Genomic DNA, 144,179 nt, shown 5'->3' on the forward strand with positions numbered 1-144,179 from the left:
CATTCGCTACTGTTATATTACATCTCTGCTTTTAGCCTTCGTATTATAAACAAAGGGCTTTCAGTTTACATTGATTTTGAGTATTAAAAATATCTGATATTAAATATGAAACTCAATTTGTAATTAAAAATAAAGCCTGTCTTGCTGAGTATCAGAGTTTTAGCACTCAGCCTGAATCCAAGAGGACAGAAAATCAATAAAAACATGTTTACCTTACGCTAACTGTTTATTTTTACTCATAATAACCAACAGAATGAATCACCATCAGAATTATTGTACTTTCAGCTCACAGACACTCCAGACTAACAACTTCTGAGAAGATAACTACGACTGCACTTGTTTTCAAGATCTCTATAATTAAAAAAAAAAAAATCTAGCAGGCGCTGGGTAAATTTTTGATCAGACATGACCCAAATTCATGAAGATATAACATTTCTGTTAGCATTTAGATGTCAAACAATGGCATATCTGAGTAGCCCAGGGTCTCCTGAGAATAACAACATACAGCATGTGTGACGCTCATATGTGAATACTTCACAATTGTAATTGACCCAAAAAATACCAAAAAAATCCCTGAAATTTTAGGTTTCTAAGGGTTAGTGATGTAATGAGAATGAAAAACATCCAACCTTTTAATTCTAACGAATAAATAGAGGTTGGAAAATTGGCATGTAAAATGAATTATGACTTTATCACACAAAGTTATGAAAGGAAAAAAAAATACAAGACAAATGTACGATATGGGCCCTTTAACTTGCCCCCATACAACATAGATAAGCCAATAAATGCTGATTGGCTGAAATCTGATCAGCTTATTTGTGCTAAATCCAGGTCTTTGGATTGCAATATATGAAAATAAAACATCAGAAGGGACAAATATTACAAAATGTACATAATAAAACAACAAAATGAGTAAAAATTGAGATGTTTAAGGGTTAAAAAAGTGAAACCAGGGGCTTCAATAATGAGCTTATTTCCTCTGTTTAAGTTTGGCCTTTGACCTCATTACTCACACACTTCCAGAAGCCGCCACAAGAGGGCGACAATTCAAATGGCTCCCAACCGACCATTAAGAGCTTTTAGAAATGGTCATTACCAGCCAGCTGTCACGGTGTGAGTGAGTGTAAATGTAAATATGCAGCCACCACTGCTAATAATTACAATCTCCTTATTTTCATCTCCTTTTCTTTCCTGTTCCAAACAAACTGTCAGCTCAGTATAGTATCACTGGAGTGGACTGTGGCAGGACGTCAGGCTCCCATTGTCACGGACACAGAAGGTTAATCCATTGTTTAGTACGTGTGGGTTCGGACCCCACGTTTGAGGCCAAAGTCCTCTTTTGAAATCAGAGTCATTCTATGGAAATGTCCATTTTTGTGTCCCCAGCGTTTACAGATATATTATACTAGAAAAACATGTCAGGATTACAATTTATTCAGATTTTAAAACAAAACAATAAGCTATTTTAACAATTACACCTTCTTGAGCCTCAATTCAGCAATACTGGTTTATAAATCAATCATATTGAATTCCAGGCACCACAGAAGAGCTCGTCCTCACAGTCATGTGTGAAGGCTGAGGCCATATTTTGAGGTGAAAAACATGTTTTTCTGCAATTTTAACTGCAATCATCTCTACATGACTATGGAATATATGATTTAAATGACATAAAGAAAACAAATGGCAAATAAATATTATAAAATATATAATGAAAGCTGTGGTCCCAAGGAGTCATGTCTCTGGTGTGACTGTGTAACAAAAAATCTCTTATTTTGAAATAAAAGTCACACTGATGACATCACTTGACTTCCTTTTACCTGTTTTCTGAGGATCTATAAAGAAAAGCTCATGGTGAGTCCACTGTGTCTTTCAGTTATCAGAGATTTTCTCATTTAGCTCATGATTTCGTATGAAGCTTTTAGCTGAAGTCACTGGTGTGACCGACTTTATTCTGAGGTAACTGTGAAAAAATAGAACACAAATGGATTAAATTCCATATTTTAGTGGATTTTCCATGATTGACAACATGTGGTTTGATGCTCTGTAGCAGCCGTTCTGTAAAATGCATTGTTCATTAAAAATGTCTCTGGTGTTCCCTTTATTATGTGTAACACCAATGAGGATCAGTAACACCAGTGACTCATATGGGTAGATAGAACAGTGGACGTTTCTGTAGAATGACCCAGCTATGGAATGGTATGGACCAGTGATCTGTAGTTGAGGGCAGTCACGCAACACTCGTCCTGAGATGCTGTTTTGTGGAATGTACACTCTTAAAAAAAGATGGTTCTTTAAGGGTTCTTTAGTAAAGAAAATGGTTCTAGATAGAATCATGAACACTCAAAGAATCCTTTGCATCATGAAAGGGTCCTTCAGACTGATGTAATGGAATGTGCTGTCACTACAGAGCCCTGCTGGTGACATCTCATCTAAACAAACATAATAATAATAATGCCGACTTAGTAAGGCATGGGAATGAGATGATTAAGTCGTGGCCACGACTTAGTAAGGAGTGGGAATGAGATCATGCCTTACAAAGCCATGGCCATGCATTAAGATCTCGTGGCCACAACTTAATTATCTTGTTCCCACGCCTTAATAAGTCATGGCCACGAATTATTTTTATTTATACAGGATGTCACCAGTTTTATGACAATTATATTTATTATTTATTTATTTTTTATGAATTAATTTCTCATTTTAAGACAAGAAGTCATCTTCTTCTTATTGCAGATTAGAGTATCAGTGCTAAATATTTTGTCCAGGGCAGAGGTCAGTTTTAGATAGGAACCATTAAAGTGTCCTTTAGGTTTCACGGCAACCAGCAACTGTAATAAACTGTCCCAGCGAGTCAGTGTAGCAGGTCAGTCTAAAGGCTGTGTGAGGTTTCGTTTTATATCAGAAATGCGACTCTAATGCACCAAAACGTCTTATATTTGGGAGAAAGAAGAAAAAGAAAAGATGGATGAATGAATGAAATGAATGACTATGTTGTAATTTAGACCCCATCAATTCAAATGTTTACTATTTAATTACCTTTAAGACTTAATATTTTAGATAATAGCACTTTTCACAGAACTGCAAGAAGACATGCAGAGTTTCAGCAACATGTTTTCATGTTTAATAAAGTTTTATAAGCTTTTCCTGCAGTCACTGAGCAGAGCAGCAACATGGCAAAGAAGCAGAACCTAATTGGTCCTCTCGTGTGTATTCAAAGTGCTGATTGGCTCACAGATAGAGCCTCATAGAACTATGGTAGAGTTTGATTTTGGAGACAGAACCTTTTTGTTTTCTAGACAACTTAAAAAACACCCCACATAATGTTAAGAAGTTAAGAAGAAGAACATGTGAAAAACGCAGACAGAACCATATAATTCCAAAGGGACGATGCTGTATGTGTTTTGCACCATTTAGCTTTTTCTTGTATCATAATTATGTTATGGAACTGGAGGTTGTGAACTTCCCAGAAGGAAAAATCCATTTGAACAGACATCCAGCTCATAATTCCCAATGGGAGGGTCAGATTTCTAAAGAGCTCCGACTTCTCCAAATTGTGGTTCCGTGACGTATGTTTTTTGTGTATATTGTTTGTATGTGACGTCGCTAAATACTTGACTGTGAACTTAAGATTTTTTAGCAAAATGTACACTTCGCATCAATATAGCCCAGGGGTCAGCAACATGCGGCTCTTTTACTGCCCTGTTGTGGCTCCACAGCTGAATTAGATTTGTAGGTAAAAATAAAATAATCCTCCTTTACAGTAAAATAAAGTTCTGCTGATCGTTCAACACAGTTTAACAGTAAATGGTCTTAAAGTCTGGAGTTAATGTAGAACTGCTAATTGACCCTTTAACCCTGAAGGTTGGCACACAGACTTCTGGTCACCCTAGCAATGCTTAGCTAGTAGCTAACAAAAAGGCAAAGAGAGAGATTTAAGACGAACATCGATAATTTGGAGACGAATGGACTTATTTGCATTTATAATCACTCCAGCTGGTTTCCTGATACGTTTAATCTGCAACGAGAAACACTAAAGAGTCACGAAGCTGAATTTGCTTCTCATTCACCAGCTTCTTGATTGAATTTTCCCGTTCCACCTTAAATGGTGCAGCAGTTACATTCTGGTGCTTCAGGCACCACTTAAGGTGGAGCGGAAAAATTGAACAAGAAGCTGGTGAATGAGAAGCAACTTTAGCCTCGTAAACAGTTGGAGGTTAAGAAACATTTTAGAAGAAACTGTTCAACTTTTGTAGAAAAGTTTCCTGCTGGAGATGTGAGAAAAGCAGCTATAGCTGAGCTAAAGCCTAAAGCAGAGCAAAGTAAGTCTGCGTTTTCATCTATATTATGTTTACATTTATATACATGTTTACAGGTGAGATGCAAAAGTGGAGATAAAATCTCTCCCAAGTTGGTTTAATTCTTGTTGAAAGGACAAAATGGCTCTTCATAAGATTTGACCCCTGATATAGGTGCTATATTAATGGTGGATTGCCCTAAAATGCGTCCACATTTAAAATAAATGAGGCGTATAACCAAACACCTCTTTAACTTTGGTGGGAAAGCTTTTTAAGGTTACTGTGATTGTAAATTTTCCAGTGGAACACTATGAGGTGGGAAGTTGGAAGCTCTGAGTTTGAAAAGTCCCCAGCCAGCTGTGATGAACGCTGCATAAGAGGATTGTGGTAATTTTGCATTCATAGCAGTTTCCCTTCTTGGAATTACAGGTTATGCGTACAGACTATTTATTTTCCCCCGTGAAGTTGCAGTCTGTTATTTACTCTTCGCATAGCTCTCATGAGGTTGAGCTCATTTTGAGTCAACCCGGACTCTTATGACTTAATGGAAACTATTACTGTGTGAATGATAGACAATGTCTATCTTAACGTCTGACACATTGATACTAGAATGAGCAAAACCTTAATCCGTGTGATTGCCAGGTCAGACAAAAGCTCAGTCCCAAATGGTGCACTCGTCTACTACTGCACATGCACATGAGGACCGTGAAGCTGTAGGGCAGTGGTCAACAGCCCTGGTAATGGAGATCTACCTTCCTGTGGAGTCTGATTTCAACCACAATCTGCCCCAGCTGGTTAACATCTTCAATTCAAATCTGTCATTAATGTGACAAACCGGCCTCCTGAAATGACCCTCATGAACTCATCCTACTCAGTAACGTCACGTGAGTGAATCACGTGCATCATCAGCACAAACTAACGAGCAGAACGAGCTTCGCTGAGAAGATAATTAACTCTGATCAGCTCTCAGCTTCATTATTAGAGCGAGACGAAGGAGAAAAAGATGAGATGAGCTGCTTTTCCACCGTTTACAGGCTTTAACTTCTGTTCGGCGCTGCTGCCATGGTAACGCTGAGTGATGGCGCACGCACAGTGGGGAAAAAGCACATGAATTCCGATCTGAGCGTCACATCAAGGTCACATGGCCACAAATCGGACCCGTATCTGATCTAGGACCACATATGAAAGTGGCTCAGGTTGAATTTGAAAAGATCAGATCCACACAGCTCTGAAAACATCAGATCTGAGTCACATTAGAGCAAAAAATCGGATTTGTGCCACTTCAGCCTGGTAATGTGAACGAAGCCTATGTGGCCTTCAGCAAGAACAGCGATGATGCAGTCAGAGCAGCTGCCTATTGGCCAAAAGTCCATGAGATACAGGGGAGGGCCAATCAGAGCAGACCATTTAAAATTTGGCTTTCTGACTAACAGGGTGGAGCAGATATTTAGAAGTTAGTAAAATGCATTTGTTTATTTACTAAATTCGTCATTAAGCTACATTATGCTTGTAATCTTGTTCAGATACTGTAGATAAGCAAATTAGCTCATTAAAGAGTATGACCATTATGCTGCATGTGGCACAAGTCTGTCCCAAAAGCACACATGTAAACTAAGCACCCTTGAGGTTTCGGGCACAATGGGTCTACTCATTGTTGACTTTAAGGGAGACCGCAGGGCTTAGGGTGTCATTTGGGACTGGGCTATAGTCTGTTTCTTTTTTGTTTACAATGCAATTCAATTCAGTTCACTTCAATCTTACTTCCATACTGCTTTTCACAACAGACGTTGTCCCGAAGTCTGTATCCACACTCCTACTGAACATCAACAAGGACAGCGGTGGCAGGAAAAACCTCTAAGAGCATGAGGAAGAACCACTGAGAAGAACCAAGACTCAGAAGCAGAACCTCTCTAAGAGCATGAGGAAGAACCACTGAGAAGAACCAAGACTCAGAAGGAGAACCTCCCAACGAGCATGAGGAAGAACCATTGAGAAGAACCAAGACTCAGAAGGAGAACCTCCCTACGAGCATGAGGAAGAACCATTGAGAAGAACCAAGACTCAGAAGAAGAACCTCCCTACGAGCATGAGGAAGAACCATTGAGAAGAACCACGACTCAGAAGGAGAAACTCCCTACGAGCATGAGGAAGAACCACTGAGAAGAACCAAGACTCAGAAGGAGAACCTCCCTGTGATAAAGTGCGTCCCTCGGCCCGGCAGTTCGCTGTGGCAGGGGACACACCTTATGGGTAGCGTCGGGCAAGTGGTCCAAGTCACTGGAATAAATACAGCTAATTCAAGAGTCTTTCTCCCCGTCACCTTTATTTACACTCCAACACTCAGGATTATTTACATATTTACATGCGCACACAATAAACAAAAACAAACGAAAATAGGCTCTACCACTATTGTATTGACCAATGACTGCAAAGTCATATGGGTCTGTATTTGTACCACCTTCACTCTTCCACCACGCTGAAAGAAGGGATCTCTCCCGTACCCCCCAGTAATGGCGCTTATATTCGGGGTGCTCCTCCCCTAGAATATACCATTACTGGCCAGGGTTAAAAACAAGTGCTCCACGTAAGTAAATGTATTTACATCCAACAGTAAATCATTCGTGATCTTCCTTACTACTTAACTTTCCATTGATGATGTCATTAACACATGTTCACAGTACAGTGTACACTTATTAAACAGTTTCACTCTTCTCCAGGTTTGGTCCTTCCCTACTCTTCTACAGAGGATGGGCTCACCCAGGTAAGTAAATCACAGGTGAACCCATTCAGTTCTCTTTGCTCCTCACAGCAAGGATAACCAGTCCTCAGGTAAGTATAGGTAAGTGTTTACACTCAGTCATTATATTGTGATGTGTAGAGGAGCACTTTACATCATCACACTCCCTACGAGCATGAGGAAGAACCACTGAGAAGAACCAAGACTCAGAAGGAGAACCTCCCTACGAGCATGAGGAAGAACCACTGAGAAGAACCAAGACTCAGAAGGAGAACCTCCCTACGAGTATGAGGAAGAACCACTGAGAGGAACTGGAATAAAACATCCACCAGATGAAACAGATTTGGTAGATGACTAATTTTGTTAGAGGATGTTAGATATGAGAAGGTAGGATTTCAGTGTGACTGTAATGAAACTTTGGATTTCTCATCTCATTTACAATGAACACATTACAGTGCTTTCGCAGTGTAATCAGGAACAGCACCAAGTTCCATACTGTCATAGATATGAAATCCTACTCTTCCATCACAGCCCTGGAGCTCCGCTAGTGTTTATTTCCACAAAACCACCTTTCAACATCTCACAGTTTACAGCCATATGAAGTTTAACTGCTGCTGTCGTCTGGATCATGTTTCTAATTAACCAGCAACAATCCAGAAAAGCAAGCTGACAACAGAAAACCTAAAACTGACTTGTTTTGTGGGCCTGGTAAAAAACGACGGGTGCAGTATTTGTTACCTGCTCACTCGCTTGGCACTTTCTGTCGGTTATGAAACTGAATGGGAAAACCATGAGATACAATATGAGACAGTCTGATAGAGCAAAAGTTTTGGGAAAAATACTGTAATGCTGCCTCAGAAGACGACGCGGAACACATAGTGCATATCCTAGGATTTCAGTCACATGATTTTTCTCTTGCCCCCATATTTGGGACTGAATTTCCAGCTTCGCTGCTCCACATGAACTGGAGGTGAAAGATGGCTAAAATTACTCTCCTTACTTTGGAAGAGAAAAAACGTGACCTTGACAAAGTCTATAAAATAGTCTGAGATCCTTATACAGTTTCCCCTGAACTCCTGATTCCACTTAAACTGGAGGAAAAATGCCAAATTAGTGTTTTCCTGACATTTATATTGATCTCATACTCAGCCCCTCTCCCTATTCTGGAGAGTCTCTCAGTGCATTGAAAAGCACAGAAGCCCACCGGCTCTTCACGTCAGGGTGGGTAAAGGATCCCATGGTGTTCATAAAGAGGAGAAACACTCTGTCATTATAGGAGGGTAACGACATCAGCTAATTAACACAGATGTGATCAATGCAGGCCTTTAGATAACTTTAGCTGATGTTAACAGCCGAGAGATGAACAGTCGCCCCCTAACGGAGCTGCAGACAGCCGGGATAACTTTACTCTCTGTTTCTGATTTAAATGAGGTTTGAATGGAGAAACATAAGCGTTAAATATCAGACTGAATGTCGTGGGTCTGAAAACGACGTTGTGTTTCGACAGACGTGATTCTGTAAGTTTGCTGGTTCAGTTAGTTCAGAGTTCAGCTCCAGTCCTGAAACCCCTGCACTGCATAACTGTGGTTTCCCTGGTTAAAATCCCTGATATTATTAGCTAATTAATCCTTTATTGAGCTGAACGAGGTGTGAACAGCAGAGGAACACTAAACTATACAGTGCAGCGGCTCCAAGCCTGGAGTGAAAACACTGAATTAAAGGTCTTGTCATTCTTGGCTTCTGTCGCATCTCGCAGGTGAATCATTCACAAAGCACATCGCACTAGCATAGTCACTCCCTGATTCGGTCCACAAAATGGCGGGGCCTACACAGTGTGACGTCACGTGAAAAGTGAGAATAGTCGAATTCTCTTTTATTTTCAAACAGGCACTTCAACAGGCAGCAAGAATTGCCCAGCCCAGCTCTACCCCATGGCCAAATGCAGGGAGGGAATAACGTGGGTGGACACAAGGAGGATAGACAAAAGGAGGATAGACAATTCCAACACACTGTAGCCCATCTTCCTCGGTCACAATTAGTCTAACTACAAGCTAAACCTAGTGAAAAACAGCAGTTAGAAGAAACTGACCTTTTTAACTGGGAGTATAACATGCTTGGAAAGCCACTTTGCATTACCACACCCCCTAATCTCCTCACAGCTGAGTAGAGTCTGTGCCAGACACATTTCGTCACTCCCATTCTGTGTCACCATGGTGAAAAGTCTCCCGGTCTGTGGCCCAGGCAAGCATCACCACTGCAGTGAAAATCCCTGGCTTGTGGCCCAGTCAAACTCTGTCTTGGGAGTGAAAAGTCTCCTGCCTTGTGGCTCAGTCAAAGTCTGCCACTACGGTGAAAAGGCCCCGGCTCACGGGCCAGTCAGAGTCCGTCACTGTGGTAAAAAGTCCTCAGCTTGTGGCCCGGTCAAACTCTGCTACCATGGCGAAGAGTCTGCCAGCTTCTGGCCCAATCAAACCCTGCCACCATGGTGAAGAGTCTCCCAGCTTGTGGCCTATTGAGACTGCCACAGTTGTAATAAGTCTCTGGCTCACGGCCCAGTCAAACTCTGCCACTGCGGTAAAAAAGTCCCTGGCTTGTGGCACAGTCATTACTCAGCAACCATGGTGAAAAGTCCCTGGATTGTGGCACAGTCAAAACTCATCACACATGGTGAGACTTCCCTGGCTCGTGGCCTTGTCAAAACTCTGCCACCAAGATGAAAAGTCCCTAGCTCATGGTCCAGCCAAAACTCTGCGACTGTGGAGAAAAGTCCCGGCTCGTGGCCCAGTCAAAACTCTGCAACTGTGGTGAAAAGTCCTGGCTCGTGGTCCAGATAAAACTCTGCGACTGTGGTGAAAAGTCCCGGCTCATGGTCCAGATAAAACTCTGTGACTGTGGTGAAAAGTCCCGGCTCGTGGCCCAGTCAAAACTCTGCCACCGCAGTGAAAAGTCCCTGGCTCGCAAACCAAACTCTGCCAAAATGGTGAAAAGCCTCAGGCTCGTGGCCCAGTCAAATTCTGCCTCTCGGCTGGTGGAAAAACTCCCTAACCAGTGGGGAAAACAAATCCTAAACGTAACCACAAAGAGTACATAACAAACATACAACAAACCAAAGCATTTTACATTGGATGCACACGGCCACACATTTAGGCAATTTATCAAATTGCCTTACCAAATTTTAAAAAATAAACATTTCAACAGAACATATTGTTTAGCCAACATGTTAAGGAGGCGTAGTGTAGCGGTTGTAGGTAAACCCTGCTGTTCCCACCTAATGCTGTCACTAATAGTACTCAAGGCTGGAAAACACTTGAGTAAATACTTGACTTCATTACTGTACATAAGTATTATTTTGTAAAATTTGTACTTTACTTGAGTATTTTTAAACTGAATATTTCTACTTTGACATTAAATTTGCTGGAGGAAAAATCTACTCCTTACATTTTCATTTAGAGTTTCAAAGTACTTGTCACAAATCACAAAGGCCTGGAGCTTTTTCTCTTGCCAATCAGTTCAGCTCTTGCGCATTCGAATTTATTGCTTTATTAAATCGTTCAATTAAATTCATGTACTTGCAAAATGACGCTGCTCACAACTCTGCTAATAAGTGCTACTGTCGATTACTCACTACACCATACACCACAGAACAGATTAAACTGTTCATTTATTTATTAATAAAGTGTATAGTTTTTTTTACATGTTACGTCACAGGTTTCCGAGAAGGGCTGAGTGAACTGATGTCCCAGTGAATTTTAAACTTCATGGACCAATCAGGTAACTTGGTGATTAGTAGCGTTGTAGTACCTGAGTCTGGTCTCGGCTTCGAGTTGGACTCTGGTCGAGTGCGATCTCTCCAACTGAGGTACATAGAAAATAAACTTATTGAATATCATCAAAAGCTTTAAACACATTAAAACAGTGCTTTCCCTACATGTTAAAATCTAACCTGTCCTGCCAGTTGAGGATCTAATTCATAATCAGATCCTTTCCTTGATGATGTAACTGAGTATGATTTGTTTGCTGATGTTCATTGGTTCCAAAACTGAAATGCCTCCTGAGGGCAGATGGTAATGTTACTATTACTGTGTTTTCATTTAAGTATAGTATGGATGCATGATGTGCTTGATTTAGATTCAGTTAAATTTAGCTGATGTTTTGATTAAGTTCCGTCTTCCTTCCTCCTTCGATGTGAAAAATTCAAATTGCTGCAAGAAAATTTCGTAACAAAATTGAAAAACATTCTCCCAAATACATCTCAGTACCTTCAGTCAGGGAACATAACTGAACCATAATTTGTCGAGATTATATGTTCTAAGCTGTACTGACTCCACACACCCCGTCTCGTCTCCAGGCTTTTATTTTACTGTTCTGTTTTAAAACATTCGGTTATGAAAAGGTACAAATACGAACTTTTCACCTGGAAAAACTTATTTAAGGATCACAATCAGACCTTAAAACCACTGTTGAACCTTTGAGGGAACATCTACATTGTTTGTACCTTGATGAATAAAAAATGTACCTTCGCAGAACCTTCATTTCTAACAGTGTATATATACATATAGGGAGATTCACTCGAAAGAGGCCCCGAATATTCTGTAATAACTCTCTCTAGGACGAAGCAATCTGAACGAAACAACATGCAATGTGCTCCTCAGTATGTGGAGCTTCAAACAAGCTGGGATGCCCCTGCGTCGGAGTGATGAGGTAGGCGCCAGACAGCCGTCGCAATGTTTAACCTCTGTTAGCAACTTCTGGGTGCAGACCCCCGTATCCCTTCATGTGTCTGGCAGAAAAGAGAAATCACTTCCAGCATCGCATGTAATGCAATATGTCAAGGTATGTACGTTTTTTTTTTGGTTCAGATTGCTTCATCCTAACGGGAGTTACAACAGAATATTTAGGGCCTCTTTTGAGTGAATATATATATATATATATATATATGGAGATTCACTCGATATCGAGATTCAGTCCTCAGTGAATGGGAGTACATGGAGCTCAAGGGCTAAAAATGAAAACTTAAAATAGTTTCATTTTCATTTTAGAAAGTAGGAGGATGTATTTCACGGAAAACATCACCTGTTTGTTTCCTTTTTTCTACAGCAAACAGGTTTTAGGCAGCAGGATGCTGGCATTACTGCTGCTGAGTGCTGATTGGTTGGTGAGCAGAGCAGCTCATTGGCTGTTCGCGCTCACAGACGTCATGAACGTACATGAGGCGCTCAGTGTTCAGGAAATGATTGTATTCTTTTACATTGTAGAGAGGAGAATCACCACTCTGCACTGTCTTCTGGGTTTCTCAAACACTAGAGGGCGCTCCCGAGCGAGTCCAAAATGAATGGGTTGATATGGAGCATTTGAGCAAAATCATAGCTCTCAGTTGATTCACTGAGTAGCATAAAACATTTTAACACTGCTCTTATACTTTTAAGAGCTTTTAAACTCAAGTTATAGGCGCCTCATGTACGTCCATGACGTCAGTCAGCACGAACAGCCAATGAGCTGCTCCGCTCGCCAACCAATCAGCGCTCAGTAGCAGTAATGTTAGCGTCCTGCTGCCCAAAACCTGTTTGCTGTAGAATAAAGGAAACATACAGGTGAGTTTTCTTCGCTGTTTTAGTGAAATCCATCCTTCTACTGTCTAAAACTAAAGGAAAGTTCTGGTTCAGTGATTAGAAACTATTGTAACTTTTCGTTTGTAGCTGTTGAGCTCCATTCACCCCCATTCACCCATTCAATGAGGACTCGCTCACGGGCGCCCTCTGCTGTTTAGCAGTCCTGTTTTTGATATAATGTGGTTGGGGGTGGAGGGGGGATAGAATAGGAGGTGGCCAGGCTCCTCATAAACCGGCTCGGGTGATTTATCCTCTTTACAAGTCCTCTGCTATTATTTCACACTCCAATAAGAAAACAGAGGCACCACATTGTGTTTACACATTCACACCTCCCATTTGATTTAAACATTCTATTTTCTAAAATTCACTTCTAAAAATCAGTGGCGGACAGTAACTAAGCAAACGCAATTCGTTACTGTACCAGAGTAGTTTTTGTGTATCTGTACTTTTTCCATTTTGGGTGACTTTTTACTTTCACTCCGCTACATTATGAGAAATCTGTCGTTCCTTTTGGTTTATGTGTGTATAAAAATACAACATGTCAAAAAGAAAGAAGTGCAAAGTAAGAACACCAATCAGGGCTCACTTTGTTTTGAGCTTGTTTTGACCTGTTGGTCATACCGACCCAGTGCAGCACACGGTTCAACGTCAGTGCAGCAGCGTAAAATTTTGGGAGAGTCTATTCAACATAAATGATGAACTAACCTAACTTTGTGTAAATAGACCACAATATAGAAATATGTACTCATATGCAGTTGTGACTGACGTGTCTTTGTTCTGAATTTATACAAACATTTCATTTTATAGTAAATTAGTTTTGGCTAGTTTGTGTTTATGAACAGAGACCTACAGCTGCAGTTTAGTAAAGGAAACTGAGTTTAAAGTTTTTATTAAACTTAAACTTGTAACTAAGTTGCAAACAAATCTTATCCTGAAACTTTGCTTGTTCACAAAAAGTGATTTCAGAGCCACTCAGTTCTACCTGATGGAAACTGTTTGCCTTCAGTGTTTTGTGCTTATGATAATTTTAATAGACATCAGCGTCACTAATTAATGACATTCTATTAAAAGACTGGTTTACTAAGAGAGACACTGGAGTATTTTCACCTAAAATGAGTTAATGAAGAGTCTTGCTACAAAAATGATAATAGGACATTCATAATTAATCTATTAGTACTTTCACTTTTGATACTTAAGTACATTTGAAGGCGAAAACTCAAGTGGAGGTCTAAAGGGAGGAACTTCTACTTTTACTGCAGTAATATTTTATCCGCTTTAGCTCGAGGTGACATGGTTTGTGTTCTTCGTCCACCGAGCTGCGACGCTGCCGATGTAGATCTCCAGCCGTCATAACAGGAAAAGAGTCACCGCAGTTTCGTTTCTTTCCCAAACATTGCGTCACGCGGGCAACGTAAGCAAAGAGTAGCGAGAAGTGACGGTGGGGGCGGGGCGTTGACGCGGTGGGAGGGGCGTCAGGCCGAGTGGGCGGGGTTGTCGGGCGGTTGCCGTGGCCGGGCCGTTGCCAGGCGCTGGGGGTCGGTGAGTGAGTGGGGAGAGTCGCTGCGAGTCCACAGCGGCGCCACACACACAGGCAGCGGGGGCCGCGGAGACTCTCACGGCTATGTAGCCGCCCGATCTCAGGACTTTTCACATGACACTCAACCAGAGCTGAAGAGCAGAACAGAAGTCCGGGTCAAGAGCCAGACGGGTCGGTTGTTGGGGCTCTTTAAGCGACTTTAGCTGGAAGGTTGTCGTCCACCAACGTTACTGCAGCGGCTAACGGAGCTAGGCTAGCGATAATCTGACGGAGGACCGTTGGCCATCAGCGGGGCACTTTCGCCTCACGTCCGCCGGGGGGAAAGAAGGACAACACCCCCCCCCGCCTCCTTTCTGAAGACCCAACCGTCAACTAAATGATTATGGAGAGGAAGAGGGTGGACTGTCCGGCTCTGCCGCCGGGCTGGAAGAAAGAAGAGGTGATCCGGAAGTCGGGACTCAGTGCTGGCAAAAGTGATGTTTATTACTACAGGTAGGCTAACCGCGCTAACAGCAGCCGCACTGGGGCTCTTACTGTCCCGTGCCTGAAGTCATGGACCTATTTAGTCCTTTATAAGGCTCGTTTAACGAGGACAGGTTTACTTAAGTGTTGTAAACAAGCTTAACTCCACTTCTCCCTTGTCGGCGCCCACACTGTAGTTTGTATTTCTGTCTTTGTGGGGGCGCTGAGATGTGTCTTTATATGACTGTACGTAGAAGCTCCACTTAACCTCTTGTACTCGTGGGTCTATTTTGGTTTGTCCATCTGAATTCACGTGACCGAATCGTAAGGCAAATTGTCCAGTAACTGCATGAAATAAATGTAAATTTTTATTTTATTTATTTGTTTATTTTTTGTGAAAGCTCCCCTCAGATTAACAGAACATGTGTTTTATGATCACACATATTCCTATATGCTTACAATTGACTGCTAAAGCTAAAAATCTTAGACGCTTTTTGCATTATTTTTTAATAAAAGTAATTTTTACAGAGCAGATCACTGAAGAGACGCCGTCTGTTTATAGTTTATAGCCCAGATTTGTGGAAAAATGGGTTTCAGTAGGGAAAAAAATTTCAGTTTCTTTTATTATAAGGGTTTAAAAATTACATCACCCATCTATTTGACTATTTGACAGTTTCAGCTCTCATACGACACCCACCTTCTGAATGTAGCTTATGAAATATGAAAGTTATGAAGAGTATGACTAAGTGCGTTTTGAACCCGCCGGTGGGTTAAAAAGGAGTTTAAAGGGTTAAAGGGGAATTCTACCAATTTTTTCAAAAATTCGGAATAATTCAGTCCTCGAGATGTAAACAGAGTCATTCAGAGTGGTTTGATGTTAATGGTTCATTGTAGAGGAACTTACAGACTTACATTTCTTTACAGTGGTGGTGATAGGAACCAGGCGTCATGAGGTCTACAAGACAAATATAGCCGTTTTATGTGCTGTCCAGAACCACCAGTGAACCTACATGTCTCATTTGAGTTTTTATATGTGATGCTGATACCGGTAAAATAGGTAAAAAAGGCATAAATCTGGATAAATAAGGTTTATTTGGGGACTGCTTTGCTTTACAACATCCAGCATGTACCTCTCAGTTATGTAGGGATTAAAAATAAATGGATTAAAGCCAAAATTATCCTAAAACAAAGTGCCAAACATCAGACAGTGTATTCATACCCGTTTCATATAATAACCTTCTGTTAGGGAACTTACAGAGGCCTTAGACTCTTTAGACGTCTGGTTCCTATCACCTCCACTAACGTTTCATTATGCCGATTTTTTTGAAAAATTGGTGGAGCTCCCCTTTAACCCAGCCCTAACCTTAACTTAAACCTGACTACTCTGGATTTTATGTACTTTTTACAGTAAAAGCGGCACTTTATGCAGAACAGAAATGCATTTTCCTCACTGGGAGCAGCCAAATGTTCCCACAACGTCAAAACCGTAAACGTTATCCATCACATTTGGGGACGTGCAGCCCTGCAAAGTGCTGAACACATAGTCACTCACACGCGTACATTTCCTTCATGACTTTATGCTTGTGAACTTGGCCAGGAGCAAAGTGTGAATCCTTCTGTCACTGGTCATTTGCTGAGGACTCTGTTGGCTGCCCGTCAACCTCTCTAGCAATAAACGCGATAAAACAGATTCACAGTGTTGAAGTCCAGCAAGGGTCCAGAAAGCTTTGCTGTCAGCTGTGCACGCCTTTTTCTATGGCAAGTGTTTGGATAACATGGGTTAATATTGTCCCTATGTTGTCCTTTTTTGTATAATATTGCATACTTCTCTATAACTCAATATTTCAGATGTAAACAGAGTCTCTTAAAGTAGTTTGATATGAAATGATTTGTCAGACTTACTGACTCTGATTTCTTTACAGCTGGTGATGGAGAGGTTAAATCTATAAAAACAAGCTTTTTTTTAAGGGACTATTTTGCCGTACACCCTGTATATTTGTGTATCTCTCCACCATGCATTTCAAATATATATATATATATATATATATGTATGTGTGTGTGTGTATGTGTATATATATATATATATATATATATATATATACACACACACACACATATATTTATATTTATATATATATATATATATATATATATATATATATATATATATATATATATCTCGCTGTTGTCAGAAGAAAACCTCTCCATTTTTGTTTTTTTGTCCATTTTTCGTTTTTCAGTTTTTGACATAATTTGAAAATGCCAGTTGTCCTTTACATTGTGTGTAAATTTCGTGATGAATGGACCAAAAGAAACAACCCAAAGTCACTTGGAAAAAAGTCTGGTTCCATTGACTCACATTAAAGGTAAAGTAGGTTTTCCTTCTCCTGTAAAATTACCATTTTGGAGATACGAGGATACGAGGTTTTCTTCCGACAACAGTGAGATATATATACAACTCTTCAGATGTCTGGTTCCTGTCGCCACCACTGTGAACAATTTGTGGCTCACTAAGTTTCCTTAGAACAGAGCATTTCACCCCAAATCACTCTTGGCAACTGTTTACATCTTTAGATTCAATTATGCAGAAAAAATACTGAAACTTTTGTGTAAATTTTCATCTTAAACAACTTTGGCCTTATGATACATTTATAGTGCTATAGAAGTAACTTCTGTGGTTGATGGAGTCGAGACATACAGACGAGAAGCCGGGACCTGATAGCTTTTAAGTTACTTAAACAGTGTTGGATCTGTGGTACAGTTTAAAGGGGCAATTAGCAGCAATTTGCCTTTAAGTTCCTTGTTCCTGGCTCACTGCTGGCAGGCTTTATGGCTTGGCATGTCAGAATTGAAGGCCTGATTTATGGGCGCTGTTGGCAGTGTTGTGTGAATGGTATCGATTTTGAGGGGTGCTGTGATCTCGAGCGCTGAGAAGGCGGAAGGTGTGCTGGAATGACGCATGCCATTCGATTTCAGAGGCTGTGTTGACTTGGCACTGGCTATAAATGCAGCGAAGCTTGCAGGAAGTGCTTTCGACTGTCGAGGCAGCCCAGGTGATCGCTGACACACCAGCCATGACTTAAACTCCGAGTAAACTGCATGTTCGAACCAGCCATTATGTGGAACAGAAACTGATCTCTGCAGCTCACAGACCGCTGTGTTCCTTCACTTCTCATCTCAGTTTAAGCGCAGGAATTGCTCCTATAGAAACGTGTCAGCACTGTCGTATCTCCATCGCTTTCAGTAGATTTTGGACAATATGGAAATATTTTACTGTCAAAGTAATAAATGATGGCAAAATATGCTTTTCTGAGTATATCGTGGACTTTGTGAGCACTTAAAGAACAATGACCAACATGTTTCATTACAAAGTGAGCATAATTGGGCCTTTAATTGGATTTAGTGAAGTGCAGTTTGTAAAACATTGCGTAAATATCGTTATCGTTGTATGTTTGTTGTTCTTACTCTTATTATTAGTATTATTATTATTTTCTTTTTTATTTGTGGCACTACGGTTTTATTTTTTCTGTTTCAACTCATGGAATCTGCAGAAAACTAAGTCTATATGGAAATGTGTTGGTTTTTGTGACATCACAGAAATGGTGAAATCAGAAACAAGCTGTAGTTTCCGTATAATAATAACAATACTAAGAACAATAATAATTATAATATTTATTTATATAGCACTTTTCATGCTGGTGGCAGCTCAAAGTGCTTTACAGACCGGTGAAAAAACATGGTTATACAAGAAATTATAAGTATTAATTCAGAATCATAAGAAAACGACACAGATCAGATTAAAAGATAAATACTATGAGTTTTAATGAAGCCCTGAGTTAAAGAGCTGCGTCTTCAGATGTTTATTAAAAGTGAGCTCTGAGCTTGACTGTCTAATAAAAGGTGAACTGAGCTCCACAGTTTAGAAGCAGAATAACTGAAAGAGTCTCTCCATGTTTTCTGTATTTTACAGAGGGTGTTTGTAGAAGGTCAGTATCTGCAGATCTTAGATTACACTCTGGAACATAAACAGACAGACACTCTGTGATGTAAGTGGTGCTTTAAGGTCATTTAGAGCCAGAAAAACTAGTAGCAGAACTTTAAAATCTATCCTGAATGATACAGGCAGCCAGTGCAGCTCTTTTAAAGCAGGACTGATCTGATCTCTCTGTCCTGTTTTTGTTAGGATGCTGCTGCGTTTTGTCCGAGTTGTAAAGAACGTATAGTTTTCTTAGGAAGTCCAGTAAGAAGACCATTACAGTGATCAACTCTGCTGAACAAACGCATGAACGAGTTTCTCTGCGTCACTCTGAGAGAGAAAAGGCCGAACTTTAGCCACATTTCTCAAATGATGAAAAGCTATTTTAGTGACTGTGTTTACATGCAGATAAAACAGAGCTCAGAGTCTGAGATCACACCCTTCTGCAGGTTTGGTATGTGAAGCTAAAGAACCAAGTTTCTCATAAAGCAGTTTCTGTACCAACGATCACTATTTCAGCTTTTTCATGATTTAATTGTAGAAAATTTTGCGACATCCACTGAGAAATATCTGACACAGCTGGTTAGTATATGGACTGAGGAGGGAAGGGTATGTTTTGAAATACTATATTACTATATAAAATCTTTTATTTAAAAAAAAATAATGCAAAATTGGGTTTTATTTTACATGATACAGGCGCTTTAAAATGGCAGGCCAGCAGACGTGCTTGAAGGGACGGTCTCCAGCTTGGACTGAGTCAGCCAACAAAATTCTGGGGAAAGCTGCCTCCCACTCTTAGTCAGGAGGGAGCCGCTGAAGGCGGCGGGCGAGAGCAGAGCTGTCTGTGCGCCGATCTTCCTGATAGTGAGGCCTCCTCGCTGACGCGTGGCCTTTGAGTATTTTTGGTGTTCCGTCACATCCTGTGCTGCCGTCCTGCCGTAGCAGCGACTGAACCCCAGCCTGCCTCCGCTGGCCGCGACCGGCCTCGGCCCACGGCAGCAGTCCCAAAGCAGGCCGCGCTTTGCCGCGTGACCGCTTTCAGCACACGCTGACTGCTAGTTCTGCATTATTCCCTCAACAGAAAGTGCTTCCTACTTTTCCGTGATGCACCATGACAGCACTTTTGAGTTCCTGCACTGATGGATTGATGACGGTGGGGTTTTCTGTTTTTATAGCCGTGCAATAAGCAGAACAAAAGCCATGAAGTGGCTTCTCCCCCAGTGCCCTCACAAGGCAAGGCAGCAGTGCGCCGTGGGGGAGGGGTGTTTGCCGCGGCTTGTTTTGAGGTGCCGTGATGGCGAGGGCAGGCGTGTAAACTGATCTGTCGACACCGCCAACGTGGTTTGTTGGCTTTTACACCGATCTGCCTTCAACGGCGTCAGGCTCGCTTGGCGTGGCTGCTTTGCGGGAGCCTGCTGCTTTTCTCACCGTAGGCCAACTGGACACAGCGGAGTCGCTCAGCTGCGCTCTCTCGAGTAGGGATGTGCCCTGCTGGTCTGAAAGATCAGGGGTCGAAGGATATTTTCACACGTATCAATATTGACTTAATTGCCCCAATTCTGGTCCTTTCTTAAGGCTATTTTGCCTCTTTTCTCTGTTGTAGAAGCAGCACAAATTGACAGTTTCCACAAGCTGCAAATTCACAATTACAGTCTAAATGTCTGCAGTGTGAAAACCTGGAGCATGAAAATAGCCCATCAGCCTAGCTTCGACTGCAGCTAAGCTAGACGCCTTTAACATATGAGTAAAACACGACAGTATATTGTTGCTGTACATCTCCATTTTTGTCGTTTTTCAGTTTTTGACATATTTTGAAAATACCTGTTGCCCTTTACAGTGTCTGTAAATTTCATAAAGAATGGACCAAAGGAAACGGCCCAAAATGACTTGGAAAGACGTCCGGTTCCATTGACTTACATTAAAAGTAAAGTATGTTTTTTCCTTCTCCTGAGAAGCTGCCATTTTGGAGATACGAAGTTTTCTTCTGGAAACAGCGATATGTCATAATATTATGGCACAATAGAACTACACATTTTCAAAAATGGTATAAAATATGATTAATTTACAGTGAAAGTTAATGCGCAAAGACTTTTTGTCCAGGTGATTTTGGAGCATTTCTGTTGGTCCTTTCGTCATGAAGTTTTGACACAATGTGAATGGTGGCTGGTGTTTTCCAATTATGTATATTTAAACTAAAATCTACAAAAATCCTGACAGCAATGATGTATATCACTGTTGTCGGAACAAAACCTCATATCTCCAAAATGGTAACTTTACAGGAGAAGGAAAAAAACTACTTTACTTTTAATGTAAGTCAATGGAACCAGACTTTTTTCCAAATCATTTTGGGTCGTTTCTTTTGGTCCATTCATCATGAAATTTACATACAATATGAAGGACAACAGGCATTTTCAAATGATGTTAAAAACTGAAAAACGACAAAAATGGAGATACAAGGTTTCCTTCTGACAGCTGGGATACACTGTATATATATACTAAAACCAGTATAAATTGAGCTTTTCATCAGGTTTTTCTTTGAATTTTCCTTTCTGTTCCACCGCTGTTCCTCAATTTAAGGTGAAACGGAAAAATGAGGCTGGCTTCATCGAATTTCAGCTGAAATGAAACGTCTGCTGCATTTTCATTTTCATTTTAAACGTAACTGGAACATCCCTGACTCAGCCGTTCATCTAAATGGGGTAACGTTCACACGATTTGCAATGTTTGTACGTCAGATTATCTGTGGTTATTTCTGTCATACCACTGTAACGATAACGATAAACCTCATTCCTGAGGAAGAATTTCTACCGGTATACCAGACGAACCGGTGTACCCCCCACACTATGGCCTAGCATAACTTAAATAAACTGGATCCTAAATGTAATGGAGTGTGTGTGGTGCTGCTGTGTTACCCACAAAAATACCAGGACCCGATCTTCACTGGAACGTCCCTGGTTCTTCGTGCGATGCCATAGGAGAAATGCTTTTGCTTCCCTAGAACCAAAACTTTGAACGAGTGGTTCTTAAGAGAACCATTTTTGTCAACAAGATGCATAGTGCAAAGAGCTTTTTTGAAGTTTACAGAACCAAATACTAGGTTCTAGGTTCTAGGACCCTTAATTGTTACCGAATCTCTACATGAAAGGGCCAAAATCATGGAAAACTGACTCTGCTTACTTGTTTTTTTAAAGAAAAGTTTGATGTAACGTGTTAAACACTGTTAAAGTCCATAGACGAAAACTAAGCTGCAAAAAAAGGCCTCTGTCTTGGAAACCATCACATTTACATACATGTTCAGCCTATAGCAGTTTAGCCCCGCCCATTTACACTGTTATAAGGAGCGTTTGAGCCCAGGCTGCTTTCGGACAGAGGCACAAAACAGGTCCAATCTGTTCAGGCGAAGAGATGGTTAAAGGAACTCCATGCAGCGAAATCAGGGTGTGGAGCTCTTGTGAAGGGTTCCCACCCTGCTCTCTCCACCGAGTTGCACAAGATGTTCTGTACTTTTCTCACCACTTGCTTCAGAGCTAGTTGTGTTGCCGAACTTTGTTGTGTGTAATTTTAGGGTATTAAGTACGTACGTAGTGATATACGAGTGGGAGCACCATCGCAGTACAACACAGTATAGTATTATATCAGTTATGCCAGAGTTTCCTTATTAAGATTATTCAGCAGTTTTTGAGACAACTATTTAGATTCCACAACAGAAAAATAGTTATCTTACTAAAGTAAAAAACAGATTGGTTGATAGTTTCTGGTAAAAGGGTGAAATGATATGGATATTAAACCAATCGCTGCTGTCGGAACAAAACCTCATATCTCCATTTTTGTCATTTTTCAGTTTTTGACATATTTTAAAGTACCTATTCTTCTTTACATTGTGTGTAAATTTCATGAAGAAGGGACCAAAGGAAACGGCCTAAAATGACTTGGAAAAACTTCTGGTTCCATTGACTTACATTAAAAGTGAAGTAGGTTTTTTCCTTCTCCTGTAAAGTTACCATTTTGGAGATTCAAGGTTTTCTTCCGACAACAGCGGAATGCAGTTGGGAGACACTCTTGAACAGCAAATCACGTTGCGATGTCAGAACTGTTTGAGGACATTCTGCAACAAAAAGCTACGTTAAATAGTCTTTATACTGTCTATATGCATTCAGTGCCAATCACATGCATTGCAAGGTCACAGCATTACTGCTAATTGTGGTATGAAATCAGCTGGGCATGAATTGGGCCATGCGCCGTGGGTAACATGCTTAATACCTTCTAAAACAGTACGTTCCTCACTTTCTGAAAGGGGAAACGTCTGCTTCTCATAGTTCAGCTCTTCATTAGCGAACACTGTCCACTCAGTAGCGCACAGCCCTTAATTATCTAACACTGTCCTCTAAAACTGACTCCTTTTAATATGAGTATTTAAAGGAAATCAGCATGAATATCCGTCCAAAAATCATTAATGGAACTTCCAGTACAGTCTAAGGTCACGTTCCTGTGTTTGGATCACATCGTACAGCATTTCCTGTCTGTGTAGTGTCTGAATCTCTTCCTCTGTGTTGCTTGTCCTGACAAAACCTTTGCCATCATCTGTTAATGAGGACGTTAGTAGTCGGCCTTATAAAGCACTGCAACATGTGAAATACCTTAAAAGTATGTTCTCACTGCTGTCTGAGTGAAAATCTTCTTTAGGCACACAATTTAATGCATTAGAACTGTTTATTTGTGCTGAGATGCTTTACTGATTGGCTGAGCTGCGTTCAAAGCCATTGTACCACTCCTATGACGCCTCACAGTGGCTGGACTCTGTATCACTGTGCCACGACATGAGAAACCCTTCTGCTGTTGATGGATGAATCTTCGACTCTAACGCTGATCACACGGAGCACCGAGTGAACTGATGAAGTAAGAACCTGTTTTTGTTTAAACTGAGAGGCTGAAAACTTATTCTTTACTAGAACTAGAACTAAATAAGAGCAAACATGCCAAACCACTCCATCATTAATATCACAGGCCTGAATTTAAGTACTCAGGATATGATTCACTGAAAAACGGCAAAATAAAAGTCTAAAGAACGTCACCTGAATGTCTCACACGCTTCAAATGTCCGAGTTTCAGTCAGAATTAGCGTCAAACCCAGACTGAGTCCCAAACGGCTCCGTACTCCCCAGCTAAATAGTGAGCTGTGTAACATTAAGTTTAGAAATTCTAGCTTCTGCTGTCCAGTAGTGCCCTGCCTGTCGAGTATGAATGTGGATGAGTCCCAAATGACCATTTTTAGCGATATTTTGCTCTGTTGGGCTGCAGGAGTCGGTATTTAAACTCCTTTGTAGACCTAAGGGAGCAGAGAAAAGTGGCGTCGTCAGACTGGCAGACGACTCGCGGTGCAGATTTGGTGACCAAAAAGTACTTATAAACTGAAAGTGTTTGCATTAAACAGTGCTGTGTTATCATATGTTCACTGTTACACAGAAAAAAGTTTTTAAAAATCATGACATTTTCTTGGCTCATGGAATTACTTTTTAGATTTTAGCAAAGATTCTCACATACAGCACCTCTGTAGCTCTCAGATCGCACCCCTTATTATACAGAACTTGTGCTTCATACAAAGCGGTCCATCCTGAATCTGTGTCGGCTTTCCTGAATGTCGAATATCACTGGACTGTCCATGTGATCTGGTGGTGTGCATGTGGCTAACTGGTTGTGTTCCACTTTGCACACGTTCCTGATGAGCTCACGCTGCCTGTCTGAGCCTGTGTCACAGCTATGGCTGTGTGCATGTGTGCCCATGCGCACGTACACTGTTCTCCCCAGTAGGTGGGTTTCAATTAAATTGAGCCCTCCGGCGCTGTTCTCTGCTCCCCTCTTTGTCAGGAGGGTGAATGAGTGTGGCCCCTACTGGGGTTTTCTCCACTTACACCACTGTTTTTACTGGCAGGACTCCACCAGTAGACTGGACCGCAGGTCCGTCAGCGTCACCTTTCCAGTTAGAGAGCTAGGGCCGTATTACAGAAAATTCCTATCTTTTTGATCAAGATAAGATAAGACCCCCATGGACCCTCACAGAGCAGATACTATTTGGGTGGTGGATCATTCTCAGACACAGCAGTGCTGCTGCAGTTTTTACACACTGTGTCCACTCACTGTCCACTCTATTAGACACTCTTACCTTGTCGGTCCACCTTGTAGATGTAAAGTCAGAGACGATAGCTCATCTCCTGCTGCACAGTTTGTGTTGGTCATCCTCTAGTCCTTCACCAGTGGTCACGGGACACTGCCCACAGGACGCTGTTGGCTGGATATTTCTGGTTGGTGGACTATTCTCAGTCCAGCAGTGACACTGAGGTGTTTAAAAACTCCAGCAGCACTGCTGTGTCTGATCCACTCAGACCAGCACAACACACACTAACACACCACCACCATGTCAGTGTTACTGCAGTGCTGAGAATGATCAACCACCCAAATAATACCTGCTCTGTGAGGGTCCATGGGGGTCCTGACCACTGAAGAACAGGGTAAAAGGGGGCTAACAAAGCATGCAGAGAAACAGATGGACTACAGTCTGTAACTGTAGAACTACAAAGTGCACCTATATAGTAAGTGGAGCTGATAAAATGGACAATGAGCGTAGAAACAAGGAGGTGGTCATTATGTTATGCCTGATTTGTGTATTTCCATTTACAGCACTTTAGCTCCACCCATTCATCTTTAAGTCATAAGGAATGTTTGAGCTCTGAGTGCTTTCTAAATGAGGCACAGCCAATCAGAGCAGAGCTCATTAAAGTCTTAAAGGCACAGTAACAAAAACAGCCTGTTTAATTCTAAGGGATAAAGAGAGGTTGGGAAATGGTAGTGTAAAAAAAGATTTACGACATTTTGTGCTACATAAAACCACACAAATGCTGTAAGTGGACCTCAAGGGGGAAAATAATGGTTAAAAAGCTGTTTGGTTTCCAGTCAGCACAGACTCAGCCAGTGGCAACAGATCAGGCAGAAAAAAATTGGCTGCTTGGAACTGTTAGACAAGCAATTTATGATCGATTATGGTTCAGTATTAAAAGAGGATACAACGACCAAGAGCTTCTCCGCCACAGGTTTCATACCGAACATCAGGTCTAAACCTGGAATACAGAAAGTCTCTGTTAGCACAACGATCTGTAGCCACACGTCTTGAAATGATGAATGATGAAAAGATTGAGAAACAACAGCTAAAATGCAAAATAGAACAAAAAAATAATGGAATGCATTGCCTTGGACCATTTTATGTACAGTTTTTATAGCTGTTTTTTACTTGCTTTCAGCCCAGTTTTGTCAATTCAAAGCATATTTTGTATATAATAAAAGTGTATTTTCCTTATTGCCTGATATTTTTTATGTTTAGCGCGTTTCTTCAAAAGTATAAATAGAATTGTATGGCTTTCGGTCGGGCGTGTCTTCAATTTCGGTTTCATTTTTGGCTGGAAATTTTCTTTTTGCTGCATCACTACAATAAAGTCATTCCACTCATTATGCTAGGCAAATGTAGCATTAGGGATCTTACCCTGTGGCTCTTATTGACTCTTTGGTGATGTACGAACTGCAGGCAAATCGGATTTGTTCCTCAAATCAGGTCTTTTGAGTTGACTGTTCACACTGTTTGCAAGTGATCAGATCGGCCCAGACACCACCAGTCTATCTGCATGGGTAACTGTGGTATTGATGTAGGCGTCAGTAACTATGTAGCTACGCTGGTGACGCGGATTTCAAAAGTTCACACGTGTCAGTGTGTGCACAACCACAAATGGGGAGCGAAGTTGTTCTGATTGGTTGTAATTATTGACAGTAATTCCATGTGCCATGCACCCCTCCCCCAGGCTCCAATGACAGGGCCCGAATCCCGAATACCGCCAAAGGACGCGAATGACGGCGGACGTCAGCTGCCAGAGAGACAGAGAGGGGATGGAGACGGCGATGACGGCCACAAGAGGCACGAAGGCGGGATATGAGCCCCAAACTTGGCTGCCCAGTCACCGCCTCCTGTTCCACAGCGACACCAATTGGATTGAGCATGAGGTGCAGTGAAGAGGCCTCGCTGTGGAAAAGGAGGCGGGGCCTGGGCGGCGGTGTTCAGGATTCGGGCCCCACCTTCCTGGCGGCTCTCGCGGCTGTCGTCAGGGCCTGGGGGGAGGGTTGCATGTCACATTATTTTCCCATTGATATCAGCGTGCTTATATGTTGTGTGCCCCTAGTACCCCCCATGTATCCATACAGGTTTGGTCACTATGAAGTAATGGCTAAACAATTTCAGTTTTGCTGTTGTTGGAACAAAACCTCGTAATTTTACAGGAGAAGGAAAAAACCTACTTTACTTTTAATGTAAGTCAATGGAACCAGACTTTTTCCCAAGTCATTTCAGGCCATTTCTTTTGGTCCATTCTTCATGAAATTCACACACAATGTAAAGGACAACAGGAATTTTCAAATTATGTCCGAAACTGAAAAACGAGGTTTTCTTCCGACATGGGGTCATCCAGTCAGTAAAGTGTGAAGAGTAGAGTGGGTGGGGAAGGGATGGGGTCCTTTGAGTCCACACTCAAAGGACTGGGGTTTGTGATCTTCGGTTTCACAATGAAACACGATGCAAAACTTGTTCCAGGACGCTTCATGAGTACAGCTCAGGCCCGGCCTAGCCTCAGTCCTGGGCCTCAAATGGCTGTTTTCATTGAGTCATAGTTTGAGTCATCCTCCGAATTCCTCTCCCACTGCTCTCCAGGGCTCAGAACTGCGTGTTTGGTTTCTGCTCTGAAGGAATGCGGGTACCCGGTGACTGTTTTCCTGCTTTCCGTGCCGCCTTTCAGGCGCTTTTAGGGACAAATGAGAGGTTTTACAATGGTACGCTATTCTTGTTTGAGTGTTATTAGACACAGTTTTTCAAAGGGTGGGCATCAAGTGTGAGTGCAATTTTCAAATCGCAATGCAATTTTTTCTATAGCCTACGTTTTTAAAAAGATGGTTCCTCAAGGTTCTTAAAAGGTTGGTTCTTTAGTAAAGACAATCATTCTATATATAGAACCATGAACAGTCTTAAGATCCATTTGCATGTATAAAGGCTTCTTTGCATGGTGAAATGGTTTTTCAGATTGAAAGAAAATGTGTTGTATATGGTTCTATATAGCACCAAAATGGGTTCTGCTATTTCTATGGTGTCAAACAACAGAAGAACCTTTTTGGTGCTATACAGAACCATAAACAACACATTCTCCATTAATCTGAAGAACGATTTCACCATGCAAAGAACACTTTAAGCATGCAAATGGATCTTAGAGTGTTCATGTTCTATATAGAACTAGTCTTTACTGAAGAACCCTCGAAGAACCATCTTTTTAAGTGTGTACAGTGTCAAAAATGTTGTCTTAAGTTTTCAGAGTGAAAACTGAGAGCTTGTAAAATGCCTGTGGATAAGTTAGACCAATCAGAGGCAATCAAACCTCCATGCACTGTGACATCACAACCACGACTTACTGGCAGTTTGGTCATTTAGCGGTCAAGCCGAAAAAAGGTGGATATTCTGGTCTCCTTGGCCAAAAAAATCAGGCCTGAATCTCAGTTTATGTTTACGTTGGAAAAAATCGCAATTAGATATTTTCCCCAAATCGTTCAGCTCTCTGTACAAATAGTGTCTTTTTAAAAAAAGTGTGCTTGACAACTTGCTAGTTCATGAAAATTGTGGTGCAGAGAGCTGATTTTAACATTTTTTGTAGTTATTTTATTGTAGTTTTTGGATTTTGGAGGCTTTTGGAGAAGCTGATAAGTTTGATAACAAGTGTAAGACATGTAGTGCAGGTATCAGAGACGGCCCAATACAGCGTTTTCTTTTCCGATATGATACCGTTATTAAAACCTTGCGTATCGGTCGATGGTGATCTGCTATTTTTTCTTTAAAGATTATTGAACTTTAAAATGATCTATTTTTAATTTTAGCACTTCTGTTAACATGAGTATCTAAAAGTAAGTAGACATACATACATACATACATACATACATACATCATCTAAACCGCTTATCCTTCTGGGTCGCGGTGGGGTGCTGGAGCCTATCCCAGCTGTCATTGGGCGGAAGGCAGGATACACCCCGGACAAGTCGCCAGTCCATCGCAGGGCAGTAAGTAGACATGTGCCAGTATTCATTAATCTTGTATACCGTGATATTAAACACGCCTGGTAATGTTGTTGTGGACCATGAATGCCGTAACTGCAATTTAGTCAAATTAGGAGACGTAGCGCAGCTCTGTTTTCAGAAAATCCTCCTGCCACCACTGTCACACTCTCACACAGTCCCTTGTCTCAGGGGAGCTTGTGAAAATCACGACAGCCGCAGCGCGGCAGAAGGAGGAGCAAAACGACTCAAAAAGGTGAAAACTAGGTTATAGAAAGAAAAAAACGCTCAACCTCACCCATACATGTGTGTTTGTACTCACAAACTTCATGTACATAAAGTAAATGGAACTAAAGAATGCTGAACTTCACCTGGTTTTGTTTGACGAGCAGCTCGGCAGACCGCTAACGGGCTAACGGGCGAAACCAGAGCATTCGCTGTAAAGCTGCAACATACAAAGTGAAAGATAACTGAATATCTGTAACGAGCTTTGCTCACCACCTTTAGTTTGATGCTAACAATGAGAGAAAATCTCATATACATGCTAGCAGAAATTAGCATTCTCTGAAAAAAATTCTAAATGATTTTTTAAAAGTTTTGGGTATTTTTAGGCTTTGGAGAAGCCGAGAAGTTCAATAACAATACATGTAGTGCAGTTATTTTAATAAGAGATGGCACAATACCACTTTTCCGATACGGTATTTTATTAAAACCTTAAGTATCGGCCGATACCAATCTTTTTTTTAATTAATAAGATGTAAAATCTAAGATTTAAGATCTATTTGCAATAAGCATATAGATATATAGTGATATGTGTGATGTAATCATGATGTTTGTATTATAAAGAATAGGACACGGCATTTTTATGGTGGTACATTACAGATAGGAGGGATACGTGTCTGTGTTTTATGATGGAACAGATAAAGAATATTGACCCAATATTGAAAAGGTATCAGATCAATGCCGTCTCGAATATGAATGTACTTAAGTGCATTTTAAACATTTTCAGTGCATTTTAACAAACTGTGATAATATTGTGTTGATTTTGGTTACTAATATCATGATGTGTTTCATAGCACCTTCTTATTTGTGCTACATACACATCAATACCATGTACCCTAAGCTAATGCTAACTGACTTTAGCATTCTACCATATTATTTATGGGCTGTGTTTATTACTATGGCTCCACTGGCTTTCTCCATGTAGAGCGCATTTCCTCCCCCCCTCTCTCTCTCTCTCTCTCTCTCTCTCTCTCTGTGTCTCTCTCTCTCGCTGTGTGTCGTTGCTCGGCTGTGCGGACGTGGCGTTCAGACCCGCGTCCTGAGTGTGATGTAACCAGTGTCCTTGGCCTCTCCGCATCGATGTGGTAGATGTGTCACTTCAAGTGGAACACTCTCTTCCAGTGAGCACGGAGCTCATTTAAAGGCCTCTCACTGCGCCTCTGTGCCGCTTCTCAGCCCGAGTCCGAGGCGGTCCTTCAGAATAAGGCCTTAGTGAAGTCTTCTACCTTTGGACCAGCGTCTGGACTAACAGCATTAGCTAATCCTCTCGAGGCCTCATGGGAAGCGGGCCAAGAACGCACTTCCTGTTTGTGTTGATTGCCGTTGAATCATGAATCCTTCTCGTTCGGAGTGATTTGCCTCCTGTGCTTCGGCTGAGTCATTTGCAGTAAACGTCAGGCCACCTGCGCCCTGCTCTCGAGACTCGAATTCTCAGACTGTGAATCCTCTGCGTGGCTCTAATTGGGGAGTAAACACAGGCTGTAGTCCACTACAGTGAGCAGCAGTGCTGATGAAGATGGCAAACACTTGAAAGCCTGTTAATAACCACAGCCCTGACTGCAATATTGTGGCTACTTTGTGAAAAAAAAATGACCAAAAAAAGGAGAATGCAGCAGTCGCTCATGAAGACACAGCTCTGCCACAGCCCTGATAAAGTCCTGTCTGTTTCAGGCTCCGTATCATAGGTATACTGTACGCAGATAATGGGTGGGTCTTGGGTGGGCTCTCAAAAACCAGAAATTTGTAATAGAAATTGAAATCCCAACTGGGGTTAGATCAGCATGTTGGTTGGACTATATTTTCGGCAGATATCCATAACCTCTAACGCTCTGGGTTCGCTACACGCCTTTAAAAGTCTGAACAGATTATAAAAGACTGGCCTCACACTGTCTCACACTGTCCGACTGGTTCTTGTAGATTTTTTAAGGCGACTGAAATGTTGGGGATCCACGCTAATCGATTAGGGATCACACACTACTCAACTTTCAATCTGCTGCTGAACTGAACGGAGCTCACTGAACTTGCGTGAACTCTCATGTTCTCTCGTTACTAGGAGACGCAAATAAACAAACATGGAGCGCTCGCTGTTGCTGTTTTCTCTGCCGTTTGCGCTGAAACAGTAAAGAAGCAGCAGGTAAACATGTTTGAGTGGATCATGGATTTAAAAATGTGATCAGTTGGTATTTTTAGACTTTTAAATGTACATAAACTCGATTGTGCCTTAAACTCAGCTCATTAAAAAGCTTCGGTCCACACGTGAGAGACTTTTCACCATTTTTCTTTGTTTATTTGCTGTATTTTCTTCTTCTCTCTCTCTCTGTTTTCATTGGCTGTTCCGGGAATCCGTTCAGATTGACTCGTTGACCAGTTTACACTAGATTACGATCAGAACGACGCTGCTCAGTGCTCAATTCCTGCTCGCCACGTCGCTTCACGACTTATTTGCATGAAGTTAAACTTCGCACGCGCGACGTGAAGGAGAAAAAACAGCAGAATGAAAATAGCGGAAAACAAAGCCGCTGGAGCAGAGCTTGTTTTAAAATGTAAATTGTTCATGTCCTTGAATTCGTCTTCGTTACCTTAAAGAGTGTAAAATCACTGATTAATCAAAGAATTTGTCCATATATCGTAGTTTATTTAGAAGTATATGTATATATGTAGTTTATCGTACTACAGAAGATCATCTCCTCCACTTCCATAAAGTAAATCAATGCAGCGGCTCTATTTTCTCTCACCAGTTCCCTCACGAGTTTGGCGCCGCTCTGGTGACGTCACCACGCAGCCTCGTTAGGACTGCTCCATTTGTGTGGCCGATAGGCTACTAAGGAGGAGTCTTCATAGGACAGTCCTACTGAGGACCCGCCCTACCTCGGCTGCAGCCTAGGCTTTGGAACGCAGCTAGTGTCGTGTCACCAGCGTTTGCGCCGCCTCCTGTTGCCGGAAATCACCAGCTCTCATTGAAAATGAATGACCTTTGGCTGCTTTGTCGCATCGCGCCGCTGCCAGTGTGAATGCAGGTATATTAGGTAAAATGGTATATTAGGCCAAAAGCCTCTCTGCATAACCATTACAGTAATAACTTTCTGCGAGGGAGTCTTTAGAGGCTTAGCCGTCTGGTTCCCACTGAGAATAAAATGTTCCCTATACTGGAGAATTTCACATAAACCACTCTGAATGACTTCATCTTACCAGCTTTATTATGCTGAGAATTTGCAAAATAGGTGGGATTGCCCTTTAAGCGGTGGTTAAAACTGTTGCAGTCTATTTCATTTTTCATTTTCATTTCATTTTATTTTCAATAAATTATAGAAGCTTGTATTGGAATTGGCCAAATTTCTGGGAACACGTTTTTCCAGGCCTTAGTCCTAACCTCATATGTTATAATGGAAGGAGGTTGATGAGAGGATGACCTCTACCACCCAGTGTGAGTGAACTGTGTCTGTGCAGCTGAGTTTGGAGCAGAGCCTGGAGGAGCTGGTCTGTCTGTGAGAATCTCTTTTTCACGCTCCAACCCTCTTGTGTCTGTGTTTGAGGCGTGTTCGTGTGAGAGGACGATGGATAATTGAGCGTTACTGCAGGAGCTAACTGGGCTTTCCTGCTGCTAGTCTGTGTTTATGAGAACACTCCTTGTTTCCGTCAGCGCTCTTCGCTGGTTTGGCTGCGTGATCTGGCCTGTAACAGTGTAAGTTACGATAATCCATTTGACTTGATTTGATTTTCGCACAGTTTTACAAAACTGAATAGTGAGCGTGTTCAATATAGACTCTCTTGACCATATCGCTGCTGTCGGGACAAAACCTTGTATCTGCATTTTTGTCGTGTTTCAGTTTTTGACATAATTTGAAAATGCCTGTTGCTTTTTATATTGTGTGTACATTTCATCATGAATGGACCAAAAGAAACGGCCAAAAGCGACTTTTAAAAACTTCAGGTTCCACTGACTTCCATTAAAAGTAAAGATGACATTAACATTATGACCACCTCCTTGTTTTCACACTCACTGTCCATTTTATCAGCTCCACTTACTATATAGGTGCACTTTGTAGTTCTACAGTTACAGACTGTAGTCCATCTGTTTCTCTGCATACTTTGTTAGCCCCCTTTTACCCTGTTCTTCAGTGGTCAGGACCCTCATGGACCCTCACAGAGCAGGTACTATTTGGGTGGTGGATCATTGTCAGCACTGCAGTAACACTGACGTGGTGGTGGTGTGTTAGTGTGTGTTGCGCTGGTCTGAGTGGATCAGACACAGCAGTGCTGCTGGAGTTTTTAAACACCTCAGTGTCACTGCTGGACTGAGAATAGTCCACCAACCAAAAATATCCAGCCAACAGCGTCCTGTGGGCAGCGTCCTGTGACCAGTGATGAAGGACTAGAGGATGACCAACACAAACTGTGCAGCAGCAGATGAGCTGTCGTCTCTGACTTTACATCTACAAGGTGGACAGACAAGGTAGGAGTGTCTAACAGAGTGGACAGTGAGTGGACAGTGTTTAAAAACTCTCTCTCTCTGTCTCTCTGTCTCTCTCTCTCTCTCTCTCTCTCTGTCTCTGTCTCTCTCTTTTGCCTTTCTCAACAGCTGGAAAGAAGGCTTTGTACCAGAGCTGTGTTAAATATTTGCATTTTCATGAGCTGAAGGAGAGATGTGACTCCAAATGGAGAGCCCATCTCTGTGTCCCTGAGGGTCTGCGGCCTTCATGGAGGCTCCTATACAAAAGTCCCTTGCCCAAATGTTTAGGAGACCTCCAGTGGAGGATCCTTCACTGTGCTGTACCCACAAATGGGTTTGTGTCAAAATTAAACCCTGATATTCAACCACACTGCATTTTCTGTAATAATCCTGATACTGTTTTTCATGCTTTTTCCGACTGTCAAAGACTGGTTCCTCTGTTCGAGCTCCTGGACAGGGCGTTCAGAGGGCTGGTTCCTCTGTTTGAGCTCCTAGACAGGGCGCTCAGAGGGCTGGTTCCTCTGTTCGAGCTCCTGGACAGGGGGCTCAGAGGGCTGGTTCCTCTGTTTGAGCTCCTAGACAGGGTGCTTAGAGGCCTGGCTCCTCTGTTTGAGCTCCTGGACAGGGCGCTCAGAGGGCTGGTTCCTCTGTTCGAGCTCCTGGACAGGGCGCACAGAGGGCTGGTTCCTCTGTTCGAGCTCCTGGACAGGGCGCACAGAGGGCTGGTTCCTCTGTTCGAGCTCCTGGACTGGGCGCTCAGAGGGCTGGTTCCTCTGTTCGAGCTCCTGGACAGGGCGCTCAGAGGGCTGGTTCCTCTGTTCGAGCTCCTGGACTGGGCGCTCAGAGGGCTGGTTCCTCTGTTCGAGCTCCTGGACAGGGCGCACAGAGGGCTGATTCTCTAAAGGTCAGCGTTATAAATATATAATGTATATAATATTATATACCTTGGTTAATTTTTTAGTGGGACAAGCGAAGTTATCAGTGTGGAAGTCCTTCAGGTCGGTGTCTGAAGGGCAGGAGGTGGATGTTTTGAAATGGTTCCGAGCTTTAGCGGAATTGCGCATTAGAGCTGAATTTGTCTTTTACCAAAACACTCATAACATTTCCTGTTTTGAGAAAAAGTGGTGAGCTGGTGAAAGTATTGTATCTGTCAGTGATCTGGGTGTGATATCATTTCATTGGTGAATCTTGGTGAATGGGTGATTTTTCTTTGGGGATCCTCATTATTATTAATATAACTATTAGCTCTTTACTGTAGGATGGAAAATCCTTTAATTAATAATGCTTCAATAAAAGGGGATTAAAAGTCAAAGTCTCAGTCTCTCTCTCTCTGTCTGTCTCTCTCTCTCTCTCTCTCTCTGTCTCTGCCTGTCTCTCTCTCTCTTTTTCTCTCTGTTTCTCTCTCTCTCTCTCTGTCACTGTCTGTCTCTCTCTGTCTCTCTCTCTCTCTCTGTTTCTCTTTCACTCTCTCTCTCTCTGTCTCTCTCTCTCTCTCTCTCTCTCTCTCTCTCTCTGTTTCTCTTTCACTCTCTCTCTCTCTGTCTCGCTCTCTCTCTCTCTCTCTGTCTCTCTACCCCTCTCCCTCTCTCCCTCTCTCGCTGTACATGTGTGTGTGTATCTGTGTGAAAGTGTGTGTGTGTAGTGTGGCGCGCTGCGGGGGTTAGCACTATGCGGAAGGCAGCGCAAGGGCAGTCGAGAGTGAGGAGCGAGCGACACGCTTCCATGCGCTCTCTCCCCTCCCCCCCTTTCACGCAGTTGCAACCACACTGCTCTCGCGGCCAGCCTACGCCCTTTCAACGGCACCGCCGGCTCCCCCGCGCTTTCCGGGAAACGCCGCCGCGCCCCCAGGGCTTCTAGGCCCCTCTGAACCTTGAAGGGATGTTCGGCGAAAAAGCAAATTTACACACTTTGCTTGTACCCCAGTGTTTTCAGTCAGCCAAGATGTGTTTGGCGCCCGACCGCAATGTTTGTGTCTTTAAGCCTTTGATACAATACACGACTAACAGGGCTGGGTACCTCCAAAGAACTGATAGGAAAGCCACCTTGGCAGTTATTTCCAGTCATACAGGACCAGACTCTTTGTGAGTGGATAGAGACCTGTAAACCTGAAACTATTCCGCATTAGTGCTTCAGCAATGCCTGGCCCACATTACAGGATTTTAAAATCCCAACTGTGGTTGAAAACATGAGACCCCACACATAATATTTTTCACAGCTTTTTTGTCCTTAACCTGTTCTGGACTGTGATTACTTTAAAAAAGTGGTTTGTTCTTTCTGCACAGAAAATGTGAAGTGAAAGAATAAAGGCTACGTTCGCGTTACCAGGCTGAAGTGGCACAAATCCAATTTATCACACTAATGTGACTCAGATCTGATGTTTTCAGAGCTGTGTGACACAAATCTGATCTTTTCAAATCCGACCTGAGCCACTTTCATATGTGGTCTTAGATCTAGATCAGATACGTAACCGATTTGTGGTCATGTGACCTTAATGTGACGCTCAGATCAGAATTCATGTGCTTTTTTTCCACTGCGCTGCGCCATCACTCAGCGTTACCATGGCAGCAGCGCCAAACAGAAGATAAAGCCTGTAAACAGTGGAAAAGCAGCTCATCTCACCTTTTTCTCCTTCATCTCGCTCTAATAATGAAGCTGAGAGCTGATCAGAGTTAATTATCTTCTCAGCGAAGCTCGTTCTGCTCGTTAGTTTGTGCTGATGATGAACGTGATTCACTCACGTGACGTTACTGAGTAGGATGAGGTCATGAGGGTCATTTCAGGACGCCGGTTTGTCACATTAATGACAGATTTGAGTCACTTACCTAAACGAGTGTGAACCATCGTGTCAGAGAGATCGGATTTGAGCAAAAAATCGGATTTGTAATGTGAAGGTAGCTAAAGTGTGGATAAAGCCATAGCTGAAAGAAAGGGTCATCAGGGCTCATTCAAACTGCAACACATATATATGTACATATATACACACATTGCGGTGACTCGATTTAGCTGCCATGTTTACAACTTCTTCCGTACACACTGACGAGTTCAGTTCAGCTCGGCTCTCGTTGGTTGACTTCAGGCATGACGTTAACGCAGCATTTCACATCACAGAATCGGCGTCCATCACAGTACAGGATACCGGGTCGTAAACGCAGAACATGTTTACGAATCCCAAACGGGGCCGTCGCCACTGCACTGGGAGTAGGAGTGGAGATTGGATTATGGACACCTCACACAAATCATCGTTTAAGATCACCCTGATATTGGGAGACCTTTTGTGTTTGTCGAGAGGAGCAAATCAGCCTCAAAATGGGCCCGATTATCCCGTAGTGTGGGCCAGGCTGGTAAAATCTTACAAAAAATTATTATTATTTATTTATTTATTTATTTTTTAAATTTCTCTATAGTGTAAGGATTTTTTTGCTTTTTTGATTTATAATGTTTAGAACGTTAACTCCTCACCATCTCATGTGTAATATAAACCAGTACCTCATGTGCAAAACTCCATGTGAATTTTGGGCAAAATATCTTTAAAGTGTAAATATCTTAGCTTTTTATTTATTTGTAATTCTTTATATTGTTATTATATATATATATATATATATATATATATATATATATATATATATATATATATATATATATATAATCAAGTATAATAATAATATAGTATTATATGTATTGTATATATATTAACAAGTAACAAACTGTGAAAACCTTGTTAAGTAATTAATAAGGTTAATTACTTGCTTGTTAATTCTCTTCTTGTTACTTCTTTTCATTTTTTTGAGTGTCTTGCTCTCCCTTTGTTGCTGTAACACTGAGAATTTCCCTGTTGTGGGACTAATAAATGATTATCTTATCTTATCTTATCTTATCTTATCTTCAGTAAATAGTTTGATGCACTTGGTTCAAATAACACAAAAATGTGTTTTTTAGGTCCTGGCTACTGTGCACCTACATATCTCCACAATGAAGGAGGGCTTGTGGCCGATTGGCTAGTTTTATTAAAGGGTGTGACTTTACCCATAAACAAACACCTTGTTTTGAGCTTTCCTGTTCATTTTTCAACCAGTAAACTGTCTCCTCCTCCTTTATAATAGATCACCACGCCAGAGTCACGTCATTATTCGGTAGTCGGCATCATGACCATTTCAGAAATGAATGAGATTTTTAAATATTGCTGTTTTCGCACCATGTGGTAAACAACATTTTTTCAAATCTGATATGTTTTATCTCACATACATTTTTCCTCCAAATCTCACTGGATCCTCTAAGTCCCATCTGTCAAACACAAGGCCTGCGGGCCGACTCGCAAAATTATTTTAATTTTCTATTATTATTAGCCCATTTCAGCCTGAGCTGCACTACAGTTCCCAGCATGCAATGCAACGTAGTGTGCGTTCCGACCCCCTTCCCACAACAACAATCTATGGACCACTGGTTACCCAAAAAGAAAAGATGCCTGGTGTCTAGTTCAAGCAAATTTAAAAAAAAAAAAAAGTCCTAAAATTTTGAAAAATCTACCTAAAACAATTTAAACAATTAAAACAATTACATTTATTTAGTGTTCATTTTTAATAAGTATTGAATGGCCACTTTGCTGTTGCAGTTTTGGCATATTTTTAATAAACCAAGGCCAAAATGTTCAGTAAAAGTGAAATAAAATTGAAAGTGAAAAAAAGATTTTTGACTTTGGCCGTTTTATTGGTTTAGTTTGACACCACTACTCTAACTAATGAGGTCATCAAGGAGTCGAAATATGAATTTTGGCATATGTGGGCTGACACTGCTGTGCACTGAACTGACATCATAAGACTGGCAACCTCCGCAAAAGTACCCCACAAAAACTAGCAAGCTTTGTCAAACGTGGTAGTTAAGTCGTTTAAGCAGTAGTTTGTTCAGCCTCCCCGAAATCTGCAGACCAGACTCAACCAGGGCAGACTGAGCACCTTGGTTACATGGGTAGTTTTGCACTGGAGCTATGAGGCTAGTGTTGCTAACGAGTATCAAGTATTAGGATTAGGCTAACTGAGTACCTAAATCATCATAGACTCACCTAAAACTGTGTTGCTAAGTAATCTTAAATGGTCGCTGTGCAAAGAAAAACATACGTCCATTTTTTGTTGATGCTTATTTTTCTGCATCATTTGAACAGCTGCTCTTTTCTCTGTTCATGTTAGTATTTCATGATGAATGGGCCAACAGAAGTGCTTCAAACCAGCCTGGAATTAAATCTCTTTATATTCACTTACATTAAAGATAAAGAACATTTCTGCTTTGAGTAAAGTGGAAATACTTGTTTTTCTTTGGTCAGTGAATAAATAGGTTTGCGTGTGTGGTTTCTGACACTGTATGACTTTTCTGTAAAAATAGTCAACAGCATGGACATTTTGCAGGTTTTGAAACGCCCGCTACTGCTGTTTGCAGCTTTGTGCTGTACGTTTGGCCATTTTCGGAGATAACAGGATGTCGCAGTGTCAGAAACCACATGAGTCTATTTGAGATTACTAAGCAACTCGACATGCTTTGAGGCGAGTGGTGATTAAGCATGAGTCTGCAGGATGCCAACTGGCTATGAACTTCTATTACTATTGTTAGATAGATTGGCATCATAGCTGCGGCGCAAAACTGTAGAAGAAGACATATCGCTGTTGTCAGAACAAAACCTCGTATCTCCAAAATGGTAACTTTACAGGAGAAGGAAAAAACCTGCCTTACTTTTAATGGAAGTCAATGGAACCAGACTTTTTTCCAAGTCATTTTGGGCCGTTTATTTTGGTCCGTTCATCATGAAATTTACACACAGTGTAAAGAGCAACAGGCATTTTCAAATTATGTCAAAAAGCAAAAAACGACAGAAATGGAGATACGAGGTTTTCTCCCGACAGCAGCGATATGTAAACTAGGTGCTAGAAATTTGTGTGCATTTGATTTCGTAGTGGTTGGTGTAGTGTAGTGGGTAACTCCACTACACTATCCCAATAAGAGTCCTTGGGCAAGACTCCTAACACTGCCTTCACCTACCTGTGTAAAATGATCAAACTGAAAGTCGCTCTGGATAAGAGCGTCTGCCAAATGACATAAAATATAAAAATGATTTTTACTCCAAACCTTCGAGTTTGAGTTTGGTCCAGAGTTTGTTCGAGTAGTCTGTGAATTTTCGTGGGTCCGCTTTCAGGTTTCACACAGCGCCCATATGGTCATGCACTGCTGGGAGAGGAATTGTGCCCTGCGCTCCTGCTTACATCAGTGCTTTCCCACACCGAGGGGGGCCACAGAGTGCAGTCAAAACAGCTCGACTTCTGCCTGCGCTCGATTGCGGCGGGCCTGTTTGTTGGTGCGTGGCGCAGCGTGATAGGTCTGTGTGTGCATATGTGTTTACTCCCTGGAGGAACATACTGTGTGTGTGTGTGTTTGCTTTCAGGTATTTTCTGGCTGTGTAGGAAAACCAGGGAGAAACAGGTTTAACCCACAGGGCCAAATAAATGCTGCTGACTTCGTACAAAGAATTTTGTAAAAGTTCCATTCTGTGTTTTATTTTTTAAATCTGAGAGACCTGAACTGTTTATTTATGATTACTGAGGTTACAATCATGGTTGGGTTTAGGGCTCTTGTTATATATAAATATCTATATATAAAATTTATATATATATATATATATATATATATGTGCCTACATATAATAGACTATATATATATATATATATATATATGTATATATATATATAGTCTATTATATGCAGGCACTTTCATGCAGTATAGGAAATGTGTGTGTGTGTGTGTGTGTGTGTGTATGTATATATATATATATATATATATGTATATATCTATCTATCTATATATATATATATATATATATATATATATATATATATATATATATACACATAGCACTATTATGGACAGGTATACTTATTCATTTATATATGTGCGTGTATATAATACAACTGTATAATAGTAATATGGCCCAGATGTGTGTGTATATATATATATATATATATATATATAAAACTGTATATGTGTATGTAAGTGTGTATGTATATGTAGTACTTGTGTGTGTGTATATGTAGTACATAGTAACATAACATATAGGTACATATATGTACAGTCGCATGCAAAACTTTGGGCCCCCCTGATCAAATGACCGGTTTAGTTGCTTTAAGTGTTAATTTGCATCTATTCAAATAATATATTGTGTATTTTCAAGCACATACATGCTTTTCAATATGCGTACTGAAAAAAAGACTTTTGTACAGTATTGTGAATATATAAATATATAATATATGGGGCACATTACTATTACGTACAGTTACTTGTCCTATAAGGTGAAACGAACTTTTGTGCCGTGTCCTGACACTGAATGTGTGTGTGTGTGTGTGTGTGTGTGTGTATGCATGTGTGCACACGGCTGTGTGTGTGGTTTTCTCTCTCTTTCTCTCTTTCTCGTTCTGTTTTTACTCATCTCTGACTCATGCACATGTGGGCTAACCTTAAGCCTGTCGATTTGACTGTTGCTCAGTCATTTCTGACCCAGGTCCAGCCACACCAAGGAAATGCTCGTCTTGTAACTTTTATTTCAGTTTTTATTCTTTTGTCAGCAGAAAAAAAGTCTGGCGACACAGACGCAGTACATGATTGACGAAAAAGATTCAAATGTGCCTCCTTGTGTGTCAGTCTTTATTAGTCTGCACTTTGCATAATGATGCAGCATATTCGTAGCTCTCCTGCCGTTCTCTCTAGCAGTAAAACTGTGCTGTTTGCTTTGGAAACATAGCGATACGTGACCGAAGGTGGTGTGAAGCCATGCAGACGTTGGCATGGTGACAGTGTTATCAGCCAAAATGGATGATAATCAGAGGAGATGGTGGAAAAAGGCCGGAGGACGCTCTGTACTGTTTCATTTGTTGTGTAATACTAGGATCGCCTTGAATTCAACGAGAACTCATACAAAAAAAAAAAACATATCGCTGCTGTCGGAAGAAAACCTTTTTTTGACGTTTTTCAGTTTTTGACATATTTTGAAAACGCCTGTAGCCCTTTACATTGTTTGTAAATTTCATGTTGAATGGACTAAAAGAAACGACCCAAAACGACTTGGTAAAATGTCTGGTTCCATTGATTTAAAAGTAAAGTCAATGGAACCTGCTGTGTCTGATCCTCTCGTACCAGCGCAACACACACTAACACACCACCACCACGTCAGTGTTACTGCAGTGCTGAGAATGACCCACCACCCAAATAGTACCTGCTCTGTGAGGGTCCATGGGGGTCCTGACCACTGAAGAACAGGGTAAAAGGGGGCTAACAAAGTATCAGAGAAACAGATGGACTACAGTCTGTAACTGTAGAACTACAAAGTGCACCTATATAGTAAGTGGAGCTGATAAAATGGACAATGAGTGTGGAAACAAGGAGGTGGTCATTATGTTCAGCCTGACCGGTGTATGGAGGTGACGGAAAAGCAGTAGCGTTTGATAAAAGATTGTGAACTTTATTTGGAGAATGTGAAAACTTGCGTTCATGTTTCACTCTTAAACCTTGAGACTTGACATCCGTTCAGTCAGGCCCTATAGGGGTCATTCTACTGAACAGGTTCGAAGTCAGAGTTGAAAACACACTTCAGACTTTAGTTCTTTTGCTTTGAGTGACCCTGTACCTTAATTATGCTTATTATATTAAAACAAATAACTGAACATTCCTTTTTGTCACTAACAAATCAATCATAACACTACCGAACTTTACCAGATGTTTCAGTTGTGACTGTTTCGGTAGTGACTTGTTTAGCTAATTTGGATCAGAACTCAAAGCGCAGCCAGTACGACCAACAAACGCAGATTTGAACAGTTGCGCACACATAAAACCCTCATCGTTTTATTAAAACGCAAAAAAGTTTACTTAATTACAGAAAATGTGTTTCAGTAGTGAGAATTCTTAACGTCCCACGCTGATTTTCAGACTTGGGGACACATTTCCTTCAGAACTGCTTACCATGTGGCCACGGGGGACAGGGATGCAGCCTCACGTCCTGCTCTAAAATGCAGGGGGTGCGGTTAAAATAAGGCTCCGCCTACAGACTAAAACTCTTTTTTTATTTAAAAATTCAACTCATGATAAATATAAATATTTCAACTTCACTTTTAAACAATTCAAAAATATCTTCAAAATAACAACATTGAAAAAAAATGCAGGACTATGTAAGCGTTATGTAAAAAGCGTGTAAATGTAGGGGTTTGGGTTTGGGACAGACACCGCCCAATAGAAAGTACCCTATAAATGATGACTTGGTATATATTTAGCTTATTACTGTCTCTGTTAATGCCTTGAGTTTAAATATAATCCTTATAAATATCGGAGGTCTGAATGCTTAATAGCCCTTTTTAGTAGGGTTTTAACTGTGGGACTACAGTTTGAACTAATTTGATAGAACGGTCCATGCACAGCAGCATGCGTTAGCGCAGCGCAGCGCCGCTCTACCGGTGACCAGCTTATCCATTTTTGTTGTTTTTCAGTTTTTGACATTATGTGAAAACGCCTGTTGCTCTTTACATTGTGTGTAAATTTCATGATGAATGGACCAAAAGAAACGACCCAAAATGACTTGGAAAAAACTCTGGTTCCATTGACTTCCATTAAAAGTAAAGTATGTTTTTTCCTTCTCCTGTAAAGTTACCATTTTGGAGATACGAGGTTTTGATCTGACAGCAGTGTATCTTTTAAAGCGCAATTCCTACTGGCTTTGTTATCAATAGGCTACTTGTGTCTGCTGAGCTTAGTAGCTACAACTCGTTTTCAATGCTGCGTAAATGAAGCCTTACCAGCCTGGAGCGCGCTTAGGCAGCATCTGGAGAGCATTAGGCTGCACACGCACACAGCCGTGCAGCCTGATAGGCATCTAGCCGCTGTGTTAACTGCTATTTCTGCACTGTTTCGCTGTGGCTGCTGTTCTCTGTGTGCTTATCTGAACTGAAACCGACAACGAGTTCGCCTGCCGCTGCTGTTCCGGATGAAGGTGCCTGAAAAACTTCAATTCGTGCACCACATCCGTCCAGCGGGCGCCGTACAGCGTCTGTCTGTAAGGTCCGCACGTGTTCATGCTGTGTCCTAGACTTTGCATTAAAAATTTGCATACAGTCATTAGAGATTAATGCAAATTTAAGGTAAAAAAAAAAAAAGAAACACTCATGTAAGTCTGAGGCAGGCAGTGAAGCTCTTTGAAGCTTGATGTGGTCATAAGAAGGCCTGGCTGGTCTGAGTGGGCGGTCAGAGCGTACCGTAGATGTGGGTCAGGAGCCGAACTATAGCTTTCGGAATGCCATAATCAGTAGATGTGCATGGCCCTGTGGTCAGAAACAATGGCAGCGTTGCATGGTCCAGATGTTTAGCTGATCCTGTGAGGAACAGGCAGATGTACTGTAACTGGCTTCACTGAAAACAAATAGATTACATAACGGGGTCACACTTCTCGTCCTTAGCTGAGAAACTCGCTGCACAAGCTCGTCTAGTGTCAACCGCACTGCCTCTGCACCTCTACCCTTCCACTTTCTGTACGGCAGTGCACCGCGCCAGGTTTTCTCAGTGGGCACGACCTCAGCCTTGTCCTCATCTGTCGGGCAACAACCTTTCATAAGATGAGTACTTCGTTTTAAAAAAAATTTAAGCTGGTGTGACACGGAAAATTAATCAGTAGACCTCAAAAGCACCTGAAAATATGCGTCATTTATCAATACAAACACAAATATTTATTCGTTTCACTTCTCTCGCATTTTATTTTTTCCACTGGTCATAATTCATGGGTACGTTTGCATTTTCCAGCCTCTCTTTATCCCTCAGAATTAAACAGGCTGTTTTTGTTACTGTACCTTTAAGGCTGATATAAATGTAAATGTACATGACCTCTGTTCTGATTGGCTGCCCTGCCATGTGCCTTATTCAAAAAGCAGTGTGGAATGGGACTGGGCCTTAGTGTGTCCACTTTTTACCTTTATTACAGCTTCCGTTCGTCTCAAGGACATCTGCAGACACACCTCCAATGTTCAGTCTTAGAAGCTGGTTGATCATTTTCTGAAATAATCAAACACATTCAGTGGTGTTGAGGTCTGGACTCTGGGGTGGTCAGTCCATCGTTCATCTTCTTTGTTTGATGTGTCCGTCTCCTTTTCTCAGTGAGGTTCTTCTTGATCAGCTACACATCCTTTCAGACCCACAGCGCTGAGTCGTCTTCTCACAGTGGAAGGATGGACAGAAACACCTGTGGATGTTTTCAGATCTGAAGCAGCTTGATTTTCTCCTCTCTCTCAGAGATGAGAGCTTTGAGTGCTGTTTATCTGATGGGGCAGTTTTGGGGTCGACCAGCTCTTCCAGGTGGTTGTTAGGAGCCCCATTTTCTCTGTATATTAATCATTTTTGAGCTCCAGTTTTGGGAACTCCTGGGTTCACTTATTTTTCATTTTTATTTAGTGCAGCACTGTATGCTGATACCTGATATCAGAGCTTGAGCCTTTAGTGTTACTAATGCTTTTTAATGCGTTACAGCTGCTTTTTAACAGTAGTGACTAGGCTAACTTAGCAGCCGTTAAAGCCAAGCTTCGGCCTTGAGACTCTCAGGGATACTGTGCATGCTAAGTGGGTGTGTTAACTAAGTTTGGGTTCCATAATTTACTTTTAATTAATATTTTTAACTGATTATTTGTTCAATTTCATACAAGTGTACTTCATTGCCAAACGCGTGTGATTTTTCACCTTTTTATGCTAATGAATCCACTTGTGTGCAAAGTGTCGGCCCGATCCAGGATCCAGTACAGTCTTATATGGGGATTAGCTGTAATTACCTAGTGCCGCGGTGTGTCCAAGGTCCAGCGTGTGCATGTGGAGTTTGCTACCGCGTGACCGTGGCCATCAGTGGATTACAGTGTTTAGCCTAATGCTAGGGAAGCATCTCAGAGAGCTTGTTAGGACAGAGTGAACACTGTTGTGCAAGATTTTACACAGATCACGCTAGGAAGTGGTGGTGAGGAGGGAGGAGTGACTGGTTACACTGTTAGAAATAAAGGTTCTGTGAGGTACATTTTTCAGTCGTCAAGGTACAAACAGTGTAAATGTTCCCTCAAAGGTTCAACAGTGGTTTTAAGGTCTGATTGTGAACCTTAAATAAGTTTTTCCAGGTGAAAAGTTCGTATTTGTACCTTTTCATAACCGAATGTTTTAAAACAGAACAGTAAAATAAAAGCCTGGAGACGAGACGGGGTGTGTGGAGTCAGTACAGCTTAGAACATATCATTTCAGTGGATTATGGTTCAGTTATGCTCCCTGACTAAAGGTACTGAGATGAACCCTTGAGGGTCCAACACCAGTGACAAGAGGTACTGCCCCAGTGACAGTTTAGTACCTTTATTTCTGAGAGTGCTGATGATGCACGTGATTCATTCACGTGACGTTACTGAGTAGGACGTGCTCATGCGGGTCATTTCAGGACGCCGGTTCGTTCACGTTAATGACAGATGTGAATCACTTACCCCGTCAAGTCAGAGAGATCAGATTTGAACAAAAAATCGGATTTGAGCAACGAGGCTTGTAAAGTGATCGTAGCTTAAAAGTTCCAGTAAAAAAGAACCACTTTTATCTGCCTTGTTAGGCTTTTCCCTACAAACTTTACAGACCATCTCAGGTACAGAGGGGTCAAAATCGACCCATAAGAACTGAGTTTTCCGTGAGGGAGTGAAGCTGCGGCCTCGCTTTGCCTCGAATTCACGCTTCGCAGACGTTTTCCTGCGCGCCTCATTCTGACGTCATTTGTCAACAGATAAAACCATTGGTTTGTTTTAACCAGATGCACGAATGGATAAGACCATTTTTGTATGGCGACGGGTTCAATATTCAAGTGAATTGACTTTGGCCTCAGTTACTAGGTCTGTTAACACACTGCAGCCCCCCTGAATGAACCCATCCCTCCATTTACTTTTTTTGGCGGAGGAAATTGGCAGCATTAAAACTTTGCTTTACGTTTTTTCTTTACTTTGCAAAACAGCTACAAAAGCAATAAAACACTTGGCTTGTGATGTTGATCTCTTTTTCAGCATCGGCCTGCTTGGGGAAGAAGGCCTGTGCTGAATCATGTGCTCACATCATTCCCTCAGTATTGTCAATCTCAGAGCACAATGTCAAGGCTTGTTAGCAACCCGCGTAAACTGTCTTAAGGGCATGTTTGACCTATGAGCGTTACTTTATATGTAGCTCTAATATTAAAGACCCATGAGTCATACAGAGCAAACCTGGAGGTAATTAGCTGTACAAGCCTGCCTGTTCCAGGTGAGGCCGTGATCTGACTGGCTGTTTAGTGGGGAATTTAGTGGGGTAGTCCATCTGTTTCTCTGCATACTTTGTTAGCCCCCTTTTACCCTGTTCTTCAGTGGTCAGGACCCCCATGGACCCTCACAGAGCAGGTACTATTTGGGTGGTGGATCATTCTCAGCCATGCAGTAACACTGATGTGGTGGTGGTGTGTTAGTGTGTGTTGTGCTGGTCTGAGTGGATCAGACTCAGCAGTGCTGCTAGAGTTTTTAAACACCTCAGTGTCACTGCTGGACTGAGAATAGTCCACCAACCAAAAATATCCTGTGACCACTGATGAAGGACTAGAGGATGACCAACACAAACTGTGCAGCAGCAGATGAGCTATCGTCTCTGACTTTACATCTCCAAGGTGGACTGACAAGGTAGGAGCGTCTAATAGAGTGGACAGTGAGTGGACACAGTGTTTAAGAACTCCAGCAGCACTGCTGTGTCTGATCCACTCGTACCAGCGCAACACACACTAACATACCACCACCATGTCAGTGTTACTGCAGGGCTGAGAATGACCCACCACCCAAATAGTACCTGCTCTGTGAGGGTCCATGGGGGGCCTGACCACTAAAGAACAGGGTAAAAGGGGGCTAACAAAGTATCAGAGAAACAGATGGACTACAGTCTGTAACTGTAGAACTACAAAGTGCACCTATATAGTAAGTGGAGCTGATAAAATGGACAATGAGTGTGGAAACAAGGAGATGGTCATTATGTTATGCCTGACCAGTGTAAATGAGTGGTGTTCTGTAAAATTGGCTCTGTATCTGTTCTCTTCACTCACAACGAGCAGTGACTTGTCTTTGTTGACTATCTCTCACGCTGTTGTTTATTTGTTTACCTCCAGCCCCACGGGGAAGAAGTTCAGAAGCAAACCCCAGCTGTCCCGTTACCTCGGCAACTCGGTCGACCTAGCATGCTTCGACTTCCGCACGGGAAAGATGATGCCCAGCAAAGTGCAAAAAAACAAACAGAGGCTTCGCAGCGAGAACCTCAGCCTGTCCAAGGTACCAAAAGACACCTAGAACTCTAAGGAACAACAACTGTGCATGAGTTAAGTTCAGTAATAGCAGAATGGATGGAAAGTTCTTGTAAGCAAGATGAAGATGGTTGATGATCTTGGAGCCTTCTGAAGTCTCCAGCCTTGTTCATGTTAATACGGATACTTTTCAAAACACACTTTGGTTTTCCATCCACACTGAAACAGCGTCTTTTTGAGGGCCAGATACGTTTGAAATTGAGATTCGCTGTTGATTATCGGTCCGTGTGTTTTTTGGTCATTCGATTTTCATTTCAAATTCTTTTGAAAAAGGGGAAAATGTGCGAAAATCGTTTTTGGTTCTGTGGAAAAATCAAGAAATAACTTTTTACAGTTTCACAAACTAATCATAAAATGAAAAAAACAAAAATACAAGAATAAATAGTCGTATTTAATTTTTCCAAATTAAAAGTTTTCCATCACTTGATCCGGAAATAAACGTGCAGAGGGCACGGACGGTCGCAGAGGCTCGGAAATCAGGCGGTAAAAAATGATAACAACAGAAAAGATTGGGCATGAATGTTATGATAGGCCAAGTCCCGGCATTTTGGGAGACTATGCGGCATTTTATAGGTGTTTGTGTGTCTAATGTAGCTATTCTATCAGCAAGATTTTACTCATTACCATACCAGTAGTGCGTTTATACTGTTGCATATTACTGTTGCGACTATTGTGTTAAAAACGCAACGTTGAATCAATTAATAATGTGGCATAGTTAAAGACTGATCTGCATCAATTTGACCAAAGTAACTTACTTTTGTTGGATTACATTAATACCTTGGTTTAAATGTGATTGTTCTGGATGCTCACAGTACACAGTAAAAATGCTGTGATTGGTTAGAGGCCTCAGGTATCAGTATCATTAGGTCAGTTTCAAATTTGATTGTAACGCATTATTTTAAAGATATTCAAATGATGACCACGCCTCATATCCGTTCAGATTTCTGCTTTACAACCAGCCAATAAACTCACAGAAGAAGACGTGACGTAAACGTAATGTAAAACTTCATGCTGCGGCTTTTTTTTAAACATGGCGCCACTTTACCTGAAAATATGAACAGACATCATCTAGAAGATGAAGAATATTTAAATCCTTCATTTCGTCAAGCATGTTGTTGCGTCTTGCGGCTACACTGCTCGCTTATTTGCGGTACCGCCATCTGTTTTCGCACATGCGCAGACTGAGAAATCTGAAAGAAATCAGAGTAAGAGTTTACATGCACTGAGAAATCTGAAAGAAATCAGAGTAAGAGTTCACATGTACTGAGAAATCTGAAAGAAATCAGAGTAAGAGTTCACATGCACTGAGAAATCTGATTATGGAGCTAAAATCCAGCTCTCTTTATCAGATTTCTAGACCTTACTCCGATCTAGGAAATCAGAGTTTGCTGTTTACATGACTGTTTGAATAATCCGATACCTACACAAAAATACGACTATGATCGGATTATTGAGTGCATGTGAACACACTCAGTGGCATCACTCAGCATCTTACTATTGCTGTTCCATTACAAAGCGAGACCTAGACCACAAAGAGTAGTTGGCATACCAAATTTGCAGTCAAACTAAAGTCTTTAAGAAAAACACAAAAAACTAAGCTTCTGTTTTCTCCTCTAACATTACTAGACCCATGCTCCTTTCTTTGGGCTGGACAGACACGCCCTGACCACAATGTACTACGCAGGCTCTGCGCCGCCCTCTGGTGAAGTGGCAAGCTCAGAAATATCAAGCGTCAAAAATTCTAATTTACCCTTCGACTCTTGGACGTTCATGACTATTTTAATATTCAGAGGTTCTGAACAATCCCTAGACAGTATCATGACGATAATGATTAACAAATGATCTATATTGTTGACAAATGATCGTACATCAGTATTAGAAGTATCTATGTGGCTGCCCGGCTCAGATGACGGTAACTTGTTTTGTTGTTAAAGTCAGGAATACGCTGTCACAGTGTTACCCACAAATACTGTGCACTTCTATAGTAACTGCGCATGCGTACGCCGTGTGCGTGCTTGTTTACATGTTATAGTCCGCCCTAATCATCGTGTCACCCTGACCGAGCAGATAACAGAAGAACTCGCCTGTGCCGTGCTGGACCAGGCGCATAGACAGAGAGAGAACCAAAAACAGGAAAACAGCATATTGGAAGTTTCCAGAAACCTGTGGATGAGCGCTCGTACACAGCGTTGCTCTGTTCACAGTGAAATGAGTGAACATGAGTGTAAATTGTGGCGTGGCGGGGGGGGGGTGGCGGGGGGGGGGTGCTTTTGTTTTTTAACCTGCAACCTGCTTCACAGCCTCATGCTTGGCTGATCCGTCTCTTGTTCCTGTAAGTTTCATGGTTGCTGCTGTAGAGATTGTGTAACACTTGTGTAATGCTTCCCAGTAAGTCTGTGGTCAGTAGTTGGTGGAAAGCTCTGCAGAAGTTCTGCAGAAGGCCTTTGGACATTCTGGCTGGACACGAGGCCTGTGTGTGTGCGCGCATGTGTGCGCTTGTTTATTCATAAGTTTGCAAGTGTGTGCGTGTGTATGTGTGTGTGTGTGTGTGTGTGTGTGTGTACATATATACACCGATCAGGCATAACATTATGACCACCTCCTTGTTTCTACGCTCATTGTCCATTTTATCAGCTCCACTTACTATATAGGTGCACTTTGTAGTTCTACAGTTACAGACTGTAGTCCATCTGTTTCTCTGATACTTTGTTAGCCCCCTTTTACCCTGTTCTGGTGGTGGTGTGTTAGTGTGTGTTGCGCTGGTGCGAGTGGATCAGACACAGCAGTGCTGCTGGAGTTTTTAAACACTGTGTCCACTCACTGTCCACTCTATTAGACACTCCTACCTTGTCTGTCCACCTTGTAGATGTAAAGTCAGAGACGATAGCTCATCTGCTGCTGCACAGTATGTGTTGGTCATCCTCTAGTCCTTCATCAGTGGTCACAGGACGCTGCCCACAGGACGCTGTTGGCTGGATATTTTTGGTTGGTGGACTATTCTCAGTCCAGCAGTGACACTGAGGTGTTTAAAAAGTCCAGCAGCACTGCTGTGCCTGATCCACTCAGACCAGCGCAACACATACTAACACACCACCACCACGTCAGTGTTACTGCAGCGCTGAGAATGATCCACCACCCAAATAGTACCTGCTCTATGGGGGTCCATGGGGGTCCTGACCACTGAAGAACAGGGTAACAAAGTATGCAGAGAAACAGATGGACTACAGTCTGTAACTGTAGAACTACAAAGTGCACCTATATAGTAAGTGGAGCTGATAAAATGGACAATGAGTGTAGAAACAAGGAGGTGGTCATTATGGTATACCTGATCAATGTACTTGAGTTTAAAGACAACAAGCATTGCAAAATCCACACTGTATATCTATATGAAATCTGTATATCATTAGGCTACATCATTACACCCCTAGTACAGCCTACACCCCTGTTTTGGCTGACTAATCCTAGGTAGGGGTGCACGAGGGCGGGGGGGGGATAAAAATGTGCCGTTGTTTTGGACGCCTCTCGAGACAGCGCTTATTTATTTCACAGCTATTTTAAGTGCACCGGTCACGTAACCAGTTCCAGGGAAAAGAGTCAGAACGTCCAGTCCAGAGTCCGGCCTGGTGACGTCTCTTTCAGGAGGTCCTGGATGGACTAGACTTCCGTTAAATTCAAGTCAGGCTGTGATTCATTTAACTCGACTAGCCAGCCAGCCGATTCAACAGAGAAACAAACAAAGCGCTTATCTACTAAAGCCAGCAAAGCCGACTCTGCCTGAGAACAGCAGCCACTCCTCTGACCGAGATGAGTGTGGAGGAGACAGTTATTAAAGTTTCAGAGACTCGCTCGGAAGGAAACGTCTTGTACAGTCCCAGAGGCGCTGCCTAGCGCACTCATCTATACAGGCCTAGTTATTTTTATATCATTCCAAATGTAACACATTATCAGACGGACAGACTTGAGTTGCATTAGCGTGGTTATTGATGGCAGGTATGGCAGTGATTGGTGCTGAATGACAATTTTGCAAATCATTCTTAATATAGCTCAAGAGTTCCCTTTAAAGAGGAGCAACGCACGTGTCTGTGAGTGTGCGAGTGTGTGTCAGTGAGCGATCGAGCCTGAAGAGGTGTGGTCATGTGTAATGTTACACATTCTTAAGATACAATCTCGGCCGACTTGGCTCTCTCTGACACTCTAAGACAAGCGCACACACAGATAGGTTTACATACAATGTCAGGACGTGGGGTCATGCGTATCGGCCCTACGTATTATATATATGTAAGTATATATAAGCAATACACAATCAGTATGTAAGCAATATATAAAAAAAAGTGTCAAGATGGATATATATCTATATATTTATAATTGTCACTGCTATTGCCTTATCGTCACTGATGGAGTAAAACCTCATATCTCCAAAATGGTAAATTTACAGGAGAAGGAAAAAACATAATCCACTTTTAATGTAAGTCAATGGAACCAGACTTTTTGTCCAAGTAATTTTGGTCCATTCGTACACACACAGATCAGGCATAACATTCTGACCACCTCCTTGTTTCTACGCTCATTGTCCATTTTATCAGCTCCACTTACTGTATAGGTGCACTTTGTAGTTCTACAGTTACAGACTGTAGTCCATCTGTTTCTCTGCATACTTTGTTACCCTGTTCTTCAGTGGTCAGGACCCCCATAGACCCTCACAGAGCAGGTGCTATTTGGGTGGTGGGTCATTCTCAGCACTGCAGTAACACTGACGTGGTGGTGGCGTGTTAGTGTGTGTTGTGCTGGTATGAGTGGATCAGACACAGCAGACACAGAGTTACGTAGCCTAGCTATATCATAACCAGAGACACCATAAAGGAGGAGACTGGTCACTGGTTGAAATCTTGTAACGCATAACGTGGCGTGTGTTTATGGAGAAAGTCCCACCCATTAAGAAAAAGAGCCAATCAACTTGCTGATTACGCCATGAGCAGAGAACCCCCCCACCCCCCCACCCCCCCCCCGTTTTGGAAATCTGCGCAAACGCAATAGCCATAACAACCCGAAAACACATTTTTTGTGCTACTGAGCTAAACGCTACAAACTATTTATGAGGCTTTTCTCAAATTTCATCAATGATTTCAAATATATTTTTAAACGGTTCATTTGACCTTCAGTTTGGAGTATTTTGGTCTCTCCCTGTTCAAAGAGAGAGGAGTCCAGTCTTGTATGTCTGGAAATAACTGCCTGGTGTCGTTGCCAAGATGGACACTGACTGTCAAGTCTCAAGTGTTGCTTTTTCTTTCACTACTGTAATTACAGTGCTGTAAGTCTATATCAAAGGAATAGCTCAACCAAACGTGCTAACATGACTAACAGTGAATGGAAGCTGCTTTGCCACCAACAAGCATGACTCTATTTGATTCATTGTTAGCAACACTAGCGTTTTTGACTGAAGGATTCCTTTAGTTCTTGATGGAACATACTAATGTAAAAGCTACACATTAAAGACGACGTATCAACGCAAAATGAGCCAAGCTGAAAACAGAAGCCTCTACCCTTAAACGAAAACGTGTTTATTCAAATGTGCTATTAGTATACTTTGTTTAATCTAAATATAAGTGAGTTCGCTCTCAGTTTACTTTTTATGCCCTTATCAAAGATATTCTAGACAAAATTTTATATAAGTGTACTTTGCTTATGCTGACAAGTATGCAGAAAAGTTTATTTGGCCTATACTTGTACTTATACATATACTTGTGTACATGCATACTTGTATATTGTCGCTGTCCAGTTAAAAACAAGTATCTCCAAAAACTTTACAGGAGAGGGCAAAAACACTCGTACCTTTCAATGTAAGTCAATGTAAAGAGCTTTCGTTCCAGTTGATTTTAGAGCATTTCTATTGGTCCGTTCATCATGAAATTTTCACACAATGTAAAGGACAGCTGGTGTGTTGAAATGATACAGAAAACTGAAAATCAACAAAAATGGAGATACATGGTTTTCATTGGACAGCGACTACATACTTTTCCATATGCTTGTACATATTTGTGGCCTGTACTTATATAAGTATACTTATATAACATAAATATAAAATACAAAATATGTAATATAAAATATACTTTCATAAACTAAAAAGTGGACTAGAAGTACATAACTGGTACCTGTAAGTTCACTTGTTGTGTATTTCACAGTATAGTTGAAGTACAAAATAAAACTGATGTAAACTAGTTGTGCTCTCAAAATGACTACTTTTACACCTTTTATGAACTAAAACGTGGGCCAATTAAGTCCCAAAAAGTATTTAAATGGTACACTTATAGTGTACTTACTGCATAAAGTGTACTTGGGAAATATACTTGAACTTTACTTGAGTTTACTTAATAAAATAGCTGTATTTCTAGGACAGTTCATATCAAATAAAAGGTCTTGCGCAGCTACAAAATCCGTCATTCCAGTGAACACACTCTGAAGAGTGGCCTGCTTGTCAGGATAAAGCAGAAAGACGCCAGATAGCACAAGAATAGCCGGCCACTGTTGGCCAGCTGGCGGCCCACTGGCCTTTTGCTGAGCGTTTTCTGAGCTGCCCACTGGTAGTTAAGCAGAAAGTTAGTTTTCATCATCCTTTGTCAGTTAGTTTAGTGAATAAGTTAACATGAACGTCATTAATAATGCTGGTTATACAGCGGTAACCAATCTAGTGTCACAGTTAGGCCTGTTATATATTTTCTCAAACTATTTTGTAATGTCAGTGTTGATGTTTACAGCTCAGCCCTTTAGCTCCCACTTTAATGGCACAAAATGAAGGATGAGCATTATTAGCATGGGTGAATGAGTGCCTGCCTAGTAAAATGATGGTAATGTGAGCAAAGCGCTCAGCGGATGTAATCTCAGAGCTGTGGGTATGTTTGCATTCTTGTGGTTATGCTGAGCCATGCTTTAGCATTGAGCTATGGACCTTGTGCGTCAGTCACTGCTCAGCTCTGTGTCTGTTACATGCAGCAGTACAGCAGCATTGTTTTCAGTTCTGCCAATTATTCATAATATAACCTTCATGTTTTGTTTGTTTGCCTTTTGTTTTAGTTTTAATTTTTGCATTTTTTGTACAAACCCAATACCAAAAAAGTTGAGGCAGTGTGTGTTTATATATATATATATATATATATATATATATATATATATAAACACACACACTGCCTCACACACACTGTACACACACATGTAGAATGTTTCTTGGCATTGTCATGTTGAAATTAGCACTCTTTTTTTCTTTTATAGCCATCCTTTTTATTTTACTTATTTTACTTAATAATAGAAAATTCAACTAGAAAATAATTTAGAATAAATTATTATTATTTAATTATTTTTATCTTTTTTTTTATCATTTTAAATTATATAGTCTTTCTTTTAATGTCTTGCATTATATATTGTACATTAGCCTATATTTTTGCTTTATTCCTAGTTTAAACGTTTTTTGTTAGGATTGCTACCCAGTTTCTTGTACCCTTTATTGCAATGACAATAAAGAGTCTTGAATCTTGAATTAATGTTAATGTTTTCAGAGATGTGCAAGTGTCCCGCTAATACACCCCCGCCCCCCCCATATCATGACAGACTCTGGATTTTAAACTTTACACTGGTAACAATCTAGATGGTTCTACTCCTTTGGTGCAGAAAACACAACCTCCATTTTTTCCTTAAAAAATCTGAAAAATTGACTCGTCAGACCACAATATACGTGTCCACTGTGCATCAGTCCATTTCAGACGAGCTTGAGCCCAGAGAAGTCGGCAGCGTTTCTGGCCGTTGTTGACGTATGGTTTGCACCGTGCATAGCACAGTCTTAACTTGCATTTTTGGATGCAGCGACAAAATATTCCTGAGCCCATGCAGTGATATCAGTCACAGAAGCATGCCAGTTTGTAATGCAGTGCCATCTGAGGGGTCGAAGGTCACAGGCATTCAGTTGTGGTTTTCAGCCTTTTCCTTTACATGCGGAAATTTCTCTGGATTTCCTGAATCTTTTGGTGATATTACGCTCTGTAGAAGGTGAAATACCTAAAGTCCTTGCAGTTGCTCATTGATTAGTGTTGGATGCTGTTGCTGATGCGTTTTTTGGCGAAGTATAGCCCAGCATGATAACGTCACCTCTTTTAAAGTGTTTCTGAACATTTAACAGCATTTCTAGTTTTAAATTGCTCCTGTCTCAACTTGATTGGAACGTGTTGCACGCATCAATTTCAGAATGATTTACAAAAAACAACGATAAAAAAACAAAAATAAAAACATTTAAATGCCATGTCTTTGTACTGATTTCATTTGAATACAGATCAAACTGGATTTACCAATGACGGCTTTCTGTTTTGATTCACATTTTACACACTGTCCCAACTTTTTTGGAATTGGGTTTGCATTTATTTAAATTTTGCAGTGAACCTGAAGAGGAAAGTGACTTTTTTTTTTTACTTTGCTAGTTCATGTTCCTGATCATATTAAGTATGATTCATCACATCATATATATTTTTTGAAAAGAAAAATTCTTCTCATTAAAATGTCATTACACTTTTAAAAAATCTCTAAAATCTCTTCCAGTTTTTCATTACATCACTGTGCACTTGTGGGTGGATAATTCAGCAATAATATTGTGTCATCCCTTCCCACTTATCATCTAGATCAGCGACCCTCCCTGATACTGTGTTTCTGTTATAAATCACTGTCTTTGTTTACATGCAACAATTTTTGCCAATCCGATTCAATACGTTCCGATTATAGATGAAGACTGAGGTGTTTATTCTCACTCTACTCAACAATCTGATGAAAATCTCCGTTTACATGCTCACTACAAGTAATCTGATCCAATGCGCATGTCTAGAGAACCACTCAGTGTAGACGTTACCATGACAACCAGCATCACGTGAGTCCAGTCAGAGTGAGATGAGCAGCAGTGAGCAGCGCTTGTGTTTTTAACTGCTTTAAAATGATGTCAGACTCAGGAAAACGTCCTTCGCATGTCCTTATTAAAGAAGGCCGAGAGGAAGACGTCGTGTTCTGAGACACATAAGCTGGACGTCCGTCCCACCGCCGTCTTTTAAAGATCAGAGCATAAACTTCGTCTCCTCTGCAGACCAGTTTCTGCTCCGCCATGTTGAACGGTATAAACTTTCACTATGATGTGACGAACATGATCAGAACGGGCTTAAACTTTCCGATAGGGCATGTAATCAGATACAGGCGTTTACATGGTTACTATTCTTCTATTAAACAGATTATTTACAGGTTAACCAACCTCGTTCAGTCAGATAGAAACTGTATTCCCGAATGGCCTCAATCGGACTAGTCTATTCCGATCAAGGTGTTCACGTGGACGTATTCTTTTCCGATTGAGCTATTAGTCTGGTTATTAATGGATCATTAGGCTGCATGTAAACGTGGCTACTGTGTGTCTTGACTTGTTTCACTGTGGTGACCGTTTAGTGAACGACACTCATTCAACATTTAAGTCATGCTGTCCTCTCAGAACTGTTGAAAGTTAATGTTTCATCCATAATAAAACTTCTCATTGACATATTTTTCTTGTTGATAGCGTTATGTTGACTGACTGTAGTTTCTCTCTGAATGTGCCTTATCTTTGTGACATTTAAAGTACGACCCACCCGTCATTCCTCACGGCTGCAGCACACTTTCTCTTTCTGTTTTGTTTTGATAAGAGACTTGTAGTTGATAGTGATCACAGAGCACAGACCAGCATAGAAAAGTCATAGAAATCCTTCACATATTATCAGTGTTGGGGCAGTTCCTCAAAACGTAGTCCATTATAATTTCTTTTTTCTCCAGCTGTAAAGAATTACTTTATTTATTGCTTCCCAGAACAAGTAAAGTCTCATTACTGTCTAAAACCATGGAGGTCTGTGAGGTCTTTTCTGTATTTCATTCAAAAAAGGCCGGTTTCTAGCTTTCACAGGATACATTTGGCTTTGAAAACCTAGAAACTAGTGAGTGGAAACGGTTCAAAAACCGGCTTCCTCGACATGAATAAATAAAGTGTAAAGCTTACAGGGCTGTTTGTGGATGAAATTCGAGTTAAACCTGTTAGGTGAGGTGGGAGCTCTCTCTCTTTTTCAGCGCAGGGATCTCCATCCATTTACTGCTCACAAGGGCTGTTTTTGATATTTGTAAATGGTGGTCGTCGGACTAAAGATGAGTGGTTTGCCGGTTTAACTTTTAAAGAGCTCCTCTCGCTGCAGGATGTCTGCTTAAGCATGAAACGCATGCCCTCCCACATGAGCAGCCAAGCCCATAGCAACTATAAAATGTAGAAGTGTTCTCGATGTGTGTGGCCACAATCACCCAGAAGGGCTGTGCAAGCTTGTAGTTGTAAGTCCTCACTTTCACCCGCTGAGTGGAGACCATAAACGAGTGGTTTTAATAAATAAGTCGGGCTGCACAATGTGCTCGTTGTTAATTCTTATCGTTTGGCTGACATCACAAATGATGCATTATGCAAACAACACGTCTAACCGGTAACCACTCTAACCAGCTGTGAGCGTCCTGGCCAATCACAACTCCAGATGAGTGTCTGTGGGCGTTTTGGTTGAATCAGAGTGTTTCTGTATACCAACAAAAGTAATTTATTTTGGTCAAAATAATGCAGGCCGGTCCAGAGTAGCACAACCATCTAAGCCAGCAGTTCTAGCACTTTTTCAGTCTGAGGCAGGAGTCGGTAGCCCAAATGTTATGAAGAGCCATTTTGTCCTTTCAAGAAAAATCAAGCCACCTTGGGAGCCTCAACATTTTATGTTCATTTTACCATCTTGGCTGTAAATATGTCTCAGTTTGTGCTAATGTGCTACTATAGGCTAAATATATAATATAAACGAAAACATAGGCCCAGTCTCATTTCTTCTTTTTACCTCTACCCCTTCTTTTCGAGTGTCACCCTAACCCTTTGGAACTGAGTTACAAGGGGTAGTGGTTGAAATCTTGCCCTACAAAATGGGACCCTCAAATAAAAAACAAAACATTGCTTCATTAACAGCTACTAGCGCTGCTCTGTAGGCGACCCTGCCCATCTTCAGTGATAGCAGAGGATGGTAAAGTTCAGCTCCTCACTGCTGGGCTTTAGTTATATTTAGGGCATCATATGCCTTCAAAGAGGGGGGCAATTATTTATTATCACCCCCCTAATTCTTCAGTGATATGAAGCTGAAGTCAGATTTTCGCCAGCTTCTTGTTCGAGTTTTCCCGTTCCACCTTAAATGGTGCAGCAGTTACATTCTGGCACTTCAGGCATCAGAACTGCTGGTTGATTTAAGATGGAATGGGAAAGTTAGCTAGCTAGCTACCGAGACATTAGCATGCTATTAGCAATTTTTATGCTTGTTATGAAGAAAACGACCATAATACACTGAAACGACATTAAACTAACATAATACAGTGGATATCGTAATTTTTAACAGAGAAAATTCTCACATTTGTGGGTTTCTTTGGTCTCTTGTTCTCCATCTTGCTGGTTTTTCTTTTTTTCTCATATCACTCTGTTTGGGGTCTCTGAAAAACCCCCGTTTGGAGAGCTGTGTAGCCCCAACACTTCACCTTACCCCTCTAACTCAACACAAATTAGGACACCCTACCCCTAGACATGAACATGCAAAACAGAGGGCTAAGGGCCAAGTGGTAGGGGCGAGGGGTGAAATGGGACTGGGCCTTACTGTGCTCTGCTTTGATCTTTAGCTCAGCTGTAGCCAGTTTTCTCACATCTCTGGCAGGAAACTTTTCCTTAAAAAGTGAAACAGTTTCTTGTCAAATTTCTCTCAACGTTTGACTTTTTACAAGGCTCCTTGTTTGAATTTTTCCGTTCCACCTTAAATGGTGCCTGAAGCGCCAGAATGTAACTGCTGCACCATTTAAGGTGGAACGGGAGAATTTGAACAAGAAGCTGGCAAACAAGAAACTGACTACAACTTCATGACTTTTTAGTGTTTGAGTTTCTCATTGCAGATTAAACGTATCAGTAAACCAACTGGAGTGATTATAAATACAAACAAGTCCATTCGTCTCCAAATTATCGATGTTGGTCTTAAATCTCTCTCTTTGCCGTTTCGTTAGCTACTAGCTAGGCGAGACTGTTGTCTGCATTGCTATGGTGACCAGCAGTCTGTGCGCCAGCCTTCAGGGTTAAAGGGTGAATTAGCAGTTCTACATTAACTCCAGAGTTTAGGACCATTTATTGTTAAACTGTGTTGAACGATCAGCAGAGCTTTACTTTACTGTAAAGGAGGATTATTTTATTTTTACCTACAAATCTAATTCAGCTGTGGAGCCACAACAGGGCAGTAAAAGAGCCGCATGTTGCCGACCCCTGGTCTAAGGCCTTGTCTTGTGGATAGTAAGTGCCACTTGGCCCTCTTCCAGAGGATTACTGACCTTTATTATGAATAAAGCTGATCTCACAAAGGCAGTAAAACACCTTTTTCTGGGAATACTTAGTTTAAAACTCATTTTTAAAGCTTATTAACCAATACACACAAGCGTTTTGCTTTAAATTTATTTGATTTATTGCCATAAATGTCTGAGATTTCCCGCTGCGTTAATCGTTAACTCTGCTGCAGTAGGTAAAATAAAAGCGTGTGTGGTTTGGGACGCAGCATTAGATCAGCCAGTGAGGCATGTTTAACAGTCCAGCAGCTCCAGTGCTGCTCGTAGCCGCTCATTAAACATCCACATCAGCGAATGTTTGAGGTATTTCCTGATTGAGGATACATTTATTGGGGTAGACTGGACGTCTAGTTTTTCTATGATCTTGGCTTCTTATTCACCAACTTCTTTTTTTGAAATTTGTTCTATTTAAAAGACGCCTAAATGTAACTACTGCACCATTTAAGGTGGAGCAGAAAATTTGAAGTGGGCTAAATTGCATTTATTATTTAAGAGTTTTGGTTTTAGTGTGTATAAAATCTCACGCGTTAGATTTTTATGAACTTATAAGATACGTGTCTGCCAAAATGCTTGAAATGACATAAGTGAATACTGTAAATTGGCTTATCAACCTCAGCATTACCTCTTGTCGCACTTGTCAAAGATATCTAAGGCAAATGTTTGAAGACTGCAATTTTCTTTCATAGTATTAAACTCTATTTTCTTTACAACGGTCAACCTTAAGGCTTACCGGCCTAGCTAAGTAGTAGCCACAGTCGCTCAATACAAGAGGCACAAATCCAATTTTTTGCTTAAATGTGAAACGTGAGTTTTTTCACCACTGAGTGAATCAGGAGCAAAGCTATAGGGTGGTCTAGGGTGGTCTGGGGTGGCCTACGTCTTCTCACTTGGAAGCCAGGCTCATTGTGCTCCCTGTATTATTTTGACCAAAATAATTGTGGGATTACATGAATACTTTGGAGTATTTCGATAGTAACTAGCACAGTCAGGACTAACAGTGGGAGTAATGCTGTGTTTACGCCTTATTGGCGTAAAACATTGGTGGTGTGCGACTGACAGCTGTATGCAGCCATGGAAACGTTGCCATGGTTACAGCATCCACTGAAAACAATGACCTAAGGAAAGTTTTTTTGTTATATTTATTTTGTTTGAAGTGTAAGAAAATGATTTATGTTCATCCTGTATTATAAAAGCGTTCATCCTGTAATTTATACAATTTTGTACATTTTGGACATTTTTGAGCAGTCAGGAATCTGAAGTGGGGGGGAGGGGGGGTGGCTTCTAAGTGAGGGTAGCTTGGCCTCCCAGGCCCCCCTGTAGCCAAGTCCCTGCTTCATACAGCTCTGAAAAAAACATATTGCATATAAAGTGAACCTAACTTCTGTTTCTCTCTCTGCAGGGCAAGCCTGACCTCAACACGGCGCTGCCCATCCGACAGACAGCGTCCATTTTCAAACAGCCCGTCACCAAAGTGGTCAACCATCCCAACAACAAAGTCAAGACAGACTTACAGAGAGCGACGGAGCAACCTCGGCAGGTTAGTCCGTCCCATCTCGACCGGTTTAATCCGGTTCAGTGCTGTTACGTCCCGTCTTAAGGCTGTAAGCGGCTCCTTCATTTAAGAGCCTTCAGGAGTACTTAAAGGGGAATTCCACTGATATTGTTTAATTACTGCGTCATTAAATGGTCAGATAAAGTCATCTATCTATCTATCCATCTATATATCCATCCATCCATCTATATATCCATCCATCCATCTATCTATCTGTCTATCTATCTATCTATCTATCTATCTGTCTATCTGTCTATCTCTGTCCTTCTATCTATCCATCAATCCCATCCATCCTTCTATACATCTATTTATATATCCATCCATCCGTCTATATATAGATCCACCCATCCATCTTTCTATCCTTCTGTCTATCCATCCATCCATCCATCCATCCATCTATCCATCCATCCTATCTATCTATCTATCTATCTATCTATCTATCTATCTATCTATCTATCTATCTATCTATCTATCTATCCGTTCATCCACCCATCTATATATCCATCCATCCTTCTATATATCTATTTATATATCCATCCATCCGTCTATATATAGATCCATCCATCCATCTTTCTATCTTTCTATCTATCCATCTATCCATCCATCCATCCATCCATCCATCCTTCTATCTATCTATCTATCTATCTATCTATCTATCTATCTATCTATCTATCTATCTATCTATCTATCCGTTCATCCACCCATCTATATATCCATCCATCCTTCTATATATCTATTTATATATCCATCCATCCATCTATATATAGATCCATCCATCCATCTTTCTGTCTTTCTATCTATCTATCTATCTATCTATCTATCTATCTATCTATCTATCTATCTATCTATCCATCCATCCATCCAACCATCCATCCATCCATCCATCTTCAGAGTAGTTTGATGTGAGATATGCCAGAATTCTTCACAGTGGTGGTGATAGGAACCAAACATCTGACGAGTTTAATGCTTCTGAAAGCTCCCTCACAGAAGGTTCTTACATAAAGGGTTATGAATGTGCTACCTGATGTGTGAGACAACGTTTTATGATAATTTTGAGATGATTTTTTAATGATTTTATAATAATTTTGATTATGATCCATTTACGGCAGAGAGGTACACGTAGGCCGTTGTATGGCAGAAAAGCCCCCGATGAAAACAATTTTTTTCTAAATTTACCACAAATTTAGCATCATCAGCATAACTACGTGTAGGTTTACTGGTCGTCTCCGATAACAAATCACAAAAGAAAGCTATGTTTGTGTTGTAGACATAGTGACCCCTGGTTCCTATCACCACCACTGTACTTAAAAAAAAAATCACCACCACACCACTGAAATCAGTACAGTAGGATTCTCTCCAGTGAGCAGTTTCACACAAAGCCACTCTGAATGACTTTGTTTACATTTTAGTGCTAAAATTAAAACAAGTAAATAAAACAATTGGTAGAATTCCACTTTGACACAAGCTCTGAAGACGGTGCCGTGTCCCAGTTTGGCCACAAGGGGGTGCTAAATGCACACATTTCCACATTTTCTGTGTGGCTCAGGAGTCCTGTGCTCGGGACACGTGTGATTTTATTAAAGAGGAAGATGAACTTTGCGAGAGTGGGTTTAAAATATGAGGAAACTTCCGGAAGAGTCCGCCTGTTCTCCTTTCGTTTTACCCTCCGCTCCTTTGTTATATGGTAATGGACTGGAACATTGCCTATTACAGGGCTGGGCACTTGCAGTAAACACACAAATGAAAGGCATGTCTGCTTTGAACTTTGGCTCGATATAGGGTTGTGAAACACTTTATTCTTCAAAAAGGAGGATCCAGTGTGATTACACAAGCGTGTTCCCCTTTTTTTCCTCTCTCTTTATTATACGTGAGGACAAAAAGATGACAGTAATCACAAAAAGAGGGGGAGGAAAATTTGTCGGAGGAACAGTTAAGCGGAGTCGCAGTGGGAGCTGAGGTGAGAGAGGGCTTTGTCTGTGCGTGTTTGAAGGGGAGGCTCCAGCAGTCATTAGCGTTTGGGAATAAGCTTGCTGCCTGACTGCTCTGTGCTCCGTGAGCAGGGCAGTAATGACCAAGCCCCCCCCCCATCCCCTCCACTTCACTCGCTCACTGCTGCACCCTATTACCACAGAGAAAACCATCACTTACTCAGGTCAGTATGTGCCACTGCTCTGGGCGGAGAGCAGCGCGAAGCTGCTATGAAACGATTTTTTGAACATTTCTATGTGATTCAGTAAACAGAGCCATTCAGAGTGGTTTGATATTAATGGTTCACTGTAGAGAAACTCAGATTTCTTTACAGTGGTGCTGATAGGAACCAGGGGTTGCCATGACTACCACACAAATATAGCCAATTTTATATGTTGATGATGGAAAAATGGTGGCACGCTGCTGTGAAAAATTATTTGCCCCTCACCTGATATCTTCTAGTATTGCTAATTCATAATTCACACACACACATTTTCTAAGCTGCTTATCCTTCTGGGTCACGGGGGGAGCTGGAGCCTATCCCAGCGGTCAATGGGTGGAAGGCAGGAAACACCCTGGATAGGTCGCCAGTCTATCGCAGGGCAGACAGACAGACATATGCATTCACTCACACACTCACACCTAGGGGCAGTTTAGCATATCCAGTCGGCCTGACTGCATGTCTTTGGACTTTGGGAGGAAACCATCACTACATTGGAAGGTTTTCGAGCATGAACTGCCCGTTTAAGGTCTTGCCACAGCCTCTCAATGTCAGGACTTTGACTCGGCCACCCGAAAAACCTTAATTTCATTTTTCGGAGGTGGATTTGCTTGTGTGCTTTAGATCATCGTCCTGCTGCAAAATCGAACTGCGCTTGAGCTTTAGGTGACAAACCGATGGGTGGACATTCTCCTTTAGGTTTTTCCTAAAGGAACCATGAATTCTGTTCTCTATGAATTATCACAAGTCGTCCAGGTCCTGCAGAAGCAGAGCAGCCCCAGACCATCACACTACCACCACCATGTTTCACTGTTAGTGTGATGTTCATATGGTGGTATGTGGTGTTAGCTTTATGGAAGATGCACTGGCCTCAATGGCTTTGTTTTACATCTGTATTTGAATCTCTTCAGAACGTGGCATCATCATCTAGGCTCATTTCAAACAATCATTTTCAAAAATGCTGTAAATAAATAAATAACTTGGTCATTACTTTGTAGTGAGAATGAGTGGAGTGTGAATGTGTTGCATGCAACTTTTATTGTTTGTGAATTGCTTCGTTTAACCATTAAGTTGCACGGATATTACGTTGCAGGCAACTAGTTGACCCTGCCTTGGACACAAAATGTCTTGGAAAATGCATTCCTTTAATAGGTTTAGTCATCTTCAGGCACCTTTACGTGGATATAGGAGGAGAGGTGCACATGTATGAGGAGGAATAATGCTAGTTTGATGTCCGTTGAAGGTTATGGGAGGGTGTGAGGAAATTACCTGTCTAGAGCTCAAAAAGCCTGTGACTAATTTGCATACCCAGGACGTATCTGGGAAAAGTGGGCTTCCTGTAGAGAGGAAGCTTTGTTTTTCCTTCCTTGAATAATAAGGGAGCCGGAATTACATGGGAATTTAGCTGCTGTGATAATGTCAGGATGGGGTGATAGTAATGGCGCAGATGACTTGAGTTCTTCCCAGATCAACTTTGCAAGAATGCACATCTATGGCTGTTTCAGGAGTTGTTGGAGCTGCTGGAGCTGTTGGAAAGTGCTTGAAACAAGATAAAAACAAGATGAAATCTCACCTTATGTGGACTATATTTGCATCAAAGACTTGCGATGAAGATGCATTTGTAGTGTTTCTCTGAGTGCCACAGCACAAACTTCAGCACTTTTCCATTACTGCATTAAATAAACCTAAAATAAAATCACAGAAATCGATAGTAGGTTGAAATTTACACCATGAAAGTCTGTCCGTCTAAAGTCTTTAAGATAAACAGACGAGTGCTGACTGTCTTTTACTGTAACTACTATTACTACCCTAGTGTTCTAGTGTTCTGCAGTAACACTGATGTGGTGGTGGTGTGTTAGTGTGTTGCACTGGTCTGAGTGGATCAGACACAGCAGTGCTGCTGGAGTTTTTAAACACCTCAGTGTCACTGCTGGACTGAGAATAGTCCACCAACCAAAAATATCCAGTCAACAGCGTCCTGTGGGCAGCATTCTGTGACCACTGATGAAGGACTAGAGGATGACCAACACAAACTGTGCAGCAGCAGATGAGCTATCGTCTCTGACTTTACATCTACAAGGTGGACTGACAAGGTAGGAGTGTTTAATAGAGTGGACAGTGAGTGGACACAGTGTTTAAAAACTCCAGCAGCACTGCTGTGTCTGATCCACTCAGACCAGCACAACACACACTAACACACCACCACCACGTCAGTGTTACTGCAGTGCTGAGAATGATCCACCACCCAAATAGTACCTGCTCTGTGAGGGTCCATGGGGGTCCTGACCACTGAAGAACAGGGTAAAAGGGGGCTAACAAAGTATCAGAGAAACAGATGGACTACAGTCTGTAACTGTAGAACTACAAAGTGCACCTATATAGTAAGTGGAGCTGATAAAATGGACAATGAGCGTAGAAACAAGGACATAATGTTAAGCCTGATCAGTGATATCTTGTTGAATGTGCTCAGGACTGCAGCTCACTCTTTAATTGTTCTGAAAGAATCCCATCAAAAAAAAGAACTGCTCCTATTAGAGGGGAGAATGGCACACGCTGACAACTGATGAATGCTATTGACTTTGGAAGCGCAGCATCCTGGCATCAAAGCCCGCTTTTCAAGCTGACAGATGCTTCCGTATTGAACCTGACATCTCTGCTCACAACCCTGAGCCTCTTGTGAGTCAGCCTGCTTCAAGCCAGGGCGAACTTTTAGAGGAAAAGGGAAATTTCTTCTGTTGCCGATGTTTTCAAGCACACATTTTAGTCGTCAAAAGACAGTTTAAGTTGACACCCGTCAAAATCAGAGTCTGGGAGTACTGCTATGAACAAACGTCGCCCGTTTTCAAAGCCGATGTTGTTTGGAGTGACATTTCGCTTAACGTTGTCACTGAATGTAGCCTAGATTTTGCATTGTTGTGTAGCAGATTGTGCTGTCGTGAGATAAAGCCTGTATTTGTTCTGTCACTCTTTTGAAAAAAAAACACTTGCCACATTCATCTAAACGAAGCTAGTGTGAAACAAGCCTTCCCTCATCGGGCTGATCTGAGGAAAAGCACGATTATTACGGGGTGGTGGTAGGTCGGGCTGAAACGGCCGAAAAGTGCACCTGCCCCCGTTAAACAAAACAATTTCCTTTTAAACTGAGGACGGTCGAGTCTCCGTTATCAACTGCTGCTTCTTCCAATAAGAAGAGAACCGCTGTTTCTGGGTGGCTGCCATGGTCAGGAGGCGAGAGCCAAGGCAGTATAGCTGTTTTAATGTTATAGGAGGAGAAAGGCTGTTGTTCAGGCCTCTGTGGCCCAAAGGCTCTGGCGCTAGTCCCTAGCACTTCATTCCCTCTTAAATACACAGCCATTGTTGTAAAGGGCAGATTTATCCGTAAAGGCCCCGTGGCGGTCACGGAGGAGCTTTTATTTAAGTATACACTTAAATAAATCCCCAGCCTGTTTATGAGCTGTTGTTGGCTAGCCGTTTAGAGCTCCAAGCTGAAATGCCATGTTGGCTATAGCTGTAGATGGCTCCCTTGGGCTGCTGACGCCGGACTTTATTGGTTAACAGCTACGCTCCGTCATAAGCACAGCAGTGAGGCCGGTCTCAGGCCGGTACAAACGAAACTGCATTTGTATGCTGCAAACCTTTAAGGTGCAGTGAGAGAGTTTTTTCTTTTATTTCTAGAGCAAATAACTTTGAACACAGAGGTGGCCGATATGGCAAAAATATCATATCACGATACCTGTTTACGATATCGATAAGGAGGTCACACCAGTGACGTCAGCTAAAAGCTTCGTATGGAATCATGAGCTAAATGAGAAAATCTCTGATAACTGAAAGACACAGTGGACTCACCATGTGCTTTTCTTCGTAGATCCTCAGAAAACAGGTAAAAGGAAGTCGAGTGATGTCATCAGTGTGACTTTTATTTCAAAATAAGAGATTTTTTTTCGCAGTAACACCAGTGACACGACTCCTGGGGACAACAACTTTCATTATATATTTTATAATATTTATTTGCCATTTGTTTTCTCAAATCATATATTTCGCCTTCATGTATAGATTATTGCTGTGTCTGATCCACTCGTACCAGCACGACACACACTAACACACCACCACCACGTCAGTGTTTATGCAGTGCTGAGAATGATCCACCACCCAAATAGTACCTGCTCTGTGAGGGTCCATGGGGGTCCTGACCACTGAAGAACAGAGTATAAGGGGGCTAACAAAGTATCAGAGAAACAGATGGACTACAGTCTGTAACTGTAGAACTACAAAGTGCACCTATATAGTAAGTGGAGCTGATAAAATGGACAATGAGCGTAGAAACAACAAGCGTGTGTGTATGTGTGTGTGGGTGGACAACATGGACAGGCTGCTGACTGGCTACAGCTGCTGAAGGAGAACTCTACGCTGGCCACTTGTGATGTTTTAAACATCTGGTATTTCTACATAAACTGTTCTGGCTGTATTGATTTAAATAAACAATAATGCGGTGGGTCCAGCAGACCACTGAGTAACAAACACATCAACACCACACAAGGGTTAATGAACAAATGAGCATGCTGAATCTCCTGTAGGCCACGCACCTGAAGCATGGCTAGCAGGGCCAATAAAGACTGTATCTTGGTTGTTGGACTAGGTATTATGTAAACGTACTAGTTACAAATAGAGAATAACCAATCAAGTCTAGAACATCATGTTCCTTAATTATTGCTGTAATTAACTCTGCCTTTCTCATCTGCACTCTGTGTGGACAGCTGTTCTGGGAGAAGAGGTTGAAAGGCTTGAGGTCGTCAGACGTCACAGAAGAGGTTCTCAGGACTATGGAGCTTCCTAAAGGTTTACAAAGTAAGCAGGATGTTTCTTACTTTATTCAAATTTCAGTGTTAATCGTTATAGTTAGTTGTTTATTAGGTAAACCTACATTTAAAGTCGTTAACCATTTTATCAACATCACTACTGTGACTGTTGCACTTCTACCAGCCCCACTGACACCACCAAGTTTCGTGCTGTTTCTTAATGATCCACCATTTATATCAGTGGTGCTCTAATGGCCCCTTTCCATTGATGAATGCAAGGGGCTACAGTGTGTGATGTATTAGATGTTTTAAGGTTTCTTATATTTTCTGCTTTTTTAATGACACTGAAAAAAGATAAATGTGTACTTAGTGGCTGTTTTGACTGGAGAATAAATAAATTAGGTGCTCATGAGGACCTAATGCATATCGTCACTTTTTTTTCTTTAAATTTTTGCTTTTCTGCGTCATTTGAGTGCGGCAGCTGGCATTTACGTTAAAATTTCATAAAGAATGGACCAATAGGAATGCTCCAAAATTAGGCTACGTTTACACAGCAGGTAAAAGTGGCCCAAATCTGAATTTCTCACCAAATCCGAGTTTTTTTGTTTGGCTGTTCAGAATGTCTTTTAAATGTGATCTGTATGCGACAGTCTGAACAGATCAGCTCCTAAACTGACCCACATGCGCAAAAGAACAGGGCTTCACGCGGCTCATCCAGAGGTAAACAATCATGACGGCCAGCGAACGCCAGACACTCCCGGAGCATTCACTCCCATGTTTGCCAGCATCACAGGAGCGATAATGAAGTTCCAATGGTTGACAGCTGGACTCATCACCCAGAATGTGTTTGAGTTCGCCGTAAAAAGGGCGCGTCATTCGGCCACGCTCACTTCTTTGGTTCGTGTCCTCGGATTCTTTAAACTGTTCTCCGACGCCGCAGCCTCGGTCTCCTCCGACTGCGTTCCGCCGTTTCGTTCAAAACACAGAGCGGTTTAAAAAGTCTCCTCTAATTTTTTGGTACAGAAACATCAGCCGAAATGTTTATGAGTCTCAGCAGCGTGAAATTATGACGAATGTCGAGTTGGACTGACGTAGAAGTCGCATGGATTCTGATCTGGCTGTTCAGATGGAGTCGCATTGCTGCAGATCGGATACGGATCGGATTTCAGTACCACATATGAAAGCATCTCAAATCGTAGTTGAAAATGTCAGATTCAGTGCGTTTTTTGCTGTTCACACTGACACACAGACACACGTGTCACATACGGAGAAAAAGATCGGATTTGGGACACTTTTACCTGCTGTGTAAACAAAGCCTTACTCTCTTTACATTGACTTATATTGAAAGTAAAGAACGTTCTTGACGTCTCCTGTAAACGTACCATTTTGGAGGTGTTTGCTTATCTTTGGACGGCGACGATATGGAAAAATCACAAAAAACGACTTGGTTTACATGCATTTATCTCAGGTTTAGGGTTGTTTTGTTTTATCATCTTTGGCATCGTTGTATACTAGACGTTTTAGTAATACATGCTTGTGTGTGTGGGTGCCTTTGGCAGGTGTAGGTCCAGATGCGTCGGACGAAACCTTGCTGTCGGCCATAGCCAGCGCTCTGCATATGAGTTCAGGCCCGATCACGGGTCAGACGTCCACCGCCGCGGAGAAGAACCCAGCCATCTGGCTCAACACCTCCCAGCCGCTCTGCAAAGCCTTCACCGTCACTGACGACGACATCAGGTGCGTTTGAGCGAGCCAGCTGGGCTGCTAATAATAATGTGGTATATGTTGAAACAAGCTGTGCTCTGAGTGTGATCGAATGCCGTTGGAAGCCAAGTCCCATTTGAAATTTCTCCAGCGATCAATTCACACTGGTTTCTGTGCTGATTGCTGATCTACCCTACCGGCTTTGGCATTGAAATGCTGTCGCATTTGCTGCGATTCCCAATGTGGTTATATCATTTTTGGAGTGGCTCAATCAAAGTTTTGCTGTTTTATTTATTTATGCACTTCATTTCCACTTTCTCTCTAGCAGTCCATTCATCTTCTGCCGGTGAGGGAACATTGGGGTCCCTTTCTCCAGATCAGTGTCACCGTAAGTGTGAGCTTATTGGATAGGAGACGACTTCATAAGGTCCGTAATGGATACCAATTTCAATCCCCAGTCTAACTCTGTGAGGCATTACAGACAAGATAAATTGGCAGCATGCAACTGTATGTGGGAAAGCGGTTAAAAAAAAGCTGAAATAAGATTTTCTCCTGGCAAGACAAAGTAGTTTTCTGTCCAGAAAGCCTTTCGGAATACTGATGAGCTTTTGCCGCCTTGACAGGAGTGATATATTTATTTGTCAGCGGCGCGTGCTGAATTATTAAGTTTGGAAGTGTGATTCGTGATGATTAGCCTAAGAAATAATTGGTGCCAGTTCGGAGCATCCCACGAATCGCCACCAAAACAAGGCAAAACAAATAAACGTCTTCAGACGTTAGTGATTAGTCGGGCAAACGGCTGAAAGTGCTGAGGGGACCACAGTCACCCAGAAACGTTCTCTGTTTTTGAATAATTGCCAGTGGTTTCATCTGACATGCCTGTTTGATGCTGAAGTAAGCAGAAGCAATGCTGCGTCCGGACACTAGATGGCAGCGGTTGTACATGCATGTTTGGGTGACATTAGGATTAGATGAGGGTGTGGGTGTGGGTCCAGCCAACCCTATGGACTGTGAAATGCCTCTGAGATGAGCTGCTTGTGATTATAAAAAAGAGGGGGGGGGTGAGGGAAATGAGTCGTATCTAGTCCACTGTTCTGCCCTTCTCTTAGGAAGAAAGGGAGACTATGGAAGTTGGAATGAATAGCCCCCCATGGTGGGGGTTTTCAGCATGGTGCAGGCGTGGCGGAAATGACTAAAATGAGTGCGTAAAGTCTGAGGATTATGCTGGGCATCACAACTAATGATTATTTCTATAAGCAATTAATGTGTCGACTACTAGTCGATTAATTGACTTATCGAGCCATTAGATAGATAGATAGATAGATAGACAGACAGGCAGACAGACAGAACAAACTTTATTGATCCCGAAGGGAAATTACAACGTTACAGTAACAAGACATGCACTGATCAGGCATAACATTATGATCACCTCCTTGTGGAGCAGCACTGCTGTGTCTGATCCACTCGTACCAGCACAACACACACTAACACACCACCACCACGTCAGTGTTACTGCAGTGCTGAGAATGATCCACCACCCAAATAGTACCTGCTCTGTGAGGGTCCATGGGGGTCCTGACCACTGAAGAACAAGGTAAAAGGGGGCTAACAAAGTATCAGAGAAACAGATGGACTACAGTCTGTAACTGTAGAACTACAAAGTGCACCTATGTAGTAAGTGGAGCTGATAAAATGGACAATGAGTGTAGAAACAAGGAGGTGGTCATAATGTTATGCCTGACCGGTGTATAACTGCACATAAACGTACATATCACTGCTGTCGGAACAAAACCTTGTAACTTAATTTTTCTCGTTTTTCAGTTTTTGGCATATTTTGAAAATGCCTGTTGCTCTTTACATTGTATGTAAATTTCATGATGAATGGACCAAAAGAAACGGCCTAAAATGACTTGGAAAAACGTCTGGTTCCATTGACTTACATTAAAAGTAAAGTAGGTTTTTTCTTTCTCCTGTAAAGTTACCATTTTGGAGATACGAGGTTGTATTCCAACAGCAGCGATATATTGGGCAGAAACAAAAATAGACATGAATTGGGCAGAAATAAAAAAATAGACATAAGTTAGAATAAAATGCCTTTTGTTGTTTCATTTCACTTTGCCCCATTACAGCATGGTAATCATTCAAAGTTCCATCTGTGCATTAAGCCATTTCTTCTTTGATGCGGAATCCATACGCAGTGCTCTGTCAAAATCAGAGACCACCACCCTTTTATTAATTTAATGTCATGTAAATCAACCATTGAGTACAAGTGATCCATTTTCCAGCTTCAAGCAAGTTGAAAACATATTTAACAGAAAACTACACAACAACTGAATACAAAATCCCTTTTTTCAGGCTTGTTTGTGTGTCCACTCTTTACCTCTATTACAACTTCCATTCTTCTCAGGAGACGCGAAGAAATCTGCAGGGTTATTTTTTCTACGCCTCCAAAGTTCAGTCTTAGAAGTTGGCTGTGCTTTCTGCTCCTCACGATCCAAGTAATGTACCAGGGCTGCGTCCACAAAGCTTCTTGGAGCAGGAATGCTGATTTAGGGTCAGACTGCTCTCATTTATACTGGATTTACTGACTGGAAAAGATCCTAGATCAGCACTCTTACCTGAGAGGGTTTGTGATTATGGGCCACGATTGGTAAAATTAAAATCGACCAACCATTCAATCATAAAGACGCAAAGATCAGGTGAGGTTTATTTTTATTGCTTTGATTATGATTCACTTTTACTAAGCATCTCTGTTTTAATACAAAGTCGGGATATGATGGTACATTTATATCAGGAACACGTCGCCGCTGTTGATTTTTATATTTCTACGTCATTTCAACACACCAGCTGTCCTTTACATTGTGTGAGAATTTCATGATGAATGGGCCAATAGAAATGCTCTAAAATCACTTGGAATAAAACCTCTTTACATTAATTTACATTGAAAGGTTAGAGTGTTTTTGGCCTCTCCTGGAAAGTTAGGATTTTGAGGACACTTGTTTTTCTTCGGACAGCAGCGATATGGATTTTATGCAGTGAAAAGCTAGTAAGAGTTAAATATGGTCTTTTGATGTTTTTTCTTTTCTTTTAATATGAGAGTAACAGAGCCTTGTAGCCAAATTTCTGACCAATCACTGTGACCGAACACCCACATGTGCAATTTGGTGCACATAAGCCATTGTAGTGTAAAACCAACTGAACCAAATGAAAAGATACAGTGTCACAAAAACAGTACATAAAACCTTCGTACACATCTCAGATGTGCAGTTGTGGTGTTTTTTTGTTTATCTGATGGGGAGTGTTTGGTGGTCTACCAGGTCTTCCAGGTGGTTTTTACGGGTTTTTCACTTATATTTCCTTTGTTATGAAAGCAGATTGTCTTCTGTCTAATCTCCTCAGAAATCTCTTCTGAAAACTGAATAACTTGTACTAAATGGCCATTTTGACTGGAAATAAAATAAACGAAGGGTGATCTTTCCACAGTGCTTTATCATTATATATTAGTGAGCGATATTGAGTGCTTAAGCTTTTAAGTCAACAATACATCGACTTTTTCCATAATCAACATTGTCAATGAGTTTTTAGGTATCTAAAAATGTCGTCCACACTCTATCGACTACCTTACCAACAACATAGTCCAGGAGTCGGCAACCCAAATGTTAAGAAGAGCGATTTTTTGTCCTTTCAAAGGAATCAAAACCACTTTGGGAGCCACAACATTTTATGTCCATTTTACCATCTTGGCTGTAAATATGTGTCAGTATGTGCTGATGTCCTAGTATAGTCTAAAAATATAATATAAACGAAAACACAGACTCACTTTGCTCTGCTTTAAGCTTTAGCTCAGCTATAGCTGCTTTTCTCGCATCTCTGGCGGGAAACTTTTCCACAGAAGTAGAACAGTTTATTGTAAAATGTCTCTCAACGTTCGACTTTTTACGAGGCTGAAGTCGCTTCTCATTCGCCAGCTTCTTTTTCAGATTTTCCTGTTCCACCTTAAATGGTGCCTGAGGTGACAGAATGTAACCGCTGCACCATTTAAGGTGGAACAGGTAAATTTGATCAAGAAGCTGGCGAAGGTAGCGAGCAACTCAGGTTGGGAGAGGAACTTTAAAATACTGCATCAGCTCTATATTACCCCAGAATCTAGGCATACGCTGAATCCAGACTTGTCCCAATTCTGTAATAAATGTCATATAGCAGTTGTCTGTGGGGTTGTCCACATATACAGTTTTGGTCTGAGGTCATTAAGGCGATTGAGAAAATTTTCAGATGTTCTCTTAATTTAGGGGCTAAGATTTGTGTGTTAGGGCTCAGTGATGGTTTACCTCAAATTTCCCAGGTATACATTTGTTGCATATTCTTTTGTATTGTGCCCGAAAAAATGTATTTTATGTCTTTGGATTACTGACAAAGCACCTGATGTAATTCAGTGGCAGCATTCGGTACCCAGTATTATTCCGTTGGAGGCATTCTCTTTAGCCCTGAAAAGCAAGCCATTTTTATTTTTTAAAATATGGACCCCTTATTTGGACAATTTGGGCAACGAGAAAGCCCAAAAACTTATTTCTGGGCTCCAGGATCTACCTTGGAAAAAGTGCTAGGGGGCTTGCAATATTTGCTATTTTTAGCATGTGCATTCTGTTCATAAAATAGTCCCACTTGGAAAGTTTATGTTTGACTACATATTGTTTATCTGCATGTGTATATGAGTGTATCTAGGATGTACATGTAGCTCCCACTGTTTTATTTTTTTTATCTTTCTCCCCTTTTAATTGTATGTTGTTTATAATTATGTTGTTTTTTGTACAATAATATCTTTGTTTTGCCATAAAATGTTTAATAAAAATATTTACAAAAAAAAGAAGTTGGCGAATGTGAAGCGACTTCAGCTTCGTGACTTTTCAGTGTTTGACAGATTGTCTGATTAAACGTATCAGGAAACCAGCTGGAGTGAATATAAATGCAAATAAGTCTATTTATCTCCAAATTATTGTTATTCGTCATAAATCTCTCTCTTTGCCTTTTTGATAACTACTAGCTAGGCGAGATTGTTGTCTGTGTTGCTATGGTCTAGTCTAGTAATGTAGCCTATAATTGCAGTCTATACAGTTATAGGCTACATTAACTCCAGTATTTAAGACCATTTATTATTAAACTGTGTTGAACGATCAGCAGAGCTTTATTTTACTGTAAAGGAGGATTATTTTATTTTTACCTGCAAATCTAATTCAGCTGTGGAGCCACAACAGGGCAGTAAAAGAGCCGCATGTTGCCGACCCCTGTGCTAGTCAGCGTGCATTGCACCCTGGTGGCGGTGCCACCGAGTTCATCCTTTGCTTCATTGTAATTCAGTGAGCGTTCCTCCAACTCTGCTCTTCCCTCTCTGCTTCATCATGATGCTGATGTGAATGTCGTGGTGCATGAATGGGGATGAACTGACCTCCATTAATTTGTGTATAGTGTGTTTATGTATGTGTGTATGTGAAGGGGTAAAGGGTCGACTCAAATCAGGCAGATGTGGCCCACGGTCGTCCACAGACGCTGTTGTTCTTGTTTGCCTTTCCCTTCGTTAACCTCTAATTAAGCCACAGACGGGGCCGGAGCACCGCTGAAGCTGGGATTGGTTAATGAGGGCGCTGGGTTGAGCCTGGATGAGTGGGCGCCGTTCGGATAGAGAGAGGAATGGAGAGCAGACGAGGGTTGTCGATGCATCGTGATGCATCAGTCTGAAGTTGTCGGGTTTAAATGTTACGGCTGATTATAATTAATTAGAACAACGTTCAGCACACCCTCATTTCTACAATGCTGTTTTCAAACATAACACTGGGCGAGTGACAAATAAGGCCTTTAAAATAATAACTTATAAATTACATTTTTGTATCTGCATGAGTCTGTTAAGTATGTTTCATAGTTTTTAGACCCCCATGGACCCTCACAGAGCAGGTACTATTTGGGTGGTGGATCATTCTCAGCACTGCAGTAACACTGACGTGGTGGTGGTGTGTTAGTGTGTGTTGCGCTGGTGTGAGTGGATCAGACACAGCAGTGCTGCTGGAGGTTTTAAACACTGTGTCCACTCACTGTCCACTCTATTAAACACTCCTACCTTGTCGGTCCACCTTGGAGATGTAAAGTCAGAGACGATTGCTGCACAGTTTGTATTGGTCATCCTCTAGTCCTTCATCAGTGGTCACAGGACGCTGTTGGCTGGATATTTTTGGTTGGTGGACTATTCTCAGTCCAGCAGTGACACTGAGGTGTTTAAAAACTCCAGCAGCACTGCTGTGTCTGATCCACTCAGACCAGCGCAACACATACTAACACACCACCACCACGTCAGTGTTACTGCAGCGCTGAGAATGATCCACCACCCAAATAGTACCTGCTCTGTGGGGGTCCATGGGGGTCCTGACCACTGAAGAACAGGGTAACAAAGTATGCAGAGAAACAGATGGACTACAGTCTGTAACTGTAGAACTACAAAGTGCACCTATATAGTAAGTGGAGCTGATAAAATGGACAATGAGCATAGAAACAAGGAGGTGGTCATGATGTTATGCCTGATTGGTGTAGTTTTAATAATAATATGGATTATAGCACCAGAAATGACTCAAATTGAACTGAATCAGCATGGAGAATCATGACTCTTTGAATCGTAAGAGAATCATTACAAGGCCGGAGATGTGCTCCTCTAGTGCAGACAGGTGTGGAGACTGGGAGGAGGGTAGACGGTGGGGGGGAAACTGAGTGACAGGAGGAAGAAAAGGAGACGGTTTCGGGGGGGAGAGGGAGGAGACGCGATGAACTGTAGAGAGAGCAGCGGGATCAGCAGAGCTGATGGATGATGGAAAGTGTTAAAAGGAGGTCAAATGTAATCAAGAGACCGGTTAGACAGCAGTGGACAGGGAACAGACTTCAGAAGCACAGCCCTGTCTCGCTGCCTCCTGCTTTCTTTCCCTCTTTCTTCACGCTAATCCACTCTTTCCTCTTTCTCTCTCTCTCCTCAGGGAGCAGGAGCTGAAGGTGTACCAGGCCAGGCGGAGTCTGGAGGAGGCCCTGATGGCTGACGGTTTGGCGCGGGCCGCCGAATCTGCCAGAGAAATGGAGGGCAAGGCTGCGTAGACTCCAGCAAGGTGAGAGAGCGAAAGAGCAAAAGGGTCTTTTCAGAAAGCGGTGGGCTGCTGAAGGGGCGGCGCTACACTCTCGAAAATAAAGATGCCCAAAAGAGGTTTTTGAAGCGATGCCATAGAAGAACCACTTTCCCTAAAAACCTCTTAGTGCAGGGCGGCAGTGCCACAGTTTTGCACTTAAAACGTTCTGTGTGAAGATAAATATCAACGGACTTTCTCACATGCAGTCATTTGCCTTGCTGTCAGTTGGCTTTGCTAAAGCTACTAATTGGAGAGCTGTAATTAGACAGTAGCTTGGCTAGCAAACTGATTTTACCATCTTGTACAAAGGTTTGGGCATCCCTTCTCAAATTGTACGCTTTGTTTATTTTCTAAGTGGAAATAAGTTTAAACAACCTGTACAGGAACCACTGTTTTGCAAATCAGTACCACTGCGTTTTATTCGCTGAATGTAATCAGTCATGATTATTAGGGCTTGGCCTTCAGTTCGGGCCATAAACATCAAAGTTCTGTGTAAAAGGGAGATGAAAACACTTCTTTGATAACGCTAATTCGCATTTATGGGATTCTAGTAGCGCTAAGTTAACAGCAGTTCACATCAACATTTTTTTTGTCCATTCTAGATCAAATGCGGACATTTGAAGCTTCTAAAAGATGTTATATTTGAAGCTTGTAACAGACAGTAACATGTCGCTGTTGTCGGAACAAAACCTCGTATCTCCAAAATGGTAACTTTACAGGAGAAGGAAAAAACCTACTTTACGTTTAATGTAAGTCAATGGAACCAGACGTTTTTCCAAGTCATTTTGAGACGTTTCCTTTGGTCCATTATTCATGAAATTTACAAACAACATAAAGGACAAAACACATTTTCAATGTCAAAAACTGAAAAACTTCAAAAATGGAGATGTAAGGTTTTGTTCTGACAGCTGCGATATATTTAAGCTTGTAACAGTTTTACAGTGACTCTATCAGTAAAGAGTCCTGAAGTAAAGCTGCCGCTGTTTTCTATTTCTAACAACTGACTAAAATCCAGTTAGTCTACGGCTCATATTCACAGTCAGTGATGTGTGTAGAACTTCTAGAAGGCCTGGAGTGCCTCTCAAAATTAGCTCCACTCATTGTATATTACAACGTGATTGGTTTGATACCACTGTATATTATGTTAGTGGTTAATTCGATGCGTTAGGCCTTCAGTTCAGCTCCTGAAGTCCTAACCAATGGGAGAGCTTGCTTGGCTGTATCTACCAAGATTTCTGACTGGATACTTTACTTCTTTTGTTTTCAACCACTACAGTACTAGCAAATAGAGCAAGCATGATAGTCCTATTAAATGATATAAACTAAAAATTACAGACATTTATTTCTGTTCCTCCCAGGGTATTAAAATGAGCAAATAAATTGAAATTGTGCACTAAATCAGAAAAATACCCTATTTTATTATACCAATACCAATAATAGCAACAAAATCTTATACCAATACCATATACCATAAGTTTGTTCTCTTTGTCCCTATTGTGTTAACTTATTTTCACTCAAGAAAAACATGTAATTTAACCAGGGGTGCCCACACTTTTAGCATACGACTGTAGGTAGATGACTAACAGTAAAAAAAAAAAAAAAAGAAATCCAGGCCAAAATGCTGGCATGAAAAAGTGAGAAAAAAGATGCCGAACCTGAGAGATCCGTGTTGTTATATAGTGCTATGTTTCTGAAATTCAGCTTTATATTTCTCTCCGCTGTGTTTATGTTCTCTAATTAAATAAACCACATTCAAAGAGCTTCTCACAAAGCTCCAATCTTTCACCGCCCTTGGTTACTGTTATCGTGTCTGACAAGCTCTTGAGCCTGGACTGTCTGCTGTGAAGAACAGGGAACATTAACAGGTCTCCTGTTTGCATCTGAAGGCTACAGGTATTACATTGTGTTCTCTCAGCAGTCTAATAGCTCTGAATTGTGAATGTCCCATTGAGTCTTGTTAAACACTTCCAGTGGTAGCCGTGCTAGCTTTCTGACCGTTCTCCATTTCTGTGCTGTGCTGTGCTGCTTACACTAAACGTTTTATGCCTCATCACTGCAATGTCTCAAATAACGTATCCCCACCACGCTGAACAGATACATTTCTCCTAATACTCTGTTATCAGGCAGCACTCAGCACTGCACTCACCTCTGGTCAGAGAAATCGTGTCGTGTTTACCTGCCATTTCCATTATCTCAGCCCACACAACGACAGACTAGGGCTGGGCGATTAACCGAAAAGTAATCGAAACAGACATTCAGAACCTCTAACCGACGCAGTCTTGCCCATGTCGGTTATTTTCCCCACTCTGTGTGTTCATGTACTGTCCCCTTAAAACCTACTACCACGCGTGTGGTCACGTGACTCCGTCACGTCCAGTCTGCGACATTGAAGCTAAGGATACGTTCACACAGGTAAAAGTGGCCCAAATCCGATTTTCTCACCAAAAGATTTTTTTGTTTTCACAATATATTTTAAATGTGACATCAGTCTGAATAGATCAGCTCCTAAACTGACCCGCATGCGCAAAAGAACAGAGCTTCACGTGGCTCATCCACAGGTAAACAATCTCAACTATGAACGGGGTTAGCTTATTTTCTTTTAGACAGTCAGTTAAAATGTCATTTGATCAGTGGTGTTCAAACTTTTGCATACAACTGTATGGTAAAGATGATGCTTTGCAGATGGTATGCAGAACCTGACTGGCAACTGCAGTGAATGTCATTTGGTGGTTGATTCATATTGTTTTGAAAGTTCAGTTCAAAATTAGATCTGCAACTATTACATACATCTGAATATTCTATTGACCGATGGATGGATGGATGGATGGATGGATGGAAAGTCTTCTATTGCAGCATAAAACAAGAGCAAAAGTATTGCCTTACGCTATTTACATATGCATAAATAGAAGAAGTAAAGATGAATAAAAAAATATTCTAAAACAACTATAAAAATATAATGTGCAGTACGAAAACAAGTGGTAAAGTCGCATAAATACTATGCAGTTTACAGTGCAGTGGTGCATGTCCCATCCAGTGAATGAACCGAGTGACTATGTACTGTAACCTCTGTTAACAGTTGTGCAATATGACATATTTATGGATCCATAAACAAAGTGACAGTGCAATTTGAAATATGTATAGATGTCCCGCTGTCCAGCTGGTGCCCAGTAAGCCTGTCCTGTCAGTAGTTGGTGCCCAGTGAGCCTGTCCTGTCAGTAGTTGGTGCCCAGTGAGCCTGTCCTGTCAGTAGTTGGTGCCCAGTGAGCCTGTCCTGTCAGTAGTTGGTGCCCAGTAAGCCTGTCCTGTCAGTAGTCGGTGCCCAGTAAGCCTGTCCTGTCAGTAGCTGGTGCCCAGTAAGCCTGTCCTGTCAGTAGTTGGTGCCCAGTGAGCCTGGCCTGTCAGTAGCTGGTGCCCAGTAAGCCTGGCCTGTCAGGACCTATTACATCTAATACTCAAATATTTTAAAAGAAGAACTCACAACATGTTTCACCTCAATGATGAAGTGAAACTGAAATGGTGAGATCACTAATAAATGTCACTGATAAACATTTATTTGCATAGCGACTTGCATAAAACTAATCCAGGGGATCCTGCCCAATCTGGCAACACTGATTGCTGGTGCCGTTTGAACATTTTTTATGGCATATCCCAGCATACAAAATTTTTTTCAGCTCTTCTCTGTTGTGATATAAGTAAGCATGTACAGTTCAAACGGTCAGCCTGACCTCTGGGGCCATTCTAGTAGTTATAGAGTTCCGACCTTTAAATTGATAAACCAGAAATGAGTATGAGAGCTGAAAGTGGGTGTATTTACAGACTGTAATGGATGGTAAACAAATCAAGAAGTGCTGACGTTACTCAAGTGCATGCGAAATGTAATGTAGGCAGCAGATCACCAGTCTAGATTTTGAAACAAGCATGCTTATTACCCCACTTACGCTGATGATAATGATATTTACAATATTACTAAGAGTAATACCATAAACTGTATTTGAATTTCAATACCCACATGTCCACAGTGTCCTATGCCTGTTGTGTTAGCTTATTGGAAGGGGCAGTCTTTGTCAATAAAACCCCAATAAAGCCTATTTTTTTTTCTCTAAAAACTCAATTAGAACCACTCAACTGAAAAGTTGAACCAAAAGCTCCAGGAAACCACTTTTTTAAGAGTGTAGGGTTGTTCCAGGTAATTCCGAAGGCTTGAATCACATCGCTGCACAGGCACGACCCCGAAAATCCTCCGGCCGATAATAGGCCGTGGTCTTGTCACTCAGACGGTTTCCCCACTGTGAGAGTTTTTCCCAAAATCAATTAGTATTCCGTTCTGCGCTAACCCAGTTTTCTTTTCTGACAAGATCCTGGAATTGTGACATGATGGTGGTTAGTGAGACCAGTAGGATGATTATTCAAAGTCTGAAATGTAATTATTAGTTCAAGCAAAGCCAATATTATGGCCAACGCTCAATGCATGACAATGCCTCCACTTGGCAAAAACGTCTTTTGATATTCGGCCAAAGGCCAAAAAGCTTCCGCAAAGAAACCCATTTGAAGTCCAATTCCGCTGAATTACACGACTCCAGTGTGAGCTGATACAGCAGCAGTGTGTGCGGAACGAGCCTGACTTATCAGCTGTTTAGCGATTCTGTAAATATGGATCTTAGCGCTGTTGGAGCTCCAGCGCTCATTAGCTTTGGCATATGGCCTGCCCACCACTGTGTAACTCTCACCACCTTCTGCACCACTTTGAACCGGAGAACCGGAGTTGTTTCATGACTTACTGCAGCCAAGCCACTCCAAAAGATATTTTTACCCACCAGCGCTGGCCGTTTAGCATTTGGACCGCGGCGCTGTGACCTGCTGTGACATTTTTTAACACTTTTAAGCTGCATCAAATTACCGTTTAGCCTCACCACCTTAATCACAGTAGCTTGGCGTTCTCATTTTTGCTCTCAGCTGTGGGCGGTTAAAGAAAGGCATTTCATTCTACCAAAGAACAACATAAACAAGTACCAAAAAAGCCACAGAGAGCAGAAACTAGTGCTGGACGGTGTATTGTTTGATGTATAATAAAGCAATAAGCCACGAGAGGCTGTGGGTTACTGCGACGTTATCACAGGGAAGGCGGTCATTTCATGATTTTTAAAGCTTTTTTCTGTGTAACAGTGAACATATGATAACACAGCACTGTTTAATGCAAACACTTTCAGTTTGTAAGTACTTTTTAGTCACCAAATCACCACCGCGAGTCGTCTGCCTGTCTGACGACGCCACTTTTCTCACGCTGGGGCTGAATCTCAAACGGCTCCCTACATAGTGCACTACGTAGGAATCTAAACACTGACTCCTGCAGCCCAACAATGTAAAATATCGCTAGAAATGATCATTTGGGATTCATCCACATTCATTCTCAACAGGCAGTCACTATTCGACAGCAGAAGCTCACTATTTAGCTGGGGAGTACAGAGCCGTTCGGGACTCAGTCTGGGTTTGACGCGACTTCTGACTGAAACAGGCATTTGAAGCGTGTGAGACATTCAGGTGTCGTTCTTTAGACTTTTATTTTGCCGTTTTTCAGTGAATCATATCCTGAGTACTTTAATTCAGGCCTGTGATATTAACGTTGGAGTTGTTTAGCATGTTTGCTATCTTTTAGCCTGTTGTCTAGCTGACCAGCCTAGTTCTAGTAAAGAAAATAAGTTTCCAGCCCCTTAGTTTAAACAGAACCGGGTTCTTACTTCATCAGTTCTCTCGGTGCTCCGTGTGATCAGCATTAGAGTCGAAGATTAATCCGGTAATAAACTCCGGTTTCCTCCCACAGTTCAAAAAACATGCAGTCAGGCTGATTGGACATGCTAAATTGCCCCTAGGTGTGAATGTGTGTGTGATTGTGTATGTCTGTCTGTCTGCCCTGTGATGGACTGGCGACCTGTCCAGGGTGTATCCTGCCTTCCGCCCAATGACAGCTGGGATAGGCTCCAGCACCCCACCGCGACCCAGAAGGATAAGCGGTTTAGATGATGTATGTATGTATGTATGTATGTATTATAATACAAACCCTCGGCGAGATGGCAGCCTTACCTCCCTCTTGTTTAAAACAAACAAAAAATATAATGAAAATATTTTACATACACTTTATATTACAGCCTCAAACACAAGATTTTATTGTTATTGCCAGTATTTTGTCTGTTATGTTCATATTAATTGTAAACTGTGCAGCAAATAGAGCTTCTTCCATGCTGACTAGATGCAAGTTATCCAACTGGAAGCATAGCCAACCTGTGTGTTACAAACAAGCTTGGTTTTCATGGCATCACAAAAACGACAAAATGGGTTTTTGCACCTACGTGGACTGTGAGGACTGAGGACTGTATTAAACAATGCTTACATACCACATCAGACTATTTCTAAAAAGTGAGAAAAATAGGTTTCCTGTGCTTTGGGTCCTTTTAATAGTGTCATCTGATGCTGTAGAACTTTGATTATATATTGGAAAATGTCATCGTATTGAATTTTATCAATACTGTCCAGCTTTGGTGGGAATCATTCTTTCAGTACCATCTAGCTGTTCAAGAGCTGTCAGAACCCAAAGGAAAGTGGCTTTCCAGTGGCCCGAAGAAGGCCTGACCCAGACAGCCATGAAATATTCAGGTGGTGATTAGGAGCAGGGTTCGACTGTAGCGCCACTCCAGCTCTCTCCCTGGCTCACTGCTCTCTTCTCTCCTCTTCATCTCCCTGTAATGAATCTTTAAAGCAAATTAATAGTTCATAGTGCGCCCCCCTACCCTCCCTCTCGGGCCGTAACTCTTCAGTGAACGCCGACCCGAAAGGGGGGAGCCAGCAGCGGTTCAACTGTGCCACATCCTACATGCCTGAGTACACCTCCATTTTGAAAACATATTATAGCAGCTATTAAAAAAAAATACCCCTCTGGTTCCTTTTGAATGCTGATGCGCCGTATCTGTCTCAGGCTGAAGCTACACTGACTGAAACATCTTTTCCTTAGTAATCAATTCCACCGCTTTGCATCAGCTGGTTCAGGAAGGCTCCTTCCTGAACCAGTGTTTGTTAATGTACGTCTGTTTATAGCCTTTCCCCTTTCATAAAGGCCGGCCTACAAACACAACTCGACGGCGCGCGTGTCTGTCAATAGGATTTAATTTGTTTATGAAGGCTTTGCCCTCGTGCGGGGTTAGCTGCCCCTCTTTAGGGCTGAACGCGGACCGGAGTTTGCAAACAGAAAGCGCAATTTGAATACCAATTGTGGAGCGGGAGGCAGAGGGAATAGAATTTGCATTAATTCTATCACGGCCTGTTTCTAAGATAAATGTGCGTGTCCAGTGTATCAGGGAGGGTGTATCCTTTAATTTGAATGAAGAAGAGACCGGCTTTTCTCTCTCAGTACCCGTGCAGTCCATCTGGCTAAAGTTCAATTTGGAAATGGAGATTGGTGCAGATTGGGCGTATTAATCACCGGCCTTTATAGAGGAGAATATGGAGGTGTGCTCAGAATGTCTTTGTGGCTATTCTGAAGGTGATTGTGCTCTTTCAGGCCCGCTCCGCAGAAGCCGCCGTGAATGGGTGCCGAAGCCGCAGAGCTGTCCGCTTTTATGACTCCCGCAGGTCCTGTAGCTGCAGCACGGTGACCTAGCTGGATTTATAGGCTCTGAGACACCTGAAGACCGGGCCGGGCCCTTGGAGGCCTCTTAAATCAGCCAATCACCTATAAAAGCTTCTCTTCTGCTGGTGGCACAGTTTTCTGTTTAAACCCTCAACACGGCAAACATGTTACTGCCCTTCAGAAACAGAAGCTTCTGTTCTACAAAAGGCTCATAATCAGTTATAAACGTTTGTCATTTTCTGTTTTCTCCTCATTCAAACCCTCGGAAATACAAAACAAGGCAACTAACGACTTTCTATTAACCGATTCCATTCCAAGTACCATTCGCCAAACCTGTAGTCTCGTCTACAGAGTCTGACCAAATCAGACTGAGCCATAAAACTGCCGCAATATCAGGTTTAGCTCAGTTTTGTCAGTTTTTGCCAGATCAGTATTAATGTTGTTTTGTTCCAGCCAGTCTGTAAAGCATCTTACAGCCCATTTAGTTTGGCGAATGGTGTTGGGTTCATTTCTGGCTGATTCCAGGTTGTTTAGCTGTTCTTCTGTCACAGCTGCCGACTGAAAAGCTGCTCAGTGGTGATGACAGTTTGGGAATTTAGTGTCGTCTCATCTTCAGAGTCTGACCAAATCGGCTGTCGGTCAGATGTGATCTTAAAAGTGTCCGTTTTCTGTTTGTGGCAAAGTAAGAAGTTCAAATGGTTTGAGCGTCTCCTACAGCTGTCAAAGTCATGGTTAGCAACGGCGTCTCAGCGGAGTGATAGTGTTTGTGAAAAAACCGTGATGTTATGGTGAAATAACAGCACGGTTAGAACGCTTCTCAGCCAATCAGCTTGCGTGGCCGGAACTAACAGTTGTATAAATTTTTAGATACTGTATGTTGGCAATGAACTTAATCATACTGTGCTATGAGTTTTGCTACACTATACTGATGTATACTCAGTGTTGGCAATGAAATGACTTATCATTGCAGCTCTATGTGGCACAGAAACAAGTTTTCAATTCTCCAAAATGCCCATCATGGCATGTAGAAGTTCATCTCCTGTTGGCATAACGTTTCTCTTTCCTGTTCAAACACCAGCGAGGCAAAAATGGCACAGTCCTTCAGAAACAGCTACTATTCTACCAAATACCCATCTGCAGTAATGAACCTCCTCTTCAACAATCAGGCAGCTGAAAAAAAGGACAATTGCCCGTTGAATTGGAAAGATAGCGGCGAGGGCTGTAATTGCCCACCTTGCGTTTCTAATCTGGCGTTGGAGCTAATCACAGCAGAGAGCAGTGTGGTGTGGGGGGGGCGCTGGATTATGAGCGCGCTCAGCACAGGTCAGGAGAGCCAGAGGAGTGGAGCTGCAGCGCCGGAGCCGGAGCGCCTGCCTATCTCTCTCTTCCACATGTCTGTCCGCTTCGCTCTCCCTCCGGCCCACAATCACTCTAATGTGCATAAATGGGGGATAGATTTGATTATCCTCATGTACAATAGACAAAAGGCCGAGCCGCAATTACCCCTGAATGGGGCTGGGTTTTTTCGCTGGCTCTAACCGGGCCAGTTGTTCTGTACACGCACGCATACATACAGAGAGTCACTCCTCATGTCTTATTTCATTTCTAGTCAAAAAACGGACATTAAGCATAAGTTCAGCATCATGAAGAAAGACAGAAAACATATTTAACAGAAAGTTATGCAGAAGCTTCAACAACTGCATGTAAAATGGTGCCACTCAGTCATTTTAAACCTTCAGTCTCTGACCACCTTCAGACAGCCTGTAACTGCTTTAGTTAGGTTAACTTTTCCTTTCTCTGTTTTATTTAATTTTATTATTATTTTCTAATTTTTATTGACTTTTTTCTTCCCGATTATTTTATTTTATGTAAGTTTATTTTATTTTATCCCAATTCTATTACTGTTTTTATTTTATTTATTTATTTATTTTTTAATTACCTACTTGACTTTTACATTTCACATTGCCTGTTTATCCTTTTACGTTGAAATCTGGTATATTATCTTAGTTTTATTTTATATTTCCCCTTCTTAATTAAATCTCAATTATACTCTTAATTCTTTTAATTCTTTTGCATTTACATTGTCTTTTTTTTTTGGTGACCTGATTAAATTCCATTTTAATTTCTTTCTCAATCCCTTTAATGTTGTAAACGCTCTGCTACGTTGAAAATGAGGGTCACCCTCAATTTGTTTCCGAGTGAAAATAAAGGAAAAATCTGATCTAGGACCACATATGAAAGGCTACGTTCACATTACCAGGTTGAAGTGGCACAAATCCGATTTTTTGCCCTAATGTGACTCAGATCTGATGTTTTCAAGGATGTGTGGACGTGCAAATCTGATCTTTTTAAATCCGACCTGATCCACTTTCATACGTAGGATGTGCGCATGCGGGTCATTTCAGGACACCAGTTCGTTCACATTAATGACAGATTTGAATCACCTACCTAAACGAGTGTGAACCATCCTATCAGAGAGATCGGATTTAAGCAATGAGGCTTGTAATGTGAACGTAGCCAAAGTGGCTCAGGTCAGCTTTGAAAGGATCAGATTTGCGTGTCCACACAGCTCTGAAAACATCAGATCTGACATTTTTTGTCACATTAGGGCAAAAAATCGGATTTGTGCCACTTCAACCTGGTAATGTGAACGTAGCCTAAGTGCTGTTCATCTGTTGGGGACGGTTTTGGTGTCTACCAGGTCTTGCACAGTTGCTAGGAGTCCATTCTCTCTATATTTCAGTCATTTTTTGACCTCCAGTTTCGGAAAAATTCTTTTTCACTCTTTTTACTTTAACTTTCTCCTTCCTTACATGGGTGGGTTGTCTTGTGGCTGATCTCCTCAGAGTTATCTCCCAGAAAATTAATAACTTCAAGTACATAAAGACCATTTTGACTGAGAATAAATGCGTAAAGGGTCGTCTCTGACGTTTACACTGTACTGTATTCACATGCGTGCATGTAAACAGAAGGACGAACGCCGATGCAGTGCAGCTCGTCCTCACACGGACACAAAAACAGATCAAAAGAAAAACACAAGAGCTGCCGTCTGCGTCAGCGTTTTGTCCGGCTGATCCAGGAGACTAAAACGCAGCAGAATAAAAGCAATTATTTCTTTAATCGCAGTGATCTGAGTGTTTTATTGCTTAATTGCTGCAGGAGCCCAGGCAGGACTGCGCTTTCTGAGTCCTAATTACGCCGTGTTTGGACACGGCCGTCTGCGGCTCAGAGTCATCTGAAGACGTTCAGAGGGCAGCAGTGAGGAGTCACGGATGTGTGTGCGTGTCTGTGTGTGTTGCGCTCACTGCGGGGGGCTCCTCCAGCCCTCAGGGGGTGTTTAATAGAGGACAATACCCTTAATTATTGGAATGATATGTATTTTAATGCACCATTAAATATTAAAGGACTATTAATGCTACTTTGACACCATTAAAATATAAGAAAAGTAGACAAAATCATTGTAATGGCTGAACTGGAGCAGAATACAGCATGCTCTCTCTCTCTCTCTCTCTCTCTATGTCCCTCTCTCTCTCTCTATGTCCCTCTCTCTCTTTCTCTCTCTCTCTCTCTCTCTATGTCCCTCTCTCTCTCTCTATGTCCCTCTCTCTCTTTCTCTCTCTCTCTCTCTTACTCTCCCTCTCTATCTCTTTCTTCTGCTCTTTTCTCTCTCTCTCTCTCTCTCTCTCTCTCTCTCTCTCCCACTCTTTTCTCTCTCTCCCACTCTTTTCTCTCTCTCTCCCTCTCTTCTCTCTCTCTCTCTTGTCTCTGTTGCTCTTTTCACCTTTGTCTTTCCTTTTCTGTCTATTCTATCTGCTATTTTTTCATCTTTTTTCTTCCTTTCTTTCTTTTTTCTTTCTTTCTGTCTTTCTTTCTTACTTTCTTTCTTACTTTCTTTCTGTCTTTCTTTCTGTCTTTCGTTCTTTCTTTCTTTCTTTCTTTCTTTTCCTCTCTCACTCTTCTCTTACTCCATCACTTTTTCTTTCTTTTTTTCTCTTTGTCATGTTTTCCCATCTTTCCCTATCTGTTTTTTGTTCTTTCTTTCTTTCTTTCTTTCTTTCTTTCTTTCTTTCTTTCTTTCTTTCTTTCTTTCTCTATTCTAATCTCTCTCTCTTTCTCTCTCTCTGTTGCTATCTTTTCTCCCCATTCTGTCTTTCTCTTTCTCTCTCTATCTATTTTCCTTGCTATTTTTTTCTCTCTTTTTCTCTGTTTTCTCTGTCTCGCTTTTTTCTGCTTTTTTCTCCTCTCTTCATCTTTTGCTTTCTTTCATTTTGTCTCTTACTTTTCTTTCTTCGTGCTTTCTTTCTTTCTCTGTGCTAATCTCTCTCTCTCTCTCTCTCTCTCTCTCTCTCTCTCTCTCTCTCTCTCTCTCTCTGTCTCTCAGCATTAAACCACCACAACCGCTTCTCTAATTCTTCTCTATGCCGTTCAAAACCAGCTGCGATCCAGCCCTGTGTAGCCCATCTGACCTCATCACAGTAGCTGGTAGAGATGGTACCGATCCAGTACCAGATGTAGATATTGGGCCGGTATCGGCAGAAAATGCTGAATCAGAGTTCAGAGGTTTAAAAAACAATGAAAGTCCTAAACAAATCTACCCAAAACAGCACTCAGACTGAGATGTCCGATCGGACCGGTGGAGTCCTGCTTTATCTGTATCTTCTAAAGATGATCATCTTAAGTGAAGTGCTTAATCGGTTTTACAAAGGAATCATCATCAGTATCGTTACTCCAAGTTTCAGTATCAGTTTTGGAAAAGAAATCAGTATCATGCCATCTGCAGTTATCTAGAGTATCAGTGTGTTCACTGTAAATGTGAATTAATGGTTCATGTGCTGCTCCTACAGGTGTAATAGGAAAATCCACTCATGTCCTGTAGGCCTTCATCCCTAATCTCCGTCTACAGCGCTTTGTATCCCTGTCATCTGGCTCTTTTCAGGTTTCTACTGTGTGGTGTTGTTGACAGAGCAAATTTAAGCCTCCTCTCTCTCCTGTTTATCTCCGATGGGCTTGTAGCATTCGTAACAATGCCAACGCAGCCGTAGCATTTCTGTTAATTTATCCAGGCTCAAAAGGGGCCACATTATACTGACTATTGTTGCTCGTTTAGTCGGTTTTTATCATCTCTGAGCGCATATTCAATACACTACCTTCCCTCCTTTCCTTTCTTCCACCCTTAACCCAGTCATTTTCAAATGCATTTGTTATTATTTGAATCATTAAGTAATCAGTTTCTCTTTTTTTGGGGGGCTTTATCTTTCGCCGCTGTGCGTAGCCGCTAAGTATGTATAATTAATGCTTGCGCTGCAGGCAAATTCTTAAGTTGTAGGGCAGTTAGTGTTAATTACCCGGTTTTCCCCCCAAATCTCAGCCGGAGTAAAAAGCATCTGTTAATGGAGATGCAAATTATGCATGTGGCAGTCTTGGATTGATTATAGTCCTTTTTTTTCCTCACGTTATTTTCAAAATGGGTTATAGGCGTTCCAGAAATTGCTTAAAAGGCTGGCGTATGTGACTTTTTATTTTCTTGGCAGGATCGCAGAGTCAAGCGTTGCTTAATTTTCGCTGCAATTGCACAAGATGATTTACGCTTCAAACCGCTAATCAAAAGCACTTTTATGACTGATGAAGTACGGCTGCTCGTAAAAACGCATTCATTTTCCCATATTAGGGAAAATTGCCAGAAAACTATACCGTTAACATCCATATTGGAGGAACCAGTCGGATGGAAAGGCTTCGTCTGGGTTCATTTGGCAGCCGTGCTTTCTGTCGGCGATTGCGAGTTACACGCCGGAGAGTCTGTTTTACTGTGCCGTATCGACAGGTATATACCGCAGCCCTTCATAGGGTGTTTGTGCCCTTCAGCCACTCGCCCCTATGCAGCCTCTCTGAGGATCCTCGTCCCTCACTGTGTTTCATGTTCCGCCGAGTCTGCTGCAAACCTGTTATTGATTTCTGCTGATCCTGGAGGGTTTATTTTAAAAACTCCTGTTTGCGCTCCGGTGTGAATAAGGCCTTTCCTCAGCAATGCACCTCATCTGAAGCCCTTGGGCGGGCTGACCTCGCCTCAGAGGTCCTCGTGTTATTTTTACCTCCTTCCTTCCTTCCTTAAAGCGATGGTTCCCCCCTTTACCCCAAGTGCAGCTGATGAACCACGACTTATTTGGTGTCTGAAGTTTGCTTCTAGTGTTGCACTGGAGTTAGGAGGTGAGGGTAGCTAACAGTGGAAGATTTTAACCGCCAGGTTAGCACTGCATGCCTACTAGGGCTGCAACAAATGACATGATAGTCGAGTAAGCAACTATTGAAACAAACAGTTGATTATTCGGATTATGAATCGCTCACTTACCAAAAAACTCTGTCAGCTTTTAAATTTGGCTTGAGGTTATTTTATGCATTTGCTGACTAACAATGAGTTTAAAAAATCACTGTTTTAATGAATTTGCCTGCTAATACAAAAGATAAATAAAGTAATATATTTTTCAAATTTTGAAATCATTGCATGTGCAAAGTAGCAGAAATAAAATTAAATAAAAACTAAACCAGTTTTCCCGTAATCACACCAACAGGTTCTCTGTGCCTCACCAACCACACGGCCACATCTACACCTAAACATCACACTAACATGAGTGTGGATCACTGCGTTCCCTCCGTTATTTAATCCTATCCCACTTTCTAAGTGTAGATATATTATCTATGATTATCTATATAGTGTAATATTCTTGAAATAGTGTAATTTTGGACAGTATCTTTCTTAAACTGCCGCTCTGTAATGGTACTGAATGCAGTCCAGCAGCGATGTTGACCTCCCCAAAATGGCGGCGCCGTTGACGTGCCTGGCTGAACCCAACGCGGCATCTATGTATGTATCTATGAGCCCTTCCACAGCTGACCGGTCAAAATCAAACACCTCTTCTCCGTCATGACTCATCTGACATCTGACAGCTGGGTTTGGCTCTTTTCAAACAACCAGAGCTGCACAGCACTAACAGACATTACCACAATCTGACCATTAAATGAGTTCTGTTTATTCCTGTGTTCCTTAACTGTTTATCGTCTCAGTCTTTAGCGCTGAAGGACATAGCAGCCTCGCGTTGACTCACTCATAGGGATGCAGTTTGCACGGTGCTTATTGGTGAGCTATAAGCTTTCATTAGCTTTCATTAGCCTTGTAGCTCCAGTGCTAAACTTAAGACAGACACCAAACACGTCTACGGAAGTGTCGCTTTAATCTCTAACGTCTAATTCTGGAAGATACAGTGGTCAGTGGTCTGTATGTATATCAATGAGGGTCATTCTACTCACCTCTTTCCTCTTTTGACTCCACAGAATGCACTGAATTCAGGCCTCACCCCACTATCGACCTCCTGGAGATGATGTCATCAGTCTGCACTGAAAGCCGGACCGCAGACCCAAGCACACTTTTCATACCCTCTTACAAATAGCTTCAACCAAGGCCTTTTTTTTCTGGAAATAGAGCATATATTTTCAAGTACATATCTATATATGATTTATGATCAAGAACAATTACTTATTTTGTGTCAAGACAGAAATTTTGAACCGAAATGTTCATTTTATACAGACAAATACTGAGCAATACTTCTGGGAAACTGAGTCAGGTCGCAATCTGCTGGATTTGTATTGCTAACTTTCGGTGTCAATGGTTGTAAGGGATTTGTCCTTTTCAGGGTTTGTAACAAATTAATGCATTTGCGTACTTATGAGTGAGAACTTGCTTATTTAAGAAAAATAATTTTATACCATGGAATAAAAAAATACTTGTACATTTTGTGCATCAGTATAGAAGAAATAAATGATTATATTCATGTATCTGCACTGGTTATGGGTTTGTTTTCTGACTGTGGATCATTCGAGCATGTGGTTAAGTTTAAAGACCGTTATGGATCATAAATTTTGCAGGTTCTCTATGTTTTTTGGAAGTCTGGTAAGTTGGAATAGACGCAAAGCACCAGTCACATTTTAAAGTAAGGCCCTAATATTAGGCTGCGTTCACATTACAAGCCTCGTTGCTCAAATCCGATTTTTTGCTCAAATCCGATCTCTCTGACACGATGGTTCACACTCGTTTAGGTAAGTGATTCAAATCTGTCATTAATGTGACGAACCGTCGTCCTGAAATGACCCTCATGACCTCATCCTACTCAGTAACGTCACGTGAATGAATCACGTTCATCATTAGCACAAACTAACGAGCAGAACGAGCTTCGCTGAGAAGATCATTAACTCTGATCAGCTCTCAGCTTCATTATTAGAGCCAGACGTTTACAGCCTTTAACTTCTGTTCGGCGCTGCTGCCATGGCAACGCTGAAAACATCAGATCTGAGTCACATTAGGGCAAAAAAACAGATTTCAAGTCAAGTCAGGCTTTATTGTCATTTGAGCTCTATACAAGTACACAGTGAAACAAAACAACATTCCTCCAGGACCAACACGGGAACAGAAGTGTGAGACAATTCAATAAGCACAGTGCAGACAATACAGTACAATAAATAAATATGAAAGACAATAAATACAAAACAGAGCACAGGCAGCACACGGTACTGAGAGCATGTGGAGCTGTGCAAAGGAGGATGTAACATACTATGACGTATTAGCAGCTTAGCAGATAGCCTAGCATATATCACACAAAACAGGCCCTAAAGCACATTTTAACAGATAAATAATAATAAATATGACACATATTATAAAATTATTAATATTTAGCTCTGTCTTTCAGTTTACATTTAAGTATTAAAAAGATCTGATATTAAGTATGCAGCTCAATTAGTAATTAAAAATAAAGCCTGTCTTGCTGTGTATCAGAGTTTTAGCACTCAGCCTGAATCCAAGAGGACAGAAGATCAATAAAATACATGTCTGCCTTATCCTGATTGTTTAATTTTACTCATAATAACCAACAGAATGAATCTCCATCAAAGTTTCTGCACGTTCAGCTCACAGACACTCCAGACTAACAATTTCTGAAAAGGTGTCTGAGGTGCAACTTATACGATCTCTATAACTAAAACAAAAATTAGCAGGCGCTTAGTAAATTTTTGATCAAAAACGACCCAAATTCATAAAGGTATCACATTTCTGTCAGCATTTCCATGTCAAACAATGGCATATCTGAGTAGCCCAGGGTCTCCTGAGAATAACAACATATGGCATGTGTGACTGTCACCCGTAAATACTTTATAATTGCAACTGTAATTGTAATTGACCCAAAATACCAAAAAAATCTAGGGTTTTAAGGGTGAATGATGATATTGTAATGTCATTATGATATGGACTTAACTAAGCTACTGACTGAGGATCTGAAACTAAAGATAATGTGGGTTTACAAAGCAGGAAAGACTATATAAACACATTCTGCTTACGGTTTTTACTTTATGGACTGTCATTAATAAATGAAAGCTAAGTAGTAGAACAGTTGCCGTCAAGACGAGATCTGGAAAGCAAATTATAGCGTCGCTGTCCAAAGAAATACTCTCTGAAATACTAACTTTACAGGAGAAAGCCAAAACACTCTCACCTTTCAATGTAAGTTAATGTAATAAGATTTTATTCTAAGTGATTTTGGAGCATTTCTATTGGTCCATTCATCATGAAATGTTCACATAATGTAAAGAACAGCTGGTGTGTTGAAATGATATGGAAAAATACAAATTGATAAGATTGATGAGATACATGGTTTTCTTTGCACAGCGACGATAGACTGGTCGGGTATGCAAAGCAAAACCCCCACCCCACTGCCAGAGACCTACAGGAAGATTAGGGTAGAAGGGGAGTAGCGAGGCACTGTGCAGTGTTTTGGACAAACTTCATGTACATGGAAGGGTCATCAGAAGGTAACCTTAACTGTCAACATCAGAAGTATGCAAAACAACATCTAGATAAACCAGAGGTGGATTCAAGTTCTGTGGTCCGATGAAGCTCCAACTGAACTGTTGGGCTACAATCATCAAAGTTATGTGTCAAGGAAAAAAATAGAAACATTTGATGATTTTGGGGTTTTGTGGCAGCCAGTGCCACAGGAAACATTTGAGGGGTACAGGGACGAAAGGATTCTCCTAAATATCAACAAATTCTGGATTTTGATATTATAAAATAATGATGCGAAATCAACTTTGAACTACTACAAGAAACGAAAGGTTAAGTTTTTGGCCCAATCCCATTTCTTATTTTTACTCCCTACCCTTGTTTTCGAGTGTCACCCTAACCCCTTGGAACTGAATTACAAGGGGTAGTGGTTGAAATCTTCCCTCTGAAATGGGACCCTCAAATAAAAGAGCATCACTTCATTAACAGCTACTAGCGCTGCTCTGTAGGCGACGCTGCCAGTCTGCAGTGACAGCAGAGGAGGGTAAAGTTCAGCTCCTCACTGCTGGGCTTTAGTTACATTTAGGGAATCATATGCTTTAAAAGAGGGGGCAATTATTTATTATCACCCACCACTAATTCTTCAGAGATATGAAGCTGAAGTCAGATATTCACCAGAATGTTGTTCGAATTTTCCCATTCCACCTTAAATGGAACTGCTACACCATTTAAGGTGGAACAGGAAATTAGCTAGCTAGCTACTGAGACATTAGCTACTACTAGAGACTTTGTATGCTTGTTATGAACAAAAGGATCATAATACATCGAAATGACATTAAACTGAGACTTTACAGTGGTTTTCAGGATGTTTTAACAGAGAAAATTCTCACATTTGTGGGTCTCTTTGGTCGCTTGCGCAGCCATTTTGCCAGTTTTTCTTTTTTTCTCATATCACTCTGTTTGGAGTCTCTGTTTAAAGGGTCTTGTAGCTCTAACACTTCGCCCTACCCCTCTATCTCAACAACAGTCAGGACACTGAATCCTTAGACGTGAACACGCAAAACAGAGGGCTAAGGGCAAAGTGGTAGGGGTGAGGGGTGAAATGGGACTGGGCCTTTAAAATGAACTTAAACATTATTGAAAATCTTTGCTAATATCTCAAACCTGATGATCATGCAAGACCCGTGAACATTGCTGAAGTGATGATCATGAAGAAAAAGAGCTAAATCAAGTACAGAAACTCAATGGCTGTGATTTCAGACGAAGTACTGACTGAACGGGCGCCCAAACTTCACCACACACCACAGTTTTTCCCCAGTATTTTAAATTCAGCTAATAAAACATTTTAAAGCAACTGTGCTTTAAAACGTGCCGAATAGTTCATACTGATGTTTCTTATACGCAGTGATTTTTTTTCACTTAGTAAATCAAGAAAATGTGTAATTTGACCAGGGGTGCCCAAACTTTTGCATACAGCTGTGTGTCGGCAGTTCTTCTCCAAAGTCAAAGCTTTAAATATTGATGCCCCAAGATTTAATTCGACATTTTGAAACAGACTTGCTCACAATAAACCTGCACTCTAAAATATTAATAGTATTTTTTATTCATAGTTTTTAAAGTGTGCTTATTCACTAAAAGCCTTTTTCCGCTCTGGAATGCCCAGCAGGAATGCATCATCAAGGTGTGCAGCAGCATTACTTGCGGCGCTGTAATCGGCACGATGAACGTGGACGCGTTCTGATCTTTTCATTATGGCCAAGGCAAGTTCCGCAGGGCCGCAGGGCGCAGTCATTTGCATGCGCTAATGGTCCACTGTTGCCAAGTTGTTATCAGTCGGTGGTATTTTTTTCGGTCCCCCTCCCTTTTCTCTCGCTGGCAGATGCTTGCTTACAAAATGTAATCCATTTGCATCTTATAATGGTCACGTTTTGCATAAATTCTTGGACTCGGGAAAAGGCGGCTAGAAGTTTTTTCTATGCTTATTATTCTAAATTTCAAAGATGCGAGATTCGAGTTCTTTGTAGAAGCGCTATAGAAAGCCATGTGTGTGTGCAGCCTTGGCCACATCTGCATCTTTAAAACTTAATCAGGCTCTACAGACCCCAGCAGGACCAGATACCGGGCAGATGTCCAGCGCTAGCCACTTAGCATCTCAGCACAGTTGACGTTTTCTTAAAGAACTTGACAGATTTCTGGCTTTAGATCTACATGCTCAGTCTATTCTTACGGCTAAATAACTGAGATAGCCGTTTGGGTGTACAGACAGTGATGGTGTTGAACGTCCATTTTTGAGTCCCTCACGTTTACAGATATATTACACTTGAAAAGCATGTTAGGGTTACAATTTATTTATATTTTAAAATAAAACAATGTTATTTTTAACAATTACACCTTCTTGAGTCTCAAATTAGCAATACTGGTTTATAAATCAATCATATTGAATTCCAAGAACCACAGAAGAGCTCGTCCTCACAGTCGTGTGTGAAGGCTGAGGCCATATTTTGAGGTAAAAACATGTTTTTCTGCTATTTTAACTGCAATAATCTCTACATGACTATGAAATATATGATTTAAAAATAAATAAATATTATAAAGTATTTAATGAAAGCTGTGCTCTCCAGGAGTCGTGTCACTGGTGTGACTGCGTAACAAAAAATCTCTTATTTTGAAATAAAAGTCACACTGATGACATCACTCGACTTCCTTTTACCTGTTTTCTGAGGATCTATGAAGAAAAGCACATGGTGAGCCCACTGTGTCTTTCAGTTATCAGAGATTTTCTCATTCAGCTCATGATTTCATATGAAGCTTTTAGCTGAAGTCACTGGTGTGACCGACTTTATTCTGAGCTAACTGTGAAAAAATAGAACACAAATGGATTAAATTCCATATTTTAGTGGATATTCCATGATTGACAACATGTGGTTTGATGCTCTGTAGCAGCCGTTCTGTAAAATGCATTGTTCATTAAAAATGTCTCTGGTGTTCCCTTTATTATATGTAACACCAATGAGGATCAGCAACACCGGTGACTCCTATGTATAGATGTAAAAGTGGACGTTTCTGTAGAATGACTCATCTACATGCCCAGTGGTTCATTCTTACGGCTAAATATCTGAGAAAGCTGTTTGGCTGTATGGGCAGTGATTGTGTTGCATCTCTCTATCCTCCACAACCCCCTTGTCATCCTTTGCTCGCTAACTGATTCTAAGTTGCATAGCATGAAATTACTTTGGAACTCATAATTACAGCTTGTTATCTATTGTCATATCTGATTAGTAGCCTCACTGGCTCTCGTGAGATGTGCGCTCCATCTGAAATCCAGGCAAATGAACACAAGTACAATATCGGAATGGCTTGCCATTCTCATTAATCAGCAAGAGAATCAGCTCCTGAATTAGGTTGGAAGTCTTCAGGAAAATGTGTTGTTTCTTGCTAACTTTAAGCCCTTAGCTGCGCTGTTTATTGCCAAGACAGTCTCTCTATCACTCTCTCTCACTCTAACTCACTCGCACACTGAGGATCGATAGCTAATTGAATGTTTCTTTGCTGTTCAATGACTTCTAGTGTTCACAGTAAGAGAATCTCACTTCTCATATACAGTAGAGAAGCGAGAGGAACAACCTAATGGGGGAACAGTTTAACACAGGTTTTTACTTTGTTATGTAAGGTCAGTCAGCGTGCGCTTCTGACCACATCATCACACTTCCTAGCCGCAGCCTCCTACCAAAATTCAGCGACGTTGATCGACATGTCAGTGAAAATGCTATCATATGCTGTGGAAAGAGAACTTCTTAAGTCTAGAGACACTTGAAGAAGTGCATACTGGTGTTCTCGGACCTCTTACTCGAATTTTCCCGTTCCGCCTTAAATGGTGCTGCAGTTGTATTATAATGCCTCCATTTGTTATATTAAATGTCTCCATTTAAGGTGGAACAGGAAAATTCGAGTAAGAAGCCGGTGAATAAGAAACCAACTTGTTGTTCTCTGAGGCTAAAATCAAGCCGATATATATAACATTAGTTTGATTTTATGCAGTGAAGTTACTAATGGCGATGCTAAAGACACACAGCATTCAGACAGGGAGGGAAATTATCAGGGTAAACAAAATAACAGCTAAATTAAATGTTTTAACATGCTTTCTACTCTTTTCTGAAGTATGGGTGGTGCATAAATCAAGTAGCTGCTCCTGTTTCGGGCATTTATACTGAGATTTCTTATCCCACGCAAATCAGTCATAAGAATTACAGACGTCCTGAGGTAAACTGGTATTACCCACCTCACTATCCCTGCCCAAATAGGGCTAAAGAAGCTGCTGATGTTCTCAGAACAATGGACCAGACCTCGGTCATGGGCCATGAGGAGCAGAAAATGCAACCAACTTCTAGGACTGAACTTTGGAGGTGTGGAAACACAGCCCTGCAGATTTCTTTGAAAAACTGAAAGTGAGTCTCCTGAAATGAATGGAAACTATAAAAAAGGCAGAGTGGACAAACTAAATACTGAAAAAAAAATATTGAAGAATGAAAACATCTGTGGATTCTTTGAGGCCTCAAGTAAGAAAGGAGCATGACTTTCTGAAGTGCTGTTTGTCTGATGGGAACAGCTTTGGTGTCTACCAGGTCTTCCAGGTGGTTGTTAGGAATTTTCTCTGTATCTTTTAATCATTTTTCACACTCTCTTTTTGGAAACTCCTGTTTTTTTTTTGTTAATTTAACTAATCCCCCTTAAAGAAACCTCCTGAAAAATGAAGAACTTGTTCTGAATGATTGTCTTCACTGAATTTTAAATAACGAAGGGCAGGATCTGACTTTTATATCTTCTAGGAAAAAAGAAGAACCAAAGTGCATCTGTATTGTTTTATAATACTTTGGCAGCAGCTCCGATAGGAGGACATATCGGAGCTGTCGCTGCTGCACTCATAGGAATGTCCCATTAAGTTCCTGTCCTCGTAGAAGATGATCTGTGGTGGAACAAAGAAGTCAAACGCATGTCTTTGGTTTTAGGCACTTAGATTGCATGACCATCCACATCTTATGTGTCTTACTGTCCACTAACTACATGGAAAGCAGTGCAAAATGACTGAGTTAATAAGTCAAGGAACGAGGAATACGAGCCCGAGTCCGTGAATGTTAAAGGATTCATATTTTTAAACTGTTCTATATTTTTAGGTTGTCATATTAAAGCCTCTTAACTCATTTCCTGATGAACTGACCAATAGAAATGTATCTTTTAATCATTTTTTGCCCTCTAGTTTTGGACTGAATGATTGTTTTCACTGAATATTAAATAATGAAGGGCAGTCTCTGACTTTTATATCTTTTAGGAAAAAAAGAAGAACCAAAGTCCATCTGAATTATTTTATAATACTTTATTTAAAAATAGGTCATTTTTACGTTGAGTTGATTTCGTTGGTTTTAGTACCAGGAATCCATGATGCGCCTCATGCTCATGAACCTCATGTTGCCCATCATCATCACCTCCCTGAAGTTCCTGTACTCTCCAGGCCTGAAGTACCACATCCTGCCCCTGTAGTGAGGCTGCTCATACATGAGCCAGTGGCCGTCCATCACGTGGCAGGACTGGCAGCCGCTGGACCAGTGGTAGCGGTCCATGATGGATTCGCAGTCCTCCATCACCTCCATCATCTGCCCCATGAAGTTCTCCCTCTCATAGATCCTCACCCTGTAGGGTCCCCTGTACTGTTTGGGGGAGAGAATGGAGGCGTTATTCTTGTGGCGAAGGTCCATTTTGGTCTGTTTTGACCAAACTCAACTTTTCTACCTCTAAAACTCTGAGTTTAAGTCATGAAGGCTGATGGTCAGAGCTGGTGAGCTGGTAAATGACGTGCTGATGAAATGCTAAAAAGTTGGTCTCATTGTATTTGGATAGTCCACTATAGTCCCCTATAGATTATCTACAGATGTTCAAACTGTGAACAAACTATCGGTTGATTACAAACCGTGGTGGGGTTAGGGTTAAGATTTGGACCAGGGTTAGGGCTAGGAGCAGCGTGAGGGTTGAGTTTAGGTTCTGGGTTGAGATTAAGGGTTAGGATTAGAGCCAGCTTTAGATTTAAAGACAATTATGGTCAATTTAGTCGATGTTTAGTTGAATGTATTAAGTATCTACAAAGCAAAGTTTAGACTATAGTAAAGGAAAGACTACATAATATGTTGCTCATTAATTTTTACCATATTTACTCAGTAACACTACTGTAGGGTGCTGTTCATAAGGCTACATGACGCCTACATAAGGTTGTCATTACAACTGACATAACCCTACATAACTGTTTATAAATGCTTATTACAACAGTCGTCATCTGTCATAAAGGCTACTTTAGCTGACATTGATCAAAATTGGCGAATGTAACCTTTATAGCGAATAATGCTTATTTGAACAAGCATTTATAAACAGTCATGTAGGGTTATGTCAGTTGTCATGACAAGCTTATGCAGGTGTCATGTTGCCTTATGAACAGCAAATGAACCGTCTAGCCCAGACATGTCAAGCTGGGGACCTTCCGGGCCAAAGCGCTGCGGAGATCAGCATTTACCCTCATCTAACGCTCTGAATTCAGTTGATGAAGGCCTTGCTAATTAGCTGATGAGCTGAATCAGGTGTGTTTAATGAGGCAGTGAGCTGAAGTCTGCAGTGTTTTGGCCCACGAGGACTGGAGCCTGACACATCTGCTCTAACCAATCATGCATTGTTACTATTATTCATGCATTCCACTGAAAACCAATCATTTGGGTGTTTGGTTTTGGACCTAATGCTGGGCAAACAATTCACCAATACATTCTGAAAATATTGCAATACAGTCCAAATCATGCAGCCCTACTTATTATTCTTGCTTCGACGGCTCATAAACATACCATGGGGATCATACGGCAGGACCTGATCCAGTCACTCATTCCCCACATGCTCATGTAGTCGTTGTACTCGCCCCTCCTGATGAAGTACTGGTTGCCCATGTAGTTGGGGCGGTCGTAGACCATCCAGCAGCCGCTCTCCACCCTGCAGGAGTGGCAGCGGCTCAGGTAGGAGGACATATCGGAGCAGTCGCTGCTGCACTCATAGGAACGTCCCATGAAGTTCCTGTCCTCGTAGAAGATGATCTGTGGTGGAACAAAGCAGTCCTTGGTTTTAGGCCCTTAGATTGCATGATCATCCACATCTTATGTGGCTTATTGTCCACTAACTACATGGAAAGCAATGCAAAATGACTGAGTTATTAAGTTAAAGGATCCATATTTTATGCTGTTCTATATTTTTAGGCAATAATATCAAAGCCTTTTAACACATTTCCTGATGAACTGATAGAAACAGACCATAGAAATGGTCTAAAATGACTTATACATAACCATTTTTCCAACCTTCTCCTATAAAAGTGCAATTCTGGAGCTACATCAATGTTACATTTAACCCCTGACCCATTCTACAGTTCTTACCTTGCCCATGGCTGCGATGTGTGGGTCTTTTTGGCTTCGTCTGAGCTCTTTCCAACTGGTGACTGACACACTCTGCTCCGGTTTAACCCTTGCATTTATACCTGACCAAAACCAAAGGACATGTGCCTCCTATTGTCAAAAGCCCTGAGCAAGCAACATAGCATGGAGGCCCACAGCGAGCTGCAGTGCTTTTCATCACAGCTCCATGTGATCCTGCATCCAGAAGACTTTAGAATGGATCTCGCTGCAAAGACAATACAGCTGCGCCTTTTCCATGTCAGTCCTTTTCCGCCTTTACATGTCAAATGCATGCAAGAGCCTGAGGCTTTTTGTCAATTTTGTTACACATGAACATTCAGCTTGCTTCATGAATGCTTTTGTTGTCTGTCTTTGTCTTTCAGTCGGGCTGAGTGAGTGATTTTGGCAGCTGTATGGTGGAAAATGTCATCATACCTCTTTCATTACCCAAAAAATTAATGAATGTACTGGCCTCTTTTGCTGCCCAGCAATACTTTTGCTGTCCGGTAATGATTTTATATGCTTCAAATTTGTATCTGTGGACATTTGACAAGTGATTTTAGTTAGTAATGAGCTCACAGCTGTGTAAAAGTTAGCCTTAGGCTTATGTTAGTGCTGTTCCTGTTTTTACTACTTCTTTACTATATATATATATATATATATATATATATATACACCCCTGTAAAATTATGGCATTTTTCTGTGAATGTTATTGTACAGTTCTAAAATATAAAATAAAAAATATAAACATCTAAAATACAAAGTCTAGCATAGCTTTTGCATAATTCACATTTCATGTTAAAAATGTAAAATATTATATGTTAAGCAAATAAACTGCAATTGTATTTTTAAATTGTGCAAAAGTGTTCTCTGTGGATATATATATATATATATATATATATATATATATATATATATATATATATATATATATATATATATATATATATATATATAATGCATATATCCATTTTTAACATTTTTCAGTTTTTGACATATTTTGAAAAAATATTTGCCTGTTGTTCTTTACATTGTATATAAATTTCATGATGAATGTACAAAAACAAATGGCCTGAAATTACTTGGAAAAAGTCTGATTTCATTGACTTACATTAGAAGTGAAGTGTGTTTTTTCCTCTGATCTGATTTGTCCTTGTTTTGCTTTAATGACAGCGTGTGCTCAAGCTGGCATGGACTCATTTATGCAAAAGCCTCTGTTCAATAGATCAAATCCACCTGAGAGTCGTCTGAACATGGGCATCGGTGGACGAGATAAGATTTAAAACATCTGCCTCAACATGGTCAGTGTTACAAAGTTGCTTAAATTTGAGTAGCGACTTGCCCTTTTAAGGCAACAGCTCTTCTATTGAAGAGGCAGCAAGGGAGAACTGCCGCTCAGCGCTAACCAAGTGGCCGGGATAACGGACAGGTCGCTTCTAGACATGTACTTTCACTTCACTAGACATTTTAACCCTATATAGAAGAGCTCAACTAACACTTCAGCCTCTCTTTAAGCTACAATAACCACTTATTTACAAGAAATGTCTCTCGTACTGCAAGCACAGCTCCTCCTAAGAACCACTTACTTTTCTACCTTTTTTTGAGATGCGTTGCTGCCATCAACTTCTAAATGAGTTAATATTTTTCAGTAAATGGTAAAATGTCTCACTTTCAACATCTGATACGTGTTTTATGTTCTACTGTGAATAAAATAGGGTCTATGAGATCTGTATTTATTTACAATTCATTTATATTTTACGTAGTGTCCCCACTTTTTTGGAATTGGGGTTATAAATGTGAAAATTAGAAATATTATTCGAAGACCCTTGAATGTTATTTTCTTGAGGGATTGCTCCACTGTGTATTTATATTTCATCATATTTCATTTTAAAAGCATTAAACAGTATGTGATACCAAAGCCTATACCACACTGAGAGCCACTATTCAGAGGAGACAAAGAATAACTATGGCATATTTGCTGTTCATTTCCTTCCGCACTCAAACACACTCGCAGGCAGAGCACATTATTCAGGAAATGAACTTTGTTGTCCTGTTCATATCTAATGTAATGGGAAAGCCAAAGAGGGGCCTGGGAATCATGCAAGAATTGACTGGAAATTAAATAAAATTTTATTTACACAGCACTTTTTACAACAGTTAATGTTCTTTTGCAGCTTTCCAGCCCCCTAATGAGTGTCGCTGAGGGAGACGGGGGCAAGAAAAACACTTGTGCCTGACCATTTTAACATAAACACCTCCCATATAGTTGCACTGTCCATTAGGGACCATCAGGCCTAGGCAGATACATTTTGAGGGCAGTGGCTCAAAAGCCAAAAAAGGGCAACATGAACATGATATAAACTTTATTAATTTACTTTATATTCCAATCACTTTATTAAGAGAGAAAGTGTAATTAAGTTTAAAATAAAACCAAACATAGTTTTTCCAAATGCAGCACTAATGTTACTGTCTATGCAGAGATTTGAACCCCAGTCGCCAGCATGCATAGCTGTGGTGTTATTTAATCACCATTTAACAGTGCTGAACCATGGCTTTTAGAGCGAGGCCTTCAATTCAGGCCTTCTGCTAGCACCTCTATGGGATTCTAGTAGTAAGCTAACTCAATTCACATGAACATTTTTTTGGCAGCTCTACTTTAAACATGGACATTTGAAGCTTGAAGACATTCCATGAAGCTTGTGATGGACATGTTAGCGTATATTGTACCTTGTAGCAGTTTCACGGTGACTCGTTCAGTAGAGAGCCCTGATAAAGAGCTCCCGCCGCTGTTTTCCATTTCTAACAACCTGTTAATTAGGCTGCAGCTCGTATTCGCAGTCAGTGACATATCTAGAACTTCTAAAAGGCCTGGAGTGATTTTTTTCTGGTCCTGCCCATTGTGACTTCATAATTATGCTGATAATTAATCTAAGGCATTAGGATTTCTCTTCAGCTCCTGAAGTCCTCATCAGTAGGAGAGCTCGCTTAGCCAGTAGCACTACTTACAGAGTTTTAATTGATTGATGATTCTATTGTATAAAAATTCATCAAAATTATAGGCATGCATTTTTAGCTTCCATAAATCGTAAGGCCTAAAAAGCCTTAAGGGCTGGAGGTTAGGGAACCAGCCCTGTGACCGGAAAGTTGCCAGTTCGATCCCCTCGGCTGACAGTCCATGACTGAAGTGCCCTTGAGCAAGGCACCTAACCCCCAATTGCTCCCCAGGTGCCATGGATAGGGCTGCCCACCGCTCCGGGCAAGTGTGCTCACTGCCCCCTAGTGTGTGTGTTCACTAGTGTGCATATATGTGGGTGTTTAACTGCACAGATGGGTTAAATGCGGAGGTCTAATTCCACAGTGTGCAAACACAGTTGACTGATGGTTCTGAATAACAACTAATATACACCGATCAGGCATAACATTATGACCACCTCCTTGTTTCTACGCTCATTGTCCATTTTATCAGCTCCACTTACTATATAGGTGCACTTTGTAGTTCTACAGTTACAGACTGTAGTCCATCTGTTTCTCTGATACTTTGTTAGCCCCCTTTTACCCTGTTCTTCAGTGGTCAGGACCCCCATGGACCCTCACAGAGCAGGTACTATTTGGGTGGTGGATCATTCTCAGCACTGCAGTAACACTGATGTGGTGGTGGTGTGTTAGTGTGTGTTGCGCTGGTACGAGTGGATCAGACACAGCAGTGCTGCTGGAGTTTTTAAACACTGTGTCCACTCACTGTCCACTCTATTAGACACTCCTACCTTGTCGGTCCACCTTGTAGATGTGAAGTCAGAGGCGATAGCTCATCTGCTGCTGCACAGTTTGTGTTGGTCATCTTCTAGTCCTTCATCAGTGGTAACAGGACGCTGCCCACAGGACGCTGTTGGCTGGATATTTTTGGTTGGTGGACTATTCTCAGTCCAGCAGTGACACTTCCTGTACCTGTTGTATAAAGGCCAGTAGGCTCCCTATTTCTCCTAGCAGTCTTGGTTTGGTGAGCGTGGGGCCCGTCAGCGCTCGTCTAACCAAGTGAGCCACTGTTCCTCATCAGTTGTGGCAGCAGCTCATAATACGAAGTTATTAACCCCCCTTATTGTTAGTGTTACATCAAAACAACCACTTTGGAATGTGACGCTTTCTTAAAGAGATGGTGGTTTTTCCAGCACTATTGAGATCCCACAAATGAGAGTTACTGAGGAGAGCCGTAGATGGCCAGTACTGCACCAGAGAGGGCGCTCAAGAGCAATAAATATTCTCTGGAGGGAGCAAACTTAAATGTGACTATGCATTTGCTTATTTGAGTTTAATGTATTGGAAAAAATAAAACAAAATATTCTACAAATATGAATCTGCACAGGCCACATTTTCTGTTTTATTTTTTTCTCAGTATAATCAATCATAAATCATAACGTGTGTCTCTGTATAAGATGTGTTCACTTATTTACACTCAGAAAATCACAAAACATGCCTAAAATTTTGCGTATGACTGTAGAGGGGGGCTTGTAAATTGTGTGGATGGGCTACAGGAATTACACAGTAATTGTAAACCTACAAAGTGCACCTGCATGGTAAGCATTCCTAATAAAATGACCAGTCAGTGCAGGTAAAACATACGGTCGTAAGCAAATGTCTGTGCGCCCCCAGTCAAATGATGTGATGTAAATTTGTGTAAATGAGTGAACACGTCCTCTACAGAGAGCACACTTCTGCACATTTTAACGTACCAGTACTGTTTATTTGCTGAATTTAACACACTGGGGAAAAAAAGCCAGCATGAAGTGTGACCTGTGCAAAAGTTATGGCACAGTTTATATTTGACATAATTTGTCAAACTTAGCAAATAAATAGAAATTGCACATTAAAATTTGCCATATGCAAGTATGTTCTCTGTAGAGGAACACACTTATTTTAGTTTAGACAAATCAACAAAACAACTCGTTTGACTGGGGCACCAGACTTTTGATGAGACTATGAATGCATGTAATAAACCGGCAACCAACTCAGAGATGATGCGAAGTGCCTCGCTGCAGTGTGTGACTCCACTTTCTCACTTGGGTAAAACGAGGCAGTATTTCACCTGCTGTCTCTCCCTGTGCGGCTTCAGCACTTCCGCTCCCTAAATCTGCCATGGGCACAATATCTGCCATTCACATCTCTACCACCAAGCCCCTCAATCTGCACTCAGACTCATAAGATGATTGCTCTCTCTCTCTCTCTCTCTCTCTCTCTCTCACCCAGATGTTCTACCACACTACCATATGCTTCATGTTATCACCCCCCACCTTTTTGTTGCCCTCTGCAGTTTTACAATAGGACTTGGAGAAGCTATAAAGCATTCTGCCACATGACGAAACGACTCCCTCGGCTTGCTGCTCGTATAAATCAAGGCTGATCATTGGCGAGGAAGCGAGGCAGTGTTCTTTTTTTTTCGGGCTTTTTGTTCTCGTCAAATTGACCAGCAGTGTCTGCAGCACGGCAGGCAATCACTCAGTGCGATGGGGGTGAAGGGACAGGGGGCAGGAAAGGCCAGCCATTGAGGACCGGGCCGGCCCTTTTATGGCCTCTTTAGCATGGCCATGGATCATCTGGATCACTCCCTCATCTCCTTTCAAGGGAAAACAGAAGCTTGCTCTGTTTCCACGGAGACCGAGAGGAAGTAATTAATGGTGGAAATAGTTGCTTGTAGAGGAGGAACGGCCGAGTCTTAGGAATTCGTTTGGAGATCTATTGATTTACAATTAGACCCGATAATCTCTCGCCCACTGCCTGATATGCAAGAGGAATGTTCTGAGAGCTGATTTAACTGTAAAGTCGTCCTACTTATATGACTTTTATAGGATCTTTTCTCGGTAGAATCCTAATTAATAGATATTTTGGGATGAAATAAAACCAAAATCCTGAACTCTGTATCACTGCGCCTCGGCACGAAAACCCTTCTGCTGTTATTGGATTAATCTTTGACGGATGAAGTAAGAAAATGTTTTTGAAGGGCTAAAAAGGTATTTTCTTAACTAGAACTAGGCTGGTCAGCCAGCTTACAGGCTAACAGAATCAGACACAGCAGTATGGGCAGCAGCAGCTCTGTGAGGGTCCATGGGGGTCCTGACCACTGAAGAACAGGGTAAAAGGGGGCTAACAAAGTATGCAGAGAAACAGATGGACTACAGTCTGTAACTGTAGAACTACAAAGTGCACCTATATAGTAAGTGGAGCTGATAAAATGGACAATGAGCGTAGAAACAAGGAGGTGGTCATAATGTTATGCCTGATCTGTGTATGTCTGTCCTGTGATGGACTGGTGACCTGTCCAGGATGTGTCCTGCCTTCCACCCAATGACTGATGGGATAGGCACCAGCACTCTCCCCCTGTGACCTAGAAGGATAAGCGTCTAGAAAATGTGTGTGTGTAGTGTTTATATGATTTGTCTATCACTGCACTCTATTTTTATTCATATTTTGCCCAGCGTCCCAACTTTTTGGGACAAGGGACTGTATAACCTCCTCAGAAATATCTCCTAAAAATTAAAAAATTACTTCATGGCTGTTTTTACTGAAAAATAAATCAATCAATGGTTCTCTGACTTTTGCACAGTGTTGTATATGATTCCATTTGAATAATACAGCAAAACCAAAGTACCTCTGAACTTGGAAAGGCTAAAGCACTAAAGCAGAGGTGAACGTCTTTTTGTTCCACCTGCTTTAAACCGTGTTTGTTTTGGAAAGTATCGATTGTCTTGGCGAGAGCGGACTTGTAGGTGTGATGCATGATTCATGGGTAATTTCCAAACTGTCTAATAGGTTGATGTATGGTCATGTTTGCAAAATGTGCTTTCCACAATCAACAAATCTGCAGTGACAAATGACAATAATGACTTGCTGTACTGCGTTTTATATTCCTCATTAATCTTTTCTCTAATGCGCCTTTCGGAAGGAGTCACCTGTCATTTGGGGGAACTGTGCTCCGAATTGGACTTGACAAGCTATGGATTTCGCTCACTCCCTTTAGGAAGAGGTCCATTCTGTGGAGGTCTTCACGGACGCGTCCAAATGAGAACCTTTGATGGTTCATTAAACTTCCATAAATCCTGTTTTTGAGCTGGTATATGACTGTCGATAGGCTGAAATATTGAGGTCAAAGTGAATGACCTTCACACATTGACCCAGAAAGGGTCAATATGGAGAGCCTTGTCACATAGCAGTCGATAAAGGCTTTGAATCAGTAATCAGTCCAAAACCGGCCGACTCACGCACCAACAGGTTGAGCAGTAGTAAAAATAGCTCAGATAAAGCAGGGGTGACCAGTCTTACACGCAAAGGGGTGTTGTGGCTGGACGTTTTCATTCCAGCCAAAGAGGGGCTCATATAATGAATCAGTTGTTTGAAGACCAACAGATTAAACAAGTGGAATCAGGTGCACTTCAGCTTGATTGGAATGAAAACCTGCATCCACTCTGGCCCTTAGAGGATAAGACCGGTGACCCCTGCTTTAAAAGCTGATGGTTGCTAGGTTACAGGTGAATATGGTGGAATGATACTTAAAGAAATGTTAAAATAGTGGTCAGAAGGCCAAGACTGGGAGCTGTGTCCTACATGTAGCAAATGTCTGGATCAAATGTTTGTATAAAATGTTTTCCCTAGATGTTTTTTTAGGTCAGTTCGTGGACGCTTCATAGCTCCCAGCATACCTGCAGGGGCCAGTGTTGTAGAGGAGAGCAGGACACAACCTAACACATTTTGGTTTTTGTTAAATAACTTTATAATAATCACGTTTTTAGCAAGCAACATATCGCTGTTAGAAAACCTCGAAAAATCTCTATTTTTGACTTTTTTCAGTTTTTGACATAATTTGAAAATACCTGTTGTTCTTGTCATTGTATGTACATTTCATGATGAATAGACTAAAAGAAATGACTTGGAAAAACATCTGGTTCCATTGACTTACATTAAAAGTAGAGTATTTTTTTCCTTCTCCTGTAAAGTTACCATTTTAGAGATACAAGGTTTTCATCTCTGCTGCAAATGAACACTTGAACTTTGCTTCTAGCTCCTACCGTTCATGTGCGATTCCACCCAAGATGACAGAAAGTGCAATGTTACAATTTACCCCATGGGTGGGTTAACTGTAACAGACAGAGGGTTTAGAGGATCAGTTTAACATTTACTGGAAAAGTCTGATGAATTTGTGCAAACAAAGTTAATTCAGTATAATTCTATATTGTAAGAAACAGATATGTTCATATAACAGATATATATCCAACAGTACTGCAATATATATTTTCATCTCTCTATCTATCTATCTATCTATCTATCTATCTATCCATCCATCCATCCATCCATCCATCCATCCCTCCATAGGAGTCACTGGTGTTGCTGATCGTCATTGGTGTTACACATAATAAAGGTGACACCAGAGACATTTTTAATGAACAGTGCATTTTACAAAACGGCTGCTACAGAGCATCAAACCACATGTTGTCAATCACGGAATATCCACTAAAATATGAAATTTAATCCATTTGTATTTTTTTTTCACAGTTACCTCAGAATAAAGTGGGTCACACCAGTTTTCAGAGATACAAAACGATTTTGGGTCAATGATTCACAGGAGCTTTAAAATACTGTAATGTTTTTGTTTGTTTTTATTCAGTAGAGTCATGCTTGCATTTAAACTTGGCAAGCATTACAGGACTACTCTTGTTTCATTGTTAAGTTTTGGATGGAAACAAAAGGGTTCAATTCTTGAAACATCCAGTTTTTCTCTGTGGTATCCAGGTAGATGTAGCTAAGGGAGCTAAGGGTCCAGCCAGGCACATCAATGGCGCTGCCATTTTGGGGGACGGTCAACATCACTGCTGGACTGCATTCAGTGCCATTACAGAGCGGCAGTTTAAGAAAGATACTGTCCAAAATTACACTATTTCAAGAATATTGACTCAGAAAGTGGGATAGGATTATATAACGGAGGGAACGCAGTGATCCACGCTCATGTCTGTGTGATGTGTATTGTTTGTGTGGTGTTTATGTAGATATGGCCGTGTGGTTGGTGAGGAACAGAGAACCTGTTGATGTGATTGTTTTTTCTCTGGTTTTATATGAAGCTTATTTCATTTAATAGTCTATTCAGGGGGTCTTAACTTGATGTAGTAGTTATTTATGTACAGTGATGGTTAAAGCTTTGTAGCTCGGTAAGTTACAGCATTCCTTAATCCGTGTAGATATTCATAATAGATTAGCGTTAGCACCTTCTTACACCAAGCTGAAGCTTCTTATTTGCCAGCTTCTTTTTCTCGTTCCACCTTAAATGGTGCACCAGCCAGCATCTCTCAACACAAGTGAATTTGTTCACGAGTGGATCTTGACCTCTCCAACATGGTGGACACAGACACATTGCCTCAGATAGAGAACAACAGACAACACGGCATCTAGGTATGTAAATCTATGGCTAAGGGAGCTTTGCCATTGGTCAGGACTTCAGGAGCTAAAGAATGTGGTTACAAAGTGAAGGAGAAATCAACCAAATATGTTTGTGATTTCCATTGGAACCATTTTCTTGACAAAAAATCACTCTGGGCCTTCTGGAAGTTCTAGATAATTCACTAGCTGTGAATACAAGTGGCAGCTTAATCAGTGGGCTGTTTACCTACAAGGTAAAATATGTGCTAATATGTTTGTCTCAAGCTTCAGGTAAAACATGTTTTTAAGAAGCTTCAAATATCCGTGTTTAATCTAGAGCAGCCACAAAATCATTTTGCGAATCGGGTTAGCTTAGTGCTAACAAACTACTGGAATCCCATAAGGATGCTAGCGGAAATTAACGTTAGTGTAGAGGCGGTTTTTTTTTTCTCGTGTTTTGAACTTGAGTTTTGACGTTTATAGGCTCATTTGAGGGCCTAGCTCTAATAATCACAGTTTGCCACTGGAAACCACAGTGCGGAAAAAAAAAACACATTCAAAGCCTCAAAGTCTGGGTATAGTTCTGTGGAGCGGCAGTTCACCACAGGCGCATGACAAGCGATAGCTCATAACCATACAGCTGGGGGCCTCGCTCGGGTCCCTTGTTAGCTGCGTTTGTATAGAAATTCTCCACCAGCTCCTATAATGAGTCTCCAACCCGTGACTCAGGCTGGGGTGTGCCACTCAAACAAGCCCTGTGTTTTTGATATAGAGGGGGTGGTAGGCAATCTCCGAGAGTCACAAGTTGGGTTAATGTGCTCTGCAGGGGTGAAGAGAGTCCACTGCACAGTCTCGAACAGAACGGAAAAAAAAAAAAACCTTCAGGAGCCTCATTACGTTTAATTAACCTATCTGTGAAAATAGCAGTCCTTAATTAAAGTCCTCACTGCGAGTGACAGCTCGAGGACTAACAAGGCCTTGTGTGGCTCCACGTTCTTCTTCTTCTTTTTTTTTTTTTAATGTTTGCGAGCGCGTGTCTCTGTGTAGAAGAAGCTTTCATGTTGTCTCAAATGTAGCCATGGAGAAGCCTGACTCAGATGTCTTTAATTAGGCAGTAATGTTTTGACACTGGTTGTCACACTCAGCCCAAGATTCAGTACGTCCAAATTGCTCCTTTGACAAACACATGCCTTTAAATAAACCATAATGATAATAATCCTTAAACTTGCCACGTGCTTAAAAATCAAAGGCCTACCAAATGCTCTTAACCCTGCATTTCTGTAATGAATGTATTACATAAATAAATAAATAAATACAGAGAAGAAAAGCATCAAAAGCTGGATCACTCGTCACTCTGAATAAAATTCGACGAAAGGGCCTCCCGGTATCAGACAATTACTCGGCGGCCTCAAAAATAATTGTCAGAAGATTTATTTTGCTCCTCGTCCCCAACACGTCCATCATCTTAATGAGAGGCAGTCCAGCGTCACTCATTAACGCAGCCAGTTTAGCCCAAAATGCCATGCAGAGGTTCAAATACATCGATCTATAACAGGCTTACGTGCCCAACAACACCCTGTAACCCTGGAACAGAGAGGTGGCTGCAGTGCTGTAGTCTAGTCTGGAGTGCTTTTCGTTACTGTGGCTGGATTCTAAGGAGGTGTTGACCTTTTTCTGCCCCAGGCAACCAGCCTAGCAATGGCAAAACTCTTGTCTCACTTTTCTTAAGCAGCTTTCCTTGCAGCCTGTTTGCTGTAATGCCTGGGGGACTTGCATTTCTAGACTGTGTTAAGCCATTTTTATTTATTTTCAGTCAGCTATTTTAGGAGTGAATAAGGGTTTTGTTTTCAGGTCACAGTTGGGTTTTGGTATCAATTTGTTGTTTTATTTGTTACTAAATTTATAAGAATGGCCACATCTGGCATATTAAGTAAAGAGCAAATCAGATTGTTTGTAAACACACAGGTTGGTGATACATTATGTCTCTTATCTCTAATCAGATCAGTAGCAAAAGTAGCTCATTAGCCGAATGATGAGATGTGAAAGTGTGAAGAACTTGTTTTAATTTAATAAAACTAACGTGTGTAGAATCATTAATGATGTATGTATATTTTCCTATTTTATCTGAGGAGACATTAAAACAAGTAGAGAGAAATTATCAGTAACTATTCAAGTTGTAATCATAAGTTCAAGAATAACTAGAGTAAAAGAGAGTCACACAAAGTGCTAATTAATGACAATAAATCGGAAAATGAGACAATGAATGGGATTAACACATAAGTACTTGTTGATATTAAATATTTTTTTATGTGAGGTAACACACATCAGTTTATTATTGGTGTAATAAGCATCTTTTAGTACACAGTGAATGAGTAAATAGGCTATGAACTAACAACAAACTAAACTGTCAGTTAATAGTATACTCAATTACTGATTACTAAGTTCTTAATCAGTAACTAATGCGTAATGAGTAATTACTTACTTAGACTTAGGTTGCGTTCACGCAGCAGGTAAAAGTGGACCAAATCTGATTTTCTCACCAAATCCGATTTTTTTGTTTGGCTGTTCACGTTATCTTTTAAATGTGATCTGTATGCGACATCAGTCTGAACAGATCAGCTCCTAAACTGACCCACATGCGCAAAAGAACAGAGCGTCACTCTGCTTCACGCCTCATCCAGAGGTTAACAATCATGACTATAAATGAGCGCCAGTCGCTCCCGGAGGATCAGCTTCATCTTCACCAGCATCACAGGAGCCATCATGAAGCTTCACTGACTGACAGCTGGGCTCATCACCCAGAATGTGTTTGAGCCGTAAAAAGGGTGCGGTCACTTCTTTGGTTCACGTCCTCGGATTCTTTAAACTTTGCTTTCAGACTTTTAACTTTCTTTGATGCTGCTGCCTCGTTCTCCTGCGGCCGCGTTCAGACATTTCTTTCGACATCTCTTCAAACATGGAGGGTTTTGGATAAGTCTCCTAATTTTTTGGGAAAGAAATATCAGCCGAAATGTTTATGAGTCTCAGCAGTGCGAAATTATGACAAATGGCGAGTTGGATTGACATAAAAGTTGCATGAATTCCGACCTGGCTGTTCAGACTGAGTCGCATTGCCGCAGATCGGATACAGATCGGATTTCAGTTCCACATATGAAAGCGTCTCAAATCGGAATTGAAAATGTCAGATTCAGTGTGTTTATCTGTTCACACTGACACACAGACACACATCTGTGTCACATATAAGGAAAAAGATCGGACTTGGGCCACTTTAACCTGCTGTGTAAACATAGCCTTAGTTCCTCTCACGCTGTTTAGCACATTGGGCAACAAGTACTCTCCAGTGGACCTGGTCAGATTCTAGCTTTATCCCATGAAACTCCTCATGGTTTTAGGATCTATGGCCAAGTCATAGGCAGCCTGCCTTTCTTTTGTTTTCCTTTGGGTGGTACCCAGTGCATTGCAGTCTTGAGTATGCATTGATCAGGGAGGCGGCCAGTTGCATTGTGCAGTGACAGTTTCCTTCAACTTACCTTTCAGGACATCCTCATTTGTAATTTGTATTGGTAGAAAACGCCCAGGCACTTTTGATGGAACATATTGAGCTTCTGGGCCATTCTTTTTGTAATCTTCCAGGTTTTGCCAGCATGTATGTGGCAGTTGGAACGATGATAGTGGTGTACAGGCGGATCTACACTGCTGTACTAACCAATGCTGTGAACCAGATTGGACATGGATGCTGGAACACATTCGTTCTCTTGCCAATCCTGCACTAAACCTTTGTGGCATCTCTGTTGCTGCCTATAAAGCTGCCAAGATAGGGGAACTCATCAACCTCTTTGATGGACTTGCCATCAACAGTCAGATGTACCTTTGTTCTTCGCTTGGTCTTCATCTCATCCAAGTTAATGCATAAGCCAGCTTCTCCTGCCTCTTGTTCGAGGCTTGAAGTGTTGCAGACCAGGTTTGGTTCCTGACAGTGATCTGCAAAGTCGAAGTCTGTGAGTCGATTTTGATCTTTCCAATGGATGCCAATGAATGGGCCTGTCATTGCCTCTTCATGACAAAATCTATGGCTAGCAGGAACAAGACTAGGAAAAGGATGCAGCCTTGTTGTACTCTGGCCTTGATGCTGAAAAACTTTGAACCCATCGTCCGTCTTGACGCAGCAGCTGGAGTTGAAGATACAGGTTCAGTAAGATGTTGACATATTATGGGAGGACTCGACAGGATCTCACGATTTCTCAAAGAGCTTCTCCGTGGATGCTGTCAAAGGCCTTTTTAAGTCGATGAAGTTGATGATGAGTGAAAGCTGGAGCTCAATACATTGTTCCACAACATTGTGTCCCCCACAGAATGAGCAGTTAGATAATTACGTAAATAAAATTAATTAATTAAGGTAAAGTGTTAGTGACTTTATTGTTTTTTCGTAAATACACACTCATTCAAAATATATGCCTGCAAAAAGCTGGGACAGGAGCATGTTTACCACTGTGTTTGGTCACATGCTATCCAATGTTAACCAGTCAGACCCCATGAAGGCCCTGACGCTGCCCTCTGTAAAACTGTGTTTTATATGGCTGTTCTTCAAGATTCATTTCAGTGAGTCTCAGCTCAGTGTCACACCAGGAATAGAGCTACTGACTGGTCAGACTCGGGTTCTTTGGCTCTTGGGTGCCCCCTCTGGTGCAGTACCAGTGCTTATGGAGATTCCACCATGGCTGGAAATCCCACCAATAAAGTCTTTTTAAACAAAGAGACGCATTGCATGATAATGCTATTTTGACCCACAACCAAAAAAAGCAAAGGTTGTGCAAGTGAAAATAGCTGTAAAGTAAATAAACTCTTAATATTTTTGCAAAACAACTTTCTTTTTCATATTTTTGATACGATTCTGTAGTATATTTAGACGTACACCAAACTTAAGTCACAAATATATATTCATGGAATTTTAATATCATTATGGTTGATTAGTGAACTGGCTGCCCAGCTAATATTACTTAAGCCATTCTCAGAACCTCCATCAGGCTTGACTGGGGTTCAGGCAATGTTTACGGTTATTTAAAACCAGCTGTTTTGATTCCTAGCAACTTGCGTTACATTTTCTCAGTCATTTACTTTTAAGGCATCTCTTTTGTCAACAAAATCATGTGTTTGTTTTTCCTTACTGTATTTGTTAATAACATGCTGGCTTAAGTGTTTTAATAACAACACTATAAAGTCGCTCATTTTAAAAACGATTTACTTAAGTATGCAATAAACAACAGGGAAAAATATAATTAAAGCAAGCATTTAGTTTTTTATTCAAAAAACTGCAAAATGAAAAATCTCGGGCTCTATTTGCAATACCACACCACGCCGCTAGATGGCAATAATGGCAACAGCGCCAACAGCCTCTCTGGGGCCTCAGATAGGTATCACAGGAGAGGTAAGCCTCAGGAATGAGATCCGCGTACAGACCCTTCTCGTTTTTGACACAGTTTGAAAATGCCTGTTGCCCTTTACGCTGTGTCTAAGTTTCATGATGAATGAACTGATAGAAGTGGCCCCAAATTACTTGGAAAAGATGCCTGGTTCCATTGACTTACATTAAAAGTAAAGCAGGTTTTTTCCTACTCCTGTAAAGTTACCGTTTTGGAGATATAAGGTTTTGTTCTGACAACGGTGATAAACCACAATGTATTTCACACCAGAATGTAAGGTCTAATTCTAAAGAGATGAGATGGGGTGTGAAATATAATTTTAGCAGATTATGGTTCAGTTATGTTCCCTGACTAAAGGTACTGAGATGTACCCTTGAGGGTTCCACCCCAGTGACAAGAGAGGTATTGCCCCAGTGACAGTTTCGTACCTTATTTCTATAGAGAGACTCTTGAACCATCAGAATAACTGTATGAGTTACTGACTCATTGATCTCTGACTCTTGCCGTGTTATCAAGACCAAGTGTTTTGGATTATAATGTTTCTCTTGAGAGCTTCAAGGCTTCAAAGGTCTTCGAAGAAGAACCCACAGATTTGCTAACATTTGCTCATGTTGCAAATGAGACAATCGTTACTGCTGTGAATAACGAATCATAAAATGGTTTGTGGGAATCGAATCCTGAGATTTCAAGCTTTCTCCACACACCCCGTCTCGTCTCCAGGCTTTTATTTTACTGTTCTGTTTTAAAACATTCGGTTATGAAAAGGTACAAATACGAACTTTTCACCTGGAAAAACTTATTTAAGGTTCACAATCAGACCTTAAAACCACTGTTGTACCTTTCAGGGAACATTTACACTGTTTGTACCTTGATGAACAAAAAATGTACCTGCACAGAACCTTCATTTCTAACAGTGTAGAAAAGGCTAAAAATGTCATAGCCAAAGTAACACGCTACAGTGTTTTCACTGCTCCATTTCTATGTCCATAGAAATGGTTTACTTTTTGTTCACATGGAAAGAAACATAATAGGCCTTCATCATGTTGGGTCATTTTTGATAACTGCGCATTTTTTGGGGTTCATGGGCTTCGGATCCTCTAAATCTGCCTTGGCCACCAATGGCTGCCCCTTTTGTACAGTCCTAGAATTGCTGCTGGCCCAAAACCTGGTTTCCTAATGAATATACATAGATTGCTTATCACATAGACTACACGTCTGCTGCCCAGCAAATGTACTCAACCTGCCGGCTGTGTGGAACAGTAGGGAGTGAGAGAAGCTATTGATTGATCTCCCTTAATTAATGAGTCAGAAATAGAGCTGGGCCCTGACAGCAGAACAGCGCGTGCGGGGACCCGTGATTGATTTGGGTTTTATTCGGCCGGACTTCGCCTCGGATGAAAAAGGGCTTCGTGTTTTCCCTTCTCGGTCGCCAGTTTGAACCGCATCAGGTATAATTTCACAATCGGTTACACCCTGTAATGCTCTAATCATCACGAGCTGGACTGCTGCGTTTTTTTCCAGTGTCTTGATTTTCTGAAAGACCGAAAGACTTTTAGTTTATTGGTTTCATGGTGAAGTGTGGGAGAGGAAGCGGGGCTTAATTTAGCCCAGAAACATTAATCAAGAGATAGCTAACCCAATCGCCCGGCGACGGCGGGAAATGAAACTATTAATGCTTTCCTTTCCGGCAAGGGAGAGACTGAATGGGGGGAGGATAAAAAACACAAAGCCAAAAAGAACGTACAGCTGGCCCATGCTTCCGTTGATTATGCAGATGAAAAATGTCTTTATGAAGTGTATTGAACAGGGGTATTAATGTGCTCGGAACGCGTTTCGAGATGAATTAAGTCAGTTGGAGGTAGTCGGTCGTGAACGTTGCTTTATTGCCGCAGGGAGGAGAAAGAAAGGAAGGCAGATTCTTGTGCTGTGTTAATGTGTCAGTGCATCTGTATGCTGGAGAGAGAGAGAGAGAAGGAAAAGGAAAGAAAGAAGGAGGGCTGGATTTACAGATTTGCAGCGACAGCTTCCGAAGGCCTCACCTTTCTCTCAGAAGAAAAATAATCCTTAAGGCTCTGTTCAACAACTGAGCTGAACAGAATAACAGCCCTGATCCCAGACCAACTCCTCTCTATCTGTCGAATCATATTCAGTATCACCAGAAGTCCCTTCACTCTATAGCTGCAGCAGAGCTAGTGCGGGTCCTCAGTATGACTGTCCTATGAAGGCTCCTCCTTAGTAGCCTATTGGTCACATAAATGAAACAGTCCTAACGAGGCTGCATCACCAGAGCGGTGCGAAACTTGTGAGGGAACTTGTGAGAGAAAATGGAGCCCATTGCATTGAGTCTGTTGCTTTTTCATTTCTTCACGGAAATGGAGGAGATGTTCTTACGTAGTACGATAAACTACATGTTGACAAATACTTCTAAATAAAATACGATATATGGCCAATATACGATATATTGATGAATGCTTTCATTAATGTCATCTTACATTTCATAAAGTAACAAAGACGAATTCAAGGACGTGAACAACTCCTTTGCATTATTCGTGCGCAGAGAACTGTGGGTAACCAAAGGCCTGGAAGGATACATCTGATGCGTCCTTGAAATCACTCAGAAAATAGAGTTCATTTCTAGGCTGTCACTGTTGTCGGAAGAAAACCTCGTATCTCCATTTTTGACGTTTTTCGGTTTTTAACATTTGAAAATACCTGTTGCCTATTAGATTGTGTGTAAATTTCATGATGAATGGACTAAAAGAAATGACCCAAAACGACTTGGAAAAAATTCTGGTTCCATTGACTTGCATTGAAGGTAAAGTAGATTTTTTCCTTCTCCTGTAAAGTTCTCATTTTGGAGATACGAGGTTTTCTTCCGACAGCAGCGATATGAAGGGTCCTTCATGTTGGAATGGCCTTCTATGATTTAGTGGCTGAGAAATGCAGCTTACCTCAGCTACAGCCTAGACTTTGGAATGCAGCTAATGTTAACCCGATGTTAACCCCTTTCAAAAAGGTTCTATACAGAACCATCTACAGCACATTCTCCATCAATCTGAAGAACTCTTTCACGATGCAAAGAACCATTTAATCATGCAAAGAGTTCTTTGAGTGTTCATGGTTCTATACAGAACCATTTTCTTTACTCAAGAACCCTTGAAGAACCATCCTTTTTAAGTGTAGTCTAATGCAAGTAGCCTGCAGCATCTTTTTGCTTATCTGCAGTGCAAGAGCCTGAAAAGAATGGTTCAGGCTGGAGCTATAAAGCTAACATTGCTACCAATTACTAGAAGTGAATAGTCACCCAAAATGTCTCTCAACCCACTCAAACCACATCCAGGACCTCATTAAATGTATAAAACATGCTGTAATATCGACATGGTAAAAATAAAATGTATAAAAATAGCTGAAATCTGTGCAATTTGACAGATGTTTTGTGGAAGTACTTACAGAAATGATTTGGGTGACTATTGATGTCTAGTGTTTGTTAGCCACATTAGCCTGGTAGATCCAGTCTTGAAATGAAGAAGCATAATTGGGACTTCTAGCATGTTTTGGCTGACTGACTACATCTGGGGTTACATGGAAAACGGTGTAAATTGGATTTTTCATTAATCTATTCTGTTAACATGAGGAGGAGGCTAATGCTAAAGCAGTGTTGATGCTATTGTAGAAAATGCATGTTGGCTACTCTGGTGCTCAGGGCAGCAAACCACCATCAGCAAACAAACACCTCCCAGCACATCTCATCTGATTATTGTATATAATTCTAAAATACAGAAAATAATAAAATGCTTCAAAATAAATTAAATACCCCTTTAATTAATGTATCTGTTTGGTCAGTTGTTTTTATGTTGTGGTCTCCCTTCAGCCCTGACCTTCAGATCAACTGCAGCAATTTAAATTTAATATGTGACATATTTTTTAGATGTATCCTTCCTTAATAAAGCTTACTTTACAAAGCAAGAATGCTAAACAGTTCTGCCACATGAACGAATTCCCAGCCAGCCGGTTCTTGGCATGGTGATAGGAAGAGGTGTTAGTACCAAACGAGCCCCTTGGGGGCACTAGACTAATACATATGTCTCCTATAGATGCTTCTCTTTTGTAGTTATTATTATATAATGTGTGTGCTGCTGCTCATTGAGCTCTGTGTACTTGTTGAGACTAAGGACTTTTATTTTGAACAACAGCACAGACTGGAGTTTGCAGACCAATCCATATGGGTAAATGCATCTCTGTAAATGCATTTTTGAATTTTTTCAAGAATGCATCTCTCTGTATCTTCTGATTTGGCAGGTAAACTAAAGAACTGGCCCTCAAATGTTCAATAGTTTCAAAGAAATAGTTCAAGGATTTTAGATAGTTAAGGGCACAAAATAAGGCCACACCCACCGTTTGAAGCCTTTGGATCTCAGAAACTAATAATCAGCCTGAATTCTGCGCACTATTTATTGGACTCTATAAAAGCAATTCTTGAAAGGATTAAGCAACAGTACAAAAGCACAGATGTGTCAAAATTGTGCATGGAGTACTGTAAATTTTATGGCTTTTTTAAGTTTAAAAGTAATGACTTGTCAAAATTTGAACTTTTTTCGCTAGCACTCATCATTTTAAGGCAAAAATTAAGGCCACACCCACTTTTAAAAGCCTTTATAACTCAGAAATGAATGAAGATACAAGCCTCACATTGTGTACACTTCCCATTGGACACAATGGCAGCATTTCCTGAAAGTATTAAGGAATTATTTAAAAAATAAAGATTTATTGGGTTTGCATCATAGCATAAATTATAAGGTAAACATTAAGGCCATACCTGCTTTTAAAACTTTTAATATTTATTCCTATTTGATCTGTTATTTATTGTTTATTCTGATTCTGATTATTATTATTATTATTATTATTATTATTATTATTATTATTATGATGATGACGATGATGATGATGATGATTATTATTATTATTATTATTATTATTATTATTATTATTATTATTATAACATTTGATACGTTTATACAATCTATTTTTTTTAAATCCCTGATTTCTGTATTGTTTCAACTACATTGTAAATGAAGGTCACCCTCACTGTACTCTGAGTTTAAATAAAAGTTGATTGATAGATTAATTGGCTCCCAAACAACAAAGGATTCTTCTGTCATTTAGTTTGTTACAATAGAAGGACCCTTTTTGGTGCTTTATAGAACCCCTTTCAAAAGGGTTCTATACAGAACTATCTACAGCACATTCTCCAACAATCTGAAGAAACTATTCTCGATTCAAAGAACGCTTTAATCATGCAAAGGGTTCTTTGACTGTTCATGGTTCTACACAGAATCACTTTCATCTTTATTGTTTCCAAAATTAGCAAGTTTAGCAATGTTGTTCATCTTTTAATTAAAAAAACAACTTTAGTCTAATCAACAAAAGTTGAGTATTTTGCTCCTTTTTAAAAATCAGGTTAGATATTGAAAAGTAGTTTCACTGGGTGTGTTTTAAGGGCCGCAGTATACTTGCTTTTAACTACACATACAGGCTTGTACACTTACCCACCACTCGAGTAGCTATTGTCAGCGATTTTGTGGCGACTGTTTTGGCAAGCATATTTATCACTGTGGAGCACCATGGAAATATCATATAAATGCGGATAGTTGTGGACAAGCTCTATCAGCCTCTCTTTAAAAGTCTCTGCCATGGTTGCCACTGTTTATGGTTTGTGCTGCTGACGTCACTGATCATATTGTGATATACTGCCCCATCCGTTTATCCTGGCATTGCATCTCATGGACGTGTCGCAGTAGTTTCAGAGGACGTGTGCTATCAACACTTCAAACAAATACAGGCTGTACAACGCAGACATCTGGTGTTTTTATACACATACTTAAAAACAAGTACCCACAGTAAAAAGTGGCTCGTCAGATCAACCTAAAAACATTACTTCATGTAGTAACAACCAACTGAACTAGTTTTATTCAACTCAAAAAACTACGCTGACTGGAAGAATCGTTCATTTAAAGTATTTATTTAGGTTGAATAAATCTAGTTCATGTACTTGTTACCACTTTTTTTTTTTTTTGATCTGTCAAGTTATTTTTTACCGCAGCCTTAAGAGACATGTAAAAAATCAAAAATCTGAAGAACCAACAAGGGAAACTTAGAAACACAGCAAGAACAAAACCAGAGGCAAACTAACACAACAAGAAACGGGTGTTGGGGATAATGAGGGGGGAGGAGCCAGAATGTTCCAAGGAGAAAAGGGGGCCATTTGATTTTCAGCTACATAGTTGTGAAATCTAAAAAATAAAAAAACGTTCCCAACGTTCCCCTGAAAGACCTGAATCAATGGGCAGACTTGACCAACACACCACTCACAGCTGGACACTGTCGTGAGATTTTGCATGTTGATTATTGCGCACAACATCATTATTTCATATTTCCCATATTTTTCTTATATTGACTCAAAATTTCTAAACATTTGCTCCTTTTTCCAACAGCAAGAATCAAGACCACACCCACTTTTAAAAGCCTTAACATCTAAGAAATTATTGTATATAATTTCACTGGACATCAACTCCTGAAAGTATCAAGCAGGTTTGAGATGGTCAGTCAGGAGGCCTTTCACATGGATTGACTATCTGCTTGGCTCAAAATTGTCACAGTTCCACTCTTTCTTCTTCACTCGCTTTCCTTCCTCTTCCTCTCTTCTCCCACTCTGCCCCGGTGGGGCTTGGCCAGCTTGTTAGGCGGAGGAAGCCCAGCCATGAGAGCAGAAGCCTTGCGGGAAAGAGGGTCTTAATTACAGCCGGTGACTGTCTCTCAGGCCCTGCTGCATGTGTGAGTGTACGTTTGAGTCCCTTGCTCGGCGTCTCTGTGGCAGCCAGCTTGAACCGCAATGCCTTTGATTCCCAATTAAGCTGGAAAAAAACCTGTGGGAACTAATGTCATGGGGCCGCAGGCAAAGAGACAGCCGTACAGACGCACAATTGCGTGGTGTACGTATGATTCACACACTCCCTGGGCTGGCTCGGGGTAAGTCAGCGCTGTCGAATAAGCGGCGAGTTAACATGACTGGCTACTCCGGCCTCAAAAGTGCCACTTCGCCCTCCGGCGATCGCATTGGCGACGCGCGTCTTTCACAGTGGTGATGAATTACAGATGAAGCACAGAGAACAATTTGTAGTTGCTGGGAGAGTTTACCTGAAATCAATCAGTGCTACTTCAGCATCTTGTGCTGAACTTGGTTGGGGCTGGGGGGGAAAACACGCTCGCTCCGCCGCATACAAAGCACAGGGCGATGCACGGTGGCGAAAAACAAACACGCTCCGATTCCTCTGGAGCTTTCCTTATGCAGGCTACTCACGTCACCGCGGCAACACAAAGCAGCAAACCCGACTTTACGTAGCCGCACGTCCGTGTCCTCCAGGCTTGCTCGTCTCATAGCACTTGCCGCCTCGCCGCAGCCTCTCTACCTTTTCAAGTCAGGCGTTAGCCTCTTCAAAGGCCTTTGATGATCTTTAAAGCAAGGCCTTCATCTGGACACACAGAGAATGCGGAATGGAGAGGAAGAAGCAAGGTGTCGGACCTATGAGGAGGCATGCTTGGGGTGTTCCAGCGCCTACACATTCACTTCTCTGCCACTATACTTCTCTAGATTCTTCAACGAACCAATGTGGAACAGCAAATTATGTTTCAGTGATAAGTCTTGCCCAAGTCATCAATACACAATCACGGGCGCTGAACCAAAAATGTCAAACAAGAAATAGATGAATACCCAATTTGGTCTCACTTAACAGAATGGTTTGGCAAAAAAAAATGCACTTACACAGTTTTGAAGTCACTCCAGATGTACTTGATCAGCCAACATGTGTTTGGAGTCAATTTTGCTCCTTTATTTTTAAACTGAACCTAAGCACGTTGGACCTCTTTTCCCAACCATTACTAGGAAAAACATTTCCTCTCAAAACCCACTTAAACAGTTTTCTCAAAGATTCTAACATTCACCAGTGTTTCTAATTTGGGGTTTGTTCTTAGGTAAGAACAGAGTCTACAAACACTCAAGAACACAAAGGTGTGAACAGTTCTGGGGTTTAAGATCATGTCATGAATCTGATGTATACATTTTCTTAGGACCTTTCTCAAGAACAAAATTAAGAAAAAACTAGATATTGGTGAATGAGGCCCATTGCTAACAAACAGCGGAAGTCAATAGTCACCCAGATGTTACAAATACATAAATACACCCCTGAAAATTCTCTCACCTCACTCAAATAGCAAAGTTTTTTAAGGCCCCACAGGCTTAAAATGTGGTTTAGAGCACAGAGTGACTTATTGCAAGCTATAAAAATTAAGAAATTCGCCCTTTAGAAATAGTGGTTGGTCATGATTTTTAAATTTGTTTTCAAGACATATGAAGAGCCATGCTTTAGAAAAATGAGCTGACTGTCATGAGTTATTTTTACACATGACACATTAAATATTATACTAAATACTAAATATTTTTTGTCATAAAAGCCATTATTGTCGATTGTCAAGGCATTGCATGGCCATGTTGTACAGCAGAAAACGTCAGTTCTGTTCTTGAACACAATCCGATGAATCTGTTCAGGGAATCGTCGAGCTGTATTCAGGTCAGGTGATGCAACATGGCTGCGAACTGTTTCGATGCTGGCGTCTGATAGGACTTTCAGATTAAATCTGGCTCAGTTGTCTTTAAACACAGAAAACGTCAACGAAACTGAAGAGTCCATTATGTTTTCTACCTTAGAATGTAAAAAAAAGAGGAAAGTGGAAAGTCATTTATGAAATGCAGCAAAATAGCCGGTCATAGCGGTCAGGTAATAGCCTGTAATCACAACTCACAAACATAACCCAAGTGCTTATCCTCCAACAGATAAAGTAAAACAGGATGCCACTCTGTTGTTATACATGGATATTGTTCCAGTTATACAGATCAAACAGACACATTTTCTAAGACAGTTACCCTCCTGGGTTGCAGGGGGTGCTGGAGCCTATCCCAGTGCTCACTAGACAGAAGGCTGGAAACACCCTGGTCAGGTTGCCAGCCCATCACGGGACACTGGAACTCACAGGTGATGATAAATGCAGAGAACTGGTCCTGGACCTTTCGCACAGGCAAAGTTCATGTACATTCTATGATCTGCTAAATGCTGTGGAGGAAACTTTCACAATTGCAGTTGATGTAAAACAGAATCTGGTGCTGCTGAAGTCACCCATTTCACAGACCTACCATTCAAGACAGCTGTACCAGTATGTTTTTGTTTATGGTGTTGTTTACCACTGGACAGATTTAGAGAATAGAGGACATTCACCTTTTTACATGGTTGGAGAATCAAAAGAGGAAGACAGCAACATGCTTTGCAGTATTATTTAGGTGTTGTTCTTGAGCATCAACACTTTTGTGGCTTTTCTCAGATTCCCGCTTTGGGCAAAAACAAGAACATTAATATATTATCAAAGTTTTTTGCCTTGAGGAAACAGAAATTCAAAGACTTGAGAAGACGTGAGTCGGTGGCCAGTTTCTTGCTCCCTGACAATGTATTCGGTCGCTTGGATCAGCAGATCAGGAAGATGTTGTGACCATCTTTTCTCAGATTCCTGCTTTGGGCAAAATAAAAACATTAACGTATTTTCAAAGCTTTTTCCCCTAAGGAAAGCATGGGAAGAAGTTGGACACCTTTAAACCAGCTGTTGTTCTGATGATAAACTGTGTCAAGAAGCAAAGAAGGCTGATGTCCATTATCTTTGTCACTACTTTCAAAAACCGCTTCTGTAAATCTTTGGCACACCATTTCTTATGTGTCTCTGATGTGGACTGAATGAAGAATGAAGGGTTTCCAGCATGATAGTCAGTGCTTAGTGATTTCCTTAGTGTCCATTGGTTAGTTTTACACAAAATGTAGATGGACACACGAATCCACCAGTTCCACACGGTATGAGGTGGATGACGTGCATCTCAGCCCCTCTTCATAAGCTCACACGTACGATTTCGTGATCAGATAGAATGGAAAGGGCGACTCTACAGATTCTGGAAATGTTCGAATGTGTTATCACATAGAGAAACATTAAATTTGACACCTGAACAAGTTTGTGGACCTAAGAGAGTTAAATTGTGTAGCAAAGGAAGGGAGCAGTAACTCCACCCAGCCTCAAACCTGGGTCTTTGGGGTACCAACCATGGACACAGACTGCAACAGCAAAGAGCCAGGCTTGCTGGTGTGGCAATAGAGCTCATACTCAACTGTAGTGATGGCATTCCTCTTCGGGAAACATGCCATTGCACTTACCAAGGTGTCTCTCATGCAATTCACAATCGTACTTCTCCCATCCCACGATGGCTCACACACTTGTGCTTCAAACACCTCTGGGGTCTCTCACACAGGGGTCAACCTAATCTGGAGGTCTGTCATACAGCTCACACACTGGGCATGCCTCCCCTGTCTGCCTGTCTGTCTGTGCTGACAGAAATCTTGGCTCTTTCTTTGCAGGTTTGGGGTTGAGGTCTGGGTGAGGTGACAGCTCTCTCCCTTTGCTGCAAACTGAATACTGTGAAACCATGAATACTTTACTGCAATGTTTCTTTCATTATCTGCCAGACTATTCTTTACTTCAGAGCACAATATACATTTTTATATTTGAATACTACTTTACCTTTTTTATATTTTTTCCCCAATTTTCTCCCCAATTTAGTTGTCTCCAATTCCACCTGCTAGTTAGGACTCCCCCAATACTATAAGATACTACCAGCACCAGAAGGGTGAAGGCTAGCACAGGCTTTCTCCAAGACCTGTGAAGCCAGCCACTGCACCTTTTTGAACTGACGCTCACACAACGTCATTGGACAGCCGAACGTGCTCGGAGGAAAGCACCAACCGCCTGTTCTATTACGTCATTTTACTAGCATCACACTAAGTGATGGGGAGAAGTTGGGGGGTGGGGGGGGTGGGGCCAATTCTGCTATCTTGGACTCCTGGCCATGGATGGTTTAATGCTATTCATAACTATTAACTATTTCACTAACTTTACTAAGTTAGCTATTTATATACTATTTATGGAAGTTAAATTAACTATTCATAGGAGTTCAATTAAGCATTTTTTGGATGACATCAAATAAACAAGGAGAGGGGGTATTGGGATTGTTTATTGCTAATCTTGGGTTTGATTGAAATAATCCATCTTTGATCATTATTGGATTATATAAATCCCACTCCATTTTTCTTTGTGATAAAGGTCATCTTTCCATGTCCAAAATTTGTTCTATTGTTAATAGCCATTAGTTTATTTTTGGTGGATTTGGCTGTTTCTTTGTCCTTGTCTCTTGCTTCATGGCCTGTGTTGATCAATTGTTGACAGACTGCAGGTTAAGTCATTGGTACATTCATGCTCAGGGGGTGTAATAAAAAAAAAAAACAGGCATTAGTAGGACTTTTTTTTGCAAATGTCAGCACTTTACTTACTTGCTTTATATTCAGTTATGTTAAATATTGTGCTTAAAAGAAACTTATATTAATCATACAGCTTTGTTTAACTCTGAAGCATGAAAGGTGGAGTTGTTTTCTTCTCTTGCCAAAATACTAACTTGAAATAAAACAATGAAGTATAATCAAGTAAGTTACCTGTATTTTGTTGAGCTATTTTTTAACTTGATTGAAACAACCCAACTGCAGTTTGATTGATATTACCTGGAATGCACAGTAAAAAAAGTGTAATTTATAAAAATTCATAAAAGGAGATATCTGTTTTTGCAAATCAACTCTTTATGAGTTTACAAAGAGAGAGAACAGAAACTGCAAATGTAATCTATTCATATTCAAATGCCTGCGTAACATTCAGGGAGTCTGAATTCAGCACAGCATCTCTTGTTTAAAGTGGCTGCCTGCTGCTTTTATCTTCACAGCAAAGTTTTGTTAATTTAAGGTCATACTGTGCTCTAAACCACCTCGACTGGATGCAGTTTGAGGAGGATGAGTGATGTTTTGGGGATGCATTTACAGAAAAAAAATTGGGTGACTATTGGCTTCTATAAAATGACATTGACCTATGTTTGATGGTCGTGACAAAGGAAGCTGATGGCTCATAGCCACAAAATGGTCCCACTTTATATTAAGTGTCTCTAATAACTATGTAGTTACATGTGAACAACACATACAACAACAATCTAACTACTAATGATTTAGTCACTGTTACAGATGGATTACAGAGTTATACCTTATGTAATTACACGTGTGTAACTTAACAGTTGTAACAGCCTATTCTCTCATGTAATTACACAAGGGTAATAACACAAATGTAATTACATTTGCAATCAGACTGGAACAGCAGTTGTTTTCTGGTCTTTTCCAGCAGTGAAAGGAAGTCTGTATTTACATTAAGACATTACTGACACTGTATCTGCCAGCTTTCCTAACATTTAACCAGCATTTATGTTGCTAGTGCTGTGACACTGTAACCAGTTTCAGCTTTAAACCATTCTGTAATGTGACAGAACAGCAGACGACCCCTTATCTTAAAATGTAACTTTTATAACATTAACTAATGTGTTGCATTTCCCCTCAAAGCAGTGTCTATATTACCACTGCATTATTACACAGTACCTACATAATAACTACACAGGAACTGATCACTTATTTTACAGTGTTACTTTAACACTGCACTACAGGAAAGTTCCTGTGTAGTTGTTATGTAGGTAAAGTGTAATTACAGAATGGTATTAATCAACGTGATGTGATTAGTTTACCTTGTTACAACACAGTTATTCCACAGTAATTATGTAAAACCTAAATGTAATATTACATAAAACATACTTCTTTTAACTGCTGGGAAAAGCTTCTGATCTGTAGTGTATCAAAAAGATATATTTGCATAACTACATGAGACAAAGCTGAAGTTGATACACATGTGTAATTACATAGGCTGTACTTCTATAATCGGTCTGTAACATTGACTAAATTATCAGTAGTAACAGTGTTGTTGCAAATGCTATTCATATGTAACTACACAGTTATTAGAGACACTTAACATAATGCGTGACCCCATAAACTATACTAAAGAAGCAAATTTTGGGCTCCAAACATGTCATAGCTGATTGACTACATCTAGGATAAGTGGAACATTGTGTAAATTAGATTTTTTGCTAAGCCTTTCTGGTCAAACAACCGTGTGGTCCCCTATAGATGCTCTACAGATATTTAAATAATTAACCAACTTTCTTTTGATGTTCAGTTGATTTTCAACAACATTATGGTTGGAGTTAGTATTAGGAGTAAGTGTAGGTTTTGCCTTGAGGTTAGGATTTAGGTTTAGGAAAATATTTCATAAAATCTTTCTGTCCCACTTTATATTAAGTGTCTCTAATAACTGTGTAGTTACACATGAATAACGTATGCAACAACACTGTAACTACTGATGATTTAGTCAGTGTTACAGATGGATTACAAAAGTACAGCCTATGTATTTACACATGTCTATCAACTTGCCAAGTTTTGCCTCATGTAATTACACAGTGTATCTTCTACACAGGGACTTTCCTGTAGTGTTAAAGTAACACTCTAAAATAAGTGGACAGTTCCTGTGTAGTTATTATGTAGGTACTGTGTAATAACAGAGTGGTAATATAGACGTTGCTTTGGGGGGAAATGCAACACATTTAATTAATGTTATAAAAGTTACATATTAATATAAGGGGTCGTCTGCTGTTCTGTCACATTACAGAATGGTTTAAAGCTGAAACTGGTTACAGTGTCACAGCACTAGCAACATAAATGCTGGTTAAATGTTAGGAAAGCTGGCAGATACAGTGTCAGTAATGTCTTAATGTAAATACAGACTTCCTTTCACTGCTGGAAAAGACCAGAAAACAACTGCTGTTCCAGTCTGATTGCAAATGTAATTACATTTGTGTTATTACCCTTGTGTAATTACATGAGAGAGAACAGGCTGTTATGTCTATTAAGATGCACTTGTGTAATTACATGAGGTGTACTTCTGTAATCCATCTGTAACAGTGACTCATTAGTCAGTAGTAGTTACTTTCTTATTGCATATGTTGTTAACATGTAACTACACAGTTATTAGAGACACTTAATATAAAGTGGGACCAATCTTTCATACTGAACTTGAAGTCCAGCTGCATTTAATGGATATTCAATTGAGTGTTACTTAAAGACAGACTGAGCACTTACAAAGCATCCACACTGGACCATCCAAATAATGTGTTACAGCCATTCCTTTAAAGTTAGAGTTATGGGCAAAATAACTGTCCTCACTATATTAACTTTTCTCTACACCATTTCAGAAAGGACTTACAGATTTGCATCATTTATAGGCTGATGGTATGTGCGCTCCTGACCATCTTATATACTTTTTTGACAAATAATTACATTTTCAGCAATAGCAGTAGTAATTGGAAGTCATTCAACGCAGGGGCAAGGCGTCAAGCTATGTGTGATGGTCGTTACAAAGGAAGCTGACGGAAGATCAAAATTACCCTGCGCTCGCTTGGCAAGGTGATGCAACAGCCAATTTCTTGGGCAGAATCGTGAAACTTCTGTGTTCAGACGGAGCGGAGGCATAATTGAGCTAGTGAGTACAGACCTTGTTCATTATCTTTTCTCTTTTTTGTGTTTTATAATTTGATATTTATGGAATAACTTTTATTCCGTTTTCTTGGCTTTTTGATGGGGTCATTCTAGAGAAGCTACAAAGGAGTGTCACTCTAAATTGTCTTGATATTATCCTCAATAACCTTTCAGCACACAAGGCATTGAATCAGATTCATGGTTTAATCAGACGCAGGATGTTCTCGCCGCTTTCAAGTGTTACTGCACTAGTTGCGCTTTGTTGGTCCGGTGGCTCGAGCCCGATGCTGCTGCTTCCACATTCTCCTGTTCTGAATTTTTTGTTAAACTGTGATGAAATTCATTTTAAAAGCAAAATTTCAAGCAACTATTTAATCAGCTACATCAAATGAAAGGTTCTCATATAAAGAAGAAGTAACTGTGTGACGTTTCATGAAAAATTAACAAAGAAATTGTGTAAGAAGTGCAGATCACGCTAGCAGTCCTCTCTGTGCTCAAGAAGAATATTTAATAGTGAGATTTATATAGAGGTTTACAGCAGTTCTGTACTCGTTACTAAAACTAAGCACAAGACTTTTATATTATGTAGGAAACTTTCCATAAAAACAAGCATACACTACATACATTACATATACTAAATCTCATGACAAGATGCAATATTTTTGATTAATTAAGTCAGCCTTATTAGTCCCACAATGGGGACTCTGCAATCTAACCCATCCATGCAGTGCACACTAGTGAAGACACACACTAGGGGGCAGTGAACACACTTGCCCAGAGCGGTGGGCAGCCCTATCCGCAGCGTCCGTGGAGCAGTTGGGGGTTGGGTGTCTTGCTCAAGGCCACCTCAGTCACAGACTGTCGGCTCAGAGGATCGAACCTCTGTATATATTTTGAGCTGTATGTACTAAAAGAAAGATCAGTTTTTAAAGTTTCAGATTACATTTATGTACATATACAGTATTAATGGAGGATATATGTATATAAAATATGTATATAAGTACATAAAAGTGTATAAAATATGTGCCATGTTTTTTTCTCTTATACATGGGTTGTTCCCTTTCTCCTGCATCCATTGCAGCAAACAAGGAAAAAAAATGACTACCAGAGAATTTAATTGTTTACAAGGTCCTCTGAAACCCTGACATCAGTAGTTGTCTCTTATTTAAAAGGTTTGGGCCTCATTTTAAAGCAGTACTCTGTCTTTTACAAGAACAGTGGTTAAATTGCTAATATCCTGCTCTACTGCTGAATCGCTGCTATCAGGCCTGATCTATTCCAGTGTTAGTTAACACGTTGTGCTGGTATACTACACTATCACATCTTAGGCTAGGTGCACAATACAAGCCTCCTGGTCCTAGATCGGATACGTATCTGATTCGTGGCCATGCGACCTTAATGTGAAGCTCAGATCAGCATTCATGAGCTTTTTTTTCACTGCGCATGCGCCATCACTCAGCGTTACCATGGCAGCAGCGCCAAACAGAAGTTAAAGCCTGTAAACGGTGGAAAAGCAGCTCATCTCACCTTTTTCTCCTTCGTCTCGCTCTAATAATGTAGCTGAGAGCTGATCAGAGTTAATTATCTCCTCAGTGAAGCTCGTTCTGCTCGTTAGTTTGTGCTGATGATGAACGTGATTCGTTCACGTGACGTTACTGAGTAGGAGTTCATGAGGGTTATTTCAGGACGCCGGTTTGTCACATTAATGACAGATTTGAATCACTTGCTTAAACGAGTGTGAACCATCGTGTCAGAGAGATCGGATTTGAGCAGAAAATCGGATTTGAGCAAATAGGCTTGTAATGTGAATGTAGCCAAAGAGGCTCAGGTCAGATTTAAAAGGATCAGATTTGTGTCCACACAGCTCTGAAAACATCAGATCTGAGTCACATTAGGGCAAAAAAATTGTGCCACTTCAGTCTGGTAATGTGAACGTAGCCATAGTTATAGAAAATCCACTCATGTTAAAGCATCTTAGCCACATCAGTAGCAGCTCAGTGCTATTTATATATCAAAAACAACATTCAGAAGACAGTTTTCATTCATGATCTTTCTGTCTTAAATCATATTAGTGTATCTGTGACTGACTGATTGAAACCTCTTGTGGTGGTATCCATAGCAACAGATGAAAAGACACCAATCAAAAATCGTTTATTAATTATCATATGAAACTGAAATGTGAAATTGTGCTGCGTGTTTCAGAACAAAGAGGTGTTTTTCTTCTCTCTGACAGTTTGGAATAAAAAAATATAAACAGGTAAATGCAAAAACTCATCATCAGAGATCAGCACATAGAAACAGCCCCCGTGAAAAAGAGAGTATACAGTGTATACCTGCATATACGCCCTAATACACCACTGAATAGAGCCCTTATTGCTAAGAAAGCCTGGTTTATGAGCACAGTTAAGCATACCAGTCAGCCTGACTCCTCTCTTTTTTTGGAGACACCCTTTATTGGTCAGTGCCATCATTAAGAAGCCAGCAATGGACCTTATCTAAGAAATACATCCGGTCCCACTTTATATTGTGTCTCCAATAACTATGTAGTTACATTTTAACAATATATGCAACAACAATGTAACAACTAAGGATTTAGTCACTGTTACAGATGGATTACTGAAGCACACCTTATGTAATTACACATGTGTATCAACTTCAGTTTTGCCTCATGTAATTACACAAGTGTATCTTAATAGTTGTAATAATATAAATGTAATTACATTTGTAATCATACTGGAACAGCAGTTGTTTTCAGAAGTCTTTTCCAGCAGTAAAAGGAAGTATGTAATAAATTACATTAAGACATTACTGACCCTGTATCTGCCAGCTTTCCTAACATTTAGCCAGCATTTGTGTTGCTAGTGCTGTGACACTGTATCCAGTTTCAGCTTTAAACCATTCTGTAATATCTATATAATATCTATATTGCCACTTCATTATTACACAGTACCTACATAACAACTACACAGGAACTGTCAACTTAGTGTAGCTTTAACACTGCACTACAGGAAAGCTCCTGTGTAGCTGTTATAAAGGTACCATGTAATTACAGAATGGTATTAATCAATGTAATGTGATTAGGTTGCCTTGTTACAACACAGTTATTCCACAGTAATTATGCAAAACATAAATGTAATGTTATGTAAAATATACTTTCTTTAACTGCTGGAAAAGACTTCTGATCTGTAGTGTATCAAAAAGATGCACTTATGTAATAAAATGAGGCAAAACTGAAGTTGATATACATATGTAATTACACAGGTTGTACTTCTGTAATCCATCTGTAACATTCACTAAATTATCACTAGTTACATTGTTGTTGCATATGTTATTCATGTGTAACTACATAGTTATTAGAGAGACTTAATATAAAGTGGAACCATACATCCTTCCATCAAGCCTGGATATATTTGCATATGTGCACTAAAGATATAGTCGAAGATTAAAGACAGCTGGGAGTCTAATACAGAGCTTGTAAGCTCAAATGTTGAGGTTCTACACCTTTGTGTGAAATATACAGGAAGTATCTTTGCTTTTTCTGTTTTATTTTGCTATTTAAATTCACCGGACCTCTGGGGCTGGAGCTGCGCTTATCTGTGGCTTCCTTTCTCACCAGGGATTAATTACGAGGTGACATGCAAACCAAAACCGTCTCACTCATCTATCAACACAAGCAAAGTCAGATAACTCAGCAGTGAGATAAAACTAATGCTGATGACATTCATAAATCAGGCAAGGCCAGTAAAAATAGCCACACACCTGAAAACACTCATTAAGACAAAAGGGAAGGATTTTAAACACCTGAAGATGAGAAGAACCTGTCTGGAAAAGGTTAGGATTAGGTTTTGGGTTGAGGTTAAATTTAGGGTCAGGATTAGGGCCAGCGTGATGATTAAGATTATGTTTTGGGTTGAGATTAAATTTAGGGTCAGGATTAGGGCCAGGGTGAGTGTTAGGATTAGGTTTTGGGTTGAGGTTAAGGTTAGGGTCAAGATTAGGTCAATAAAACAAACTGTGACTGGAACATAGATAACATCAAAATAGAGGTGTTTGGCTGAAGATGATTAAAGAGTCTTCCAGAGAGAATTATTATTATTATTATTTTTATTATTATTATTATTATTATTGGGCTGATGTATTTACATACATCAGCCCAATAAAAATAGCTTGTTTAAATCATTCATCAAAAAGATTTGACATTTGCTTGTGGAGTCCCTCAAGGTTCAGTCTTAGGGCCTTTCTTTTTGTACATGCTACCTCTAAGTGATGTCATTAGGTAGCATAATACATATTTTCATAGCTATGCTGACGACACCCAGTTATACATTTCTATTCTTTCTGAAGATCAAGACTCTGTAGACAGACTAAGCAGCTGTGTATCAGATATTTCTTAGTGGATGTCGGTTCTTTAGCTTCATATACCAAACCTGAAGTAGGAAACCTCAGTGTGATCTTAGACTCTGAGCTCAGTCACTAAAGTAGCTTTTTATCATTTGAGAAATGTCACTAAAGTTCAGCCTTTTCTCTCTCAGAGCAACACAGAGAAACTCGTTCATGCATTTGTTGCAGCAGAGTTGATCACTGTAATGATCTTCTTACTGGACTTCCTAAGAAAACAATACATCCTTTAAAACTTGTACAAAATGTAGCAGCATCCTAACAAAAACAGAACAAAGAGATCAGTCCTGTTTTAAAAGAGCTGCACTGGCTGTCTGTATCATTCAGGATAGATTTTAAAGTTCTGCTACTAGTTTTTAGACTCTAAATGACCTTAAAGCATCTGCTTACATCACAGACTGTCCAGGTGTTTATGTTCCAGCAGCTGACCTAAGTTCTGTAGATAGTGGCCTTCAACAAATACCCTCTGTAAAATACAGAAAACATGGAGAGACTCATTTGGTTATTATACTTCTAAACTGTGGAGCTCAGTCCACCTTTTATCAGACAGTCACGCTCAGAGCTCACTTTTAAGAAGAATCTAAAAATGTATCTCTTAAACTCAGCCTTTAATTAAAACTCTACATCTCGTGGTGTTTATGATCTAATTTGATCTGTTTCATTTTCTTCAGATTCTAAATAAATACTTATAATTTCTTGTATAACCATGTTTTTTCACCGGTCCGTAAAGCACTTTGAGCTGCCACCAGCATGAAAGTGCTCTATAAATAAAAATTATTATTATTATTATATTATTTAATCTTAATGGTTCAAGAAATGTTTGAATATAGTCACACTGAAACAACTTTGGATGTCAAAGGATAAAACAGAGCAGAAGAAAAATAAAAACTATACAGAACATGGGCCCTTTAAAGAGCACTGAACATATTGCAGCATTCTGAATACTTTCGCTAGCAGGTTTCTGTAAAGGTTATCAGAATTAAAGGATTACTTATTAGGATTATTAGGCTACAATGTGACTAATCCTCTCCTTGTGTGGATTGTAAACTAATTTGCATGGGAAATGATGCCGAGGGCCATTGCCACACTTGCTGTGCAAAACAATGGGGGGGTATCAGTGAACATTTAGCCGACACTGTAATCAGACCATTTACCATAACACTCACTGTGCTTCTGTGAATAACCCGAAGCAGCTTGTCCAGAAATTTGTTCTGGACTCGTTCATCAATTTTTAATGCCTGATCATATCTTTCCATTTGTTGTGCAATGTAATGGGTTTGGCTGCCGTCCCTCAGAGCTGGTTCTGGACCACATACAGAAGAGGTGATGAAATTCCAGTGATCTCAGTGATCTTTGATGTTCCAACGCTACATCACTGCCTGAGGCGACAACTACTGTCCTCGCATTTCTTCTTGTAATAGTATGAGAGTTTGATGATACATGAGATCATACTTTCCTTTCACTTGAGTTTATTTCTACGCTTTCAGTCCTACCTTGTACTGTACCTAATAACTGTGTAATTACACATTAATAATGCGTGCAACGACAGTGTAACTACTGGTGATGTATTGACTGTTACAGATAAATATACAGTAGTGCATCATCTGTAAATACACATGTATCAACTTCTATTTTTACTCATGAAATTACTCAAGTTTACGCTGATAATTCACCCCCTTAGAATTATAAGGTTCTGTCTGCGTTCTGAGCAGTTTTAAGATATTGAGCTTCAAAGATTTTGCATTCCAAATAGCAAAACTGATATGTGGAACAGGTATCTTTATACATGAAAATGACAAATATCCTGAATTTATTCTAAATGTACAAAATCAAAATCCTATCAAATTTGTAAATGTGTTTTAGAACAGGAAAAATGCAGATAGAACCTTCTAATCCCCAAAACACACTTTCTGCTTGAATTATAAGGTTCTGGCAAAACATGAAAAAAGCAATGATTCTCAATTATTTTCAGGGGCTGGCATTTGAATATGATATTAAGGACTTTAGCCCCAAAGGTCCAGCCCTGACAACACTCGTGGTGAAAAATAAAATAGTGCAAATGCCAGAGCATAAACAAACTTATTGGTGATGCTTTATTTTGAGGGGTCCTTATAGATGAAAGAAACACTCAACAGATGCTCAGTAACATGTCAAAAACATAACACTGTTGTCGGAAGAAAACCTTGTATCTCCAATGGTAACTTTACAGAAGCAGGAAATAACCTGCTTTACTTTTAATGTAAGTCAATGGAGAGAGAATTCTTTCCAAGTAATTTTGGGCTGTTTCTTTAGGTTCATTCTTTATGAAATGTACACACAATGTAAAGGACAACATACCTTTTCAAATAACGTCAAAAACTGAAAAACGTTATGTTAAAAACGTTATGGTTAGGATTAGGGCCAGGGTGAGGGCTGGGATTAGGTTTTGGGTTGAGGTTAAGTTTAGGGTTAAAATTAGGGCCAGGGTGAGGGTTACATCTACTTAATGTAAGTGACGTATCAACAGTACATCTACAAGATATTTACTTTGCTTCACTGCTGCTACTTCACTGCTATGTTGTTGATGTGTTACTGATAATCTCTTTTAAGTTTATTAATCATCTACAAAGAACCAATCTAAATAAAGCATTACATTCTGCAAGCTGGGACTGACTTCTTTGGCACTGACAATATAACATGTTACTAACACTACTATGTTAACAACTGGTAATGCATAATAATGACTTGACTATAAAGTGTATTTATGGCCATATTTACAATGCCTTATTAATGCATTATAACATGTTGTGAATTTGTTCATAGATGCTCATGAAGTGGCATTCATAGAAAGCATTAAAAAAAAAAATTCAAACAGCCATGAAGTAGTTTTATTTAAAATTTCTTCCCACCTATAAAATCCATTATTAGAAGGGGGTTTTAGTCTTTAACCTGGAAAATCTCCCTCTGAAGACGAGTGGGCATGTTTACAATGTATTTTTCATTTTGTCCAGAGCCTATTGTTGCTTCTATCTCCGAAACCTTGAAAAGACAAGGCTCTGTAACAACAGTGATGCTATGCAATCTTACTTGAGTAATTTTCTTACATATTGAAGTGAATTATCTCCACAGTAGCGCTACTCTTACTCCTTTAATGCCTTATTACAGCCGATCTCATCTTGGCCTTCATTTTACTTCCAGTAGAATTTTTATCATGCGGTCGCTCTCCTTGGTGCTGAAATGACAAACGCTCTCACTTTTAGAGATTTAGGACTGCACGCTTGCACATCATGTCAAAGACATCCAAATGACCATGCACAGAATGATGCATGAAAGTAATGCAAGCCGTTTCTGTAGAGCTCAGTCAAATCTTGTATTTGTTCTTAAACACTATGTCCAGCAAGGCTTTCAAGCACCGGATGTGTCACTGAACTTCTGACGAGCACCAAATAAGCATCAGACACGTGGGATCATTTTTTTTTGGTGCAAAAAGCAGCTATCAAAAAGAAGGACAATCGAAATGGCCACAATAGCATAGCACTAATAGCAGCTGCCTAGATTACTGCAATATTCTATTCACTTATTCTGCTGAGGTGATCGCCAACAAAGGTAGCTTTGCCACTGAATTGAAAACACTTCATTTTCAAAAGCACAATGGATTTATTTTAGGGGCAGAGGTTGGGGGGCACCAAAAAAGAAAAAAAGCACCAATGAATGAAGATTACTGAGAGAATGAGAGAACGCTGTGTGGCTCTTCAGAGCGCTCTTGTGCTTATTCATTGTCAGGAATGATCCATCTCCTCCTTATACTTATGCAGGGAAATAAATCAATAATCAAGCTCTCGCCTTCTTGCTCAGGAAATAGAGCGAGGACAGGGAAAGCATTCACATTACGGCAGAACACGCCTGCTGATGTGGGCTGCAGTGGCCATTATTAAAGTGGCTGGCTTGGTCACCAAAGTTCAGAGGTGGACAGTACACCCAGCCATTTATTTATGTGAATACTCCAGTTTATGGACAACTTCAGCCAGATGTGAAAAAAAAAAAAAGTTTCCAACAGGCAGCTTCTCACCTCGAATGACATCGTTTCAGGATCGGTTACAGTCTCGGCCCCTTGTTGGCTCCTATAAAAATCACTGTAACATTGACATGTTGAGCCCTAGGAGGTCACGGTCTTGGGAATGCACTCACTTTACACCCATGTAACAAGCCACAGGTGAAAAATAGATAAGAAACAGCAGACTTTCCCAGTGAACTGACTCTCTGCATGCAGTTCCTTATATAAAACCACAGGTCAGTCGTCCTCACTGTGCACTATATTGCTAAAGATATCCAGAGACCTTGCTTGTCCGACATTTCCTCTGTATTAATATAGAGGTGGCCCTTAATTTGTTGCTATAACAGCCTCCTGTTCTGGGAAGGCTTTATACTAGTTGTTGGAATGTTTCTACTGAGATTTGATTCCATTCAGCCGTAAAAAGGTGAGTCAGGCTGATTAGGTGTGGATAACAAAGAGCACTCAACCCAAAGGTGTTCAATGATGCTTCATCCCAAAGATGCTCAAATGTGTTCTATCACTGGAGAACAACTGAAATGTGTTAATGGAACATGATTACTCCAGCTTATCCCAAATATGTTCTGTGGAGCTTGATCACTCCACCCAAAGACATTCACTCCATTTAATCCAGAAGGTGTCTAGAAAAACTTCAGCAGTCCAACTCCCAAATATGCTCTGTGGAGCTTCATTTCACTTTATTTCCCAAAGGTGTTTGATTGTTCATCACTCCAAGTCATCCCAAAAGTGTTCCATAAAGCTTCATCACTCCAACACATCCCAAATATGTTCCTTGGAGCTTCGTTTCACTTTAACTCATCCTAAAGGTATTTGACTGTTCATCACTCCAACTCATCCCAAATATGTTCCTTGGAGCTTCATTTCACTTTAGCTCTTCCCAAAGGTGTTTGATTGCTCATCACTCCAACTCATCTCAAAAGCGTTCCATAAAGCTTCATCACTCCAACACATCCCGAATATGTTCCTTGGAGCTTCATTTCAATTTAACTCATCCTAAAGGTATTTGATTATTCATCACTCCAACTCATCCCAAAAGCATTCCTTAAAGCTATATCACTTCATCTCATCCCAAAAGTGTTCCATATAACTTTTTCACTCCAACTTATCCCAAAAGTGTTCCATATAGTTCCATGAGTTCAACTCATCCCAAATATGTTTCTTGAAGCTTCATTTCAATTTAACTCATCCCAACAGTGTTTGATTGCTCATCACTCAAAGTCATCCCAAAAGTGTTCCATAAAGCTTCATCACTCCAACTCATCCCGAATATGTTCCTTGGAGCTTCATTTCACTTTAGCTCTTCCCAAAGGTGTTTGATTGTTGATCACTCCAACTCATCCCAAAAGCGTTCCTTAAAGCTACATCACTCCAGCTCATCCCAAAACTATTCCATATAGCTTCATCATTCTAACTCATCCCAAAAGTGTTCCATATAGCTTCATCACTCCAACTCATCCCAAGTGTTCCATATAGCTTTATCAGTCCAGCTCATCCCAAATGTGTTCCATATAGCATACGAAAAAGAAAAGGTGTATGAATGAAAGAAATTGATGTTTATGTTGCAATTAAGTGCCCATCAATTCAAGTGTTTAGTGTTTAATTACCTTTAAGGCTTAATATTTACTAAATTAAAGACAATAAGACTTTTTATAGAACTGTAAGAAGACGGGCAGTTTCAGCAACATTTTTCATGGTTTATAAAGTTTTATAAACCTTTCCTGCAGTCACTGAGCAGAGTGGCAACATGGCAAAGAAGCAGAACCTGATTGGTCCAAATGTGTGTATTTAAAGTGCTGACTGGCTCGCAGATTGAACCTTATAGGATTAAGATAGAGATTGATGTGGGAAATAGAACCTTTTTGTTTTCTAGATACAAGAAATGCATACAACTCAAAAACAACTCACATAACTTTAAGACGTTGTCACAGAAGAAGAATATGTAAATAACTCAATTGTGACAAAAATGTCAGATAGAACCTTATAATTCCAAGTGGACGAAATAGTACCTGGACATTTATGGTTACAAACACTCACAAAGCAGGTATTGCGCGGTACCAAAAAGGATTTGGTAACACTTGACTGTAGGGCACAGTTGATAAGGCTACATGACATGCACATAAGCTTGCCAAGACAACTGACATAACCCTACGTAAATGTTTATAAATGCTTATTCCAATAGGCATCGTCTGTCATAAAGGCTACTTTAGCTAACTTTGATCAAAATTGGCAAATACAACCTTTATAGCAAATGAAGTCTGTTGGAAAAGCCATTTATAAACATTTATGTAGGTCTATGTCAGTCGTCATGACAAGCTTATGTAGATGTCATGTAGCCTTATGAACCATACCTTACAGTAAAGTGTTACCAAGGATTCGTTGGAGCACTGCCATAGAACAAATCCTTCAATGCCTGATTCTTTAAAGAACCATTTTTGCGAATGAGATGTACGAATGCAAAGAACCTTTTTAAAGTTTAAAGAACCACATAATGAACCACACTTTTTGTCCTGCACCTGCTGGCTCCATGTCCTTTAGGGACAACTAAAGAGGAGCTTAGCTTTCTTATTGTCTGTGAAGTTTGCTTCTGCTCCTTTAGGCAATAAGAAGTGATTTCTCTGTTTCTGTGTACTGCTTACATTTCAATCATGCTGTCACAAGCACCTGGGCTGGAACTGCTCGCCCTTCCCCCACGTCTTCTCCTCCTCCTCTCTTCCCTGATTGATTCAGCCATCCGGGCCCGATCGTTACCTGGTTGCCTGTAGCAGGCGGCCCATGTCAGGGTTCTTTCAGTGCTGCTCAGTTGAAAGGTTTTATTTCTGCTGGGATTCCGTGCCAAGTTCTTGACAGATTCTTTCAGCAGTGATCCTGACGTGGATGCCTCTCGCTGGCCCACATTCCCTAGGCCCATAGCAGCCTGGATGATAGAGGAGGGGAAGGAAATGCTCTCGAGAGAAGGGTAGATTTGAGAGTTTAATCAGTGTGTTCGACTTTTGTTTGATCAAGATGAGCATAGCATGGGACGGACCATATAATGGATTTTGGTGTTTCACCCGGGTGCATGTTTCAGCCTGGCTTCATGCTCCTGTAATTTGAATTAATTGACCTTTATTGTCAGCACCAGAGCATTTCAAGGAATTCACATTTTCACATCATAGTGTATAAAAGCACCTCTTTGAATCAAAGACAAGCGTTTGGTCTTGCCTCAACACAGATCTAACACGCAGCATGCAGAGCAGCCATTTACAACAAGAGCCATTTTCAAAGGGTGCTGTTTGGAGCAGTTGCGCGGTTAGATCAAGCATGAAATAACTTTTATTAGGGACATTTATTTGCTCGTCACAGCTGCACGCAAGACCTGCGGTATGCATTCTGCCTGTTAGCTGTTTTACATTCGTTCTGCGTGATTTATCGGACTCTGAAGGTGATTAATCAAACCGCAGCATTTCATAATTTGCCAGAACACCCTATTCTTCCATGTGTGTATATGTGTCATTTCTTAATTTGATAAATTCACTCAATGGTAGAGATTGCATTCAAATTGTCTTAAAAGGCCTGAAATAAATTGGATAAGAAAATGAGTAGGAAATTGTCACTAGCCACACTAGCCCATCCATGCTGGAGTTTCCCCATCCAGTCCCCGGGGACCTCCAAGCATTGAGCTATTGTAGTACCTGGAGAGCCATAAGTCAAAAACAACATAGATAAATTATACATTTCTTGTGATGACTATATTAGAATTGGAGACACAT

General features: G+C 40.8%; 2 protein-coding genes across 4 annotated transcripts; one reads left to right on the top strand and one right to left on the bottom strand.

The window, feature by feature from the left end:
* The first annotated feature begins 14,147 nt into the window (after window positions 1-14,147).
* On the top strand, window positions 14,148-93,112 carry mbd2 (methyl-CpG binding domain protein 2). 3 transcript variants are annotated; one of them, XM_036580719.1, is made up of 7 exons: window positions 14,148-14,670; window positions 47,662-47,821; window positions 61,673-61,810; window positions 68,768-68,858; window positions 70,369-70,546; window positions 70,839-70,901; window positions 77,524-77,649. In XM_036580719.1, the coding sequence occupies exons 1-6, from the start codon at window positions 14,555-14,557 to the stop codon at window positions 70,861-70,863; spliced, it is 708 nt and encodes a 235-aa protein (XP_036436612.1). In that variant the 5' UTR covers window positions 14,148-14,554; the 3' UTR covers window positions 70,864-70,901; window positions 77,524-77,649. The 3 variants fall into 3 exon arrangements, with proteins under 3 accessions (XP_036436612.1, XP_036436613.1, XP_036436611.1); XM_036580718.1 differs by lacking the exon at window positions 70,839-70,901 and adding an exon at window positions 92,612-93,112 and having other exon boundaries at window positions 14,149-14,670; XM_036580720.1 differs by lacking the exon at window positions 77,524-77,649 and having other exon boundaries at window positions 70,842-70,894.
* Window positions 93,113-100,522: 7,410 nt separating this feature from the next.
* On the bottom strand, window positions 100,523-102,565 carry LOC118815129 (gamma-crystallin M2-like). The gene is made up of 3 exons (XM_036581066.1): window positions 102,557-102,565; window positions 101,981-102,223; window positions 100,523-100,807 (listed from the first exon to the last, which is right to left on the bottom strand). The coding sequence occupies exons 1-3, from the start codon at window positions 102,563-102,565 to the stop codon at window positions 100,523-100,525; spliced, it is 537 nt and encodes a 178-aa protein (XP_036436959.1).
* Window positions 102,566-144,179: the final 41,614 nt, after the last annotated feature.

Source organism: Colossoma macropomum, unplaced genomic scaffold (assembly GCF_904425465.1).
Source record: "Colossoma macropomum unplaced genomic scaffold, Colossoma_macropomum, whole genome shotgun sequence".
Classification (NCBI taxonomy): Eukaryota; Metazoa; Chordata; class Actinopteri; order Characiformes; family Serrasalmidae; genus Colossoma; species Colossoma macropomum.

Bases quoted from the DNA above. Each gene is read 5' to 3' on its own strand.
- mbd2 (XM_036580718.1), top strand. From the start codon at position 14,555: ATGATTATGGAGAGGAAGAGGGTGGACTGTCCGGCTCTGCCGCCGGGC. The intron at 14,671-47,661 runs GTAGGCTAACCG...GTTTACCTCCAG, and splicing joins AGTGATGTTTATTACTACAG to CCCCACGGGGAAGAAGTTCA. The intron at 70,547-77,523 runs GTGCGTTTGAGC...CTCTCTCCTCAG, and splicing joins GTCACTGACGACGACATCAG to GGAGCAGGAGCTGAAGGTGT.
- LOC118815129 (XM_036581066.1), bottom strand. The intron at 100,808-101,980 runs GTATGTTTATGA...TCCCCCAAACAG, and splicing joins CCTGCCGTATGATCCCCATG to TACAGGGGACCCTACAGGGT.